General features: G+C 39.0%; 2 protein-coding genes across 2 annotated transcripts; both read left to right on the top strand.

Annotated features, from left to right (window-relative positions):
• Positions 1-26,427: 26,427 nt before the first annotated feature.
• On the top strand, positions 26,428-105,304 carry KLHL2 (kelch like family member 2). Its single transcript, XM_070415361.1, has 15 exons — positions 26,428-26,641; positions 38,831-38,956; positions 46,605-46,711; positions 56,044-56,165; positions 70,746-70,908; positions 77,785-77,894; positions 80,981-81,097; positions 82,506-82,655; positions 87,621-87,738; positions 95,225-95,422; positions 95,866-95,967; positions 97,202-97,330; positions 98,806-98,946; positions 102,906-103,049; positions 104,189-105,304. Exons 1-15 carry the CDS (start codon positions 26,616-26,618, stop codon positions 104,215-104,217), a joined length of 1,782 nt encoding a protein of 593 aa, XP_070271462.1. The 5' UTR covers positions 26,428-26,615; the 3' UTR covers positions 104,218-105,304.
• Positions 105,305-107,345: 2,041 nt separating this feature from the next.
• On the top strand, positions 107,346-122,146 carry MSMO1 (methylsterol monooxygenase 1). The gene is made up of 6 exons (XM_070415360.1): positions 107,346-107,445; positions 113,048-113,333; positions 116,487-116,635; positions 117,409-117,535; positions 118,885-119,039; positions 121,156-122,146. Exons 2-6 carry the CDS (start codon positions 113,079-113,081, stop codon positions 121,346-121,348), a joined length of 879 nt encoding a protein of 292 aa, XP_070271461.1. The 5' UTR covers positions 107,346-107,445; positions 113,048-113,078; the 3' UTR covers positions 121,349-122,146.
• The last annotated feature ends 22,033 nt before the right edge of the window (positions 122,147-144,179 follow it).

Here is a 144,179-nt window from a genome sequence, read left to right as displayed (position 1 = left end):
ACAAGTACAGACTCCCACGTGGGGAGAGGGAAGAGTCCCACAGAATGGACTCCCAGGTAGGGAGGGGAAAAAGGGTCCCACTGAGTTCCTTTTCTCTATGGCTTATAAAGGCTGAAGTTCCTGTGTCCTGATATCCTCTCTGATTGGTCAATATTCCCCTTCAAGTTGGTTACTATAGTAACTCCTGGGCTCAAAGGTTGAACCTCAGGAGACATGAGTTTCTCCCCACTCCTTCCCCATTGTTCCCTTATTCCAGTGGTTCTCAACCTGTGGGTCATGACCCCTTTGGCGGTCGAACGACCCTTTCACATGGGTCGCCTAAGACCATCCTGCATTTCAGATATTTACATTACGATTCATAACAGTAGCAACATTACAGTTATGAAGTAGCAACGAAAATAATTTTACGGTTGGGCCACAACATGAGGAACTGTATTTAAAGAGTCAGAAGGTTGAGAACCACTGCTTGGGCTTTCTTCTTCTGAAGGAAGGGCTTCCTTCTCTTTATTTTGTAAATATAGACCTTTCTTGGCTACTTCCAGTTCCCTTGTCTTATGTAAATATACCTGTTGCTGCTCCCTTGTCTTATGGAGCTGTAACTGCACCTGGCTTCCTTGTCTTCCTATGGAAATGTACCTTCTCCCAGTCTGCAGCCCCACGCTTTTCAATGGATCCCAATTCTAAAAAATCCCTAAGCCTGCCTATGTTCCCCCCAAATTCCTGCTTCATTACTACTTGAAGTAGGACTATAAAATGGTGGGACTGTTAAGATAGATTGTTTACAATCAAACTATAAATGCAAAAATAATCCTGTATATCTTAAATAGAATCCAAACAAAGTACATTAAAAGACTGCTAATCCATGACCAAGTGGGATTTATTCCAGAAATGCAAATGTAGCTTATAGCTTTAAACAAACTATTAATATAATTCACCATATTAATAAGTCAAAGGAGAGAAACTGTATAACCATTTTGATTGATATAAAAAATGCATTTAATAAAATTTAACATAGATTTTCAATGAAAACACTTAGTAAAGTAGAATTAGATGACTATTTCTTTAATTTATTAAAGTCCAGAGTAAAATAGAGGTGCTGCTAATATATTTAAGTCAAGGAATCAAATAAGAGCTGAACTGGAGGAAACAAAATTATCATTTTTGCAGGTGATTTAAAACTATATTACAAAATTAATAGTTGGTTTATATATAGAAAATATCTAGTTATAAAATATACTGACAGACAATACATCAATTTCAATGGCAACAAAAGTGTAAATTACCTACAAAAACTTGAACAAGCAATGCTATATAAAGAAAATGGTCAACCTTTATTGAGATCTGACTCTAAATACAATGCTTTAATCACTATGCTAGAAATATTCATGCATATTAACTTATATGATAAAGATAGCATTTCAAGTAAGTGGTTTTAAAAAGAGATCATACTGCAAGGGTTTGGGACAACAGGTCAGTCATCTGGAAAAAAACAAAATAGATCAGCCCTAACCAGTTTGGCTCATTGCATAGAGCATTGGCCCATGGACTGAAGAGTCTGGGGTTCAATTCCTGTCAAGGGCATGTACCTCGGTCACAACTAATCGATGTGACTCTCTCACATCCATGTTTCTCTCTCTGTCTCTTCCCCTCCCTTACACTCTCTCTAAAAATCAATGGAAAAAAATATCCTCGGGTGAGAATAGCAAAAAATAAAACAACCTAAAAAAACAAATAAAAAACAAACAGATCAGGATTTCAACTCCTTATATGTAAACTAGAGGCCCAGTACACAAATTCATGCACGGGTGGGGTCCAGCCTGCCGGGCCCTAATCAGGGCAGATCGGGGCCGGGCCTGTTGGGAGGAGGAGATGGTGAGAGGTTGGCTGGCCCACCCGCCCGCCCCGATTGGGCCCTATCAGGGCCAGGCCAGCTGGGGGAAGGGGCCACAGGCGATTGGCTGGCAGGCCCTGCCCCCAATTGGGGTTGGGGGGCCGATTGGGGGCAGGGCAGGCCATGGGAAGGAGGTGTGGGTGGTGGGCCAGCCAGCTCTGCCCCCAAATGGAGTGGGGTGCTGATTGGGCCAGCAGCCTGGGGGAGGGGCCATAGGTGGTTGGCTGGCCAGCCCTGCCCCTGATGGGGTGGGGGGAGGGCTGATCTGGGGTGGGGCTGGGTGGGGGAAGGGGCTGCAGGAGGTTGGCAGGCTGGCCCTGCACCTATTGGGGTGGGGGGGATCAGGGGCAGGGCCAACGCGGGGGAAGGGCTGCGGGCTGATCAGGGTGGTGGGGGCCCATTGGGGGTGTGGCTGGCCAGGAGGAGGGGCTGCAGGAGGTTGGCTGGCCAGCCTCGCCCCCTATTGGGGTGGAGGAGTGTGATCAGGGCTGGCCGGCCAGGGGGAAAGGCTGTGGGCCTATTGTGGTGGGGTGGGCTGATTGGGGAGGGGCTGCTTCCCGGGAAAGGGAGGGGGTGTTTGGCCTGCGGGGAGCTCTTGATCAAGGTGGGAGAGTCTGATCAGGGGCAGGTCGGCAGGGGGGAGGGGCCTCGAGGTTGGCCAGCTGGCCCCACCCCCTGATCAGCTGGTTCACTGCCCATAGTGGGCATAATAGCGACCGGTCGTTATGGCCGTTAAGGTCTCTGGCTTTTTATATGTATAGATACCTAGATGTGAGTGTGACAGATGAAAAGTTGGAAGTATTAAAAGAAAAAGAATAGATTATTTTTCCTTTGGAATATGGCAGGCCTTTTTAAACTATGCTACAAAAATTCAGGAACCCAAAAGAATAAGATTTATAACTTTGATTTTTTAAACTTTTGTGTTGCAAACAACCAAACCAAAAAAAAAAAAAAATGAACTCACAACTCACACTATAAAGAAGGGAGAAAGACGGATGAGAAACTGGGAAAATGTTTTGCAACAAATGCATAATAAAGGGTTAATATATATATATATATATATATATATATATATATGGAAAAACAAATGAAAGATTGCAAAAGAATATAAACAGAAAATTTACAAAAAGAATAAATTCAAAAGACCAATAAGCATCGATGTTTAACCTTGTTAGAAATCAAAGACTAGCCTAAAAGAAAAAATAAATGAAATATGATTTTATGGTCCACTTGGCAAATATTAAAAAGCTTAATAAAATTCAGAATTGGAGATGGTTTCAGGAAATAAATACATTCAGGTCCTATTTGTGGGAATGTAAATTGGTACAATATTTCTAGAAGATAGTTTGGCAATATGCACAAAATGACCCCAAACCCCACATATAGGGATTTATCCAAAGGAAATAAATGAATAAGTGAGAACAGATATAATTGAAGGATGCTCATTGTGGCTTTGTTTATAATAGAAGAAATTCAGAAACAGCCTAGATAAGTAGATGATAGAGCATGGATTCAATGGAATACACTGCAGCCGGTAAAACAAGTAGCTCTATATCGATGGGAATGGAAAGGCGTCTGGGAAAAATAATTGACTGTAAAGTAGCATGTTTCAGAATAGCGTGTACAGTGTGATTTTATTTATGTAAAATTGCATTTGTCTACAAATGTGTGCATGTGCACAGAGAAATTTCTGGAAGATGCTCACCACACTGTCAGCTGTTTTCTCTGTGATAGGATTTTAGGTATATTTTCATTTTTTTCTTTGTACTTTTCCGTCACTTGAGAATTTTGTTCATTATGAGTATATGTCATTTCAAAGACAGTCATCTTGTTTTAATATATTGACCCTAAATGCAGCTCCTTTCAGCATGGCAATGCATGTATTAGCAGTCTGACACTGTGTCAAAGACATTTCTCTCCTAAAACACCCTCAGTCCTAAAGAAAAATGTAAAAAAGAGGTAAGTATTAGGAGGTAGTTGGTACACTAGAAACAACGTAGTTCATAGAGTTGGATAACTCCATGCCCAATAATATGGCCTCAAAAAGTTCACATAGCGTTCAGGCATCTCTTTAAAACATTCCACCACCAAAATATTATATTTATACTTAAAAGTTACATTCATTATTCAGAAACTTAAATCTCTTGAATTTGACATACTCTGTGGTAAAATATAGAAAAATGATATATCACAAGGCCAGGAAAAGCATCATTGTAAAGCACCACTGACTTGCTTAATGGAAACTTAAACATTTGCAGTCAGAGGCCAAAAAATAGTATCACAGCAAAGCCAAATATTGCACACTATTGCCAGAAAAGTATTTCTGGCAAAGAAATAAGCATTAGTAATTGAACTATCAAATACATTTCAAGAGGGTATTATGTTCCAGAGGGAATGGAATAGATTTAGAAATAGATTTGATTTTCCATTCCCTGACCTGAAGATTTCTGAACACCAGCAACTATTAGGCAAGATCCCTAATATTGGAAGCAATAAATGTATGCTTTATATTTCTTATACATTTTCAAATATACTTATTTAGGAGTGTGTGTTTTTTTTCATGTAATGATGCCAACAGGCATACACTAAAGAAAATTTTGTCTTAAACAAAATTTTGTCTTAAACACTATCCTATATAATAAAGAGCTAATTAGACCAAACAGCCGAACAACTTTCCAGATGACCTTCCAGATGACCTTCCACACGAAGCCGGCTGCGAGGGCCGCTGGGACTGCGAGGACCGAGTCCCTTGCACGAATTTTGTGATCGGGCCTCTAGTATACTATATTGAGTCAAATTTTATACTCTACTACAACTTGATTGAGAAATTTTAGACCCTGCTATCTTGAATTCTGTTTGCAGTTGCAGCACTGTTACACTCTTTACTTTGGACAAACTTCTTTATTTCTAGAAGATTCGGTTAGTCCAGTTGAGAGGGAGAAAGGAAGGAAGAGAGAGAGAGAGAGAGAGAGAGAGAGAGCATTGCCTTACTCTACAGGGGGGCAGTAGGGTCAATGAGATATTAATAAACCATTTTTAAGAAAAAGGGAAATAAATACTATGAAGATGCTTACTACATATCAATAACTAAAAGCAAAAATATAGTTCCACAGATGAAAAGCATGTGTAAACTAGTATTTTCTTTTTAAATAAATTATAATTTTTATTGGCAAAATGACATACTCCTTTCTAAATTTGGATCAGCTTCCGAAATTTTATCTTTTGGGCTTTCAATGGTGGAAAAATCTGATAGTTCCTTTGACATGAAGTTTTTCATCTGCATCACCTCCTCTGAGATGCAGTCATCTTTTTATGACACAACCACTTTCCTCATTTATAACTATATGTTTGACTTCACTAAGTTCCTCTGGTTGCATTTCCAGAACTACTTCTTGAATGGAGGTAGTGCCAACTTCCCATGATCATCCACATCTTCTCTAACTCCATTTACTCCAAATCCTGCAGTGTTGTTTTTTTGTTTGTTGATTTTTTTGGCACAATAGTAAGCCAGGACTGCCTGTCATTCTTGGAATCTGGGTACCAGTTTTACAATTGCATCCATACCTGAGCTTGCAGTTTCACCAGATAGTTTAAGGTTAATGAATTCATGCAGACTCTGAAACGATGAAACCAGCCTTTACTGGCAGGAAAATATTCTTTTTGTCTCCTTGTAATTACCATTTCCTTCAATGCAGCACTTCGATACTTTGGCCTGAATGCTAGTGAAACTGAATGGGGTTTGTTAATTACAGTCCTCAACCTAAAGTAGAAGTAAATACTCTCCCCTACGCAGCTTTTTGTAACAAACTAAAAGATATTGAAGCCACTTTACCTTATTTTTTATATTTATCAGGCTTTTAAAATATGGTTCGTTCTGTAGCTTCATGGAGGCCTAGGTCTCATCTCGCCTTTGCTTTGCTATCACAATTTTCAAATCCAACCACATCCAACTTCACTTCCAGTATTCCCACTTTTTGTTTCTTTATTGCTGTCATCTTTGTTGATCCATTCTGTCTTTTGATTATCCATTTTTATAAAATGTCACATAGATTTATCACATCACATAAAGCTTTGGCTTCTTGATCGGATAAATCAGACAAATGTTTTCTAAGAAAAACACCCTCAGTTTTATTCTATATTTAAAACAGAAGGATAGACTACCTCCCCTGCATATTTCGAGTCCTCTTCCAACACCCGGGAATCTTTCCCCAACGTCTCCAAGAATGTAATTCCTGAAGCTGAATCTTTTTGGCTGGAATCTGGACAAAGTAAACAGAAGGGGGGAAAGAAAGCAATCTTGCTTGGAAATGCTGTAATCATTCTCGTGAGCTTATTTCCTTCTTAATTCCCGTATTGTTTCAAAGGGTCTTGTAAAAAAGTGTTTGTTGAATTAAAAGTCTATGTAGTGCCTCTCACCCTAGAGCTCTCAGCCAGAGTCCCATCAGCGTGCCCCTGGACTCCCCTCAACGTGGGGCCTGTCTCTCCACTTCGCATTCGCAGCCTTGGCCTCACAAGAAGTGGGATGGCACTGGATTTAACCACCGTGGGTGAAAACGGCAGAAAAATAAGCCCAGGACAGCAAAATTCCCTAGCCACTCTGGAACTGCTAATGTTTTCAATGATTCACCTTCATAGACGAATTCTACCTCAGTGTCTTGCCAAGAAAGGTTAAAAAAACACACAAACACCCTTAACTTTAGAAACACCAAAGTGCCCAAGGTCAGGAACATTTGATATCTTGTTCCCTGGCATATGTCACCAGATTGGCTTAAATAAACCCTTATAAAAATTTTTTAAAAAGTTCCCAAGGTCAGAAAAGTGCTAACAGAAGATAAGCTTACCATATAGTTCCAATGTTATCCAACCTTACCCATTCGTCAATCCCTAATTTCTGGACCTTTTTTTTTTTTTTTTTTTTAAGGAACATGCATAAGCAAATATAGTATAAAAACTGAAATGCAGGTCAACATATTTTGGAAAAGGAAGTGAAAACAGAAAACTAGTGAAACAGCTTTCGGAATTCTGTTTAGCACAATTCGAAGCACAAGGATCATTGTGGGCTGCTCGTTTTGATTACTTGCAGAACCTAAAGTGATACTGCAGCGTTCTAGCACCAACTGTAGACCCTCATAGGAACCTGGACATTTTCTCCAGGCACCAATAAATTCACGATTTGTAGCCCTAACTCTTAGTGTAATGCAATTTGGAATATTTACAACAATAATGACTTTCTCTTTAGAATTTTTATTTTATTTTAGCAGATTTACTAACAAACTCCAAGGAGCAGTACAGTTGGACCAGTGATTCTCAAAGAGGGCCATGTGGGAGAGTAAAGAATCAACCTGTCTTCATCACCCCTCACTCAGGGATGGATGACAATCTCTAGGTGTATGTGAGTGGAAAAGAATACAGGCCAAGCTGGCATGGCTCAGTGGTTGAGTGTCGACCTATGAACCAGGAGGTCATGGAATGTCAGGGCACATGCCTGGGGTGGGAGCTCGATCCCCAGTGTGGGGCATGCAGGGGGCAGCCAATCAATGGTTCTCTCTCATCATTGATGTTTCTCTCTCCCAGCCTCTCTGAAATCAATATATATATATGAAAATAACTCAGTATTATGATTTTTATGTCTTGGGGGAAACACTTTGATTTTTATAATAAAATTATAGAAGATAAAAAAATTAGGTGACTACTCTAAAAAAGATTGAGAAACATTAATAAATACTGAAAATTGCTGTAAAGGAAGGAAGTTTTTAAAAAGCTGATCATTTAGCTGGGAGCTTAAGAAAATTTTCTTGGTAAAAGGTGACAGAGGGACAGGGAGGAGCATGCAGTACCCATAGTGTTCCAGTTTCCGCCCCCATCCCATACTTGTCTAGTTCATGAGCAAGCTGTGAATCTGGAAGGCTTAATCTGTGACTTGACTCTTTTGATTAAAGGCCGAGTTAAGTTGAAATATTTGGCATTGTGTTTCAGCACTGAAACAGATAAATATAACTCTTGCCAAGTGGCAATTCCAAAAGTTTAAGGTTTTTGATTGGGTCTAAAGGTGGTTGGGAAAGTAAAGAGGGGAAGATTTGGTAATAAGAAAGAAACCAAACCAAACCAAACCAAACCAATCAAGAGTTTCAGAGCTCTGGAAGAGAAAATTAAGAAAAATTTACTTAATTTTTAAGTTTGTGAAGAAACTCAGAATCGCTAACAATAAATCATCATTAAATTGAAGGTATAGAAATAAATAAAAATGCTGTTTACTACAATGCACGAAGATTTGACCTTTTAAGTAACAAGCCTATTGCTGGAAATACAAATAATAATCAAAAACATATATTATTTGGAGGCAGGTAGCATGGCAGGCACAAACGTTTTCATACTCTGACCATTCACAATAATTACATTGAACTGTTAGAGAAATACACTCTCTGAAGAGCAAAAGGGCCCATTCCACCTGTACCCGTGGAGGAAAACATTTCAACACACAAGCAGACCCACTCCTGGAAGGATACAGGATAAAGGTCATATTTTCTCACAACCTTTCTTTCAGGCATTGCTGTACAATTTGGTCACTATGCGGTGAGGTTTGTCTGGGCTGACTTATCCGGGCTAAATATCGTTTGTTATCCCTCCTAAAGCGTTTTGTTTAAAATTGTCAGTAGGTGAGTAAAGGTGCTTAACATTGAAAACTATAGTTAGCTGAAAAACTCAAGTGGATTAAAGTCTGATTTATAAAATTATTTTTCTTTTTTTAATATTTATCTTAATTGTTGAAAGTATTACCAGTGTCCTCCTTTTTTCCCCATTGACCCCCTCCACTCCATACCTGCCCCTCCCAATCTTAGTTCATTTAGTTCAGGTCTACAAGTTTGTATTTTAAAGATCTCTTGGAATATGGGCTAATTCCCACCAAACTTCCAAGGACAGCTTCTTTTGGCCCTGTTTTTAACAAATAAATAAACATTTTAAATTTGTTCATTATCCACATGCAAATAAATGCTGTCACAGAATTTCAAGAGTGCTTGAAAGGACTTCCTGAGAAAGGGTAATAGTTTCCTCTGGATTTTTTTCAATAACAATTTATTTAGTAAATACTTTGTTTTTTAAAAATTTTAATTTATTTTTTTATCACCAATTTTCCCCTTTTATGCCCTCTTCCAGTAAACGCTTTCTTTAGAAAAAGGACAAAAGTCATGATCTTGCCATGCTAGAATTTACCCATCTTCCTAAATATTAGGCTTATTTAGTGAGGTATTACTGGAATTCTCATCATTAACTTTATCACACAAGAATGGTAATTGTGCCATGTGAACCTTGTGGAAGGCAGTCCAGACCACAGTTCCTTATGGTTTGATTTTAGCTATTTCTGAACATTCAATTCAACCAGAAACAGGGTTCTGGAAATTTTTGTGGGTGTTAAGTTGATTTGGCTAAAAGAGGATATTTACCTTTACCCTTTTCCACATAGGCAAGGTATTGGGAGATGGCATAGACGGGCGGTTCTCAACCTGTGGGTCGCGACCCCTTTGGGGGTCGAACAACCCTTTCACAGGGGTTGCCTAAGACCATCGGAAAACACATAAATAATTACATATTGTTTTTGTGATTAATCACTATGCTTTAATTATGTTCAATTTGTAACAATGAAAATACATCCTGCATATCAGATATTTACATTATGATTCCTAACAGTAGCAAAATTACAGTTATGAAGTAGCAACGAAAATAATTTTATGGTTGGGGGTCACCACAACGTGAGGAACTGTATAAAGGGTTGAGAGGAAGGTTGAGAACCACTGGCATAGACAAAGGTAAGGATCCAAAGCATTCTGTGAAAGTGATAATGAGAACAAACTAGAGCTTACTAAGGTTGGAGGGTGAAGTAGAATTGCTCAGCAAAGTCCAAGGTGGGGCAGCCAGCCCAGAAACCTGTGAGCGTGAGAATTCATGTCATAAGCCAGTAAACGGTGGGGTGGTTTGTTTGCAGCATAGTCATGGCAATGGCTGACCGATATACTTAAGTAAGCTGTGATCATTATTAACTCAAAGAGGATAAATGGGAGGAAATGGAGAAACACAAAAAGGGGCATAAAAGAGGTGAATAGGAAAGATCTTGGTCAAGATCCATGCAAACATTGTATTAACCAAAGTTCAATTGAAATCTGTGTTGTATACCAGTATAAGAGATGAGGTGGGGGGAAACCTTCCAGATCCTCGAACCCTCATTTCATAGAGGAAGATACTGGATCTCAGGGAGATGGGGTTTACAAGCTGACACCAGGGGGCAGAAGCAGGTTGTTCTCTTTCCCCATCCATCATCTCTGTCATGGAAATTCTACCCATCCTTCAAGGTTCAATTCAAAAGCCACCTCCCTGGTTACCCCTTCCTTGGTTTTTCTTCCTTGATCTCTTTCACCTCTGAATTTTTACAGATTCATGAACTCTGTCTGAACTGAGAAGAACAACAGTTTTGTGTTATTTCATCTCCTTTGTCCTGGCTTTTGTAGGAAAGGAAAACTTTCCCTTCTTCCCTTCTAGGTTCTTTGGCTGATCTAATAAATAAATTAACATAAGTTAGATTAACAGGAGAAAAACAAATTTAATTTTGAACATACAAGAGCCCATAGAACTATGAGACTTAAAGAAGTGACCAAAGCAGGAAGCTTTTATACTTTTTAGACAAATAAGCAATCAATTTATGAAGACCTGACAAGACAAAGAATTTTGAGCTTGGGGTAGTAAATTATTGGGGAGTAATAAGTTTGTTTATACTGCCTTCTCCACCCTAAATTCCCTATCTCTGGTGATGAGGATGCCTCTACCCTCCTGCTTTCAGAGGGATAAAGAAGGGTCAGAGTATTCTTCCTGCACTAGCTGTTTCTCAAGTGACTTTAATTAAAATTAATCAATATACCAAAGTGGCATATTTGGGGATGACATATTCTGCTCCCCTTCACTTGCTATCCTTTCCCTGTCCTGGGCTTGAGCTTGAAGAGAGAGAGGTTCACCCTGACGTGTGTGCAGGCTGGGAAGAATGCTCTACAATAGAGTTCTCTCACTGGGAGGAAAAGAACAAGAAAAAAATGCAACGTGTCTTGGCGTCATCTCTTCTTCCTTCTTTTCAACAAATGACCTTCATAAATTCTACTTGTTTTATTTCTCCCGGTTCCTATGAATACAGGCGCTAGATTACTTAAGGTTCCCATCTCAAAGCATTCTATGAGCTTCACGCTATGATTCAAAAAAAGAAAGAAATTCTGGGGACCTGTGGTAGACCAGAAGCCAGGTGACTTCAGCTTTTCTGTTTCCTCTTTGAGTGACAGTCAAATAGTAACAGATGCAACTGAAACCTGTTAGTGTGATGCTGCTCATTGTCACAGAGCCAAAGTAGTCAGAAGTAGCTGATAAATTAAAGGCAAGAAAGAGTGGATTTATTCTTTCATTATGTTGAAAGAGAACTCATTATGAAATTATGTTAAAAAAAAAAAAAGATGGTTTATACCTAAAGGAGGAATTAACAGCTCAGAGAAAGAGATGTTTTCTCCTGTCCGTGAACTCTTGTGAATTCAGAAACCCTGAGTTGTGAGTCACTGAAAAGATCCCAAGAGATAACATTGTTAATCTGTCTTTTCTTCTCCTGGGAAATCAGATGTGAGAGACTTGAAGCAAAATATAAAGCCCACCACTCATCCAATATCCAGAGAAACTTGTGGTAGAAACAGCAAGAGACCAAAACAAAATAAAACAAATAAGTGGGCCCAATTGCAAGACATAGGGAGAGTGGGTTTTAGTTGCTACGAAGCCCTGGGAAGCAAGGGCAATGGTCAAGTTATGACCTCCGTGAGGGCAGAAGCTGTGTTTTCTTTACCGAGCACTCCGTGTAGCGCTCAGTAGCACAGAGTAGGTGCTCAGTGTTTGCCGAGTTAAAAACCTGGACTTACTTGGTCTAGAAAAGGCAAGCATGTGCCTATGTTCTCTCTGCCAATTTTTTCTGTTCTTTGCACTTTACCAAATTGGTGACAGAAAGGCAGGTGCCCTCAATCTTTTGTACTATCTGTTCTAAGCCTGGTTCTCACCACAATTTCTCCCCTCCTTTTTTTTTTTTTTTTTTTTTACTGGTGAGTGAAAAAGTAATGACTTTTCTGGCAACCGATGTATGTCTCCATTGCCTCTAAAGATGACAAATCAAAAGGCCACTAGGGCCTCTGTTTTTCATGCCAAGAGACTATTACAGGCATATATTACAGGCATACCTCAGAGATACTGTGGGGTCAGTTCCAAATTATGTGTTGTAATCTTTTCTGGTGGTGGAAGGTCTTGCAATTTGAAAAGCACCCAATGTCTATGATGTGCAATCAAGGTATGCCTGTATGGTTGGAATTTGGTCTTAGAGTTGAACAATTTCACTCCCAAATCTTCAGAGGGCAGGGCACTGGGGGAGTGCTCCTCTGGCCGAAACACCTGCCCCTCTGTTCCCTCTGCAGTCCTTCCTGTTTCACAGGAATAGAGCCAGACAGCTCTGTCTAGAGAGCTGGTTATTTTTTTTTTTTTTCATTTAAAAGAAAGTTTCCACAATCATAAAAGCAATATAGTTTATTGTTAAAAATAATGGTAGAGAACTGTATGGAATGAAAAGGAAGAGTTCCAACCCTTTGCCATCCTGTTATTGATCCATTCACCTGAGGTCACAACGCGTATCTCTTGACCTCGAGAGATTCAGACAGATTATGTCGGTGCCAGTGTTGGAAAAAAGAAAGATCTTACATTCAAAACAATTCTGTCTACGAGCCTTCCAATCATTCATGTGACAGCTTTGATAAAGTGTTGGTCAGGTACTATAAAGGATTTTTAAGTTATTATGCCTAGCGCACCCCATGTGTGTGGTACAGACTGCCAAATGTACACCCCGTATTCTCCTTCATACATCCTGGATTCCTGGGGAGAGGGTGTATGACGTGGGCGTGTTTCGTGTGCTTGATATCTATAAATATACTCCGAGGCTGCTCAAAGCTGCTCACTGTTATTTCGGCACATTCACTATTCCCGGTTTTGACACACACCCGCACCCTCACAAAAAAGGAGTAAAACGAAATTTTACTTCTGCTAAGATGACAATGATTCCAGAGAAATTGCTATAAAACTAGATATCCTTTTTTTAGGTGTACCTCACCTCAACGATGCAAAATTCACTTCTAGTTTGTCCGCAGCAATGTGTGTCACACCCTGTTTTCACTCCATTTTTCTGACCTTCAATGTTGAATTCCAGAGGCTGACATCTGTCTGTTTAGGCCTCCCACTGCTTTCTGCAGTTTGGTTCAGGGCTTGTATTCTCCCAGCCTGTGACTCTGACTCCATTTCTTTTTGTTGTTGTTGTTCCAAGTGTTATTTTATAACATCAATTTATTATAATACTAAAAACTGGTTTTTAAAGACATTGTTGGATAAAAATTTTAAAAGGTTTCCAAAAAAGGGAAGTTTGATAGCACAAATTTATTTGGTTGCAGTGGTCGGCAAACCGTGGCTCGCGAGCCACACGCGGCTCTTTGGCCCCTTGAGTGTGGCTCTTCCACAAAATACCGACTTCTGCACATGGGCCATGAAGTTTCAATCGCACTGTACGTGCTCGCCCGCATGTGGTATTTTGTGGAAGAGCCACACTCAAGGGGCCAAAGAGCCGCATGTGGCTTGCGAGCTGCGGTTTTCTGACCACGGGGTTAGAGAATCTTTACAGGGAATCTAGAAGCTTTCTTTTAATAAAATGAATCCAGTATTATCTGTATTTTTTCCTTTGGGATAATGATGAGGAAAATACGCCATTTTTTATTTGGGGGGAGGTATAGGTATAGTTATAAGTAGGGATAGAGATAGGAATAGGGATAAGGATAGAGCTAGAGCTAGAGCTAGAGCTAGAGCTAGAGCTAGAGATACAGTCAAACCTCATTTCTAGAACATCTCCCATCTCGAACAGTTCCGTTCTTGATCAAGATGTTCACAGAAAAAATGTATCCATGGTCGACCAAAACTTCAATTTTCGATCTGACAACCCTTTCATGCTGATACCTCAGCATGACAAAAAGCGTCTCTCAGGCAACAAAGGGGAGAATGCTTTTGTTGCTGGCAAAATCAATGATTAGCACAATTTTAAAACATAAAGAGTGCTAATGTTGCTATGGGTGTGAAAAACTGTTGTTGATTGGATAAAGGAAGAGCAGTTAGCCAGTGGTAGCATTTTGGAGCAATGAAAAATTCATTCAAGGCCAGTAGGAGGTGGTTTGATAAATTTAAGAAAAGACGTGTTTATTTATAGATTAAGCAGTACATCAGATATGTACTGTATATAAGAAAGGTTAAAACAGGGAATAATTTGGGGGCCTGGAACAGATTAATTCAACTTACATTATTTCTAATGGGAAAAAATGATTCGGTTTTTCAACAAATCGTTTCTTAATTCCGTAATGAATTAAGTTTGAGAACTGAGGTTCCACTGTAGATATATAGACATAGGTATAAGTATAGATATACATATAGCAAGGGACTGTAACCACACAGAAAATTCTTTTCTTTAATCCGACCTTTTCTCCTTCTTTCCTTTTGATTCAAATTGGCCTTCTCCAGAGTAGGAATATCCTGACTCACCTACTTTCCTCTCCCTTACAGGTCCACTCCCTTAATCATTAAGCCCTCAGCACAATGAGTTTCTGGTCAGCATCAAATAATCTTAGGAACACAGCCTTGGGTCTGCTGACCTAGTCAAACTAGAGATAACATCTAGGCCTCAGTTCTGTTTTGCTCCAGACCCAGAAAAGTTGCACGACTCCACTGACCACACCCTTGTGAAACCAGACCGAGTGTCGCCATGACTGATGTCATGAGCAGAAGCAGTGATCAACTACTCCCTACCCTTAAAGTAATAGCTCATCTGTGCTTCTGGGTTTGGTGCATTTCCTTAAAAATAAACCTTTACTTTACTGTAAACTGTTCGTGTTTGATTGGCCTTGATGTTTGAGGGCAAACAAACCCCTTAATTTGGTAACAGAACTGGCTTATGCAACTGTGGGGGCTAGCTAGGCAAGTCCAAAATCTACAGAGCAGGCCGGAGAGGCTCGTGCTACTGCAGCTGTGCTCACCAGCCATGAGCCCATAAGCCCGGTGTCTGGCATCCATCAGTTAGCCGAGCAGCGCTCCCGCTGTGGGAGTGCACTGACCACCAAGGGGCAGCTCCTGCATTGAGCACCTGCCTCCTGGTGATCAGTGCATGTTATAGTGACTGGTCAAATGGTCGTTTCATCGGTCGGGTGCTTAGGCTTTTATATATATAGATTAGCTTAACTCACACATTGTTGGTCTATGTGGTGTATGGTATTTAGATCAATTATCAACAGTGGAAAATCAGAAGATTTCACATAAAAATCAGAATTTTTGGCTTCCCTTGAAGTATCAGAGGATCTAGCAACATGGCCTGAATTTCTAAATGGCACAAGCAGCTCAGATCTGAGGAGTAGCTGTTCCCTCTTTCTGGGCATAAGCTCTTCCTCTCAGTTCACCATCTTTCCCACCCCCAACATTCAGGTCAGATGCCAGTTGCTATTTATCATCTTACAGCTGGCTTGATTAATCAATTAAGTAACTTTCCTGGCCTCCTGTAGACATTTGGTTTGGGGGTTCCTGGCCTAGTGGGTTATATTTGATAATACATTAATAAAACACTTTTTAACTCTGCAAAAATAATTCTGCTTCTATGATATACTTTGATGTTCATAATAAATTAAAGATGCATGTAGGCCAAGTATTATTAGTTCTATTTTTCACATGAGGTACTGAAAAACTGGAATGACTAATTTACTAGTCTGGGTATAGAGGTGGTTCTAGAATTCAAATTTCCTGATGAGCCATCCTAAGTTTAAGGAGTACTGCAGAGGGATCTCACCCCACTCCAACTTTCCCCACTACAAGATTTCAGACTGAAGTAGTCAAAGATTAGGGAGGGAAGAAAAATTAACACAAAGTTAAGTTTGAAATTTTACGATTACTTAAGACTGAATTATGGCTTTTCAGGACTATAACTGGCCGAAGGACTTTTTATTATCTAAGAGTGATGGGCCTGTTCCACCCTTCATCTTAGGATAGGAGCAGATAACACCAATGAATACATGTTTATTTAAAAGGACAAAAATTGCATTATCTAGGCAATCAAAATGTGTCATATTTGTTCAACTTAGCAGTTACACATAGACAGATGCACATACACACTTTTTTTCCCCTCTTACATGCATAGGATCATACTATACACAGTATTTTGTAACTTCCCTTTTGCTTTCAATAGTGTGTCTTCTTTTCATGACATTGAATAGTCTTATAATGTATCAATTTTAATGTTCCATAATAGTCCATTACATGGTAGTATTATAATAATATTTGGCCAGTCATTTGTTGGTCAATTTAAATTTCCAATTTATTGTTATATAAATATATTGTGCTAAATGTTCTGGTAGCTGACCCATTGTGTGCATCTATGAGTATTTCTTTAAATTATTTTTTAAAATTGATTTTTAGAGAGAGGAAGGGAGAGAAAGAGAGAAACATAGATTAGTTGCCTTCCCCTCCAACTGGGGGTAGAACCTGCAACCTGGCTGTGTGCTCTGACCAGGAATAAAACCAACTAACCGAGCCATCAAGCCACCTAAACCAGGACTATTTCATAACACTTTTGATGCATATGTAATGTCTCTTTAATCAATGCTCTCCATTCTAACTTCTTCCAACGGTCATCTTGGTCTGTCCACTTCAGTCAGATAAATGTCACTAAAGTAACACTTGCATATTATATTTCCTTGTTAAAAAGCCTCAGTGTCTTCTAGCTGATTAATTAATATTAAACCAATCTCATCTAGGCATAGGGAATCCCATGGGAAAACATCTTGACTTACCTGTCCAACCTCATCTACTATTTTTCAACTCCAATTAAGGCAGACCTATAATTTCTGCCAGGCCCACCATTTATTTTTTTCCTTCCTGATACGAGGAACCTTTTCCCTTTTCTTCTCTACTAATCTAAATCTTATATGTCTCCTAAAGCCCAGATCAAATTATACCTTTTCCAGAAAGTGTTTCTGGGATAACCCATCCTAAAATGATCTTTTCATGCATGTATCATATTCCCCTATAAATTTAGGAATGCACATATGTCTCATTTCCTCAGGGTAGGCAAGCTGCTCTCAGGCAGGTTCTTTTTTTTAATCTTTCTCCAAAGCCAACACCGTGCTAGGTGCTGAATCTTGAAAAGAACTGTAAAAGTGTGGGATGAGTTACTGGAGAAAGTTCTGAAATATTCCCTGAGTGCCTTTAGAATCAGTTATTCTCCCACATGAAATCGAGTGAGTGGACCTGATAAATTTTCAAAGTGGTTTCAGCTACATTTTGCTAATAACATAATTATAACTACTCATTGATGAAACATAAGTAATTTTTCTGCTGGTTCTTTGAAAGACATCTCCACTTCCTTGTAAAAATTGTATGGGATGAAGTTCAGGATAAAAGAAATATCTCTCAAAGAAGATTTAATCACCACAGTTACCAAAGTAGTTAGTGATGACCACATGGCATGGATTTTGAAAACCACTTTAGTGAGATTCCATTATAAGAGGATATTTTTGTTCACAGATTATGTTATAAAATAGAACCAATGAATTTTAAAATTATTCTAGACACTGAACATTAAGAAAACCAACTTTAGTTCATTTAAAAATACATTGTTTTTCTTCCACCCCCCTAAAGTATGGTACTTCACTGATCCAAAAATACTGCACATTCAAATCAACTGTAATTATGAACATCATCTTCCCACAGTTAGAACTTTAAAAATGGATTGTGCTAAATAAAAAGCATGTTGCTGTAATATTTAAATATGCTTTAAAGTAAATAATTATAAGCAGGCATGTAATTACTATGGTTTCAGGAAAGTTTAACCAGGAATTAAAACACAAAAAAATAATTTCAGCAGCTTTTGACCTATATACAATGAACAGATATTCACCACAACCCAGCTCTTCAAGATCTCCCTCATCCCCTGAATTTTCAAAGAAAAGCCTTCTTCTTGGACAAGGTAACTGAAATGAAATATGATGGAGAGGAAAAAGTACAGATGGAAACAAAAGATATGAGAAAACAGAGAAAGAGAATTTAGAAATACTAAGGATTTCTGGTCATGTAAATCCATTTCTAAAGAACCAGATTTTACTAGAGAAGTAGTGACTCTGAATCTTGCTCCCTAAAGATTAGAGTAAAAATAAGATTCCCAAAAGCGTGTGTGTAGTTTGGTGAGAGGAGAGAGAAAAATGGTCTGGGGTACTAAGGTGCATAGGAGTATCTACCTTGCAGGGTCATATTTAATCGAATGCAGCAGCCAGACTTCTGGTGTTCAAAACCTTCCCTGAAATTAGTTTCGGTTAGAATCCTGGAGGTATTGGCAACTGGCAGCTGAGCTCTCCCTGCCTGGGTTCCCCGCAGCTACAGCAAATTGGCAGCAAGACTTCCTTAGCAGCTGCTAATGGGCTGATGGTACCATACAGCATGATTTCACTTATGTAAAACAAATGAATACACACCCATGCATTTCTATATGTACCACACATGCATGTAACTGCATGGACAAATGTTTGAAAAGACACACATAAAACATGTGTTATCTCTCGGGACGGGGTTAGAGGGAGGTCAATGGGTCCTTTCACTTTATGGTTTGAAATTTTACTCTAACAATATAATCATGCATTATTGGCCTAATTTTAAAACTTAAAATGAAGAAAGCAACACAGGGATGCCAACCTATGCAGAGAGAAATGTGGAGATCACACAGGAGCGTTTGTGTCTTGTAACAAAGCAGCTCGCCACAGAAAGCTGCAGTACCAGTTTCTTCAGGGGTCAATGACTTTATGAGTGATTCTGTCTTTGTGCCAAGTGTCCTTGTCCTGGCTTATTTACAACTTTCTGCTGGACATTTTACTCATGTATCTTGCTATTGCTGCAAACTCAGCAGGCCTAAAAACAGACACGTCATCATCTATCCCATGTGATTTTCTTCTTTTTGTCAATTCTATCACCATACTCTCAGGTTCAAAACCTTGGGATATTTGACTACCTCATCTTTCTTGTCCCTACATCCAACTAGTCATCAAGTCATGCTTATACTGTCTTCACCATTCGGCCTTTCCTTTTTCATTTATAGCACACGATATCTGGCCCTTAAACATCAAGGGTTTTAACTGAGCGGGTCCACCTATATGTGGATCTTCTTTAATAAATTCATACAGTACTGCAAATGTGATTTTTTTCTGTATGATTTTCTAAATAACATTTTCTTTTCTCTAGTTTACTTTATTGTAAGAATACAGTATATAATAACATAACATACGAAATATGTGTTAATCAACTGTTTATGTTATCGGTGAGGTTAACAATAGGCTACTAGTAAAGTTTTGGAGGAGTCAAAAGTTATATACGGATTTTGACTGCGCTGGAAGTTGGTGTCCCTAACCCATGCATTGTTCAAGGGTCAAGTGTACTCTACTCCAAGTTTTATCATCTCACACATGAACTTTTGTAATAGTTTCCCTACTAATGTTCCTGTTTCTAGTCTCTCCCATCTGTCATTAATTTTGCACATCAATGCTAGATTAAAAATCTTAAGAGCAGAGTTTGTTTATTCCACTACCTGGCCAAATACATGTGTGCACATGGACACACACACACACACACACACATACACACACTCCCATACTTGTCTACTTATTTCATATAAAGCCTAAAATCCATTCAAGGATCCCTAGAATCTGACCTTAACATCTACAGATAGGCTTTATTTCTTATTACCCTATTCTTTATTTAAATCTTCTTTTACTCTCCACTGAACATACCCTCTTTTTCCACTATGAGCCTTTCTCTTTCACAAGTGCTCAAGTAAATATTTGCATTAGTTGTGAAGACTTTGTTGTCTGGTGTTTTTATTTAATTAATTTGATTTAATTTCTTGGATTTATTTCTTGTGTCTGAAGTTAAAGGCAGAATCTTTGCCTTAAGCTTTTCATTATTTCTACCCCTATGCCACTCCTCATCTATTATAATGTATTCACCAAAGATGTCATTCTTGTAAGTGTAAGCTGATTGACTAAAACCAAAGAAACCTTCTCTGTACCTTCCTTAATTCTGGGAGCACTGATTTTACGCTTCTAAAAATAAAATAAGGATAACAATTAATATACAGATGTAATATAGCTGTTAAAATGCATGAATCTGAGTTACAATGTACGCTCCTGGAGGTAAACGTTTTGGCTGGTGCATATGAATTGTGCCAGCTGGTTCATTCAATAGTACTTGTTGCATGCATACTATGTGCCAGTACTTTTCTAAGGCCTGGGGATGGCAATAATCAAACACAATAAAATTGATGCCTTCATGAAGCTTACATTCCAAGGGATAAGATAGACAATAAATGTAATACAGAAGTAAAACATATAGTTTGTCAAACTGTGATAAGTGCTTTGGGGAAAAATAAACCAGAAAAGGAGTTTAGGGAATGTAGAGGGTGCCAGGGGTCGTTGCAACTTAAAATAGGGTGATTAGTATTTCCCATATCTGGCACAGAAAAAAAGTTGATATAATACCTAAGTACACAATTAAGATTGGCTTGAATCAGTTTGCCTCAGAAAATGTGACCAGGGATATTTTCCTCATGATTTAATTTTAGTTGGCTTTTAACAAAGACTTCAAAATGGCAGTTTGGGTTCAATTTTAGTTCAATGAAGAATACTTCTCATACATATGCAGCCTGAATTCAATCCTATTTTTGGGGTTGGATTATTACCAAGATCTTAACAAGGAAAATGAGGAACTATGGATGCCTGAGGAATTGACTATCTACTTATACCTACTTTAAACATGCTTCTTTGCTTCCAGAAGCTGACTAGTACCAGATTAAGAACCAGGAAGGATTTCTTGGCAAAGGATCCTTACTTGCAAAAATAATTCCAAGACTTGGGCTGAGCTCAAATTTTAGGATTTATGTGGACATTCAAGACTTATCTTTTCATATTACTGTGGAAACAATTTGAACAAATAATACAAACTCCCAGAGGTTTGGTCTCAAAAGGTCTAGAGTTTAAGAAGAATATTTTTCATCTCCTCTCTCAGCATTGTCCTTTATTATAGTAAATCATTCTTCTTCATTAATAGTACAGTCATACTTCTATTAATGAAAAAGACATTTCAACATCACACTTCATCATCAAAAATGTTGTAATTAAAATAATATACAAAGCATTGGAATACATTCTAGGAGGAGGGATAATAGGGGATAGGGTATAAATAACCCTAAAGGAAGTTACCCCATATATATTAATATGTAAGCCACTAATCATTTTGTTAACTGATAGTAGATAATTTCTAAGTTTGATCGAAAAGATGAATGGAGAATACTGAAGACCTGCAGATGGTGAAAGTTAGAGGTGATAGATAAATTGATGCCAAAAAGAAACAAGGGGAAAGACGGGGGTACGTGACAATGCCAAAAAGCAAACATTTCACCATTTTGTTTAGAGCCCATGTTATTAACAGCTGTGATGGACAAACTGAAGCTGTGTGTAGAAGTTTGTGTGTATGTGCATGGCAACAACCTAATAATGCTCCCATTACTTGTCAAGACTTTTTACTTGCTTTTTCTTCCCCCCCTCCCCCAGCATTGCTGACTGTGTAGAAAGATGTTTAGTCCTAGATAATTCTGTAATGAAGTATTACATCACTAGACTACATAAATAGATGTCCTATAACTTTATATAAGTAAAAATAGATTAAGTAGATTTCCTTTCCTTAAAAAAGCACAGAGAAACTGCTTACCTGATATACGTTCGTGTGAAGTCTATTTTTGGATGCTTCCTGAACCAATACTTCCAACAGATTTCCAATTAAACTTTGCAGCAAACAACTTGCTTTGATTTCTCCAGGAACCTCCGGTACAGGATAATGGGCAGGTGTGCTGTCCTGGAAGTGAGGAAGGTATCTTAAAGATAATAAATACAAGGAAGCAAACATTTAAAAAATAATAGTAAAAGGAAGCAAGAATTTGTAAACTGAATTCATATAAATGCAGGACTCCTTCAATTAAGGATTTTCTATTTATTGAGAGCAGAAGAGTCACATCACCCATATAACACCACAAAGCTTGTATTAAATACCTTGGTGTATTGACAAATCTACTTGCTAAATAGCACAGTCTTGCCCTAACCAGTTTGGCTCAGTGGATAGAGTGTCGGCCTATGGACTGAAGGGTCCCAGGTTTGATTCCAGTCAAGGGCATGTATCTTGGTTGTGGACACATCCCCAGTAGGGGGTGTGCAGGAGGCAGCTGATCTGTTTCTCTCTCATCGCTGTTTCTAACTCTCTACCCCTCTCCCTTCCTCCTGTAAAAAATCAATAAAAAAATATTTTTAATAAATAAATAGCACAGTCTCACAAGACTATTTTGAAATACTTCATACTATTTTATGCACACTAAACTGCTTCCAAATAAAAAGAATAAAAGGAAAAGCCTCAATTTAAAGTTAGGAAAACAACCCAAGTAATCCATTTCAGATTAACTCTTTAGGTTAGAAGACTTTTTGAAGGCCTCTATCTTCTTTTTATAAAAATACATTTTTTATTGACTTCAGAGAGGAAGGGAGAGGGAGAGAGAGAGAGAGAAATATCAATGATGAGAGAGAATCATTGATTGGCTGCCTTCTGCACAATCCACCAGTGGAATGAAGCCTGCAATCTGGGCATGTGCGCTGATCGGGAATCAAACCGTGACCACCTGGTTCATAGGTAGACACGCTCAACCACTGCGCTATGCCAGCCAGGCTCCATCTTCTTTAGTACCCTATTTTTGAATGAATGATACTTTTTATAGCTGCTATCTTTATACTGGAAGGAATTACAAAAAAAACATGGGATCTTTTATATTCCTTGATGAAATTTAAGTATTTTCTTTACAGAAGCAATTCTCAGTTCCGGGATTCTTACCATGTGATATGTTTGTGCCTGCCATGTCATATCATGCATTTCTGTTGCAACATCTGATCTCAACTTAATCTAAGTAATTTTTGCCATCAGCTACTGTCATGGACTTGTCCCTCTGTGTGGTTCCATCTTCTTCTTGTTGTTGTTCAATTTATTGGGGTGACATTGGTTAGTAAAATTGTATAGGCTTCAGGGGTACAATTCTCTAATACATCATCTGTATATTGAATTGTGTGCTCACCACCCCAAGTCAAGTCTCCTTCCATCACCATTTATTCCCCCATTTTTCACAAGTGATATCCTGGCTACTTACATTAGCTTTAGGTTATGGTTACTAATTTGTCTAAGGAATTATTCCATTTCACTTTATAGAAATAGATGGACTTTTCTAAGATCTCATTTCTCAATGGGGAGGGAAGAGCTCATCTACAGAATAATTAGTAGGTAGGTGGAGTTAATAACCTGAGCAGGGAGAGGTCAAACACCTGTACCTGTCCAATCAGTTCTTATGCCAAAGGAAATAAAAGTAAGAAGTTTTTGGTGGCTTTGGGTATCTATTCCTAATCATCTGTGTGCTTTACTTGAGAAAACGGTGAAACGGACACACAAAAGAAGACATATGAAAAGTGTCCCCTCCCCTCCCCACCCCCCCAGATGATTTCTGTTCATCCTGACAAGCATTTTTGTTGTGGATGGTGAGACAGGATTAAGTGCTGAGGCTGCATCTGGCCGAGCGCCAGTTTTGTGGACTGACTTGGCCCACACAAGGATGAAAATGGAAACTTTGGCCTCATAAATTGCTAGGAATCTGAGGCAGGCCTGCTTTTATGTCTCAAAGCCAGAGGTTTCGTCACTGTCTTTTCAGAAAACAACAAAAGCTCAGTGTAGATTAATTAACATTTTCAAATTGCTCAGATGAGATGCCTGATTAAATCTAAGCCTGGGCTACCAAGACACTTCTGATCCTCTGGCTGCTCCTTCTCTGTCTGCTTTGCTGAATCCTCATGTTTTTGTCTTAATGTTGGAGTGCCCTGGGGCTCACTCCTTGGTTCTCTTCTTTTCTCCAGATACATTATCTGGTTGATCTCAACCAGTCCCCTGTCTTTAAATACCATCTATATGTTGACAACCTACACATTTCAGTCCACCCCAGATACATATCTGTCTATACTTATCTTCACATGGATGTGTAATAGGCATCTCAAATTTGCCATGTCTAAATCAGTGTACAAATACTCCCTTCCCATCGCCCCCCCCCGCCAAATCTGTTTCTTCTCTATCTTCCCAATCTCAGTAAATGTCAACTCCACTCTCCCAAGAGCCCAGACCAAACCCTTGCGATCATCTTTGACTCTGCTCTTTCTTTTATACTCATAGCTAATCCATCAGCAATTCTTGTGTGCTTTATCTTTTAAATAGAATCAGAATCTGATCACTCTTCTCCATCACTTTGACTTCTAGGTCATGCTTATTTTTCATCCCACCAGACTCATCTCCTTGCTTGCTCTCTTGCTTTCCTACATATGTTGCTCATATAGTCATTTACAAAATACATAAAACTTACGCACCTTTTGAAACATACACACAAATGGTGATCACCTCCATGCACCCATCACTCAGCATCCAAAATGGACATTTTGCCTGTCTTCTTTTTTTCTATTCCCTCCCCCACTTTTTTTTTGTAGAATAGTTTGAAACAAATTGCAGCAAAGCCATCCTTTTAATCATCAGATCAAGCTGCTCACAGCGTTCTAGTTCAGTGGTTCTCAACCTTCCTAATGCAGTGACCCTTTATTTATTTATTTTTTAAAAAAATATATTTTATTGATTTTTTACAGAGAGGAAGGGAGAGGGATAGAGAGTTGGAAACATCGATGAGAAAGAAACATCAATCAGCTGCCTCTTGCACACTCCCTATTGGGGATGTGCGGGCAGTCAAGGTACATGCCCTTGACGGGAATCAAACCTGGGACCCTCGAGTTCGCGGGCTGACGCTCTATCCACTGAGCCAAACCGGTTAGGGCTGCAGCGACCCTTTAATACAGTTCCTCATGTTGTGGTGACCCCCAACTATAAAATTATTTTCGTTGCTACTTCATAACTGTAATTTTGCTACTGTTAGGAATCATCATGTAAATATATCTGATATGCAGAATGTATTTTCATTGTTACAAATTGAACATAATTAAAGCATAGTGATTAATCACAAAAGCAATATGTAATTATATATGTGTTTTCCGATGGTCTTAGGCGACCCCTGTGAAAGGGTCGTTCGACCCCCAAAGGGGTCGCGCGACCCACAGGTTGAGAACCGCTGTTCTAGTTGCTTCTTTTCTCCGTGAAAGCCAAATCCTTTACGGTGTCCTATACAGCCTATGCAATCTATCCCTGCTCCTCCCACACCATCTCCGCCCACCTTCTTCGGTCCTCACTGTGCTTCAGTTACTCCAGACTCTCCAACCTTAGCTGCCGTCAGCATCACCTGGAAGGCTGGTTGCAGCACAGACTGCGGGGCCCCACCCCCCGAGTTTCCCATTCAGCAGATCTGAAGTGGGCTTGGGGAACTCGCATTTCTAACAACGTCCCAGATACTACCGCTGTCCAGCGGACACACGTGAAGAACCACCTGCTAACATTGTTCTCCTTTTTTTCTCAACAGGCCAGGCAAGATCTTGCATAGGAGTCTCTGCATTGCTCTTCCCTAGGCCCCCAGTCTCTCTGCATTACTCAAGATTCATTTTCTGTCATCTCTGTTTAAATGTTATCCTTTGAGAGGCCTCCCCTGAGCACTCCTAAAATAGCACCCCATCTCTTCACTCTTCATCGTAGGCATCGTTTTGTCTCTCTTATCGGTCTAGATGGCCAGCTGTCACACCCTGGCTCTGCTCTCCCTGGTACCCCTGGTATGGAGACCTTGCTGAGCAGGTGCTCACTTCACGCGAATGGATCATATACGGAGGAAGGAGGCCCAGCTTCCTTAGGCAAATTCACTTCTTGCCTCAGTGCCACCATTTGCAGAGGGATTTTGGTTGGTTATGCTGAGCCTTCCCACCTCCCTGGGCACAGGCTCACATCAAAAGAGAATAATGTGAACCAGCGTGTGAAGCAGAGCAGTCAGCGAACAGCGAGCGCTTATGCTGTGCTTTCGGGCGCCCTTTTCCTGCACAGACAACACCCCACCTCCAGTTTCCTAGCTTCCCCGCCGGGTGACCCGCAGATCCCACCGCAGGCGCCCCGCCCCGCCCCGCCCCGCCGGCAGCGCCCGGCACGCCCGCGCGGTCCCAGCAGCAGCAGCAGCAGCAGGAGGAGGAGGAAGGGGAGGCGCCGAGGGAGGGGTCCCCGGCCGCCGCGGGAGGCCGCACCGCCGTCCCGTCACGGCGTCGGCGCCGGCGGGGCCGAACCCGGAAGTGGCCGAGCCCGCGCGCCCGCCCGTCCCCCCGTCGCCGCCGCCGCCCCGCACTCGGGCGAGCGCGGGAGCCGCGCAGTCAGACGGAGCGCGCCCGGCCGAGCGGGCCATGGCCGCGGGGGCCGCCGCCGCAGGTGGTGGCGCCCGGTGAGGCGAGCGGCTCCCCCTCCGGGGCGGATGGAACGCGGCTCGGCGGGCGGGCAGTGCCGGCGTCCGCGGCTGGAATGGTGCTGGCGGCGGCGGTCGGTGCCTGCGTTCTGAAGCCCGAGAGGAGCCACAATGGAGACGCCGCCAATGCCTCCCGCGTGAGTGAGCGGCCGGGCTGGCGGGCTGTGCCGCTGCGGATAAGGCGCCGCTGCGGCGCGTGTCGCCGATCGCGGGCGCTGCTCGGGGACGGCCGCCCGGTGCTCGCCGGCGTTGGACGCCGGGAGCCGCCGGGGAGCCGACGCCGGGGGCGGCGGGCGGTGGGAGCTGCGGGGCGTGACGAGGCGCGGTGCCCGCAGTCCCGAGGCGGGCGCGGACGGAAACTCAGCCCGGCCCGGCGGTGACTTACCGCGCTGCCCGGGATTTCCTGGGGAGGGTCCTCCCGGTCCCCGGCGAAAAGGGGGTCCGGGCTGGGGCTGTGCCTGGGGGCGCTGCCCCCCGCGTGTGCCTCCCTGAGATGCACGGGCTGCGGGTGCCCGACCCCTTTCTAGGGGCTGGGGAGGTGATGCTCGGGAGTCCGCCGGCAGAAGGCTGCTGGCAAGTGCCAGGCGTCCGGCGTCTCCATGAATGGGTCTCAGGCTGCTGGCTTCTCCGAATTTCTAGTAGAAGAACCGAGGAGCCTTGGCATCACTGAAGGAGCCGCTCGGCGGCCCGGGGCATGTGACCTCTTTTCCCGGGCGCTGCAGAAGATCGTATCCCGAAATCAGAGCATCTTTTGTCGCCTTGGCGCCCTGGACACATCAGTAGTGGAGCGCCCTGCCGGGCACAGGTGTCTTTTTTTCTTGGTACCCAGATACGTTCAAGATCGCCTACAACAGAATTACTTCTTAGACATGATAACAGCTGAACAATTATATGGGAGATGTTACATGATTGAGTACACGATTTTATTTTATTTTATTTTTTAACATTTTGGTAAAAGTGAACTAGAAATCCCCGAGTTTTGAAATTTTCAAATTTGACTCGCTTTCCTTTGTTGAACCTTTATGAAGGAACAAGAGCCCTTTGAATCTGACTTTTCAAAACCGCAGACACACCTCATTCTGAAGAACGGCTTACCTTTTCATGAGAGTTTATTCATGGAGTCTTACCGTTTTTTGTTGTTTGGGTTTTTTTGTGGTTTTTTTTTTACCTCGATTTGGCCAGCTTCATTCCATGGCAGTTGTGCCTCATCAGCCTCTTGTGATTATTATTTGGTAGCATTCCAGCCAAAATATGGATATTAGGCTTGTGCTGAATAATTTTTTTGATGCTGAATCCTTTTAGGAGAGCTAATAGGATTCTGGAATTACAATGTTCTAAAAGTGCCTTATGGCATTTTTAGCTTGAGTGGAACAGGTCATGGGGATCTAAGGAGCAGATGATAAAGCCTCTTGAATTGACCCTCGTGGGCTGATAGAAATGAAGGCTCAGTTGCTTCATGATCACTGTGGCTTTGAGGGCTCTGTGGTCTGGTTTTGTTCCTTAGCAGGTTCAGGAAAGCTCCTGGCTCCTAAGAAGCATGATAGGGGATTGTTAACAGCAGCAGCGTGAGCACAGCACCAGCACAAGTTATGTCCAGGCTTAGAGGCACTTGAGGCAGGAAATGCTACCTGTATGTAGACAACACATAGTATGTGCAATAAGCCATGTAGATGTTTTCTGTGGCAAAGCTGCCCCCTTTACATCAGTTCTCTACAATCCCTTTTTGCTTTTCGAGCAGAGGGACCTAAAGGAAAGAGAAAGCCCTACCGGTGTGGCTCAGTGGTTGAGTATTGAACCAGGTGGTCACGATTTGATTTCAGTATGGGCACATACCCAGTGGGGGGCATGCAGGAGGCAGCCTGTGGATGAATCGCATCATTGATGTTTCTATCCCTCTCTCCCGCTCCCATCCTTAATTTGAAATTAATAAAAATATTTTAAAACTTTTTTTTTTTTAAGGGAAAGAACAAGATGATTTTAGAATGCAGGTGAAAAGAATGGGTGTGGAAAAGCAGGCTCTAGACGGAGGGAGTAGAGACATAAACAATGCTTTAAATAGAAATAATAAAAAATGACCCGGGGGTGAGGGGGGGATACTTTGTAAAGTGTATGATGGTCTAACCCAGTGGTTCTCAACCTTCCTAATGCCGCGACCCTTTAATACAGTTCCTCATGTTGTGGTGACCCCCAATTTCATTGTTACAAATTGAACATAATTAAAGCATAGTGATTAATCATAAAAACAATATGTAATTATATATGTGTTTTCCGATGGTCTTAGGCAACCCCTGTGAAAGGGTCGTTCGACCCCCAAAGGGGTCACGACCCACAGGTTGAGAACTGCTGGTCTAACCACTATGTTGTACACTTGAAACTAATACAAAACAATACTAAATGTAAACTGTAATTAAAAAAAAAAGAAATAGATATTTGCGTGCAAATGTTGATAAATGGAATCTAGGAAGGATCAGCTAGTAATAGTTTTGGTGTCTTGCACAATTCTTTGGTATTGAGACTCCATCAGTAGTGCTGGAACAATGATAGGCTGAGAGGTCATGGAAAACCTGGAATGCCCACAGTGATGAAAGCATTGTTAAAACTTCTTTAAATCACGGGTGGCCAGAGTTGGTGAGACTTTTGCATTGTTTCTGTTCATTTAATAATAAATACAAATAGGTTGTATTTTCACTTGGACTATGGAGGATTAATTCTCATTGCAGAGTCCCTGAGAGTGCTGTTTACCTCTCTGTAAATCAGAAATAGTCCGTCCGTCCCCCCCCCCCCCCGGGCCTGTTTGCTTCCACTCCCACTAACTTGTTTTTTCCTTCTACTCTGAACCACGGGTGCTGGATTTGAGAAATGCAGGCAGTGTCTTTGGGAAGCAGTTTCTTCAGGCCTCACTGGGCTAGAGCTAGACCAGGACAGAGGCGGGTGAATGTTATTGGGAGGGCTCTGCTTTTCATAAGGTTAGATTTGTAGCCTGGGCTTTAAGGCAAAGAAAGATGTGTGACGTGGGCTTAAAGTGCTTTGGATGATGTAGGAGGAACCAGGGACTCAGGTCCTCTCTGTGCGAGTGTCTGTTTATTATTTCATTCATTCTGCAAATATTAGAATGCCCGTCTCTCTGTCTGCACTGTGTGTGGCACTTTTGCTCATACTTCTCTCTGAACAGTCTTACATTGCTTTCACATCCCACCTTGTTCTCTTTTTGCCTGTTGGCATATTGTCTCGGAGAAATGGAGGCGACTCTGCCCAGGCTCCCTTGTTCCTTCACTATGGGCTTGTCGAAATTAGGTTTTGATTTCTTCTCCTTTTTCCACTCCTCATCTTTTTTTATTTTCATATTGATTGTTATTGGGCTTTAATATCTCTGCTTATTGTGTTTTTGCATCCTTGAGTACATATAGTATTTAGATGCTATTGCATTTTGAGTTCTGGGTGGTAGTACACCATGGGACATGTGCCTCAGAATCAGAAAGGTGTGCAACTAAAAATTAGATGTAAATTAGTAAAGGAGTTTCAGGCCATAAACTGAGATGTGCACAAGGAAATGTAAACTGAGAAGCCCTGATCTCAGGAATGCTTTCTATATTTTAACTTTCAGAGTTCACAGTTCGTCCTTTGACCTCCCCTCACTGAACAGTTTTCGTGGCCTTTGTTTTCCTACTGGCTCTTCTTTCACAAGTTGACTTTCTCTCTACAGACCTGGTTTTTTGCTTTTCCTTCTCAAATCTAAGTAAACATGCTTCAGGTGCAACCATATCTTTTTTCAGTCGATTCCACATCACTGGACACTCTTGAACTTTGGAGGTGTTCAAGTATAGGCTGGCAAACATCTTGTTGACTGTGTTCTAAGGGATTTAAGCAGTAGAAGATTGTAAAATTGAAGTCCAACATGGAGTTGCTGAGTTTTTTTGTTTTTGTTTTGCCAAGTAAAGAAATTATTATTATTTTAAAAAAAATATATTTTATTGATTTTTTACAGAGAGGAAGGGAGAGGGATAGAGAGTCAGAAACATCGACGAGTAAGAAACATCAATCAGCTGCCTCCTGCACACTCCCCACTGGGGATGTGCCCGCAACCAAGGAACATGCCCCCGACCGGAATCGAACCTGGGACCCTTCAGTCCGCAGGCCGAGGCTCTATCCACTGAGCCAAACCGGTTAGGGCAAGTAAAGAAATTATTGATAAACTACTGATCAGCTATCATCTTTTTGTAAAAGAAAGGACATTTTAGTACCCCTTCCCAATTCAAAGAAGGACATAATCTCAGAATAAAGGATAGTTCTTAGGTGGAATAAATTTAGTTTTATGAAAACTTACTACATTGGCCTCATTTTGTCACAGACCTGTTAAAAGTTCATTGAAATCTGACATTTGCAATCCACTGGACCAGATGACCTTTAATGCTGTTTCTAATTCTAAGATTCAATTCCTATGAGTTTGGAACTTTGCCATTGGTTATCCCAATATCCATTTGTTTGTCTTTTATAGCCCTCTGGCTATAAAAGTTTAACTAGTTTTTTGTTTAACTAGTCCTAAGTAAATTGGGCATCTCTCAGATTATAGGTGAACCTCCTCAAAGACAAAAATCTTTAAAATACTTAGGTAATGTTGAAAGAAGACAAATGAATCCTTGTGTATTGAAGGAAGTGTAATATATAAAGAAAATTTCTATCTGCATTTGGTAACTTGAGAAGTGGGTTCTGGAATAGTAGCATTTATGTAGTATTAAAATTTTCTGATGCTGGAAAATTACTGCTCCACCTCCCACCAAAAACCCCCAAAACCTCTTGTTTCTGATTAATATTTTCTAGTGCACTTAGTAGGCATTTAATAAATATTAATAAGTATGCTTTTGTGAAAGTGACTCTAAATTTACTCATCTGTGATTGTTCTGGAACTGCACCAGAAGTGTTTATGAAAACAACTCAACTTCCTTCTTAAGATTAAGGTGATATGAAGAATTGAAAATTGCCTTTCAGAATGCTTTTCGATAGAATGCTTCCAAATTCTAAATGTATCTACTGTTCAAAATGAGAGAGTTCAGGTTTATTGGGTACCTACTATGACCTGGCTTTGGGAATAACTCAGAAAACAAAACAAAGTCCTTTTCCTCATGGTTGAAACTGATAGGGAACAAATATATAATACAGTTACTGTAGCGCAGTGATGGCAAACCTATGACACGTGTGTCAGAGGTGACACGCGAACTCATTTTTTTGGTTGGTTTTTGTTAAATGGCATTTAAATATATAAAATAAATATCAAAAATATAAGTCTTTGTTTTACTGTGGTTGCAAATATCAAAAAATTTCTATATGTGACACGGCACCAGAGTTAAGTTAGGGTTTTTCAAAATGCTGACACGCCGAGCTCAGAAGGTTCGCCATCATTGCTGTAGTGGGTGGGTTAATATACTTTGTCTTATGTACTTTTTCATTTCAGACTTTTGGCATTTGCTAATGTATTTTTTGGACCAGTTCTTTTCACTGATTCTACATTGCAAAACAAGCCCTTGCTTTCCATGACATTACCTTTTCTTGGTTTCTCCTCTAGTTTTTAGGTTGCTAAATGTGACTTACTTTATTTTATTACTTTATTTCATTTAATCTTATCAACAACCTACCTTGTAGTGTGGGTCCTATAATTTTTTAAATTGTTTTTCACAAATTTATTTATTTAAAACTAGAGGTCCAGTGCACAAAATTTGTGCACAGGTAGGGTCCCTAGGCCTGGCAGGTGATCAGGGCTAATCTGTGGGGCGACTGGCAGGGCGGCTTGGCCTGCCTGCGGGCTGGGGACAGCTCCTGCATTGAGTGTCTGCCCCCTGGTGGTCAGTGCACATAATAGTGACTGGTCGTTCCACCAGTCGTTCTGCTGTTTGGTCAATTTGCATATCAGGCTTTTATTATATAGGATATACTTTTATTGCTTTTTAGAGAGAGGAAGGAGAAGGATAGAGAGATAGAAACATCGATGAGAGAAAGGAATATATCAATAGGCTGCCTTCTGCACACCCCACACTGGGAATCGAGCCTGCAACCCAGGCATGTGCCCTCACCAAGAATTGAAGCAGCGACCTCTTGGTTCCTGGCTCGATGCTCAACTGCCGAGCCTCACCGGCTGGGCAGGTCTCTTTTAATTATCTTTTTTTTAGAGGTTAAATTACTTTCCCAAGCTTATCATAGAGGAGAAACTGGGACTCTAATCTCTCTCTGTGGATCACTTTTTTGTCTTCCGTGGCTTCTCTTCTGTTACTGTTCATTGGCAGTAGCTGTTCCTCACAGATGCAGGCCTTGGCCAAGTCTTCTTTTCAATCAACTATTAATTGCTAAGTTGTGGCTCCATCTGTTTCTTAAGACTGGGCTCAAGAGCTGTGCTTCAGACTTGAATCTACTCTTAGCTCATATCTCAGATTTAACATTTCTAAAGCTGAGTTCATAATCTTTGTTCTCAAACTGATTTCCCTTTATAACATCTCTACTTATTCAGTGGAATAATCAGTCTACCCAGATCCTTGGAATGGTCTTTGATTTCTCTCATCACCCTCCACATCTTATCAGTTTCCAGGAACTGTAGAGCCTTGGTTTCAAGTGTCCATTCTGACTGCTACTATTTTAATGAACAGATTTCGTCACTTGATACCTGATTTTTCTCCTATTGAGCTCTGTTTTCTCTCCTCACCTTTTAGTCCACCTACTATTTGAACCCCCCCCCCCCCAACCCCCCGCCAATATCTTAGAGTGATGTCAAAACCAGCTATCTCAGCCAGGTAGTCACAGCCCTCCATCATTTTGGCCATATCTTATGTGTTCAAAATCTGCCTTATCACAAGCCAGGAGATGCCAGACTTTTTCCTGCCCCCAGTTAAAATAACTGAGTTGGAGCCCCATTTCCTTCACAAAGTCTTTCTTATTTCCTTCAACTCATTCCAGCTCTTTGCATTCCAATGGTATTTATAATTAGGAGCCTGTAATCATGCACCTGTATACTAACTTGTGCCCTTCCTCGTTGGTTTCAGATGTGCCTCCCCAGTTAGATGGTAACTGGAGAATGCTGCTGTGTTCAGCCTCCTTTATATCCCTTCCCCTGCTGAGTACAGAGCATGCAGTAGGCATCTAGTCAGGGCTTACCTCCTTGATTTACTAACAGTGGTGGTTGTCTGGAGTATTACTAATAATTTTAATTGACTATTGCAATTAAGGATGAGGAAGACCAATAAAATCCATAGAAACATATTTCCACATTCTGTTTAGCTCCCCACTTGAACATTTTTCTTCTGAACTCTGTTTACATTCGGTAGTGTTTAGTGCTTGGATAGCTCCCTGAGGCAAGTAGGGGAGGTGTTACTACCTTTGACTTTCATGTTATGGTTTATATTAGACATATTTGTGGAATAACAAAACCTTTTTTTATATATATATTTTATAAACAAACAGTCTGAAGCCCAGAGAGGCCGAGTAATTAATCCAAGGTCAGTTGGTTAGTATTTGGCTCAGGCAGGAGTACAATCCAGGCCATCCAACTGATTCTGGCCCTCTTCTAGTGCCTTTGCATTCAAGTGCTGGAAAATGTAGCCCATTCAACTGAATTGCCAAGTCATGTTGCTGCCCTCGCTTACCAGTCAAGTGATTGGCAATACTAGGAAAGGTGGCAAAACAATATCAGAAATATGAGTGATAAAAGACATGAAAATGTTTGAAATGACTCATCAACAACCTCCTTCTCTTATAGAACCTCATAAATATCCCACTCTGACAGTGCTTTGTTAATTGTGTATAACATATTCTTTAAAATAAGAATGATCTTGCATAAGATATGTTTTTACCCTGGTCCCTTTCCTGGTAATAGGCACTGTCAGGGACAAAAAGTGCCTGATTGTGCTCTGTTTGTCATGTAGGTGGGAGGGAAAGAAGGAGAGAGAGCCGAGTTCAACTGAAGCAGAGCTTTATACAGCTCTATTGTTCTGTCTGAGAGCAATTATGCTCCAGCTTCCATCAACCTCTCCACCTCAGACATCCCAACCACCTCCTCCTGCCAAAGCTTCCCCACAACTTACCAGAAAGCCACACAGCCAAGTCCTGGGGGTCTGAAGAGGGGTGGCATGTAATATCTTCCTCTGTCCACCAATAGGTTCAGTACTCTGCCTTAAGGGCTATCCATTTTATTTATTTTAAAAAATATTTTTATTGATTTCAGAGAGGAAGGGAGAGGGAGAGAGAGATAGAAACAGCAGTGATGACAAAAAATCATTGATCGGCTGCCTCCTGCACACCCCCTGATGGGGATCTAGCTCGCATCCTGGGCATGTGCCCTTGACCAGAATTGAACCTGGGACCCTTCAGTCTGCAGGCCAATGCTCTATCCATTGAGCCAAACTGCCTAGGCCAAGGGCTAATCCATTTTAGTAACATTGGGCATTTCCAGTTTTTCTAGATGTTTCCTTTCCAGCTCTGGGAAGGAAACTTTTAGCGATATATGTTATACTGAACTGTTCAGTGGCAATATTTTGATGTTGTCTGTAAGGTGTTCTGTGTCTGGATAGGAGGTTTTGCTAATCTCACAAGATGCTTTATATTCAATTCTAAAACTCTATATACTGAAGGTATAGTTCAAGTTCTTACATGTCTAGGGCAAACATTAACATTTTTAAAATATATATATCAGAGAGGAAGGGAGAGGGTATGTTTTGTAACAATAGACCATTGGATGATTTTAAGATTGATTATGGAATGTAGAGTTAGGGAAAGACTTAAAAGTGAAAACCTTGGAAAAGTATCTCCTCCAGACATTTTTAAAGAAGACAGTTCTCAGAATGAAGAGCAAGGGAAGCAGGGACAAGAATTCTGCATTTACAATGGTATAACTTAAAGGGTCACCTACCACTTATCTGCTTCCTAGTATGTGCTCATTTCCCACATCTATAGTTTTAGACATGAAGTGTAATTTTCTGTTACTCATTTCTATTTCTGAATGAGAGACCATCTAACACAAAACATAGGAAATGGAAAACTATGGAAAGGGCTTTAGTGTTGCAGAAGTAGACTTGTACAAGCAGGGTGCTGTCTTTTTAAGTGGCTGTCAGTACAAAGAACACTAAAAAAATTTTAATGTTATTTCTTACTTATTTCTTTAAGCATTTGAATAAAGCCCTTTCTTTGCAGAGCTTCTGGAATACGTAAAGAAAGCGGGAGCTGAAAAGAGCTTTAAGAAAGCATCAATATAGACATTATTGGTTGTGTGGTAGATGTCTTAAAGTTAATTCTCTAATACTAGAAGTCTTAATTTCTAATTTCTTAAGTAAATAGAAGCCTTCTTGACTATTAATGATATTCTTTCTAGGGCAGAGTTGCTTTTGCTTCTATTCTGAGCATTTTCTGAAAAACTTTCTATGATAGTTTGCTGATCCTCAATGTTATATTTTCTCTGTGTTGTAACTCCAAATTATTAAACTAGAAGCCAATGTAAATATTACTAAATTGTTGTATGTCTGGATATTCAGGGTTACATGGTCAGTTTGTATAGGTTGCATATATCTACACATTTCTCCTTTTTCCTACTGTTTTCTTTACGAAAGAAAGAAGGGAGGTCGCATTCTGAGAGTATGTTTTATACCATAAAGTATATCCTAGCCACCTCACCAGATCTAGATGTTCTGCCATCTTTTGACTTCTAGACTTTTTCTTAGGCCAGGTGTAACTCATCCCTCTACACACACACACACACACACACACACACTCACACACACTCTCACACACACGAGAAGCCACAGGGAGTAGAGTGCACTCCAGCTGTGGGTTCATCCACTGGATGTAGTGCCCTGCACAAAGTCATTTGTAAGGCCCCTTTAAAAACTCTCACATGGTGGGGAAGCAGGACTGATGCTCACTTCTAGTAGGTAAGCTCTGGAATAATCAGCTGTCTCAGTGTGGATTCTGGGTGCATATGGAAATGAGCAAGGATAACATGTGGTTCATGTTGGAGGTTACCTGAATGTTCAAGTGCTTGAGTTTCATGGCTTCCTGTACCGTCTAGGTCAGTGATTTTCAACTGGTGTGCTGTAAGAATTTTGAAAACATGCAATACCTGACTAGGTAGGGGAACTGACCTCTTTTTCTGCTAGATTATCAAATAAAAAAAATGACAACACTCAACACAACAAAACCATCCCATGTGAATGATCAAAATTATACCTATTTTTTGTTCAGATTGGCAAAAAATGTATGTTTTGGTGTGCTACAGAATTTTAGTAATCTACATAAAAGCCTAAGCCACTAGTCAACCAGTTGCTATGATGCACACTCACCACCAGGGGGCAGACACTTAACACAGGAGCTGCCCCCTGGTGGTCTGTGTGCTCCCACAGCCAACCTCCCGTGGCCCCTCCCCCCCTGCTGGCCAGCCTCCCGCAGCCCCTCCCCCTGGCTGGCCTGCCAACATCACATGGCTCCTCCCCGCCCCCCATAAGCCTTACCCATGCATGAATTCCTGCACCAGGCCTCTAGTTAGTTTATGTGTGCCATGAGATGAATAAGGTTGAAAATCGCTGATCTAGGCAATCAGTGATGTCCACATTGCTATCTGCAGCTAGATTTTTCTCTCTAATTCTAGGCTCCAGTATCCATCTGAAATCTTTTTGACATCTTCACTTCAAGGTGTGATATCTTATAACCAACATGTTTAAAGCTGAGTTCTTCATCTTCTTACCTGTAAACCGGTTCTCCTTACAGCCTTCCCCATCCAGTAAACAGAAACTCAATCCTTCCAGTTGCTCAGGCCAAAAACCTTGGAGTCATTCTGACTTTATTGACATGCCATATGTGAGCAAATCTTGCATCTTACGAACAAATCTTATTGACACTACCTTTAAAATATATCAGAACTGAGCCACTTCTCATCACTGCTCCTGTCTCCACTGCTACTACCCTGCTCTGAGTGACTTTCATCTCCCACTGCATTACTCTCCTAAATAGCTTCCCCCCTTTCATCTTCTACCCATTATAGACTAGTCCCAACCAGCAGCCAAAATGATCCTTTGAAAATATAAGTTGGATTGTGTCATTCTTCTGCAATGCTTCCCCATTTCACTCCAGGGTAAAAGCCAAAGTTCTTACAATGTCCTACGAGGCCCTAGAGGATCTGCACTCCCCTGTCCCTGCCTGCCCCAGTCCTGGTCTCACTGTGGACTCCTGACTCTCTTTACCTTGCCCCTTTTCTTATTTCCATAGCTCTTATTGTCTAATGTGCCTCATGCTTTCATGATTTGTTGCGTGTATCTCCCCCCTCTCCCAACCCCACACAGTAGACTCCAAGCTCTGTGAGGACAGGGATCTTTGTTTTGTTTACTGATGTATTCCAAGAGCCTAGAACAGTGCTTGGTACCTAGTGGGCCATCAAAAAATATTTGCTGAATGAATTAATGAAAAATAACATTTTAAAAAATGAACCAGCCTTTCAGAAATGTGTCAGGAAAGAGTTACGAAGAGAAATACAACAATAACTAATGATGTTTGCCTGTTGTTCTTATGTGATATACACACACACACACACACACACACACACACGTACACACACAGTATATATATATCATATATATATAGATTTTGTAAGGCTTAATTTGGTATCCTGATTTTTTTACTTAATGAATTTACTGAGATATTATTTACATGTCATAAAATTCACCCACATAATTGTATATACTTCAGTGATTTTTAGTAAATTTCTAAAGTTGTACAGCCATTTTATCAAAGTTCCCTTGTGTCCATTAGCACTTAATTTCACCTCCTCCCTGGGTACCCTGATTTTATTTGCTATTTTTTGGCTTCCAAGTCTCTGAAGAATAATTTATACAGTAATACCAATTTGGCCTTGTGTTCTTAAAAATTATAAATTTAAATAAGAAATTAAATATTCATTGCTCAATGCAGGAAATGATGTGGAACCTTAATAAAAAGAATGAGCTTGAGAGTCAGACATGCCTCTTACTCGGCTCTATCATTTACCAAGTTATTTAACAGAGGAGATCATTTCTTAGCATTTTATTTGAGGTGTCTGCTGAACCACGTTTACTGAATTTTTGGTGCTCATCTTTGACAGAGCTTTGACACCAGGGAGGTAATTACCCACTTTTTTGTTAAATTCATAGTGACCATGAGGAAGTACTGAATTGTCTCTTAATCCTACACTGGCATATACTATACTGTGAGACTTCTAAAGAAGTGTGGGAGGGGGCATTCACTGTATCTCTTGCAGCCTAAGATCTAAACTAAATGATCTTTAATAAGGTCTTTTTCTGTTTTTCGTTCTTTTCTTTTATGTACAGATGCACAAAGCAGGGTCACCAGAAGCCTGTCGATTCAAAAGATGATAATACTGAAAAACACTGCCCAGTGACAGTGAATCCTTGGCACGTGAAGAAAGCTTTTAAAGTCATGAACGAATTAAGAAGGTATCATTACATTAACATACATGTAAACATGGGTGTCTTCCCTTTAAGTTTCAGCTGTTTATAGTAAATGCACTCCTCTTGCCTCATTGTTGCTTTTTAAAAGCCTTTTCTGCAAGTGTTTTAAGAGTCTCATGCTCTACCGACTGAGCTAGCCGGGCGCGGTATCTGCAAGTGTTTTAAAGGAAGAAAGAGAGCAAATAATTGATCAGAAGTGCGAATGGTAGCCATATTGACCTTGTGGCTATTATGAATTGAGATGTTCTGTAAGCAGGAAATACATAATGGATTTCCAAGATTTAGTACAAAAAAAAGAATAGCAAATAATTATTAATAAGTTTTAAAATGTTGATTACATTTTAAAATAATATATTGGATATTTTGGGTTAAATAGAATTTATTGAAATTTGTTTCACTGTTTATTTTTTTTAAATGTAATTACTAGAAAATTGTGATTTGTGTTATATTTCTATTGGACTGCGGTAATCTAGGGTTTCTAACTTGTTATCACAAAGAATATGGAAATAAAAGTTTTAGACAGAGAAGAATGTAACTCTCTTTGGTGGTGGTGGTAGTAATTTTAGGTAGTAATTACCCATTGCTTAGGTAATTCTCAAATGTGTTAAGTAATGAAAAGAGTGACTTTAAAAGTGGACTGAAATATGAGTAGCATTTCTTTTTTTAATTAAAAGACTAATGTATGTACAAACAGTATTGGTTTTGTTTTCTTAGTATTTTGTGAAAGACATTTTTCCCCATATATTTCTACATATATTTGAAAGTTTGGGCTAAAAAGGGAGTGACTTAAACTTTCCCTTAATGTCTCTGTGCTATGTCTTGTTTGTTCATTTGTTCTTTAATTAAAGAGTTAATAACTGTTTATCTACTGGTGATGGGAATGCAATGGTGAGCCAAAACAGACATGGTTGCTGTCCTCATGGGGCTTATGGTTGACTGCAGGAAGCAGGCATTAATCAGTAAAAGAATCACACAAATAATTCCAGTGGCAGTAAATGCTATACGAAGGTCTATGGAGGCAGGTAACAGGGCTATGAGGAAGGCTTCCCTGGGAAGATGGGAATAATTGTGCTGAGATCTGAAAAGAAATAGAGTTAAGGAAATAAAGTCCAGTTGGAGTGAAAGAGATTAGAGAACTGTGTTCTAGCTGGGGAATGGCAGTGCTCAAGTCTATGATGGGAGGGAGCTGGCCTCACTGGAGGACCTCAGGAGCAGCTGGGGCACAGATGGCCAGGAGGTCATGGCAAGAGAGGAGGCTGTGTGGGTAGATGAGGGCCAGCGCTCTTAGGACCTTATGCATTTTGTTCTTTATCAGGAGTTCCTGGGAGAAAGCCATTAAAGAATTTTAAGCAGGGATGTGACATGGTCAGATTTGTATTTTGCAAAGAGCACACTGGCTTCTGGGTGGAGAGTGGATTGAAGAGAGAGGGACAAGAGAAAGTTAAACTGAATACTGGATGTTTGATTTGCTTCCTAGTCTTACCTCACAACATTTTCAATAAGTAGGTTTTCATTTAGTCTTTGGGAAAAAATATAGCTGGGATTACCCAGCAGGTTTGGCCATGCTGTTTCAGTATTTTAATCCCATTGCAACAATAATGATTACAATATAAAATGCAGTGGTTCCTAAGTGGAATTGAAAGAAAAGTAAAAATAATAGATGGTTTTAAGACTGAGATCTTCAATGGCTTTTCTTTTCCTTTGAAAGGTCTAGAAAAACTGACTTTTTAAAAAATATATATTTTTATTAATTTTAGAGAGAGGAAGGGAGAGGGTTAGTGAGATGGATACATCCATAAAAGAGAAACATTGAGAGAGAAACATCGATCGGCTGCCTCCTGCTCACCCCCTACTGGGGATAGAGCCCGAAACCTGGTATGTGCCTTGACTGGGAATCAAACTGTGACCTCCTGGTTCATAGATCGATGCTTAACCACTGAGCCATGCCAGCCAGGCAAGACTGACTTTTAATAGTCCTATTCACATGTGTGGGGTGGGGTAGCCGTGGCCTTCCACCGGTGTTGGGGGAGTGCATCTCTTTGAGCCTTAACTATAAAGTGAGGGGAGTGGACAGGATGCAGTGTACGGTTCACTGAAACTCTGACATTCCCCGGAGCCCATGCTTATCTGCTTACCTGCAGGCCAAGTGTCCTTGTCCCCTGCTGGGATTATTTAACTGTAGCTTTCATTCACCTATTTGTTTCATTTTGGGTGTGAACTATATGGCTGTGAAGTAGTACCTTCATGTTCTTCGTGTTACACCATTTCAGGAGCTAGTGTGTCACCAGGTGGGTAGTTGATAACTGATTTTCAGAACAAAGAATGACCTTTGAATAGCTGGAGAGTGTTGGCTGCCAGGTCTATAGCCAGGATTGTATAAAGAAGTCATTAACTGCTAGTGTTTTAAAAAATGAACTCTCTTTGGGATTCATTAGCCTGCCCCGCCGCCCCCCCCCCCCCCCCCCGCCGCCCCCACACACCTTTTTTTTTTTTTTTGCCATTCTCTTCTCTCTTACCCCTTATAGGCATTGGAATAATTCTCAAAAAACAAAAAATCTCTGAAGTGGCCTACTCCTTGTACAGAAGTGTAAGAAAATCACTTCTTATTTCCTGTCCTTGCATCAACTTCCTGCTGCCAGGAAAGGGTGGCCGAGAGCGGTTTCCTGACTTCTGGGAAAGAGCTTCCTTGTTCTCACCACTCTGCTCTTGGGCTGCCCCTCTAATTGGTAGAATAACAGTTGTCTGCAGAGTCCTGTGAAGTTTTGCCTGATGGAAGTGAAATTTGAGGAATAAAAGTCACTTTTCTTCCAGTTATAGTTGGTGTAAAGTGTGGTTGTGGGAGAACAGGAGTTTTGTAAGGTTTAAGTTAAAGAATTAATATAGACTAGTTTTTGGAGGTTTTGTAGACAGGAGGCCCAAATACAGCTCTCTTTCCCAGCCCCATATGAGCATGAATAACTTAAAATTATTTGGTTTAGAAATCCTGCAATCACTACTAAACAGTGCATTCAGCAAGTATTTGTAAGCCCAGTTCTCCTTCGAAATCAGCTAGCATGCCCAAAAGGCTGCATGGGAGCCACCAACAGTATCAGACTTGCTCATGCCCTTCCAATGTCTAGATTGCTTCAGGAGATGTCAGAGAAAAGGATGAGGTGGTGGATTTCTCCTGGGAGAATGCTTTTCAGCAAAATGAGCTCTTGCATCTTTTTTTTTTTTTTTAATGTCTTGCCCTCTTTTTTTTTGTCCTAACACCTGATGCTGTTCCAAGATGCCCTGGGGCACATTCCTAAGGCTGTGGTCAGTGTTTGCCCTGTGGACTCTGACTAAGAGCGCATTTCACCAGCCTGGCACCTCGATTGTTACTTGAATTCCCTGCCCTGTGGCAGGAAGTGCCTCCAGATTTTCTTTGACACCCAAGGAAGCAAGGTGGACAGATGCTATGTCAGCTGCCCACCACGCCCACTTCCAGTGGAAAGTAAATTCTTGTTTCATGTGACTACTAATTATTTTTGATATCTCAGAGCCTGATGGCACATTTTACTTTAAGAAGATATGTATATATAACAGTGATAAGGTTTTCTAGTCTTAAAAATTCATTCATTTTTATATCAGAAAATCAAAGAATGTCTTGGTATGTTCAGGCATGTTTTATTAATTTTCAAAGCAGTTTTTTTCCCCTGAGAAGGACCCATTCTCATGATGTCATTTCCTTTAGGAGATGGAGTACCTTTTCTTTTTCTGTGCCATCTGAGTTTTGCATAGGTTTGTGTTTCTCCTGTTCTTCAGATTTGAGCTTAGAAGGAACTTCTTTCCAAAGCCCCCCATAGAGTTGGCCTCTCTTGTGTGTTCCCAAACACCCCACACTTGCGCCATCTTAGTAGTCATAGGTTTACTGTGTAATTACCTGTTAGCTTGTCTGTTTTCCCTGCTCGACTGTAAATTCCTTGCTATCATGGACATTATCTTTCTTATTGTGGTAAACTGACATAGTGCTTGGCGCCCGGTTAGCCACACTGGATATTTGCTAAATGAATGGGTAAATGCAAATTATGCTAAATAGCAACTGTATCTCATTATTCTGAAAGTCTTTCCCTTCTACAGTCCATTCACTCATTAGATTTCAAGTAATAGGAACGTAAACTCAGAAACTCACCATGTAGACTGGGTGTGGGCTGCTGAAACAAGGTTCTCTTATTTTTATTGTCAGACTTTTTGTTTGTAGCCCCTTTCTCCTCACCCCAGAGTCATCCAGCTTGTGAGCATGCACCTTTGGAAAGAGGTAAGGGCCAGACTCAGTAGACACAAACTGGCTGAAAGCTAAGAAGGTTGGTCAGATCTCTCTCGTCTTTGAGTGCTGTTTTAAAATCTAGAGACAAAACAAAAATTGAACACTGGAACTATGTCTTTGATTTGTAGTGTGGCCCTTAGACTCCATGTGACCTTACCCAGGGTGTGGGCTTCACACTACTAGTTTGGGGATGCTTTTACCTTATTAGTTAACATCAATTAATAAGCCAGTAAGACTAAGCTAATTATGTGACACGCAGCAGGTGTTATGCTACAAGGATTGGATCAATGAGTAATTGTAATTGAAGCTGAATGTAATTAATTATGTGATTTTGAGGTGTTCAAATGTAATTCCACTTAAGTTCCATCTGGAAACTAGAGCGCTAAGAGGGATTACTGATGAGGAAAACAGGCATAAAGATGCTCGTGACTGATGTTTGAGTTGTGTCCAGATACTCCCTCCCCCCCCCCCCCCCCCCCCCGCAGTAGGAAAATACAGATGACCCTCTTGAGAGACCTGTGCCACTCTGCCGACTGCCTGCAGTCCCACCCCCTTCTCTCCTTTGTTCACACCCTCTGCCTCTTCGCACTTCTTGTTCCACACGTCCCCATTGGGCTCCGCTGCTCCAGGTCGCCATGCAACAGCACATTCTGTTCTGTGTGGAGTTCTCTTGCTCCTTCTTCATTAGCTAACATTGACTTGTTTTCAGAACTCAGCTTAAGGTCAGTAACAGTAGGAAGCTTTTTCTGCCCCTCAGTCTGATTTAGATGCTCCCCTGTTTCCAAAGCATCTTTACAATGGTGCCTCCACTCTATTCTGTAATTTTTGATTGTCAGTCCTTTCTGCTAGTCTCAAGCAGAGATGATCCTGCAAGGTCTAGTTGAATGAGCAAATAAACTTTGATTTTTCTAAATATTCTTGTAGAGGTAGTGCTAAAAACCGCCTAAAATTGGGCTTTTATAAACTATAGATACAACTTTAAAAATAGTTTTTAGTATATATTGTGTCACATAATAAACAGGTGTTATTTATAACTTATACATTTATAATTCATACTGTCTTTTATGTTAATCCTCACCTGAGGATATCCTTCTATTGATCTTCAAAGAGAGTGGAGGGGGGAGAGAGAGACAGAGAGAGAAACATCAATGTGAGAGAGACACATTAATTGGCTGCCTCCCACATGTGCACCAACCAGGATGGGGAATTGAGCCTGCAATCAAGACACCTGCCCCTGACTGGAATCGAACCCGGGACCCTTCAGTTTTCAGGCTGACACTCTCCACTGAGCCAGACTGGCTAGGGCTATTTTATACTTTCTATTCCCTGTTTTATTCAAACTTTAACACGTCTTACAACCACATAACTTTAGATGGATTTGTGTAGTGCTTAAGAGACCTCTGGAGCTTGTCTCTGTGGATTTGAATCCTGGTATTGCCACTAGAAGGACTTTAGGCTGGTTATTCATCTTTTTATTTCGATCCTCACCCGAGGATATTTTTCCATTGATTTTTTAAGAGAGTGTAGAAGAGAGAGGGAAAGACAGAAACATCGATGTGAGAGAAACACATTGATTGGTTGCCTCCTGCACACGCCCAACCAGGGCCCGGGCCGGGGAGGAGCCTGCAACCAAGGTACGTGCCCTTGACCAGAATCGAATCGGGACGATTCGCAGACCGATGCTCTATCCACTGAGCCAAACCGGCTAGGGATGCTTATTCATTTTTAACCTTGGCTTCCCCAGCTGTACATTTTTGGGGTAAAAATCAGTCATATCTACCTCATAAGATTGTGGTGGGGTCTGAATGAGATAATATGTGCAGGTAAAGCTCTTGCATAGCTTCCTTCTGAAAACACTGCTGATTTTTCGCACTCTGGTTATTTTGAACCCATGCAATTCATAGAATTGCAGAGTGGTTGTATATTCTCAGAGCAGATGGTAGACGTCAGTCCTCCACACTGACGGAGGAATCACAGATTAGTGATGTGGAGGAATGACAGCTTCGTGAGACATTATGCCACCTTTTATGACTCTAACGTGGGACCTGCCTGATGTCTCATGCAGCATCGTGAGCCATTACATCAGCACCACCCATGAGCTATACTTCAATCTGAAGGGCAGAGCAAGCTCATCACCGGTGAGGCCCAGGACAGCAGTCATCATCGGTGCTAGGGGCCATGATGTTTCTTATAGCTTCTGCACTGGAGGGAAAATAGATGCTAATAAGGTCTCCGAGAGTTTTTCGCATGAACTCCACAGAAACAAGTTTGTAAACAGTGTGGAAAAGTGGAAAACTAACAGGACTTGGTTAAACTCTTGTGAAAATGTTGCTTATAAGCTTCTAGAAACTTACAGAAGTAGGCAGGCCACCCTTGGAGGAAATAAGCAGAATACTAGAGGTGGGGCCACGTGTGACTTATGCATGCTAAACGTATAAATTCTGTGCTCAGATAGTTGAAGTGCCATGAAAGGACTTGGTTTCCCCACACCTGTTTCAGCCATTGGTAACATGACTATGAGTCACTTTTAGAGTTGGTGCCTTCTTGCTTCTGGAATAAGCATCAGCAACCTTTTTTTTTTTTTGGCCAAAAAGACACTTTTATTTAGGTAGAGAATCTCACCTAGCAGCTTGTATAGAATGTAAAAAGTTTTTACCCCACATACTTGTGAATGAATTAAAATGGATAGTTTAGAATTGGAGATAGGTTTCCTGAATAATGGCTTAAGGTAAAATAATGGTTTAGGATAACAAAATGCTTTTTAATTTTATATGTGGAAATATTTTCGGGCCTTGAGGCATGAGATATTTTGCATTGATTAAGTTAAGTTTCAAATGTCCAAATGCCTTTAAAGCAGCAGGTGAAATTATATTTAATTTTACTTTTGTTTGATGACCCAGGGTCATTTTGAATATGTGTATTTTTGGTACTTTGACCCAGTTTAGTTTTCTACATGTGTTTTATCTTGTCTTTATGTTAACGTCAGACTGCCATTTGCCATTTCTGCTGATGCTGTTATTAACTTAAACATTCTCTCTTTGTACAGTCCATCAATGGTTTGCTGCTAGTAATTTCCTTTAATTTGTGGTATCAGTAATCAAGGTTGGAAATACTTCTCTGTTAAACAAAGGCAAGATTCTGAGTAAGGGCCAAGGCATGTCGGGCCTTTGCCACAAGAATTTTCTACATACTTCCTGTTTAGGAATCCTTTTCTAAAGGATGGTAGCGTTTAGTTAGTCTCGACTTTGAAAAAGTGGGCTTTTTCTGTAACATTTTTGCATAGGATGCTCAGGACATTTATTACTGGTATCATTAAAATTTTTTTTCTCTCTGCTTTGTAAACAGTCAAAATTTGCTGTGTGATGTCACAATTGTGGCTGAAGACATGGAAATCTCTGCTCATAGAGTGGTGCTGGCCGCCTGTAGTCCTTATTTTCACGCCATGTTTACAGGTATGAAATATTTTAGTTATGGGTATTTTTAAAATGTATACAGATCTGGGCTTTTTTTCCTGTATTTTTTAATTAACATTTACTTTTATGAAATGAAGCATTGTAATGCAAGAGAACTCTTGCTTTGTTCCAGATTCCTCATCTTTCATTGTTGTAATCATGCTGTGTGTATGTGCACATTACATGCTCATACAATTTTATCCTCCGTTTTCTTCCTGTACATTTATATTTACATATGTCGACTCAGTTTACCTTCTTGCCATTTACAACAGCTTTTTGGCATTTTATTATTTTGGAAAAAAAAGCTTTCACTATTTTACACATTTTCAAATGATTCTCATGTTAGTTTCATCCAAAGAGATGTTTATTTAACGTCCTTTGATTGGAAAAACTTAGAAAATATGGTGTATACTTAGACATCTGTAAAAATATATATAGAATGATTTTAGTTCTTCTGGAAAAAAGTAATTTGTGCCTGCCACACTTAAAGTCTTTAACCTCATTCTTTGAAAAAGATTTAAACATAAAAAAATTTAAACAAAGAAATGAAGTTCCAACAATGAGCGTGTAATCTTAGAGTACTGGTAGTTGCAATAAAGTACTTATAAATACAAATGTAGCGTACAAAAGAGCACAAATGCAAAGTTATTCATGCTTTAGAAATTGTTATATAATTCCTGTGGTTAACAATTTTACTGGGTACTCACAAGAATACAGAATGACGTAAGAGTGCTTCCTGCCCCAGTAGCTTATTGTGTCACTGGGGAGATGAGATGTGCACAGTTGAATACGTAATAGTGTAAGGAAGATCTGTGTGCCCAGAGCAGCGATGCAGATGGGGAGGACTGAGATGGGCAACATTGAGAGGGGATCTGATGTTACCTGAAAACTCATGGAAATAAAGGATTTACACAGATGAAGATGAGTGTAGAAGGCCATGTGGAGAGAGTGGGCTTAGTGTTTTGGGAATAGAGAGAAGTCTGGAGGTCACCTCTCTTTTCAGCCTATTGAAGTCTTGCTGTTCCTGAACTGAGTCAAATAATCCAGAATGTAGGAAGGATGGCTGAGGGGCTGTGAGCCAGGTTGGGATAGTGATTTGGAAAGATGTCTTTCCTGAGTGATTTGAAAAGGCAATACTCATAAAGTAGGACTAGTCAATTTTTTATGTCCTGGGGGTCCCTCAGTCTCTTGGTTTACACCTTGTTTGTTACTCTTGACCACTTCAGTAAACAGAATCTCCAGGCTTGTCAGAGGAGGATTGCTTTGAAACGTGCTGGTGTAATTTAGGAATTCCCTAGTAAAGTGCTGTCCTCTGTAAGTGTCCTTCCTTCACATGACACTGCTGTTGCCACTTCCTGGTCAGAATGACCAGACCTTTGGGATCACCAGTCACTATCAGTCTGTGCTTGACTCTATCGCTTTATCAATCTTTCCATCTGGAGAATTGGGATGATAATTTTACTGACTTCTTAGGGTTTTTGCAAAGATTAAATGAGATCATAGCACTTTGCTTGGCACATAGAAAATGTTGGCAGTAATTATCATGGCTGTTATTATTAACTAGAGGCCCGATGCACAAAATTCGTGCAAGGGGCTCGGCCCTCGCAGCCCTGGCTGCCTCTCCCGGCCCTTGTAGCCCTGGCCGGCCCTTGCAGCCCCTTGCAGCCCCTTGCAGCCCACTGCAGCCGCTCACAGCTCCAGCTGGCCCTTTTAGCCCCTCACAGCCTTGGCCAGACCTTGCAGGCCCAGCTTCATCCGGAAGGTCGCCTGGAAGGATGTCCGGAAGTTCTTTCGGCTATTCGGTCTAATTAGCATATTAGCTCTTTATTATGTAGGATATTACTTACTCTCAATTCCTAAATGGGATGTTCTGTAAGAATTAAAGATTGAGAAAGTCTTAGACAATTTTGATAAATATTGCCATTTCCTTAGTTACAGAAATATAGTGATCAACTTAAAACTACAAGATTAGCCGAACCGGTTTAGCTCAGTGGATAGAGCGTCGGCCTGCAGACTGAAGGGTCCCAGGTTCGATTCCGGTCAAGGGCATGTATCTTGGTTGCGGGCACATCCCCACTGGGGCGCGTGGGCTGATTGATGTTTCTCTCTCATCGATGTTTCTAACTCTCTATCCCTCTCCCTTCTTCTCTCTAAAAAAATCAATAAAATATATATATTAAAAAAAAAAAACAAAAAACAAAAACAAAAACAAAACTACAAGATTAAGATTAGTTTCCTTTCCCCTAAAAGGCAACACTTTCTCAGCCTTAGATATCCAAAGACATGGATACTAGAGATGGCATTCTTCTGTCTTTATCTTTCTTCTGTTTCCTTTATAATTTAACTACATTTCAGTTTCCCTTATATAAAATTTTTTTGTCCAGTGGTTCTCAACTCTTCATGTTTTAGTTAACATGCAATTTATGAATATGGAGCTTTGCCTAATGACAGAACCGGGGGGGCCTGAAGACATATGAGTCTATTAATTATTCCTAGTGTATCTCAGTTTACTTAGAGGTGGGTACCTCTTGCAGTTCAATCTATTTTTGCCTGAGAATACTTGGTCACATTTTAGATTGCTATGTGCTAAAGATGGATGCAGAACAGGGATACTCTGTTAATTTCTGGCACATATAAAATGTGAACTGAGTACCTCCATTGGGTGTGGATTTTTTTTACAACTTTATTGAGGCATAGTTTACAGAAAATTGACCCATTTAAAGTGTGGAGTTCAGTGATTTTTAGTAAATTTACTGAATGGTACTATCATCACCATAAATATATTTTAGAACATATTATTCATGTCACAGTATGTATCATCAGTTCCTTATTATTGCTGAATAGGTTCCATGGTATGAATATACCATATTTTGATTGTTCATTCACCAGTTGATGGGCATTTGAGTTGTTTCCAGGTTTTGGCTGTTATGAATAATGCTGCTGTGAACATTCATGTGCAGTTCTTCGAGTGGACAGATATTTTAATTTCTCATAGGGATAGATATCTAGGAGAATTGCTGGGTCGTATGGTCAATTTATATTTTAACTTTTTGAAAAACTGCTGTGCTCATTATTTACAATAGCTAAGATCTGGAAACAGCCCAAGTGCCCGTCAGTAGGTGAGTGGATAAAAGAAGTGTGGCACTTTTATACCAGGGAATGCTGTGAGGCTGTGAAAAGAAGGATCTCTTACCCTTTGAGACACATGGAGGGACCTGGACACCATTATGCTCAGTGAGATAGGCCAGTCAGAGAAAGACAAATATCATATGATCTCACTTTTATGAAGAATCTAATGAATATAATAAACTGGTGAACAAAAAAAGATCCAGAGACATTGAAGCATTGAGCAGACTGATATATTTCAAAGGGAAGGGGGCAGGCAGAAAGAGATTAACCAAAGAACTTACATATGCATATATGCATAGCGCATGGACACAGACGATAGTGTAGTGAAGGCCTGGGGTGGGGCAGGGGCTGGATGGAAGGGGGCAAAAGGGGATACATCTGTAATACTGCCAATAATAAAAAGTCTAGGTTAAAACAAAACTAAAAAGCTGCTATGCTGTTTTTCATGGTGCTGCACCCCTTTATTTTCCCACTAACAGTACACAAGGGTTCCCATTTCTCCAACTTCCTTGCCAACACTTGTTACCCTCTGTGTGTTTTTTTTAAATTGTAGTCATTATAATGAGTGTGAAATGACATCTCCTATAATTTTAATTTGCACTTTCCTAATAACTAAGGATACTGAGCATCTTTTCATGTGCTCAATAGTCCAGACTTTTATGGTTCTTCAGTAATAGATGTTGTTTACCTATCTGGCAATCTTTGTCTGTTTTCTTCTGAATCCACTGGGTAGTCAACAGTTTGACAGAGATCAGGCAGAGAAGATATGGAGATTTGGTAGTTCAGTGTGCATACTATATTCATTTAAGATTTGCTAGAATATGAGTTGTCTTGGTCTGAGCCTTGTTAGAATTTACTATGAAACATATAGTGAAGGCCAACAAATAGACCTTTGCATATATCTCCTCTGTCATACACCACATATATTTATACTCTCCTGCTCAGTGGATAATCAGAAGTGTTTACAGTGGCACAGGGCGTTACCCTACTCTTGTTTTCCCATAACTCACCTCTTAGAAAATGGGGAATATGCATATGATCTTTCTTGGCCCTTGTTTTTAATCTCCCATAAACTGTAGGTGAGTTTTTCATTCAAATTATATCACCTAAAGAAATAATTGTGTTATTCCTCTTAGTTCTGAGTATTTGGATGGAGAAGGGATTTGAAAAGTAATTCTGTGATTTAGTCACAGGTTTTTACTTTGTGAGGTATGGGCCTATTTACAGCAAGGCCAAGTTGACTGTTACTTGAGAAAGAATGTGTCAAGTTGGGTTCTTGCGTTTTTTAATTATTTGTTTGTTACAAATGTGGAATTTAAAAAACTGTTTCTCCTACAAATTCGAGGCTAAAGTATCTGAAATGCAGTGGGGAAATACTAAATTTTAATTTGTACTCCTTTTGTGTGCTTTTTAAAAAAAAGTTTTATTGATTTTAGAGAGAGAGGGAGGAAGAGGGGGAGATAGGGAAACATCAATGTGAGAGAGAGACATTGATTGATTGCCTCCTGTGTGCACCCTGACCAGGGATTGCACACGCAATCTGGGTATGTGCCCTGACCGAAAATCAAATCGGTGACCTGTCAGTGCATGAAATGACACTCAACCAACTGAGCCACAGCGGGCAGGGCTTGATTATTTCTTTTGTCATATTGAACATGATTCAGTAAGGTAAATTAGAATTGGAAAAGACAGATTATTAAATGATTAGGAAGTGAGGTTCTTTAAATAGTGGTATGTATAGTTATATTTGCCTAGATTCATGTTTTCATTCATCAGAGAATAGTTATTGAGCATCTTCTTGTGCCAGGCATTATCTTAGGCTTCGAGGATCATAGAGATGAACAAGACAGACAAATCTCTGTACTCATGATTCTCATCAGAGAGAGGAGAAAAGGTTAGACTGAGTAAATGTAAAAAGATAACTGAGTGCTGGGAAGGAAATGAAATAGGGTGTTGCACATAAAGAGCATAAGTTAGGCTGTGCTCCATTTAAACCATAAATAGTAAGGAATTGTATTCTCATAATTGGAAGGTAGGCTCGGCACCAGGCATGATTGCTTCTGCAGCTTGCGACTCCTATTCTTCAGCAATCAGTTCCTGCTGTATTTGCACCCTCTGGCCTCAATAGCAATTTTATCCTTAAGTTGCTTCCCCTCCTGAATTTAAGATTCTTACCAGAGTGAACTCCACATCACAAGGAAGGAGGAAGATTGTCATTTTCTCTTTTAGAAGCTAGGAGACCTTTTCCAGAAGTTACTCAGACTAGACCAAAACTAGCAGGGGAGTGCAGTTCCCAAGTTTGCCTTAGATTAGTTGTAGAACTGGGGAGTTATGTACCATGACCACCAGAGAGTGGCTTGCAGGGCATTCGGGTCAGCTTGCCAGAATGAAAATACATGTGTCAGTAGTGTCTTTGTAACCCAAGACTAATAGAGATCAAAAGGTCAGTAATGGTTAGCATGGATGACACGTGGAGCTTAAGGAATAATGGAATAAATTTTATTAAATATAGATGTAAATTTATCATTCACTTCATAGGGTTTCAGCATATGAGAAGCTTCTGTATTATACTTTTATGTTTTTTGAAATATTTTTATATGCTAAACAATAACTGAAATTAGAATGATAGGTGTTTTTTTATTAAAATGATTTTATGTTTTGCCTCTTAAACCTTTTCACTTTTTAGAACTTTAAAATGGGTAAATAAAGTTACCAGTTTGTGCTGGGCTTCATGAGTCCTGATTCAACTTCTTTAAAATGGAAATGTTCCTATTCATACCTATGTCCTTAAGTTTTTACAATTTGAAGGACTTTATTTCTTTTTTATTTTATTTATATATATTAAATATACCATTATTGATTTCAGAGAGGGAGAGATAGAAACATTACTGATAAGAGAATCATTGATCGGCTGCCTCCTGCACGCCCCTTACTGGGGATTGAGCCTGCAATCACAGCATGTGCCCTTGGCTGGAATCGAACCTGGCACCCTTCAGTCCACAGGCCAATGCTTTATCCACTGAGCCAAACCAGCTAGGGCAAGACTTCATTTCTTTTCTCAAAAAAAGTAGAGATGGTTCAGAGTCCACTAGTGAAAGTGCTTATCTCAGCCTAGAATGTTTGGTGGATGACCAAGAATACCCTTGTTCAAGACTAATTTAAGTGTTATTAATTATATTAAGTAATGATGCCACATCTTAAATTGGCACTTGTTTTACCTTTTTTTTTTTTTTTTTAAGGCATGTGAATCTTTTTTTTTTTTTTAATATATTTTATTGATTTTTTTACAGAGAGGAAGGGAGAGGGATAGAGAGCCAGAAACATTGATGAGAGAGAAACATCAATTCAGCTGCCTCCTGCACACTCCCCACTGGGGATGTGCCCACAACCAAGGCACATGCCCCTGACCAGAATCGAACCTGGGATCCTTGAGTCTGCAGGCGACGCTCTATCCACTGAGCCAAACCAGTCAGGGCTTGTTTTACTTTTTATTCTTCTAGTCATTCATTCATCAAACCAATATTTATTGGGTATTTACCATATGTAAGGCGTTATAAGATACAGAGATAAGAAAGACATCATCCCTGTTCTCCGGAAGCTCAAGAATTCAGGTGAGGCCCTGTCAGTGTGGCTCAGTTGGTTGAGCATCGCCCCATGCATCAGGAGGTCGCCGTTTCAATTCCTGGTCAGGGCACATGCTGGGGTTTCAGGTTTGATCCCTAAAAGGGAGTGTGTGCAGGAGGCAGCCAATTGATGTTTCTCTCTCTCCTTCCCTCTGAAATAAATAAAAACATATTAAAAAAAAAAAAAAGAATCCAGGAGGTGAGAACTAGGTATTATTACTAGTAGATTTGCAGGAAGTACTCAAGTGTACTCATGGTGAGAGCCTAATCCAGCCTTAGGTGACCAGTAGGTAAGACTACCTGGAGAGATTCCAGGTGAATCTTAAAAGAATGTGTGGGGATCAGCCCGGGGAATGAGGGCTTGGGGAGACAAGGAGGACAAAGCTCATCAGAAGCATCATGGTAGGAAATTGCTTGGTGTGTGGGGAAAAGTACAAAAAGTTCCTTCTTGATATATTTTAAGCCTATAAGTAGGAGAGAGAGAGGAGGTCGGGTAGCGAAGCAAGGGTGGATGTGGAAGGGGCTTGCGTGTCTGTATGGGAGCTGCTGAGGGCTTCTGGGTGCCACTGTCAGGTCTGTGCAGTCCGTTCTGTAGGCAAGGAAAGAATTAGGAGGTTCCTGCAGAGGGGTTGGCAAGAGGTGATGGGAGCCCCAGTGGCACAGTGGCAGAAGGGAAGGGGAGGTAAGGAGATTGATTTGAGATCTGAGTTTAATTCTGCAGGTTTTGGTGAACAATGGGATGGATGGCTGAAGAAGGGAGAGTTAAGAATGACCCTCAGGTTGTCAGTGACTGTGTCTGTGTGGATATCCTAGTTAATAGCTTCAGAGTGCTACATGATCAGAACACAGAAACCAAACTAGTCAGAGGGAGAAACTATGGGACGTTAAAAATGACACAAGATGAACTCTGTACAGTATCATTGGATATCTTTTTAAAAATGTATTATCAGAAATACATCTCACAAAACCATGCTGTTTAAAGATTTCCTCTATGAACACAGCAAAGGGCAGTAACTAAGGTAATATGTTACAACTAGAATTAGATCGAAATAGCTTTTACAACTCTCTTGAGTATGTGTTTTGATTCTTAGTGGTTACTGGAATTTTTTAAACTTGTAATGCAATTTGTGGCAAACTATTTGTAAATTAATGTGAAAAATAAAGATTAAAAAGTTTCTGAGGCAGTATATGATTGGCATTGAATTTGTTGAAAGTAGATAGATACATTTTTCTGGGGAGAGATAATTTATATAAAAATCACATAAGGAATATATGAATTAGTAAAGTGTAGCTTAGAGCAGTACTTTAAAAATGGTAATATTAAAAACTGCTTAGCAGAGGACTGTTTTTCAGTTATATGTATAAATCAAAGTCAGACTTATTTTCGCCTAAGCTAAGTTATGCCTAAGTCCCAGGGGGTGAATTCACTCCTTGAGAACTATGGCTTTATGCTTGTATGAACCCAGGCCCTGCAGGAGTTTGCACATCACAGGGGCCCTATAGGTCTATTAGACACGGCTAATTCTAAAAGTTCACGTATAGGTCAATTAGATGTGGCTAATTCTAAAAGTCCACTTGGGAATCACCAAAGCATCTTCACTTTGGGCACAAAAGAGCTTCCAGATTATACAAATCTAGTCTATCCACAAGATCCAGAGAGCGTAGGATAGGGAAGGGTGACTTATATGCAGATAAAGAATTATTTTTCCATGTTCCTCAATCCTCCTTCCCCCATCCTTTTTCTATAAGAGGGGCGGGGAAGAGAAGAAACATGCTATAACAGCAAACACAACCCAGTCCCCTGTCTTCCTGCTATATAGACATATGTACCTTTGTTCCTTAACTATCTCTCCCTTTCCCTGTGATACTGATGTATGTTTTCCCCCCTGGGAAGTAGCAGGTAAGTTTTTGAGATATTTTAGCTCTTAGGAGAACAGCTTCTTTCTGAGCTGTTGTCAGAGATAATCCCCAGGAAAGCAGGCAGTTAAATGTATGTCACTATTATTTTTTCTTTCTCCCAGGGTTTGTGTTTGCAAAGGGATTTTGTGTAATTATGGATTTCCCTAGGCTTTTCTTTTTTAAAAAATTTAAATTTATTGGGGTGACATTGGTTAATAAGATCATGTAGGTTTCAAGTGTACATTTCTATGGTACATGATCTGTTGCATTGTGTGCCCGCTGCTCAAAAGTCAAATCATTGTCCATTACCATATATTTGGGCCCCTTTACCCTTTACTTATCCCCACCCCCTTCCCTCTGTAACCACCATACTATTGTCTGTGTCTGTGAGTTTCAGTTTTATATCCCACATCCGAGTGCAATCATATGGTTCTTAGCTTTTCCTGACTGACTTATTTCGCTTGGCATAATATTCTCAAGGTTCATGCATGTTGTTGCAAATGGCTATATTTCATCTTTTCTTATGACCGAGTAGTATTCCATTGTATGTATGTACCACATCTTCTTTATCCTGTCATCTGTTGAAGGATCCTAGCTGAACCCAGGTCTTGGCCACCATGAATTATGCTGCAATGAAGCAGTGTTGTGTTGTAGTGTCACTCTTACTCCTTTGTGTTTTAGGTGAGATGAGTGAGAGCCGAGCAAAGAGAGTCCGAATAAAAGAGGTAGATGGCTGGACCCTGAGGATGCTAATCGATTATGTTTACACTGCAGAAATCCAGGTTACAGAAGAAAATGTACAGGTAAGATAAACACCCCATACCATTTAGTGCTTTATACATGACAGGTTTTTTTCTTTTTTCTTAAACATTTTTAATGTTGACACTATTGCAGATGTCCTCCATTTTCCATGCCAGTTTTTAAAATCAAAAGTGCATAACCATCCAGAATACATTTTGTACCAAAGTAATATAATTCATTGTTAAAACTGTATTTCTGAGAGACATTTGGAATAATTATATCTCTTTAATAATGTTTCTGATTTCAGTATTTTTTATATTCTTAAAGTTCTAAGACACAAATCTTTCTGTTCTCTGAATGACACTCATTTTTTTATGAAAACACTGTCATATTCATTTATAACTACTGATTGATGCTGCCCACATTTGTCTTTATTCCCTTGAAGGTTAAAATCTACAAAGGATGTTCTTGACTACCAACAGCCTTTTTTACTTCTTTTATTAATTTAGCACTAGAGGCTCAGTGCACGAAATTCGTGCACTGGAGTTGGGGGGCGGTGGTCTCTCAGCCCAGCCTGTGCCCTCTTGCAGTCCGGGAGCCTTCAGGGGATGTCTGACTGCTGCAGAGGTGGGCGAGGCCCCCGCCACTGCCTCTGCGCTCACTGGCCTGTGAGCCCAGCTTCTGGCTGAGCGGCTTTACCCCTGTGGGAGTGCACTGACCACAAGGGGGCAGCTCCTGTGTTGAGCATATGCCCCCTTGTGGTCAGTGTATGTCATAGTGACTGATCGTTCTGCCGTTCGGTCAATTTACATATTAGCCTTTTATTATATAGGATTCTCTTTAAGTACTTCTAGAGCAGGGGTGGCCAAACTTTTTGACTCGAGGGCCACAATGGGTTCTTAAACTGGACCGGAGGGCTGGAACAAAAGCATGGATGGAGTGTTTGTGTGAACTAATATAAATTCAAAGTAAACATCATTACATAAAAGGGTACGGTCTTTTTTTTTTTTTAGTTTTATTCATTTCAAACGGGCCGAATCCGGCCCGCGGGCCGCAGTTTGCCCACGGCTGTTCTAGAGTCTAGCTAAAATTAGACATTCAATCTTTCCTACTTTCTATAAAGAACAAATGTCTTATCTATATAATGTAAATGTTTAAATAATACAGATGTATATGAAGTAGAAAGTGAAAATGCGTCTTTAGCCGAAACCGGTTTGGCTCAGTGGATAGAGCGTCGGCCTGCGGACTGAAAGGTCCCAGGTTCGATTCCGGTCAAGGGCATGTACCTGGGTTGTGGGCACATCCCCAGTAGATGTGCAGGAGGCAGCTGATCGATGTTTCTCTCTCATCGATGTTTCTAACTCTCTATCTCTCTCCCTTCCTCTCTGTGAAAAATCAATAAAATATATTTAAAAAAGAAAATGCGTCTTTAAATTTGCACTTGCTCTGGCCAGTGTGGTTCAGTGGTTAAAGTGTCAGCCTGCGCACTGAAGGGTCAAAGGGTTGCAGGTTCAATTCCTAGTCAAGGTTCGATCCTGCACCCCCACTGGGGCATGTGTGGGAGGCAACTAGTCGATATGTCTCTTTACATTGATGTTTCTCTCTCTCTCTCTCTCTCCCTCTCTCTCCCCCTCTCCCTTGCCCTCTCCCTCCCCTCCCCTCCCTTCCTCCCTCCCTTTCACTCTCTCTAAAAATCAATGGAAAAAATATCTTTGGGTGAGGATTAACAACAACAACAAACATTGCCCTTCCCTTCATACCCACCCTAGCCCACACACATTGATCTGCTAATCTCTTTCCTCAGAGGGTAACTTGTTTACCGTGAATTCTTTCACACATTGTCTATGCAATTACACACACGCACACAAAAATCAATGGAAAAAATATCTTTGGGTGAGGATTAACAACAACAAACATTGCCCTCCCTTCATACCCACCCCGGCCCACACACATTGATCTGCTAATCTCTTTCCTCAGAGGGTAACCTGTTTACTGTGAATTCTTTCACACATTGTCTATGCAGTTACACACACACACACGCACACACACACCCATTTTCTTGACATAAGTATATTTTTACTATACCTGTTGTTGTGCAACTTGCTTTTTTCACTGAAAACTGTGTTGGAATTCTTTCCACATCAATACATATGGATCCAGCCTTTTCTTTTGTGTGGTACTCCGTATGTTAATCAGCATGTATGATTTTTCACCTTTACAAAATGCTATAGTGGATCAATGTTTTAAAATTTGCATTAAAAAATTTCATAGGATAGATTCCTCAAAATGTAATTGGTGGGCCAAAAGATACATGTGTATTTTAATTATTGATAGATATGCTAAATTGCTATCTAAAAGTTTTTATTTATTTATACTCTTTCCAATAGGTAAACTGTGTTTTGAGGACCACAAAAAGACTTAGGACCAACTTCTAACTTTTGTTTTTAATCCTCACTGGAGAATATTTTTTTTTACTGATTTTTAGAGAGAGGAAAGGAGAGAGAGAGAAACATTGATGTTGAGAGAGAAACATTGATTGGTTGCCTCCTTTATGTGTCTCTACCGGGAATTGAACCCACAACCTAGGTATGTGCCCCAACCAGGAATTGAACCCTCAACCTTTTGGTGTATGGGGTGACGCTCCAACCAACTGAGCCACCTGGCCAGTCAGGGCAGGACTAACTTCTTAAGGAATAATCTCTAAATTCTACTTGCACAGATAGGAAGTTGTGGGTTCAGTCTTTAGTCCTTTGTAATTAGTTGAAATGTGCTGTAGGATATTTGAATGTGGAGACTGAAATCTTTGCACTTTAACTTGTTAAAACCTGCTGTTATTAGATCTGAAATATTGGCAGTGGTGATCTTTCCCAGGTGGCCTCATTAACCTTTGCTTGGAAGTCTTGCTCATGAGGTAAAGCATTAGAAAAACTTTGGTTGATACTGAAGTTGTATATAAAATTGTGAATTAGGTGCGAGGTGAATGTTTTTTTTTTTAACAGGAAGGAAAAAGTGGGTGGGACGTGTCATGCGCTAACAGCACCGAAATGTCATCTCAGTCTGGTCTTTTCTGTACGGTCATGCTATTTGCTGGGTTCTGTGGCATTATTTTCAATAAAACCTTATTTTGGGGTGTTTTATGCTCCTTCTTTTTAAAAAATTGAGTGTGTGGGCCTCCTTGTATTCTATATCTGGCCTTCCAACAAATGAATTACTACTTGGTTTCTTTGATTCACACAGTGTAGCACATGGAGGGAAATGGGAATGGATGATGTAGGCCTAAGAGACTAAAGTGTGTGAATTCAGCTCTGAATGCTGTCTGTAGTGGAGGACGTCTCTCATGTTTCTCTTAATAAGTTCTAGTCTTTTAATCATGTTCTAGTCCTGAAATATTAGTCACCACAGCCTTTCAGAAAAATCTCTTGCCATGCTAATTTGCCTTTTGTGTATATTGTGTAGCTCTTACAGAAATATATTCAGAGTTGTATTTGATCCACTTATTAAATACTTAACATTCATAGAGTTGCCTTTTTGTGTGTGTGTGCGAAGAGGGTTGTCTCTTCAACATAGGGTTAGCTTGGTATATAAAAACTTATTTTATCTTCCATTGAAAAATACTTGTTTTGGAAAAGGCAGCTTGGAAATAAGATGGATTAAAATAAGCTGTCTTTTCTATAATAAGAATTTTTCAGTGAAATGTGAATAAGGGTTTATCTATCAATATTTTTGTCTGTCTATACTTTGTTAAGTCTTTCTTGTAAGTGCTGTTCACCTTAAGAAAGGCATGGCGTAGTGGGAGGTGTCTGGTGTTCTTGTTCGTGTTAAGCTAAAGCATGAAATAGCCCTAACAGAAGACCTGCTCTGAGTATTTCTGCCTTGAGAGTGCCGACAGTGGGGACAGAACAGTCTGTACTTCAAAGGTTTATGACTTTAGGTATATTTTGTCATTAGGCCTAGAATCAAACCTCCTGTCAGGTGACCTGTCTTTTATACTAGTAAGTTTCTGTTTTAGTAATAAAATGCAATTTTAGGATAGCAAGTATTTCAGTGTTTCAGGTTGGGATTGCATGTTTTATATAGGATTATAGTACCTAGAATACTGAGGGCCAGCTGTGAGAGTCAGTCAATGACAGAGCAGGACCATAACCCTGGTTTCCTGATTCCTAGTTTAGGGTGCCTTCTGTGATACTTGCAGTCTGCTTATCACAACACATTAAAATACGTGTATATAATAGCTGTTTGAATAGCTGCCTGACTTTGAGTCAGAATGAGGCAATGAAGTAATTTGAAAAATTAACTCCAGAGAAGGAACAATTATTACTGTATTATACAAGTACTGGGCTTTAATTCTTGGCAATTGAAGATTTCCCTGTTTGTGTGTGTGTTGCTGTTCTTTTGTTTAGCACTTGGGTATTTTATTTATAGCAAGGCTGGGAATAATTTGAGCCAAATGAGTTTAAGTTTGTTTATTTTTTAAAAGAGAAATAAAAGGAGAATAAATATCTTACCATGATCATGCTTTTAATTGAACTTTTTGTTGTTGTTGCGTTGAGTAACTTAAATTTAGCTTGTTTCTAGAGTTTTCAGTCAAATTTTGTAAACTTTATGAATTTGGGGACAGAGAAAATAAAGCCAAAGGCAACTATTAAGCAGGCTTTTAGACTTTTTGGGGTCATGGACTCCTTTAGGAATATGAAGAAAAACTGTGGATCCTTTCCTAAGTCAAGTGCATGTAAGCATGTATGCACAAGGTTTGCCCACACTTTGAGAGAATTCATGTACTTTGTGGTTTCTCTGTGTCCCTCACTATTAAGAATACTTGGCTTTATATACATCTGAAGAGTTTTCACATGGGTTTATTTTCAGCTATGTGTTACATATTCACTACCAAATTAAGTAGGTATTACTCTATTTTGCAAATGAGAAAGCTCTGGAAGGTTAAATAATTAGTTTAAATCAGACAACAACTATTAAGTTGTAATTAACTAGTGTTGCTTAAAAAGAGAGCTTATAAATTAAAAAATAAATATATTTTTATAACTAAAAAGTATTTTTTTATTTTCCAAAAATTATTGAAGATTTACTCTTCTTCATTTGGTGTGTTGATGAACATTTTTGGAAAATTCTAAAGGAGCTTGAACTTTTTAAAACATTTACTCCATTGCTAAATTTGTGATTTTGTACCATACGTTTTTACTTCTCAGCTTTTGGGTATTTGTTTTGGCTTGCTAAAAGTAGGTATGAGCTTTTCACTTGATGTCAGTGTGGAAAACAAAGGTCAGGATGTTAATAGACAATGACAAATGTAAGTAAATGCTCTTATGCCCAAGTGTTTTAAGTGTTCAGCCACAGGTTCTATCTATTTTAGAACTTTTATCATCTCAGAGGATTTTAATAAGCATCTTGTAATTTTGAATGGATGAGTTTTAAACAGTTCATGAAACTTGTATGTTGCATAAATTGAAATGATTTGAGGTAGGAAATCTCATCCTTTTAGAAAAGGAACAGAATTTAAATGAGAGTTTTCCAAGAGACCTTTAAAAATTAATTTTTGGTAAGGAACACAGTCTCAGTACAGTAGAAAATTCAACATAGTGTGTCCATTTTATTGGTGGTGTAGAACAGGTTGTTTGTGTGGTTTTTTTTTGTAGACAGGAAGTGCCAGTAGTATGTTGGTGTATAGTGTTTTAAACCCTGAGTCATTCCTAAAAGCAAGGCACCCCAGGGAGGGACTCCCTTGGTAGGAGGCCTGTTTGATATGGTTGACCACTTAATCAAAAAAGGCTGTAAAGTGGAGAAACCATTTAAAAAATAATACATGTACTGTATACTCTAAATATTTTTATTTTCTTTTTTAAAATAATACATTTTTATAGATTTCAGAGAGGAAGGGAGAGGGAGAGAGAGATAGAAACACCAATGACAAGATAGAATCATTGATCAGTTATCTCCTGCACATCCAACACTGGGGATGTCCCGCACTGGGGAGCGAGCCCGCAACCCAGGCACATACCCTGACCAGGAATTGAACTGTGACCTCCTGGTTCATAGGTTGACGCTCAACCACTGAACCACACCGGCTGGGCTAAATACTTTATTTTAACCTAAAACATGTAACTGTACAATTGCATGCCAATCTTTTGTTGTAAAACTAAGTATGGTCAGCTGCTCATTCTTACACACATACCACATCATAATCATCAATTCTCATTTTCTAGTTTTTTAAGTACAGCAAGAACTGAGACTTAAAAAGAAATCTCAGTGTGAAGTCATCTTCAAATTATACAATTTCTGTTTCCTTACTCTCACGTCTAATTTAATTAAAAAATTTCTTTTGCATTAACACATTGGTCAAGTGATTATAAAGCAATCAACTTAGTCTTCAGAGGAACAACTCTCTTTTTACACTCACATTTTATTGGATTACACATATCTATTTAAGTTATATAATTTCAATAACAAGTGCAAGTGTCAAACAGATTTGTGAGCAAATCCAACACATATGTGTTGATAAAGTGCAACTCAGATGGAGGGGCCGTGAGCAAAGGTTGGTAAAGAGTGCTTTTGCTGCATATATTTCTGCATTGTTTATAAGTAATGCTAAAATAAAATTTGTGGATTGTAGCCTATTCCAATTTGTGAACTATTTTCTCAGGATAGATTTCCAGAAACATACTCTCAGGGTCAAAGGCTTTCAACTTTTACTAAAGGCCCGGTACACGAAATTCATGCATGGATAGGGTCCCTAGTGGCTGCTGGCTGCCAGCCGGGGCCTCCCTTCTTGAACTCCTGAGGGGACATTTTGCATTTTACGCATATATATATATATATATGTTTTTGGTAGCCCATAATGAAAGTTACCTGTTTGCTTTCTAAGAGAGTTGGCTAGTTACAATGGTAGCAAAAAATGTGCTAGGGGCCAAGGCTTACTATACCTTGACCTGAATGGATGTTGTTAAAAAAAAAATTGTATCAATAGTGATCAAATGTGCTCTTTCATTATTTTCATTTATATCTATCTGATAATTAGTGAGGTATCAAATATTTTCCCAGGTTCGTATTCTGTGTTTGTTCTTTTCCAAATGGGCCCTGATTATATCTTTGACTTTGGCAATATTTAATCAAAAAAGAAAACAGTCTATGTTTATTGTGAATGAACCAGCATAGAATATCACCTTGTGAGGGAGAGAGGAAATCCTGCCATTCCATTGTCATAGGGTTGAATGTTCAATTCAATCCAAGAAACAAGTCCTTGAATTAGAACTAATGCACTACCTCTGGTCATGTGCCAGGCACTGTAGTGAATGGTTGACCATGTCGTTTACTTTTTTCAACATTCTATAAGGTAGGTGCTATTTTCATTATACATTTGAGCCACTGTTGAATAAGTTGGAGATTTAGAGAAACCTTGGGTTAAAAATAATGGAAAAAACAGCTGTAAAAAGATAATATTGGGGAGGTGGCTTTCAGGCAGTGCCCCTACTTTTTCCTTTGCATTTTCCCCTTCATTTTTATACTATTGAGAATGACATTAATTACAGATGTATTCTGCTTAAGAGTTAGTCTCTCTTAAAACTTTAAATACCTCTGGAAGGATTTTGTCCTGGAAGGTGATGCACTGTTAACCATTGATGTGAGTGGATAATAAGATGGCTTTCTTTTTGACCTTGCTGGCAGCAGCTATCCTGAGGGATGGACATTGGGTATGGGTGTTGGGGAGGGAAGGTGAGGTAGGTGTATTTGAAGGATGAAATCCTTGGCAATCAGGAAAGGCAGATCTGGGTAGAGAATCATTGCTGGGTGCACAGAGCAGAGGGCTGGCTCCTGGTGGCCGAGGTTTAGGACTGAGATGTGCAAGTGCGAATGAGGTGGCAGGATGCCAAGGACAGACACTTCCTATTTCAAAACTGTACTCGGCCAGGCCTACATCCCAGAAAGAGGAAGGAAACTTTCTTCTTCCTTCTCCCCTGCACCCCCTGAGGTCACAGCAGTCAGGTGGCAGTGTTATGTTCATTGATATTGCAGTTTATGACTATTTTTAATACTGTTTCTATGAGTAAATGTGCAATGAGTATCAAGCAGCCGATTGAGAAAATAAGCTTGTGAAACATAACTTATTTTAGAAGATGTATGCTAATGAAAGTTATAGGTTATATTTCACAATGAGACTTTTTTACTTCAGTGACAAATAGCTTCTTTAATGTGTGGGTCATTTCTTCCCTCTGCTCATGCATGCCCTTTGGACAGCTGTTTCCCTTTTTCTTTTCGGGTCCTTGCTGACATGCAAGGTCCTTCCACTTTAAATAAACAGGTGCTTCTGATATGAATATAAAATAGCTTGGATATTAATAAAAATCTGCACTTACTGTAAAGTTAACAGTGACTGAGTTGTTAGTTTCAAGTTTGCATGTTTTCGCAGACATCTGGAAATCTTATATATGGAGCACTCAGACCCATTGGTCATATCTTCTCTAAATATACTGCTAATGGCTCAGGATTTAAAAGACTTACTATATAAACCATTTCCCCCAATGGAGTAAATAAATACCCACGCTGAAAATAAACTACAGATTCTAATAGCCAGGCAGAAGGAGTGTACTTGTCTAAGTGAAACATCTTATGTGTAATTTGGCTTGTCAAACAACATGAAGTAGGATGAAAGCATCTTACTTTAACACGTGCAGCTGGTGTAAGAGTGTCATCTGGGTGCTAATCATTTGGCTCGGCTACCTTCCCTGTCTAATGTTCAGCTTGTCTTCACTAATCAGTGGTAGCTTTCCCCCTACTTCTTTGTTCATTGTAGAAAACAACTCCATAGAACAAAATTTTCAGGCTTTTATGTATCTCCTTATGTTGGAAATCAACATATCTAGGAGAAAATATTTTTTTTCTATTTAACAAAATGATAGCATTTGAAGTTGTTTATTTAATTAGCTGACCATATTCTTTTACTTCCTGTTTCTCTAGCGCTTAAGATATTGCTATTGATATGAACAAGAAGAGTAATGTGTAGAGCTTATTCATTGTTCTACTAGAGGCCCAGTGGGGTCCCTTCGAACCCTGGCGCTGCCCCAGGTGCAGCCGCTGGAGAGGGACCTCGGGAGGTTGGCTCCTGGGTGTGTCCAACCCCTCGCCCAGTCCGGCTCCGCTAGCCACCTTCTAATTAATTTCCTTTCAATGTGCATGAATTCATGCACCAGGCCTCTAGTTAGATCATAATGCTCTGTGGCTAGGGTTTACTATATCAATATAATTCCACCTCCTATAAGAAGCAGCACTAATTCAACTGTTTCTTTGCTCTACAGAGCTCAGACAAAATTAGTTTTAAAGTCATAAATTATTCTTCAGACCTCTTTTTTTTTTTTTTTTTTGTAATTCCTAAGACCTCTTCGTTACAATGCCCAAGATATTTTTGTGACCTAAGTAGAAAATTAAGAAATCACCTCTTTACATTGCTAGGTGTTTCACACATTTGTTACTAATAATATAGCTTATAGAAAATAAGCGATGGGATTATGATAGCTCAAGATTAAAGCACATTCTTCCTTTCCAGTGTTATGTAGAAACCTCTGGAATCAGAATGATGTCAGATATAAAAGATTAGAATACTAAATCTCATTGATTCAAGGGAATCAATTGATTCAGGTTGTTTTCCTGAGCAGGATGCAAGGGTGTTTTCTTTCCTGGGTCCTTGTCCAGATGTATTTGAAGAATGAAGGTAGGGACAAAAGTTGGTAGATGAAAAGGGTGGAAATTTATTGGAAGCAAATACAGACTCCCACGTAGGGAGGGAGTCCCAAGTGGGTATATCCTTAAGCTCTCTTTTGCTAAGGTTTATAAAGGCTGTAGTTCTTTGTCACTTCATGCTCTCTTCTAATGGGACCCCTTCCTCACGTTATGATCTTACTAGAGGCCTGGTGTACAGACTCGTGCACTAGTCGGTTTCCTTGGCCTGGCCTGCATCCTCTCCCACGCCGGGACACCTCAGAGGATGTCAGAGGCCTGGTGCATGGTTTTGGCCCAATCCCCACAGGCCGAATCCCTGCACCGGGCCTCTAGTATGCATATAAGATCTCTGGTTAATCTCTTCCCGCCCTCCCCCCTTCCCTCTGAGATTCATCAGTCTGTTCCATGTTTCCATGCCTGTGTGTTGAGCTCCCTGGTGGTCAGTGTACGTCATAGCTACCAGTCGAACGGTCAGACAGTTAGCATATTTAGCCTTTTATATATAGATTAGAGGCCCCATGCACGAAATTCATGCAAGAGTAGGCCTTTGCAGCTACGGCAGCTGCCTCGATCCCTCCCTCGCAGCCATGGCAGCTGCCTTGATCCCTTCCTTGCAGCAACAGCGGCTGCCTTGATACCTCAGTCGTTCCATTGTTCGGCCATTCGATCGATTTGCATATTACACTTTTATTATTATAGCTCCTCTTCTAATTGGTCACTCTTTTTGTAGAATTTCAGCTTCAAAGCCCCAAACCCATGTGGTGCTTCCTTCTTTCGTGCTCTCTTACCTTGTAACATTTCTCTATCTCTTGTTTTCCTCTTTCTGCCATTTGTTGGCATTTCTCTATCCCCTGTGAAAGTTTGTTTCTTTTTTCCCCCATACCCTCTGGCTTTTCCTTATCTTCTGTGTGAATGGATGTCTTCCTCTCCCCTTATCCTGTGGCACCATTTTTATTCTCTGTGAATGTATGCCTTCTGGCAGCTCTAAGCCCTCACCTGTGCATTCCTAAAATTCCCTAAACCTGCCAGTTTTATCCCCAAAATTCCTTTCATCATCCACCAAATCAGGTCTCTCTAAAGTTCAATAATTTGTGTGCACTTCCATGATTTTGCTGTATTCTATACTGCTAATACTATTACAGAGTTAATGTTTTTCTTTACATTGACTCAATTTTTGCTTTAATCTACTGAAGAAATAATTTATATTATTAAAATAAATAGAAGGTAACTGCAAAAACATATTACTAACTAGTAACATGAAATGTTTATCTGTGTGTCCTCTAAAAGCATTATACCCACCATGGTTAATACTGTACTCATAGCAGACTCAGGCCTGTCCTATGCTAGGTCTTGTGGCCTTGGGCAAGTAACCCAACTTCTCCAAGCCTCTGTATTCACTTGTATATAATGGGGATAATGAGATATTTTTATCTGCCAAGTGCTTAGCACAGTGCCTAACTCAGTTATTACTCAGTAAATGGGAACAATTGTAAGAATGTGTTGTTGAGGTGTTTATTATCTTTATTACTCTTGCTAAAAGAACAATAGGATTTCGGTCAGCACTTCTATTCTGCACCTTGAGAGGGGGCTCAAGATAATGGAACAGATAATAGACAGAAGAGTTAGTGAATTTGATTGTAGCCCTAGCTTCCCACTCGCCAGTTACATGACTTGGTCAACTCGCTTGCCTCTCTAGTGTTTGGTTTCTTTATCAGACAAAGTAGGAGGTTTGGTTTGATTTGATTCCAGGGCATCAAGCTCATAGGCTGCCAGCTGTTTTGAGTGTTTCTGATTATGGGATATGTGTCATTTCAAATTTGGAGCATTTAAAAAATATCTTTATTTTTGAAAGTATTACATATGTTCATCCCCCACCCCCATCCCCCTCTCCCCCATGGAGCATTTTTTTTTGTTTTTCTTTAGCTGGCTATCCAACTAATATGCAGAGCAATTAGAAATTTGGTGTGGCCCTAGCTGCTTTCCTTTTTCATCATGAGTGACTGATGGTGACCAAGGGTCATGTTAGTAAGCCTGGACCAGTTAGTAATTGTATTTGAAGCTGTATGTCATGAATTTCATAATTATGAGCTGTTGAAGTTTAGTCCTAGTAAAATCACATCATAAAACCGAGGCATTTTTGAAGGATTTAGTGACAAAAGGAAAAGATGAATAAACTTGTTTTATACCTTTGACTAACACTTCAATTATATTTAATATGTTTGCCAAGCATGGAGGCACTTGACTCATTATTGACATCAATAAAAAAATATTTGTGAATTTCTAGCTGATGGCCTACAGATAAATAACTTTTATATTCCTGGCCTACCTGACTTGTTTTATACTCTTCAGATCTGAGATTCTACAATGTTATAAATTTCAGTCTCTTCATAAGGTAGACCTGGGTTTGATAGTGATGTTGAAATTATTTGGAATAAAAAATTTTAAAGCCTGTTGTAGCTGCTTTTTTTTTAGATGGATACATATGTAAGTGTGGGTCTATATGTGTATGTTAGTGTACTATGAACTGAACACTGATTTTTTTCATTTAATATATCTTAGAAATTATCTCATTCATATATACCATTCTTATTATTTTGAATGACTGCAGAGGAGTCCATTGAATAGATTATTGTAAGTAACCAGTCTCTTTAAGATGGACATTTAGGCTTTTTTTCTAACTTTTGCTATTATCCCCAATAATGCTCTAATGGATGACTTGTACATATGAGATTTTCTGCATATATTAGTATACCTGTAAGTTAAGTTGCTGGGTCAGAGCATATAGGCATTTGTAATTTTAATTGAAATGGACAATTTGCTCTTCATGAGGGCTAAACCAATATAGGGTAGACAAGAGTAGGGTTACAGTTGTTTTTATGGAAAATTATACAATAATTAAGAAATAATAATACAAGAATAAACTGTGTTTCATGTATTCACAACTATAAACCTATTTCTGCCAACTCCTGTGTACATTCCCACCAGCAATGTATGAGTGAGCCTGTTTCTGCTGGGCCACTTTCCCCCCTGCAAGTATCTCTGTCTTTCCGTATTGCCAAACAATTTGACTGCTACTGTACTACACTGTGGTGTTTCTGGGAAAATGCTGATTAGATGGGTGATCATTGCTATTTGTGCAAATTTCACAAGAGATTGAATCTTACGCTGAAGACTACTTTCTTACCTATTTGTATTTGCTGAATTAAATGGCTGCATTTGTTAAGCATCTTGGAATGCACTTTACATTGCTTCAGAGCACAATTATACCAGTGTAGGAAATCCTCCAATTTGCAAATTATCGCCACTAAAGTCTTCCATGGAGATTCATTCTCATAACATAATGAAACACACTATACACATTACACAAAAGGTTTGGCTGTAAACAGCATTATTTGCACTTTATTTTTCTTAAATTAGAAGGAAAAGACATTACCTATACATACTGTTTTATGTTTTTTTTAAAAAAAACGAATATTAGTTGATGGATTTGGACTGAAACGTAAGTTATCCTCTTAGTCCTTAATTCATGACCATTTGATTATGTTCATGTGGGCACACACACAGTCTGTAGACCTGAGAGTTAAACTTACATGGTTTTTTTAAGAAAATAGAGTGGTTTGTGTTACAGAAAGACACGATGCACTCTCCCACATTTAGGACGACTTACATACATTTAGGAAAATTGTAAAAGATACTCAAAATTATTATTTATTTTTCCTCTGTGGCATATCTGAAAGTCAATTACTGAAGGAACTTAGGTCTTGTTTCTTTTTTTTTTTTTAAATATATTTTTATTGATTTCAGAGAGGAATGGAGAGAGGGATAGAAACATCAATAATGAGAGAGAATCATTGGTTGGCTGCCTCTTTCACGCCCCACACTGTAACCTGGGCATGTGCCCTTGACTGGAATCGAACCCAGGACCTTTCAGTCCACAGGCCGACACTCTATCCACTGAGCCAACCCAGCTAGGGAGGTCTTATTTCTTTTTTATGCTGACGTGATCTTTTCTAAAATTGACCATTGTTCTAAATAGTTGAGGCTTTTTTTTTCCTTTTGGCTTTTATAAAAGAACTGCAGATGTTTGAGAACTTCTTTTTATGAAGTTTTCCTCCTAAATTTGACTTTCAAATATGGTCCTTAACATAGCACTGCACTAATTCACTTAACAAGGAAAAATGTTTTCATCATTGACCTATTTGAAAAGCGGTTATAGTGTTGGATATAGTACCTATAGTGAAGATACTAGCTAAATTGTATAGAATAGCCTATAATTAAAGAAAATTTCTTGGAGTTATTCAAATAAAAACTAATTAAAAAGTTACTAGGCACTTATCTTTTATGTTTTCCTTTTTAGCACGTGTATTACATTCTAGAGACATTGTCTGCTTATAGCTAGAGACTGTTGAATTTAAACTGGTGCTGCCCCCAAGGGAAGCAATTTGTTTTGTTGTTGAGACAGTGGATGAACAAAATGAGGCTTTGTTATGGTACGTAGTCCTCTGGGCTCACGCCTGCTCCACAAATCACTGAAGCTCATCCCATGACTGCTCAAACTCAGGGAACAAAATCATTTTCACTGAACCATAGCACCCCCTAGCATCCTAACAACTTATATTCTTAAAATTCAAAAGACTATTTTGTATGTGTATAAAAAGAACCATTAAATCTAATATGATCTAATTGCTCTTATATTCTTATGACTAAGGAAGGACCTTTGAAAGATTCTATAAAAATTATGAGGAGTGTGAAGAGGCATCACTCTTTTTTTGCAAATAATCTTTAGGTTACTTTTTTGTATATGGGTCTGGATGCAAATCATAAGCTGTGGCTGGACCTCCTGTGCCCTCTGTAGAAGCAACAAATAGTGACAGTGTTTCTCCAGCAGTTGCCTTACCATGCTTACTTGTGTGTTACAGGTGCTTCTTCCAGCTGCTGGTTTGTTACAGTTACAGGATGTGAAGAAGACTTGCTGTGAATTTTTGGAATCTCAGCTTCACCCTGTCAACTGCTTAGGAATCCGGGCTTTTGCGGATATGCATGCATGCACAGATCTCCTGAACAAGGCCAACACCTATGCAGGCAAGTCGCATAGACCTCTGCTGAGTTAGAGACCAGGAGGAATCTGGAAAACTTGAATTTTGAAGTGAATCTATAGTGATTTCTGGAAAATCATGTCCTGTTTCTGGATCTGGACTTTATAAGAAGACATTTAAAATGTTATAATGGTAGCACAGTATAATTGAATCATGTTCATAAAATTCTGAACTTGAAAAGGAAAACACTATAAATTGGTATTGAGCCTAAGTAATAGAATACCTGATTTTATGCAAGTTTTGAATCCCTATGTATTTGTCTTTCAAATTTTCAAGTTAATAGTCATTGTTTGCATAGGAAATGAAGTCATTTTATCTCTGTGGCTTTTTATACCCTCCTCTTGAATACATGAAGACAGCCTTGTTGCTTAAAAATCTTTAAAGCAATGAAGATCTAGATGCCTTTGGGTGGAGTAGAAAAGTAGATCCAATAAAAACAAAAAACTGGGGAAAAAAGAAAAGAAAAGTAGATCCAGCCCTGGTCCATGTTGCTCAGTGGTTAAGAGTGTCGACCCGCCTACCAAAGGGTATCGGGTTTGATCCTGGTCAAGGGCACGTATCTGGGTTGTGGGTTCACTTCCTGCTGCCTGGTTGGGGCACATGAGGGAAGAAACCAGTCAATGTGTCTCTTTCACATTGATGTTTCTCTCTCCCCCTCTCTTCCTCTTCCTCTCTCCTCCCCTCCCCCCGCCTCCTTCTACTTTCTCTGAAAAGCAATGGAAAAGACGTCCTCAGGTGAGGATTAACAAGAAAAAAAAGAAAAGAAAAGTAGATCCAACCTGGGCAGCCCTCTCCTTAGACAGTGGGTTCTAGGATCTTGTCCTGGCATCCTCTCCCTCGGCAGAGGAAGGGCTTGTTGCTGTTGTTGAGGAAGCCATAGCATGGTTGCTATGTAGGGCCCTCAGATCCCCCTCTCTGGGGAGGAGAGATTCTTGTTATAGCTTTGGATGTAGCTAAAGAACACAAAAGTAACCAATAATTTACTTTGCTTTGAGTTTATAAACATTTAAATATATATATTAAAAGTGATTATTGGGAAGTTTGTATTTTTTTTTTTTAACCATCTTTCTGGAGGATAAACCTTGTGGAAATTACAGTCCACCATCAGTCCTCTGTATCTGTGAGACCCAATAGGGACAGTTACTATAGGACCTTCTGTAACCATTGCCCCTTAATTAGCTCTGTAACCCCTACTTTTTCCAGCCTTCAAAGGTGAGAGCCCTTCATCTAATCTCTGCTCCATTGTGTTTACTTTGATGAGTAAGGGACATTTTGACACATGGACCTGGGCAAAGGGTATGTGTGTGGGGGCGTCTGGGGGTGTGTGTATGTGTACGTGCACATGCACATGCAGAGCATTGGAAAGGAGAATTATTCCCAGAACTCCTTTTGCATTTTTCCAAGAAATAATGGTATAAGGTGGTTAGTTGAAAACAAAAAGCCACAGTGCTTCAGTAAAACATAACAGGTCCAATAAATTTGAGCTTTATAGATTTCTGTAGATTGGCCTGACTGCCCTTTAAAAAATTGTTTCAGTAGGAAAGTGTGATCTGAGTTCCAGAGAGCTTGTTTACAGATAAACTTTTAGAACACAACCCTTTTGTAAGTTGGGGAATGCCTGTAATGTGTAATGATATTCATGAAATCTGTGGGATGAGGCATTTTAAGAAAAACCAAAGACAAATGAGAATCCACTGATGTGTTTCCATACAGCCAATTCTCTTCTTCAGCTAAATAGAAAATATTTCTTCTAAATTCATAAGATCCATCAACCACTAGACATAATGTGCCTGTTTTCAGTGATTTGTATCAGGTAAACCAAGGAAGCATATGTATTTTTTGATAATTTTTCTGCATAAAGTAATCACTATTTAACATTGTATCTTCCTTGGGCTGCTAGTTGTCTCCAAAGTGCTTGATAAACATTACTGACTCTGAAGAGATGGGTAAGGAAAGAATGAATAAAGCAGGATTGATGTAAAAGATGTCCAGACGTGCTTTACATGATGTACTTACTAGATTGCATAGTTTTACTCTGTCAGAAGGAACTCATTTACTCTGCTTTCAGGAAACAGATTTTGTTAATTCTTTCTTTTATTTAAAATCTTAACTTTGTTACAGTATGTTATAAAAGATGAACAGTTTTCCATCAATATTAGAACACCTCCATATCTTAGTTTCTAGAGTCCTTCTTTGCAATTATGCCAAGGATTTTTTGTGGAAAAATTATTGTCACTTTCAGCTAAATTATAAAGAAAAATTGGATTTTCATTTTGAATGCACTCTTTTAAATCAAAGTCTAGTCTTAGAGGATGTACTGCTATTAAACCATACTCCTGAGTCTTTTGTGTGTGTGTGTGTGTTTGTGTGTGTGTGTGTATGTGTGTGTAAGGAATAATGTATTTAAGTGCCGGCAGCCTGAGAAGATGGGGACTCTTGTCCCAATGACCATCTTAACATCTCAATGCAGGCAGAGGTATATAAGGAGGGAGAGAGAAAACAGGACAGAGAGATGAAGGGGAGAGGGTTGAAAAGTTCTCTGCATGCAGACCAGCACAGTCTGTTCAGATAAGGAATGACGCGAAACTGGTCAAGCAGTGGTCTGGTGTGCATCATGGTTTTATGGTTGAAGGTCAGCAAATCTCCCAGAGCTGGAATGCCTAAAGGTCAGAGTCTGTATCTTTTGAAGTTAGGTCCTAGAATTCAGTTTATTACAAAAGGATTTGACTCGGGAACAGGCAAGGTGGAGGAAATGCACCTGGGCAAGGGATGGGGAAAGGGCACAGAGTCTCCGTGCCCTCTTGAGGTACACCCACATCTCCACATGTTCACCAGGTAGGAAGCTGCTCCAGAGTCTTAAATTTGCTTGAATTTCTTAAGTTTACAAGCAATATTTTATAATATGACTTATTATGAAAAGCTACAACACATAACAAATAGAGTAATACTCATTATCCAATTTTAAGAGTTGTCAACTCACAGACAATCTTCCCTCTACACCCTTCTGTACGTACTGGGGAGGTGGGTCAAAGGGTACCACCTCCAGACCATTGTTCTTTCACTGTCACCATCCTGGGCTCTGCACTGGCTGGCTGGTTTCCAGTCTGCAGCATTCTCTCTGCAGCCTGTTTCCTCTCTAGGCTTCCAGGCATACTTGCCCTTGACGCTTAGATTGCCTTTGCCCCCTGTACTTGATTTCGCCTGCCCTCAGCAACTTCCACATCTGTACCGTTGGCTCCCTTGCCCCTTTCCTAGTTCCTTGTGACCACCGTCTTTCCTCCACAAACATACTTGCCACCTTAGACCACAGTTCCAGGGCACAAAGGGCCTGGTTGGGATTTGGAATTCCAAGGTCTCATCTTCTGTGCTGACCGTATTCCTCCCTTCTCCCGGGCTTGTGTTTCTTCATAAACCTGTGCTCAGCTATCTCTTAGCTGCTCAGCTGAGACCCAGTCGTCAGTCATTTCTTAGCTACCCTCTTTATGTACCTGGCATTATCCAAACGGCTGTGGGTGATAACAGGACCAATAAAATTTAACCTCTGCTTACAAGGAGTTTATAGGCCAGTTAATAGTCAACTCACACCTAAATTTAGTATATTCAGATTGTGCTCTATTTTCTGTAAAAGCAGTTCTCATAACATTTTCTTCTGCAATCAATTTACTTCAATCGTGTGCCACCTTTCCATAATTTAGTCTAGGAACCACTGGGTGGGGTAAACACCTGTCAAAACAAGCTCATGCATTTGAAAGCTGCCCTCTATGTTGAAAGAGTGGTTTTAATAACAGCATTACTACTCTTGATGGTGTGATATGCATACCAAAGAATAGGTGCTGATTATTCAAGGGTCTGTTGTAACATTAATTGATTGACACAGAAGATTCTTTGGAGAACTGAAAGCATTTGATATATAGCACTTCTAGATTGAATTAGTGTAGACTTGAATGACACTTCTTAAAAGGATTAATCATTTTTATATTCTCTCATTCATTATGGCCCTCATTTATGCCCTAGCAAACCACAGGTATTCTTTTTAAAAAAATATACATTTTATTGATTTTTTACAGAGAGGAAGGGAGAAGAAGATGGATAGAGAGTTATAAACATCAATGTGCTTCCTGCACACTCCCTACTGGGGATGTGCCCGAAACCAAGGTACATACCCTTGACCGGAATCGAACCTGGGACCCTTCAGTTCGCAGGCCGACACTCTATCCACTGAGCCAAACCGGTCAGGGCCACATGCATTCTTTCTGCTCTTCTTTGTTGACAGTTTTTCTAGCTGAGATGAGTGAGCTGTGTTCAGGTTTCATCAAAACTGTCTGTGTTAATGGAACTGCTGGAGATACAGAAATGCATTTTTTTCCTAGAAACTAATAGTATTCAGAATCAAAGAATTATAGTGTGTTAGCTCTTGTAGGGAACCTTAGCATTTATCTAGTCTAACACTTTCATTTTATTAATTAGGAAAATGAAGACTAGAGATATCTTTATTTTCCCCCAAACACTTTGTCTTTCAGAGGTGAGCTGTTTGTGGATCTAAAATACTGTTGTTTTCCATGCACTTACCCTTGCTTCTCAGATGAGAGTCTAGATGGGTTGTAGAGGGATTAAGGAATCCCACGCGACATTTAATTTTGATAAAAAAGGTGCTTAGAAATCAGAGTATTTGTACCTTATCACTGTGTATATACAAAACAGAATAAGCAAAACTTTGGACTTCTGTTGTTGAATTCATTGACTTAATTTGGGATGAGGGACCTGACTTGGTGTGATAAATCCTAGGGATTGTCTTTCATTTCTTTCTTTTTTTTTTATCCTCACTAGATGATATTTTTTCCATTGATCTTTAGAGAGTGGAAGGGAGAGAGGGAGAGAGGAAAGGAGAGAGGGGGGGGGGGGGGGCAGGCATCAACGTGAGAGAGACATATTGACTGGTTGCCTCCCACAAGTGCCCTTGATGGATATCAAACCCGAGATCCTTCCACTGAGCAAAACTGGCCAGGGCTGTCTTTCATTTCTTGATAAGCTTATCTTATTTTCAGAAGGACACAAACAGCAACATTCAACAGCTATAGAGAATAAAGAGAAGCCTTCTATTCTATATAAGGAAGAATTCTATATAATAGAGGAAAACCTTCTATTCTATATAAGGAAGAATACACACACATATATATATACTATACTATGTATACTATATATACACACACATATATATAATGTATGCACTACATATATATTTAATGCATTTTGCATATTTATGGCATAGTCTATGCCACTGGGAATTATGTCCTTTTGCAATTACGGGATTTGTTCAGAGAGATGGAATTGATTATTGAATGGTAGTATAACTAGGTTGGCTTTACTCAGTGACAGTGGTAAACCATTAAAGGAAAATTACTAGTGTCATCGTGAAAGCTCTGTGCTAGAAACAGAATAATCTGTCAATTTGTGAGTGAAAGGAGTGGAAACAATAGATGAGGTTGGTAACAGAACTAGTGTAATGAAGATAGGAGGTGGCTGAAGCAAGATTGTGGATATGGGAACTAACCCTGGATATAAGTAGAGGAAGAAGCCTAAATGCTGAGATGACTTGCTCTTTAGCATTACATTTTAAGTAAATGCTTTGTTAGGTACATTTTAGTTTGTGTGTATGTATTGCCAGTATACAATAGCTGCTAATTTTGACTGTACCTTACTGAGGTATAGTAAGCTAAATAAAAACTCATTTAGTAAAAGGAAAGAATTTCTTATCTTGACTTTGTGACTTCTATTGGCCAAACCAATCCAAAGATGTCAAGGTTTTAGTTGATAGTGTATTCAACAGAAATCGATAATGTAATTGTGTCCCGAAAGGTGTAAAATGATTGTCACATGTTGTGCTGCCCAGATCAGACCATATCTATGAAATCAAATTCATTTTCAGGTTACATGTTTTGAGAGCGATGGATGAACTGAATCCCAGGGGAAGCCTCAGAGTCTTTAACAGGGCTGTTGAAAGGCATCTCTCTCCTGGAGGCAGTTAGTGATGACTGAAGGATGTGACTACTACTTTAAATGCAAAGACAGCATTGCAAAACTCCAAGGAACAAAAAATGAAGGACCTATAACACCACAAAAGGCTCACTGCAGTCTTCCAGTAACTGAACCCAAAGACATGGAGATCTATGATTTACCCATTAAGAATTCAAAATAGCTATTTACGGAAACTTAAGGAGCTCCAAGAAAACACAGAAAGACAATTCAACAAAATTAGGAAAACAGTATAAGACAAAAGGACAAGTTTACCAAACAAATTCTGGAGTTGAAGAATTCAGTGAATGAAATAAAAACTACACTAGGGAGCATCAGTGACAGATTGGATCAAGCAGAATCAGCTAGATTGAAGACAGGAACTTTGAAACTCCAGGCAGAGGAGAACAAAGAAAAAACATTGACAATTAGTAAGAAAGCCTTTGATACCTATGGGATACCAAAAGGACCAATTGGTGAATCATTTGAGTTCTAGAAGTAGAAGGCTATTGAAAGAAAGCTATTGAAAGAAAAATGGTTGACAGCTTCCCAAATCTGGGAAGAGGTTTGGATATTCAAATTCATGGAGCTCATAAGTCACCAATAAAATTTCTCCATTATTTTGCATGTGGATATCGAGTTTTCCCAGCATCATTTGTTGAAGAGACTATTCATTTCCCATTGAGGGGGGTTGGCACCCCAGTTGAGATCATTTGCCTTGAGGAAGAACAGTTTTGTTTCGTTTTCATTATTGGATTAGGTTAAGAAAAACCCCTTCTTTTTTAAACAGTTTGAAAGTATGATAATGGAATATTGGTGTTAATAGATTTTCTTTTTAACCTCCAAACAGAGCAACATTTTGCAGATGTTGTACTTAGTGAAGAATTTCTCAATCTCGGCATTGAACAAGTGTGCAGCTTAATCTCAAGCGACAAACTGACCATATCCTCAGAAGAGAAGGTAAGTATATATGTTTTCCCCCGGTGTATAGTGATGTAGTATTTTTCTTTTCCTTATTTCACTTTGGTAACTGTGATCCTGTATGTGTAGTGCCAGCCAGCGATCTTTGATCTGAAAGTTAAGAAATTTGTTGATTGTCTGTGTAAATTACTCTGTTTCTTCGCCCTTAGGAGATGTTGAAAACTGTTAGGCATTAGAGTTTTGTACTTGACCTCTATGGGAAGGACTTGCACACATTAAACTGTCTGAAACAAGTGCCTTTTGGGAATTGGGTTTCTTCTCACACCTAGAGGCCTATAAGAATTGTGATCTAAATGCAGTATTTCTCAAACCAAAGTAATTGTACCATCATGTACGTTGGAAGAAGTTACCCTGGGTGGCAAAGTTCAGCTGCTTTCAGACTGAACATCCTTGATTGTCCTCTTCACTTAGAGTGGTCCCCTGTCACTTACATCCCAGCCCTACCAGGGCTCCTCCCGTCCAGAGCACCATGCAGCGCTTCATCTGCTTGTAGCCTCTGTCTCTCCACATTTTGGGTTGTTTTTGTCAGCCACCTGCGCCGTTTTTAGGGGTGGTGGGAGCTGCTTCTCCCAGTGGTTTTTCTCTTTGGGTAGGTTTTGTAGCCCAGGGGAATCAGGGCACCAAAGTTTGTGAACATACTATGTTTGGAGGAAGTAAAACTGGAACTTTTTCTTTGTGTACTTTGCATTAAAGTTGTGTAAACTTTCGTTCTATTCCTTATACCAGAAACTGTTATAGAGTCTTAGATACAAGCAGATGAACAAAATAAAATTCTTGGCTCATAGGTTAGAGGGACAACCAGTGGGGTAAATGAATACAGAATGCTGTAGAGCAAGCATGTCAAACTCAAAGGCTAACATGGGCCAAATAAACAAGGTTTAAGTTTATGTGGGTCACAAAAAAACAAAAGCTTCAGTTTTCATAGAAATGTAGGTTTATTTCAATAGAGACATGCTGAATACAAAGGGCTGAAATATGAGTAATCATTAACATAAAATAACATAATATTTTAATAAAAATTAATATTCTTTCTTGAACATGAACTTACCAGACACTGAATAACTGCACAAATGAATAAGCGTAATGCAAATAAACCTATTTTTCTTGTTCTCTGAAAGCAAAATATTTCCTGTTGTGCACACCAAGCAAGTCAGTACAAGACTAATGATGTGGCAATCAGCTGCTAAAATATTCGCTGCCAGAATTAGTGGAGAGAAATGGTGCACCTCTCTGTAAGGCGCATAAGGGAAATGAATGCAACACAATTGTAGTAATCAGTCATTAGCGAATGTTGTAGTTCTTTATTAATAATTATGTATAACAGGATATTGTAAAAACTAAGGTATGAAATTTTTATTAAAACGTTTCTTACATTCCATTATATTTGGCTGGGGCGCGAGTTTGACATGCTTGCTGTAGAGGGTACTATAGGAGCATTTAATTATTCCTTTAATGGTGATGGTAGTGAGAGTTCAGCTTGGTCCAGATATATGATTCAAGTTTTAAAAAATGAGTTTGAGTTTGCCATGGAAATGAGGATGGGTGGGAAGGGGAAGGACATTCCACGTAGAGAGAACAGAACATGTAGGTGTAAAGAGGTGTGAACGAATAATTTCATGTAGTTGGTTCAGTAGGATTAGAGTTTAGAATATGTTTGGCTGGATAGTAGGAGATGAGATGGGAACATGACATAATAAAATGTCTTCTCAGCCATATTAAAGAAAATTGACTTCATCCTAGTGATGCAGAACCTCTAAAAAGTTTAAGCACTAGGAGAATACTTGCATTAGAGAAATGAAGGCTCTTGTGGTTTTCTGTTGCTGCATCACAAGCCACTCTAAAATATAGTGACATAGAACAATAACCGTCTTACTTTGCTTACAATTCCGTGGGCAGAATTCATGCAGGGCATATAGGGACAGCTTGTCCCTGCTTTACAGTGTCAGGGGCTTCAGATGTCTGGCATGGTTCTGCTGGAGCCATATATCTGGGGCTGTAGCCTTTCTGCACATTGCATCCTGTGTCTGGAATAGCCAAGATGCTCCTTCACTCATTTGTCTGGTTTAGTAAATATCAAATGAAAGGTACTAACTAAATATATAAAAGTACTATTAAAGTACTTATTAAATTAAAAGCAGACCTACCACTTGATCCAGCAATCCCATTTCTGGTTATATAGCCAAAGAAAATGAAAGCAGGGTCTCAAAGAGGTATTTGCACTCCCATGTTCATTGTAGCATATGCACAATAGCCAAGATAATGGAAACAACTTAGTGTCCATCAACAGATGAATGGATAAAGAAGATATGGTGTGTATATACAATGAAGTATTGTTTAACCCTGAGAAAAAAGGAACTGCTACCTTTTGTGACAACATGGATGGACCTTGAGAGTGTTATAACACTAAGTGAAATAAGTCACACAGAAAGACAAATACTGTATAATATCACTTGTGCTGTATGTGGAATCTAAATAAGTTGAACTCTGAAACAGTAGAGTGAAGGTTACAAGGGGTTGGGTGGAAGGGTAAATGGGAAGACGTTCGTTAAAGTGTACAAACTTCTAGTTATAAAAAGATGAATAAATTCTGGGGATATAATATGTAGCATGGTGATTATAGTTAACTGTATTGTATTATATGCTTGAAAGTTGCTAAAAGCAAATCTTAAATGTCCTCACCACAAAAAAGAAATGGTAATTGTGTGATATGATGGAAGTATTAGCAAAAGCTACGGCAATATATAAATCATTTTGCAATATATAAATATATTAAATCAATACCTTAAGATTGTATACTTTAAACTTCACAATGTTATCTATCAATTATATCTGATTAATTTCAGAAAAAATAAAGTATTTGCTAAACAACAAATTAAAAAAGGAAAGAATTTGAGTGACTGGCTTTTTAAGTATCACAAGTCAGGATTTTGGAAAAAAAAATGAGCCATGGGTTAAACTTGGATCATAAGCAAAAGTTGTGTTATGAAATGTAGTCTTATATTTTATTCAGTTGCCTTCGTACATAACTCATTACTTATTTTCCTTTTCCCCATATTTTCCACAAGGTATTTGAAGCAGTAATAGCTTGGGTAAACCATGACAAGGATGTAAGGCAAGAATTTATGGCTCGGCTGATGGAACATGTACGGTTACCTTTGCTCCCTCGGGAATATTTAGTTCAGGTAAAAGCATTTGCAAAACACATGAATACACGTGGCACCATGTCACTGGGCTGACTGCATGTAGATCCCTGTTACAAAATGGTGCGAGTGGGGCGAAGGACAGAGGGCAGTCAGGGCACATGCAGTCCTTGGTATGCTCTCTCTCAGGCCATCCCCATTCTTGTCCATTTGTTTGCCCTCTCTCTAAGTGGGTAAGCAAGTACTAGAGCTTATCCAGGTGGTGTTTGTGGGCATTTACTTACATATGTAAATAAACATCTATGGCTCTGCCCTGCTGCTCTGCATCTTGTTTGCTTTCCTTTGATAGCTTCTTCTAATTGCTGTGCAGAAATGGAATTCGACACTCTATACCAGGGGTGGGCAAACTTTTTGACTCGAGGTACACAATGGGTTCTTAAACTGGACCGGAGGGCCGGAACAAAAGCATGGATGGAGTGTTTGTGTGAACTAATATAAATTCAAAGTAAACATCATTATATAAAAGGGTACGGTCTTTTTTTTTTTTTTAGTTTTATTCATTTCAAACGGGCCAGATCCGGCCCGCGGGCTGTAGTTTGCCCACCACTGCTCTATACCGATACTGTTAAATTCTACTTTGTAATTTCACAGTGGCGTGCCTTTGATTTCTATCTTTATTTCTAAGCTGAGAAAAACCAGGTTATTTGAAATAAATAGGTATAAATGGGTCTTTAGTAGTCTCTAAACAAATTTTAAGTTTACTTCTTTATTGTTGGCATCCTACTAGGTACATTTCCACGTTTTTATAATTGAACCCATCTGAAGAAGCATTTTTTTTTCATTAAGAGATGAGATTTGAGCATTTTAGGGTTTCTTAGAGCCTCATTATTTTTTGTGATCTGTGAAATCATTGGTACTCTGCTGTTAAGAAAATGAACAGAAAAAACCTGTTCTGCATTTGAGGCCAGGGATAACAAGAACAAGACTTACTTGTGGTGTAGGCCCATTGTTATAAAGTATTTTGAATATCTTTTCTGACTATCTGCCGTCTTGAGTTTGAAAAAGGTTGTCTTTAATTTATTAATATTGCCTGCCCCTCCTGAAGGACTCATCTAAATTATTTTTTCTTGTTTTTGGTACTATGTGGCTTGATGTTTAAAGATAAGAAATAGGTGGATATAACATCATCTGAAGATTATTCTATAGCTGATACTGACACATAATTTTCATTATAGTTCTTTATTACTTATATATGTTTTTCTCTGCAGACCAGATACTTGAGCAATTTTTGGCTTCATTTATTTCTCTCGGTGATATTCTAACTGTAACTTTTAGACTGAATTAGAGAGGATAGTTACTTCCTTTTTTCCTCTTCTTTACTATTGTTTCTTTGGCAGTTTTATTATGAAATAGCTGTCCCCTCATGGGGTTGTGTGATTTTTTCTCACAGAGGGTGGAAGAGGAAGCACTGGTCAAGAATAGCAGTGCTTGCAAAGATTACCTCATTGAAGCCATGAAGTATCATTTGCTGCCAACAGAGCAGCGTATATTAATGAAGAGTGTCCGGACCCGGCTGAGGACACCCATGAACCTTCCCAAAGTAGGATCTATTGTTTACACTTGTTATTATTTCATCTAAAAGGCTTAGTGAGGTGTTAATATTTTTACTCATCTGAATTTCCATGCTTTATTGTTTTAGTTTCCCTGCAACAGACAATGTACCTAGGAATTCATGTCTGTGTATATAATTCAACTTCTCTATTAATTTTGTCTCTGGAGGTTGGGGATTGCGGTTCATTTAATTTTTATAAGCTGCATGATGTCACTCTTCTGGAATAGACCGCAGCTGGGTTTTGTCTCTGTAGAGTTTTATTATCTCTAGTTAGAGTAGAAAGGAAAATCAGGCTAGATGGAAATTCTCTGTAAGCTACGTGGGGTGGATAATAACTGAAAACCAAGTGATTTCACAGAATTACATATTAGAAATAAAGACGATAAAACAGCTTGCTTAGTTTCATTTCCATCCTATTCTCTGTTGTATACTATTTGATGGTTCATCCACACATCATATGTTGCCATTTCAGTGTAGATTTCCCATATGATTTTCCAGATTTCCAGTGTTCATGTTTTCCTATGTGAAAGTTTCATACTCTACTTTCATATTTTAATTGAAGCCATTCGTGTTTTACTGTTTTAAATCTCCTTATGAAATAACCCATCATTTCTGTCTCTCTGGTTGTAATTCCTTCTCTCTTTGCCTCTTTTTGGTACTAGAAGACCAACACTCTTAGCACCATTTTGTGTATGGTCTAATCAGAATGATCCATGATATCATGCTTTTATTTATGTATTTATTTTTAGCTCTTGTGTGTGTTTGGGGCAATGATGAATGAAGAGATAAGAATTAATCTGTTACCCATTGTTTTCTTACCTCATTTTTAGTTATTACTCTATCCTTTCCATTAAAGTATGTCCTTTAAATTATTTCACTTTAATGTTTTGTTTAGTGTTTTTTTCAAGTTTTTATTTTTGGAATCTACATTTTTAATTGCTTCAAATTTATATCAGTATGGTATTGTTTTTTCTGTTTTCCCAGTGTTAACAACAGTTCTCAATTTAGAAGTAACAGCATATTTTGCCAGTGTGCTATTTACTTTTTCTATATCATTAGTAAATATTTTAATTTAGAATGGATCTAACACTCTGCTTGGTGACACCTCATTAGAAATAGCCACTCACTGACATAGTCCATTTATAGAACATTTCAGTCCATATGATTATGTTTATTATCTAAGCCAAAAAGAAGTGATTTGGCATATAATGTCTGATGAGATTCAGGGTGAAATAGATTCTAATTTGGCATGATTTTTTTAAACATCTCTCTGTGTGTTATTCATCATTTTGTTGGAACCTAGAAGTTTGAATGCTTTTCTCAAAATATTCTAAATTTTACTGACAATTATTATCACTTTAAAGGTATTTACAAGGCATTCACTTCCTACCATTTTGAAAATTGGTATTTGCCTTTTTTAAATTTTCTGATCTCTCCTCAGTTCTCCAAGATTTTTCAAAAATAATTGTAAGTGGCTCAGTAAGTACATTAGCTAGTTCCCTTAACACCTTAGTATGCATGCCATCTGGGTCTGCTGATTTAATAAATGTTTACATTTTCCAAATACCCTTTTACCTGCTTTTATAATTAGCCATCTATAAGTCTTCATTACTTCATATTTGTCCATATTAGTTGTCAGTTTTTGCTCTTAAAAAATAGATTTATAGATTTATAAAAAGTATTCATAGTGTTGGCTCATTTAAATGACCTTTTTTTTTTAAAAAAAATGCTAGCCTTTTCAGCTTCCTTCTAAATCGTTTGCTTTATCTTTAATACTTTTTAAACAGTTCATCTTTGTAGAAGATCTCTTCTTAACTTGTATATTCTCTCTAATGGAATCTTTAGCTTATCTATCATTAGCTGTGCTGCAGAGATTTTGGGGGTGAAAACTAATTCTTTTTTAAATTCTGAAATAAACATGTCACTTTTGAAAACTTCTAAAGTTTTTGGCAAAATCCCATCATGTATTTTATTTTCTCCTTTGTAGAGTGGTGATCATCTGTTAAGTTGACATTGTTTCTGAGCTTCTCTAGTTGTAGCTTTGGAGTGGCCCTTCCAGTATTATACCTTTGGATTTCTCAGTTCTTAGCTTTTATTTTGTGGTGGTTATGCTGATCAATGGAGGTTCTCTTTTATTCTGCTTCTCAGGGTGGCTAGGGAGGAGGAGCAGCAGCAGTGGCAGAAAGCAGAGAGCTACACTATTGCTCTGACTTTGTACTTGCATGATCTGTCTCAAAATTTATTTACCTACACATATTTTTGAAAAGGTGCTTGTGTTAGATGCTCTTTCAACAGCACTATTTATCATTATAGAGAGGTTATATCCAAGATGAATTCTAAGTACGTAGGTAAAAATGAAACAAAGATTGATTTCTTATGCTTACATATTTCATAGTAATGATAAGTCAGATCAGACCAACTGTGGCATTAGTGCTGAGGAAAGTTTGCAACATTTTGATATCTCTACCACAACAATGACTTAGTACTTTTATATTAGGCTCTGATTCCATGTTCTCATGCTAATTTTCATGGATGATTTTTTTAAATATATGAAACATTAGGTTTGCATCTTCAGTAAACAGTATTGGGATTGGATAAGGCACTCTTGGGTTTGGGCATTATAATGAAGAACCATATATGTTTTGCTACTGGACTTCATTGTTAGCTTTTTCTCTTTGGAATCTGTATTTTTACAAATGCTATAATATTATTTCTGCATATATTTTTTATGTTTTACTCAATATTTATTGAGATTTGCAATTGGAAAATTATGGAACTTGATTTTTTTTTTAGGGGACAGGTTTTTAAACTAATATTTGCTAGGTGAAGAAAATAAAAGAATAAAGTTCAATTGGCCTACATTCAGGATAGTCACTTGAATATGTTTAACTCCCTACCCCTTGCTTTCCTTAAGTATGTCACATTTAGTTTCTCCATACAAACAGGTCTTCCCAAATCTCTATTCCTTTAAATTAGCATAAGTAGTTTGGTGTTTTTCAAATGAGATCAGGTATTTTTTGCAAATAACTGGGGTGTCAAAGTCATGAGTACCTATTTTGATGGTAGTAGCGCAGTGGTTTTTCGAAGTTTCTTGATTTCATGCAACTATCCCTGCTGTCTTGTCTTCCCTTTAAACATTTTTCCTTGTCTCTGTTATCTCTGATTTCTGAAGTCCCAAAACCTCACCTCAGTTTTCTTCTCTTGGGTGAGTGAAGGACAGATATTACTACCATTCTCTGTACTCAGTAGCACATTTTCCCTTCCTCATTTTGATGTTGCAAAACTGAACTATTACATGGAAATTATGAGCTTCAAAGCTTAAGAATCAAGAAATAGAATCAGTATTGTTTCTTAAGGATTATTTTGAAAAGTATTCCCTTCAGAATTTTTTTTTTTTTGGTTAATTTTTATCAGAGATGTTTAACCAAGTCTCTGTCAACGATTGTCTAACCTCCAAGCAGGGTTTAGAAGTTTAAACACAAATCTTTTATAAATCGCTACATACAGGGTTCATCTTACTGTTGTATTTTACTTCTGATTTTTTCCCTTTGGTGATTGGATAGGGGGGTAAGGCAGGTTTTCTTTGTCAATTCTTTTGTCTTCTTTTTAAAACCTTGAAAATTCTTTCTACTCTCCAGTTAATAAATTACTAAATAGGCTTCTTTTTGGAAACGGGATTTACTCTGATTCAGGAATGATGTTTTCTGTGTGTGCATCTTTCTATAGTTCTGAGTTCAGGTAGGTCATGGCTCAGTCAAGGTTGCAGACCTCTCTTTTTTGTATGTGTGACTCATTCCATCTTTTGTTTGTTTGACTTTCTGGTTTCTTTTGAACATCTGTTTTTTCTATCATCACCTCATCTTTCCCCCAAGGTCCTTTGCCATTCTTTATGGTATTTTATACACAACATCCTTAACTTTTATGTTCTTCTGATTTGAAGGCTGTGTTTTCAGTGTTGCTGAAGTGCCTGCTTGTACTTCAGTAAAGGACAAACACAGTGACTACTAAATTCCATCTATCTCACAAGGTTCCTCCCAGATGTTTTCACTAAATTATGGCAGTGTTCCATTTTCTGAGCAGCAGTAGCAGCTAATGCCTATAGTAATTTTATTCTCATACATAATTGTATATTGTTCTTGAGTTACCTTATGTGTCTTGTCTCCCATAAGCTCTTGGTAGGTAGAGTCCATGTCTTCTATTTCTTGTGTATACTACCTAGCACAGTTTGGACAACTGCAGATGATAGATACTTAGTAAATAGTTGTTGAACTGAGTTAATTTGAAGAAATGTATAGACCTCATTTATTCTTAGCACTAGATTATTGTGCATTCATTCATTCATTATGATTTCTAGTATCTCCTTTATCTGTCCTATTGGTTTATTTGGGGGGCATCAAGGGAGGTCTCTTGACTTGACACCCCAGGAATCTGTGCTCTCTTGTGAACTCCATCCAATTCAACTTCTCTTTTCCAATAGTTCCCCCTCCCCCTTTTCCATCTTTCTTTTAATACCTGATTGTCTTTGTCACCTCACCTACCCACTAACATACATTTCACTACTGTGTGCTCTCCTAGATTGTGGAGGTCTAATCCCTGATTGTGACAAGGCCAGGATCTGGTTTATAGCAAGCCCTATGACATATTGCAGCCTTGCCAGTGCTGACTGCCTGCTGTTTTTTGGCTTAAATACCGCTTTTGCTTGAAGGATCAGAAACTTATTTTAGTTTCTGAAATCCTTATTTTTGACTAAATGTGCTAAGGAATAGAATTGTAGTTCTAACGTGTGCCCCTTTGTTGATGTTTATTAAATGTTGATTAGGTGGGTGTTATCCCCCAGCTCACCCTCCCATCTTCATCCTAACACTCTCCACATCAGTGTCTTTGTAAGACTTTTTAAATCCCGGAATGTGCAATGGTGGTTTGTTCAAAGTGCTTACATTTCTGCCCTTCCAGTTGATGGTGGTGGTTGGGGGCCAGGCACCAAAGGCTATCAGAAGTGTGGAATGCTACGACTTTAAAGAAGAACGGTGGCACCAAGTAGCAGAATTGCCTTCCAGGAGATGCCGGGCAGGTAAGCAGTTTCCTACTGCTCGGTCATTGGGAGCTTCTTGCTCAGGCCTTGTTTTATTAATTAGAAGAATCTTTATTAGAAAAGCTTTGATAAAGTGGCTATATGGTTAAACAGTGATTCAGAAGACTCGTACAACTCATTGACGTGAATAGCTGCTCTGCCTGTATCTTTACAAATCTTTCTGATTCTGTAGTATAAGGTGTAGTAGCTAGCAATTTGCTGGGTTTTTTGTTGTTGTTTGAAAATTTACTAGTTTATCCACTTTTTGAAGCTTAAGAATTTACAAGTTGTTTGTAATGGTTCTTACTGTTTCAGAATCACATGATCACATATAATCTACTTCAGGTCCTGGAGAAATTTTTAAATGGCTGGGAATTTTCTTAATGACTTTTGTTGACATGTTGAGAAAGAATCTTTAGGTTGGGACCTTTAGTTCTAGGAGATTCCCAACTTAGCTATAAGCCACAGTTGCCTTCTTCCCAGCATCCATTTTATAAACATTTGTTAAAATAGACCTTATTTAACAAAACTGTAATCAGAAAAGGCAGTTGCAAACTCTAAGGAGTCTTCCTGAGGCTCAAATTTCAATCCCTTATTCATAGCTCCCATAGCAAAATGAATTCTAAGTGTAATGGAACATTTCTCTTATGGTAGTACTTTAACAATACGTCTTGGAGGTTGCTACATATCAGCATAGAGTTACCACATTCTTTAAGAACTGTCTAATATTTTTTGGGAGGGTATTTGGATGTAGTACAAATTTTACTGTGTTTTAATTGAACATTAAGTTTGTTTTTAATATTATGTTATAAACAATGATAAAATGAGTTTCTTATACATACATCATTGTGTACAAATGCTAATATATTAGAGCAAGATAAAACTCTAGAACTGGAATTAAAAAGTATCCTAAGATGATACACCAATTATTATACTAACAGTAAAATATGAAGATACCAGTCTCCTTACATTCCCAACAACACCTTGTCATGAATATTTTGAGCTTCACCAATCTGGTAGGTGAAAAATGTGACCTCATTTTTCTTTGTACTTCTTTTATTATGAGGAAAGTTAAACATCTTTCTGAATTGTCAGCTCATGATTTTTGTCATTTTTTTATTATATTGTTTTATTGATTTGACAGATATATTTCTATGTTAAGGAACATAGCCTTTTTGTTTATCATATATGCTCTGGATGTTTATTTGTATTAACCTTTTTTCTTTTGACTTGTTATTTTTACCACATAAAATTTTTTATCATTTTATGGAGTCCTGTACATCAGAGTTTTGTCCTAGTATTTAAGAATTTGTTTCTTGTGTAAAAATACCTTACTTTAAAGTTATACGTGTATGTGTATTTGTGTGTGTGTTTATACATACATGTTTTTAAAAATACTTTTTGTGTTGAAATAATTTTACACTTACAGAAGAGTTGTAAAGATAGTACAGTGGGATCTGGTATACTCTTTCCCTATCTTATGTAACTGTGAAACAATTACAAAACCAAGAAATCAGTTTTGGTACATTACTGTTAACTAAACTATAGACTTAATTCATATTTAACAGTTCTTCCATTAATGTTCATAGTGTTTCAGGGTTTCACATTGCATGTTGTTGTCATATATATTTTTTTTAGTCTCTTCTTCTATGTCACATTTCCTTAGTCTTTCCTTGTTTTTCATTCCCTTGATTCTTTTGAAGATATTTTGAAGAATGTCTCTTGCATCGAGGGGAGAGTATTATACTAAGCAAAATAAGCCAGTCAGAGAAGGAATAGTAATAGGACTTGTGTCTTTTATGTCTTCAGGAGATTTTTTTTTTTTAATATATTTTATTGATTTTTTACAGAGAGGAAGGGAAAGAGATAGAGAGTTAGAAACATCGATGAGAGAGAAACATCAATTCAGCTGCCTCTTGCACACTCCCTACTGGGGATGTGCCCACAACCAAGGTACATGCCCTTGACCGGAATCGAACCTGGGACCCTTCAGTCCGCAGGCCGACGCTCTATCCACTGAGCCAAACCAGTCAGGGCCTTCAGGAGATTTTTAACATTTTCTTCATATGGTTTCTGTTTGTTCCCTGACAGATTTATTCTTATATATATTTTATCTTTTTAAAATTTTTTAAAATTGATTTCAGAGAGGAAGGGAAAGAGAGAGTTAGAAACATCAATGATGAGAGAGAATCATTGATTGGCTGCCTCCTGCACACCCCCTACTGGGAGGGAATCAAGCCCACAACCCAGGCATATGCCCTTGGCCGGAATCAAACTTGGGACCCTTTAGTCTGCAGGTCGATGCTCTATCCACTGAGCCAAACCGGCTAGGGCTATGTATTTTATCTTTATTGTTACTGTTAGATATGGCATCTTCCATGATATTTATAATTGGTTTCTTAATTCACATCTTATTCCTGGTTTCAGGAATCAGTTTGTTTTTCATTGCACCATAAGTCATTGAACTGGACCCATTCCAAAGTGTACTGTTCATGAGTAAATTTCACCCTAATTATGTCATCAGGCCCACACCTCTTTCACGTTAGATCTGATGCCCTTTAACTATAATCTTGACCAGACTACTCCCTGGGAGCTTCAGTTCCCTGTAACTTTGGAGAAACTAGTTCTTCTAGTTCAAACAACTCTCCACCCAGAATGTTTAGGGGGGGGGGGGGGGGGGTGTGAATTTCACATCATAGATTGATTCATTTATTTATTTTTCCTTGTCACTTGCTAAGCATACCATACTGTCACTAAGATATGATAGATTTTTATTTTGTTTTGTTTGTAGAGAAAATAAAATATTTCAGTGGCCCAGATTCACAGTGAACATTCCCTGGTGTTACTTATGATTTTGGATATAAAACATTTTTGTGCTGAAATATGCTGCTTGCTTTGTCACTGCTGACTAGTCCCCAGGCTCTCGCAGGAGCTCTTCCGCATTTCTTGCTATCGGGGGTGCTCAGGAAGTCTAGTGGCTATCCTTAATCATTTGCTAGTTCTCTGCCTACCTAAATCATGCGTTGCCCACAGCTCCCCTCAGACACTCCCGATTTACCTGAAAATGGCCTGAGTATTCATTTCCAGATTGAACCAGGGACTGAAAAGTCATTTCTTTCCCTGACAGGGAGCTGTCAATACGCAGCTTTATTTGAATTTTGAAGTCTTTTTTTTTTTTCCTTTATTGATTAAGGTATTACATATGTGTCCTTATCCCCACATTGCGCCCCCCCCCCCCCACTCGTGCCCTCACCCCCCTGGTGTCTGTGTCCATTGGTTAGGCTTATATGCATGCATACAAGTCTTTTGGTTGATCTCTCCCCCTTAGCCCTACACTGCCCTGCCTTCCCTCTGAGGTTTAAGGGTCTGATCAATGCTTCTCTGTCTCTAGATCTGTTTTTGTTCATCAGTTTATGTTGCTCATTATATTCCACAAATGAGTGAGATCATGTGATATTTATCTTTCACTGACCGGCTTATTTCGCTTAGCATAATGCTCTCTAGTTCCATCCATGCTGTTGCAAATGGTAAGAATTCCTTCTTTTTTACCATAAGCATGGTATTCCATTGTGTAGATGTACCACAGTTTTGTTTTGTTTTCTTTTTTATAATTTTTTTATTGTTTAAAGTTTTATATAAGTCTCCTTTTCCCCCAATTGACCCCCTTCCCCAGCCATTCCCACCCTTGGCAAGCCTCCACCACCCCAGAGTCTGTGTCCATTGGTTATGCCAATATGCATGCGTACAAGTCTTTTGGTTGCTTTCTAAACCCCCCCCCCCCCCCCTGCCATTTGTCTCTGGATCTATTCTTGTTCATCAATTTATGTTGATCATTATATACTACATATGCGTGAGATCATGTGATATTTATCTTTCTCTGACTAGGTTATTTCACTTAGCATAATGCTCTCCAGTTCCATCCATGCTGTTGCAAATGGTAAAAGTTTCTTCTTTTTTATAGTGGCATAGTATTCCATTGTGTAGATGTACCACAGTTTTCTAATCCATCCATCTACTGATGGGCACTTAGGCTGTTTCCAGATCTTAGCTATGGTGAATTGTGCTGCTATGAACATAGGGGTGCATATATCCTTTCTGATTGGTGTTTCTGGTTTCTTGGAGTATATTCCTAGAAGTGGGATTACTGGGTCAAATGGGAGTTCCATTTTTAACTTTTTGAGGAAACTCCATACTGTCTTCCACAGTAGCTGAACCAGTTTGCATTCCCACCAGCAATGCAGGAGGATTCCTTTTTCTCCACACCCTTGCCAGCACTTGTCATTTGTTGATTTGTTGATGATAGCCATTCTGACAGGTGTGAGATGGTATCTCATTGTTGTTTTGATTTGCATCTCTCGGATGATTAGTGACTTAGAGCATGTTTTCATATGTCTCTGGGCCTTCCTTATGTCCTCTTTCAAAAAGTATCTATTTAGGTCCATTGCCCATTTTTTTGATTGGGTTGTTAATCTTCCTTTTGTTAAGTTGTATTAGTTCCCTGTAAATGTTGGAGATTAAACCCTTATCGGTGATAACATTGGCAAATAGGTTCTCCCATGCAGTGGGCTTTCTTGTTATTTTGTTGATGGTTTCTTTTGCTGTGCAGAAGCTTTTTATTTTGATGTAGTCCCATTTATTTTCTCTTTAGTTTCCATTGTCCTAAGAGCTGTATCGGTGAAGATACTGCTTTGGTATATGTCTGAGATTTTGCTGCCTGTGGATTCCTCTAATATTTTTATGATTTAAGTCCTTTATCCATTCTATTTTTGTGTATGGCATAAGTTGGTGGTCTAGTTTCATTTTTTTGCATGTATCTGTCCAATATTCCCAGCACCATTTATTGAAGAGACTGTCTTGACTCCGTTGTATGTTCTTGCCTCCTTTGTCAAATATTAATTGAGCATAATGGCTTGGGTCGTTTTCTGGGTTCTCTATTCTATTCCATTGGTCTATATGTCTGTTCTTATGCCAGTACCAGGCAGTTTTGAGAACAGTGGCTTTGTAATACAGCTTGATATCTGGTATTGAGATCCCTCCTACTTTGTTCTTCTTTCTCAGGATTGCTGCAGCTATTTGGGGTCTTTTTTTTATTCCAGGTGAATTTTTGGAGAGTTCGTTCTAGATCTGTGAAGTAGGCCGTTGGTATTTTAATGGGGAGTGCACTGAATCTATAGTTTGCTTTGGATAGTATGGACATTTTAATGATGTTAATTCTCCAATCCATGAAGACGGTATGTTCTTCCATTTGTTTATGTCTTCCTCTCTCTCCTTTTTCAGTGTTCTATAGTTTTCCAAGTACTGGTCTTTTACCTCCTTAGTTAAGTTTATTCCTAGGTATCTTAATTTTTTTTTTTTGGTGCGATGGTAAATGGGATTGTTTTTTCAGTCTCTCTCTCTGTAAGTTCACTTTTGGTATATAGAAATGCCATAGTGTTAATTTTGTATCCTGCTACATTGCCGAATTAATTTATTAAGTCTAATAATTTTTTGATGGAGTCTTTAGGGTTTTCTATGTACAGTATCAGGTCATCTGCGAATAATTCAGTTTTACGTCTTTTCCAATTTGGATACCTTTTATTTCTTTTTCTTGTCTAATTGCTATGGCTAGCACTTTCAGTACTATATCGAACAGGAGTGGTGAGAGTGGGCATCCCTGTCTCATTCCTGTTCTTAGGGAAAATGGTTTTAGTTTTTGCCCATCGAGTATGATGTTGGCTGTAGGTTTGTCATATAAGGCTTTTATTATGTTGAGGTATGATCCCTCTATTCCCATTTTGCTGAGGGTTTTTATCAAGAAAGGGTGTTGGATTTCGTCAAATGCTTTTTCTGCATCAATTGATTATGACTATGTGATTTTTATCTCTCAATTTGTTTATGTGATGTATCATGTTTATTGATTTGCGGATATTGTACCATCCTTGCATCCCTGAGATAAATCCTACTTGGTCATGGTGTATAATCTTTCTGATGTAATGCTGGATCTGATTTGCTAGAATTTTGTTGAGGATTTTGGCATCTATGTTCATGAGTCTTGATGGCATATAAAGGACTGACATCCATGTAATTTAGGGGACTGGGGAGAAGAAGCACCAGATGGTAAGACAGTAGAGAGTAGTGGTGCACACCCTACCTGACCACATCATATGAAACACTGAGCTAGTGAAACACTTAGCACGGGTGATTCCTGTTTTCTCCGCTGGATTGAGAGAACTGGGAGGCACAGTGCCGGCTCTCAAGCTGGGCCAGCAACATAAACATTATAGAATTTAAGAACAACAAAAATTTGAATAATTTAAAGCAATGATATTGCAGGCTGTATAAGATTTATTAAACTTAAAATAGGTGTATTTGCTGTAGGGGTTCAGGAGCTTTAGGTAATCCTTCACGCACAAGTGGTTGGGGATGGCCTCATAGAGATTGTGGAACTTTCACTGGGGCTTGAACTTGAAGATCACAAAGTGAGAGGCACTTGTCAGATAAGGACAACAGCAAGAAAAAGCTCAGGAAGTGGAAAGGTGGTTGAAAACTTTAGCGATGTGGTTTCTCTGTCCAGAGATCACCTAATATCTCATTAGCCCCAGGGATCAGCATACTTTTTCTTACAGAATCAGAGAGTTTGTGGGTTATATGGTCTCTGCTACAATTACTAAAATGTCTCTATAGTGTGAAAACAGACATATACACTATATAAATGAATGGGTAGGTCTGTGTTCCAATAAAGCTTTATTTATGGATGCTGAAACTTTAATTTCATATAATTTTTTATGTGTCATAGAACATTCTTTTTTTAAAATTGTTTTTCAACCATTTAAATATGTAAAATCATTCTTAGCTCCTGGGTTCTACTGAAATAGCCTACAGGATGTAACTTACTAACTCCTGATTTAGCCCACTACAGGACAAACTGGGAGCACGTTCTGCAAATTAAGTATAGACATATAGAGTAGAAGATTCAAAATTTGAAAGTGATGGGAGAAGTACACAGGTTAGAAGAGTTGGCTCAGTTTTTAAGTCTGTAAATAAGTCTTTGAAAAAGCCTAGAGTCAAAATAGGACCTCAGCTGATGCCACTGCATTTTTAAAAAATACATTTTTATTGATTTCAGAGAGGAAGGGAGAGGGAGAGAGAGAAACATCAATGATGAGAGAGAATCATTGATCGACTGCCTCCTGCACAGCACCTACTGGGCTGATCGAGCCTGCAACCCTGGTGTGTGCTGTGACCGGGAGTTGAACCCTGACCTCCTAATTCGTAGGTCGACGCTCAACCTGCCAGGCCCATTGCATTTTAATAATCTTAGAAAGGAGGACCGTTTAGTCATTATGTAGTCTTGCTAATGAATAGCATTTCTTAGGACCTATTCAGTCAGGATTCTCTTAGGAATAACTTACTCTAATAACAGCTGTAGACATATTGAAAGCCGTCTTTAGGTAGTGGTGGTAGTGTGGTCACACAGTCATCATTAACTGCTGTATTTCTTTTGCAGGCATGGTCTACATGGCTGGGCTGGTTTTTGCTGTCGGTGGCTTTAATGGTTCCTTACGAGTCCGCACTGTGGATTCCTACGACCCCGTGAAAGATCAGTGGACCAGTGTTGCTAACATGCGAGACCGGAGAAGCACTTTGGGGGCTGCTGTATTAAATGGATTGTTATATGCTGTGGGAGGCTTTGATGGGAGTACAGGTGATTTCCGAATTTTCATTTTTTTCACATTGATGTTAGAATTAATATTGTGATCACACTTACAGAGCGAATCCTGACACAATTAGGAGATATCTGAGCATTTTAACAGGTATTATAAAGCTAAGTTTAAAAATTCTATCAAGAATTTCTTTAAGTGATATAAGAGTGGTAAGTATGTAATATTTCCTTCTATGCATTAGTATTAGTCATCTCACTAAGTTTAAAAAGCTAATAAATGTTAGTAGCTTGGGTAGGAGCCCTCTGGAAAAGAAATCATTCCTATTTATCGCTTAATCGATATGTTGACATTCCATCATTTTTCTCTTTTAATTTTAACCCAGTTTCACATACCTGAACTATTGTTCCCTAGCAACATATATATAAAAGAACAATCACTTTACATTTTTCTAGAGGAGGAAATGAAGAGCACTGTTTCATTGTAGGTTTATCATCTGTGGAAGCATATAACATAAAGTCTAATGAGTGGTTTCACGTGGCTCCCATGAACACGAGGAGAAGCAGTGTTGGCGTCGGCGTTGTTGGAGGTAGGTGCAGACTTTTCCTGCAGGTGAGCATTTTCAGGTACATGTGGCTTCTTGGTTGCTAGGAGCGGTTCTTCCAATAATCTAAACACCAGTCTCTAAATGGGCAAGCAAGTGATCATTTAAAAGGGAACGTAGTATTGTAAAATTTTAATTATCCTTTAAAAAAAAGTTAGCTTGTCTATATAGTCTATATAAGGCCCTCCCATGCCCACTCTAGCCCCTCTTACGCCCTCACACCCTCTTTCTCTCCCTCTTCTTCTTTCCTCCCTTCTCTGTCTCTTTGCATATGGAACCTATATAAAACTGTTAGCTGATATTAATGCAATTGTTTGCGAGAACAAGTCAGATGGCATATATACAAAATTCTATGTCTAGAGAAGGGCTGTTTAACGTTTAAGGGATGGGTTGCCACAATTATTTATTTCTACTTTGTCCCCCAGCGGAGTTTAAGAAAGGCTGTATTTTTGGTGTGATTTTTCCCCCTCTTGGGTAAATTTGTGGATTGCCATGCCCTCCCCACTATGGATATAATTCTTTGCAATAACTTTTTTTTCTTTAGCAGCTTATTGAAAGATAAATTACGTTATACAATTCATACATTTAAAGTGTGCAATTCAGCATGTATCCATCACAATTCATTTTAGAACATTTTTATTACCCCCAAAAGCATCCCTACCCCCCTTAACTGTCACCTTCATCCTCTCCAGCTGTCAGCAACCACTACTCTGTTTTCTGTCTCTATATAAATTTTCCATTTCTGGACATTTCACAAGATTTGGTCCTTTGTGACTGGCTCCTCTGACTTAGCACAATTTTCAAGGTTCATTTGTGCTATAGCATTTACTGGTACCTCATTTCTTTTTGTTGCCAAATAATATTTTATTGTACACTGTTACTAACTCTTGGTTTAACTTTTTTAATTTACTAAGATAACTTTGACATTTAATTTTTTTCCAGGGTGTTGTTCACTTATCAAATAGTGTTATCCAAAGATAAAAGGAGTGTACTTTCTGTTCTGTGTGTCAGATTATTTATGAAAATGTTAAATTAATATAATAATATATACTAGTACTCTGCAGATCTTCATAATATGATTTGGTAACTCTACATGTCACCATTAGGCAAATCAGTAACACTTTAAAGGGAAACTGCTACCATGGAGGAAAATATATTATCTTCTGACTTGAAAAAAAGCTCTCTCTGAATATGGCTTTCTTTGTGATCCCATGTTTAGGTTTGCTGTATGCCGTAGGGGGTTATGATGGAGCTTCACGCCAGTGTCTCAGCACCGTCGAATGCTATAATGCTGCAACAAACGAGTGGGCCTATATAGCAGAAATGAGTACCAGGCGGAGCGGAGCAGGTGAACAGGAACCTCATTTAGCAATTGAAGTCGAAAATGATGGAAAAGAGTTAAACAAGTGAAATGATTCACTGACATATCTTTATGTTTTCAGAAAATATATACTGATTCTAACAACATTGTTAAAGTGTCTTTTGAATTACACAGGTAGTGGTAGGTAGCTGCACTTAAATTTCACTTTGTAAAATTTCTAAGTGCTATATTAAAGGCTTCTTCTCTGTTTCAGTTAATTATTTACATTGTTTGGCATTTCTTTTAGTTGTTTTTTTTTTTAGTGCTCATTGAGGAACTTGCTTCATAGTCAAGGCTCTTCATATCCATTTCTTTTTCTTCTTTTTAAAAAAATATATTTTATTGATTTTTTTACAGAGAGGAAGCGAGAGGGATAGAGAGTTAGAAACATCGATGAGAGAGAAACATTGATCAGCTGCCTCCTGCACACTCCCTACTGGGTATGCGCCTGCAACCAAGGTACATGCCCTTGACCGGAATCGAACCTGGGATCCTTGAGTCCGCAGGCCGACGCTCTGTCCACTGAGCTAAACCGGTTAGGGCATCTTCATACCCGTTTCTTACAAATTTTGTACTTTAATACTTATTATGTAAAATTTCCCAGGGTTGGGAGACTAAAGAAAGAGGTTGATAATCCAGCAGTACGTGTTTATTAAGGGGTGGTTACATACAAGGTGTGTCTTGGGCTGCAGCAAGAGGACCTGGATACCCTCCCTGCCACATGGCAAGTGCTAAGGGATTATTATATAGGACAGGGCAGGATGGATAGGGTGACTGGGGCATGACCTACCCCTGGTAAGGAGAAAATGCTTTACATGTTTGCCTGGGGTGGGGCACAGACATGTTTCAAGAAGCAGCACTTTTGGGGTGTAAGGGAGGGGTCAGCAGTCCCTGAAGGAATTTACGAGAAGTAATCTTCTGACTAGAGGGTCCAACATCAGTCACCTCCGGGAACAGTCTCTCCTCAATAGTACTGGTTTGCTTTTATCATGAAAGTTGTTTTCAAAATGATTAATGGCCTCTCTTTTTAGAATAATAATTCTTATTGTGATTCTCATTTGTCCACTTTTATTTATTTCCCTTTTTTTAGGTTGTATACTTTTAATATCCACTTTAAAAGAATATCCACTTACTTTTACTATGAAGAATAATTTCAAAAATTTTAGTTACAAGTCATTTGAATAAACCCTAATATGGCCCTAACTGGTTTGGCTCAGTGGATAGAGCGTCAGCCTGCGGACTGAAAGGTCCCAGGTTCGATTCCGGTCAAGGGCATGTACCTTGGTTGCAGGCACATCCCCAGTTGGGGGTGTGCAGTAGGCGGCTGATCGATGTTTCTCTCTCATCGATGTTTCTAACTCTATCCCTCTCCCTTCCTCTCTGTAAAAAAATCAAAAAATATATATATTAAAAAAACATAATATGCTATAAATTTATTGCTCCTTTTATTCTATATTTTATAGGTGTTGGTGTGTTAAACAACTTATTGTATGCTGTAGGAGGTCATGATGGCCCTTTAGTGCGAAAAAGTGTTGAAGTGTATGATCCCACCACCAATACATGGAGACAGGTTGCAGACATGAACATGTGCAGGAGAAATGCAGGTATCTGTCTAGTTCACAATTGTAAAACTTATATGAATTGTATTTACAGTTGTAGAGTATCCCTGTGTGTTTCCATTGTTCTTTTATTGTTCTGGGTTTTCTAATGGACTAGGTCTTTAAAGGCAGAATCTTCTGTAATAATCCTACATACTGAATGCTTAGTATAGGGTCTAGAACAGCCGTGGGCAAACTACGGCCCATGGGCCGAATGCGGCCCATTTGAACTGAATAAAACTAAAAAAAAAAAAAAAAGACTGTACCCTTTTATGTAATGATGTTTACTTTGAATTTATATTAGTTCACACAAACACTCCATCCATGCTTTTGTTCCGGCCCTCCGGTCCAGTTTAAGAACCCATTGTGGCCCTCAAGTCAAAAAGTTTGCCCACCCCTGGTCTAGAACATAGCAGGTTGTTGTGACATGTCAGTTAACTTACTTTCTCCTAGTGGCTATTTTTGGTGATGAATGTAGAGACTAAATTAGAAGAAGAGCCCTCTTTATTTGACATTGAATTCACTCATTCTTTTTTTTTTTTTTTAATTCTTTATTAGTTAAGGTATTACAAATGTGTCCTCATCCCCTCCATTAAACCCCCATCCTCCTCCCCGCCCCCGAATTCACTCATCCTTACCACAAACATTTTTGAGTGCCTACCATGTATCACATACTACAAAACCCAGTTCTTAGGAAATTTAGTCTAGTTGAGTAACTATTCATACCAGATTAAAAAGCTAATATTTATCTGAATCTGGAGGGAAGCCCAAAGAAGCTAACCCTAATCTAATACAGTTCAGGATTTCTATGAAGTGGAAAAGCTAAAACAACAACAAATAATTTTAAGAAAACTGAGGTCTTCAAGATTAGGAAACTAACTCCTTGAAAAGAAAATCCATGGAAGGGAAATGGAAAATAGATTCAGGAAAGCCAGTCTTTTGGGAAATGCCATTATCTTCATGCCATTTCCCATAGTCCGAAAATATGTTCCTGATGAATCTCAAACTCACTGTATACCATTAAATGATGTTGCAAGATGCAGGCCCCACACCCTCCAAAATGCTCTTCTTTATTACTCCTTAATTTAACTGTGATTACTATGGGGAACTAAATACAGATGACTGCAAGGACTGTCAACAACAGTGAACTTGCACCTCATTCACTCATTAGTATTTGGTAATGTCCTAGAAACCTTTCTATGTCCTAGAAACCTCTCAGCTATAGATAGTCCAGACTCATGGCCCACAGATCTGGGCCATAGGTAGAATGAGTGCTTGACCTCAGTATATATTGTTAGAAAAATCAAAGTAATATGTGCACATGCCTTCCCTAGATTAGGACATATATTTGCAATTTGAACTTTCATTATTTTCCTGAAGGTTGGAATAATCTTATTATTTTCCTCTACTCATGTTGTATTTTCAAATCAAAATAAGATCATTTCTGCTAACCAGGAGAATAAAGACATACTGTGTAGAGCAATCATTGCCCTGCTCTTGCTTTTCAAATATTTGAACTACTTTAAAATGGTATGAATTTACTTGCTGTTAAGAAACTAGAGTAGTAACACAATTTAGTGTTAGTAGGGAAGATTCACTCCATTTGCACAGATTGCTAGTACACTTCTAAATGCTGTGTATGGAGTTGGCTCATTATTTTGTTAATATAAAAATCTGTAAACACCTGTTCATTATACCAGTAAAACTACCTATGGAACTACAAAGACCAGTGTGTGAGCATTCTTCTGGATTTTTTGATGCCCTTTAGTACTAGTTCAAAATGGCTCTAAATCTTGTTTAGAATTATTAAATACACTTTATAAAAATATGGAAATAAAGGTGTTTATCTTTTATCTTAGCAATTTTTTTGGGTAAAAATTTATATTAAGAAAATAGTTGTGGGGGGTAATGTGGTGATAAGGACACATATGTAATAACTTAAAGAAATTTAAAAAAATAGTTGCACAAGGATGAAAAAAGTATGCAAGAGAGACCCTTATTCATTGCAACATCATTGATAAGAGAAAAAAACCCTAAGAATAACAATATCCATTACTAAAAAATTATTTTTGATGTTCATCAAAGACAATTAATAAAATTATGGTATTATCATACATGGAGTACTAAGCAGTCACTTAAAATTATGGAGATCTATATTTATTAACTTGGGTAGATGTCCAAGGCATATTGTTTGGAGGAAATGGGTGAGTAATAAAGTAGCATGTGTATTATGAGCTACTTTGGGATTTAATACAAGTGTGTGAATATTTATGCATAGAAAACAGTTGGTAAGAGATCACAATTTCATGGTCATTATTCTAAGTGGTATAGGATTAGAGGTGATCTTTTTTTCTTTATACTTTTTTAGATGTTTTAAATTCTTGCAAAAAACAACCCATGAGTTATCTAATAATAATGAAATAAATAATATTGCTCTCCCTTTTTGAAGGAGATAAAATAGTTAACCAGTGAGTATAGTAATTAAAATTTAGAATCATTTTTATCTTCTACTAAAACATAGGGTGCCCAAAAATATGTATACATACTTTGAATGATTATAAAGTCAGTGTTTATTAACATACAGTTCATTTTCAAAATTTGAAAGAATCCACAGAAGTGAATAATATTTTTGTCAACAAACTGATGACCCTTCTGGTCCAGGCACTGCTATAATGCGAAGCAATGTTACAGCAAACATCAAGAATCATTTCTTTGGGTATTTGTATGCCCTCAAATTCATCAACTGTTGCTAGTTTTGTACCATTATCTTTTATGTATCCCCATAAAAAAGTCTAGCGGATAAATTTTATTTGTTCAAAGCTTAGTCTGGCTTCTCCCATTATTTCAATCAGTTAAACATGAAAAGGAGTGAAAATTGAGTTATCAGCTCTTAAAGTGTGTATACACCCTGTGTCCCCAAAAATTGTCTACACACTTTGTAATTATAAAGGCAGTGTTAGTACTTGAACTGCATTTCGTGTAGCATTTTAGGATGAATTTCCTTTGTTCAAAGCTTAGTCTAGCTGAAAAGAAAAAAATATCAATTGAGTCATCAGCTATTAAAGTGTATATACATGTTTTTTGGGATACCCTTTACAATTTTTCCTTAGGTTTCCCTAACAAGTTGACTTTGAGTTACTAAACTTATTTGACCTTAATTTTTTCTTTTTAATAATAAAATGTGGATTAACCTAGTTTCTAACCTATAAAGTAAGATTATTGTGAAGATTAAATAAAGTAATGCAAAAATAAAGCAGCTAGCCCTAGCCGGTTTTGCTCAGTGGATAGAGCATGGGCCTGTGGACTGAAGGGTCCCAGGTTTGATCCCCGTCAAGGGCTCATGCCTGTGTTTCGGGCTTGATCCCCAGGAGTGGGTGTGCAGGAGGCAACCAATCAGTGATTCTCATCATTGATGTTTCTATCTCTCCCTCTCCTTCCTATCTGAAATCAATAAAAATTAAAAAACAAACACAAAAACATAAAAAAGAGACAAAAGAAACAACAAATCTGAAATTTAAAAAAATAAAGCAGCTACTGCATAAATGACACAGTAGGAGCTTAGAAGTGGTATTAGACTCCCATATAAAAATAATTCCTGCCCTAACTGGTTTGGCTCAGTGGATAGAACATCGGCCTGTGGACTGAAGGGTCCCAGGTTCAATTCCAGTCAAGGGCATGTACCTTGGTTGTGGGCACATCCCCAGTGGGGGGTGTACAGGAGGCAGCTGATCAATGTTTCTCTCTCATCGATGTTTCAAACTCTCTATCCCTCTCCCTTCCTCTCTGTAAAAATTCAATAAAATATATTTTAAAAAATAAAAAATAAAAATAATTCCTTATCCACCATCTTCTTTTCTTGCCTCCTTTAAGAAAGTGTCACTGGATCACCTCACCAAATGTGTAGGGATATTCATATTCATCTAAATTTTTAAAATAATTGCTTTTTTTCTCTAATTTTTTAAAAGGCGTTTGTGCTGTCAATGGTCTGTTATATGTAGTTGGAGGGGATGATGGCTCCTGTAACTTGGCATCGGTAGAATATTATAACCCAACAACTGATAAATGGACAGTTGTGTCATCTTGTATGAGCACAGGGAGAAGTTATGCAGGTAATAATTGTTTACTTTTCTTACAGTCTTCTATTACAATATAAAAAATTACACCATTATGATTTTTACATTAAGAATGTTACAAAACAAAGTCTTTTCTCAAAGTACATTTTATTTCTTGTTCTTAAAACAATATTGGATGTGTATTTTCTGAAATAAAGCAGTGGTATTCTTTTATCATTCTACAATCGTTTGTATTTGAAATTACAAATCTTTCCATTGTGGGATCATATACTAAAACTTAACATGGCTAATATCTGTATGCAGTGGAGTGGAATTCACTATGTAGCGAGGCTTTCATTACTCAGCTACACAAGAAATTTGACCCCTACAACATCCTCCTGGCAGGGCTTGTGTGATAGGATTATAGTGAGGCTGTGAAATAATTTTTCTTACTTAGAATAGCACTGGTTAAATTTTAAAATATAATTTTGGTCCATGCTCTTAGTAAGAGAAATGGTAATTCTCTTTATTAAATATATTGAAGAGTCTTCAAAACTGTATGTTACATATTAATTACTCTGATGGTAGGAATTTATATCACTTTAAATATTAGAATGTTTCAATAACATTGTAATATTGATCCAGTTGTGGTGAAAAAAGTTTATACTAATTAACCATCACTACTGTTTATGTATCATCCAAAACAACATCTAATAGAACTATATACAATAACATGACTGAAAATTAGGAAATTTTTTGAAAGTTTCATTGAGATATAACTGACATAGAATAAATAGCATATATTTAAGCATACAATTTTATTAGCTTTGACGTATGTATATACCCATGAAACCAATATCACAGTCAAAATAATGAAAATAAGTATTAATCACCCCTGAAAGTTTCTTTGTGCCCCTTTGGGTGTTAGGTGGATTTTAGTGTTTTCTGAGTAAAATTATTTTTCCTTAATTGTAACTGCAAAGAGCAAAAGAGTAATCTGAATTAAATAGTCTGACGTTTTGGTCTATAACTAAACAAATCTCACTGCAATTTAAATTAAAATGATGGTACTTTTGATACACCATGATTTGTTCAGACCCTCTTGCTTGAGTAATAAAATAAAGAATTCAGTATTTTCTCAGATATACAGAATGCTGCCTGTAACTTCCGTTTTGTTTCTTCATTTCTTTGCTTAGGGGTCACAGTTATTGATAAACCGTTATGAGCCCGAAGGACATTTTTGGCATATTTATACATGAGAAACAGACTTCAACAAGTATTTCTGAAGTGACTTGAGAATCCAGCACTTCTCCACTTGTAGCTGCACTTTAAGTCTCCGCAGAAAATAAGATCGGCTGCCTTTAGAGGCCTCAGATTCTGAAGATTATTTTTGGTAGAAGCACCGTGTAGGCATTTTCTGCAATGAGCAGCAGCTGACTGAATTTTAATAAAACACCTGGACTGCAGTACTTACTCTTCAGTCTTTAGACAACAGTTGCTTTCATAAAGACTAGTTATCAACCTTGAACGACTGGATTATTTTGTGAAGGAAAACAAAAGAAAATGTGTTGTAAAATTAATTTTTTCTTTATTCCTTCTGAAAATCTGTATACACAGGAACTGAAAATCTTTGAACAGGTATTAAGTTCTATGTAAGTATACAAACTAGTTGAGGGATAAAACTGTTTGCTTTTATAAAATATCTTTGATTACATGAGTATAATAAATGGTGTGCATATAACTGTGTGTGTATATGCTTTCCTTTAAATATGTTTGAAAAGATGTTTGAAACTTGATTATACTATTTATAATTGGCACAGTACTTTGAATTATGCCAGTACTACATTGTAAAACAGAGTTGTATTTTTTGATATTTAACAATGCTTAATACTTTAAAATGCCACTTCTGAGGAATGAACATGGTGTGACACACTTGAATATGTGTGATGCCAAACTTTTTAAAAATAAAATGTAAAGTATGCTTATTTATTATTTCCTTCCTTTGGTTTAATCTTGGTCATGTTTTGGTGTGTATTTTTAATTTTTTTCTTAAAGTAACACTTTGGCATGATCATTACTGCAGGTCTTTGATGAATATAATGAATGTATGGAATTCAACTGAATTTGCATGGTCTTAAGAATTTTTTCCGTGTGTATAAATTTAGCTGCTATTAACAGAAGAGAGAACTTTCTGCGAGTAGCCATGTGTGTTGATCAGATACAATTTTTCTGAGGTCTTCAATTAATCTCACTTTAAAAATGACCAAAACATGTCTTTCTGGAATTACCTTTGAATAAAAGTTTGTATATTATTTGTTTTACATTGTCCTTGATTTTTATCGATTTAGTTTGATTTTAAGGAAGGTGCCTGCTTAGTTTCTCTGTTCTTTTGTAAAATTGGCATTTTCTAACTTCACAAATCAATACTTTTTGTTTGTTGCCAAAGTAACCTCTTAGGCAAGTCTGTTAAATCAGTAACTGAAGTCACTGAAAATTGTTCTCCAAGAAAAAGTTACCTCAACTATCAAGGAGAAGTCTCCCAAGGACTGGTGATATTTTAAGTTTTTATATTCCTCTGTCCCTCAAATGGGCAGGACACAAGATAAAGAACACAAATAGCATTGAACCAAAAAATCAAAGAAAAAATACCTACTCTAAAGAAACTGATTTTGATATAAAATAAAAGGAATTAAGGAAATGGGAGTTGGGGAGTGGGGTGGACAGGTGAGGTGCTGGACACAAGAGGGGCAGAGAAGGAAGGGAGAAGGACAGGAGGTGATGGGATATGGTGGCTATTCCTCAGGAGAGGAATTTAAAAGGTTCGCATGAGTTTGTTGCCACAACAGTCGGGAGGAAAGAATTATAACTGTGATATGATACCTATTTAACATAGAGTATTCACATTTAAACATAGAACCATATTTATTTTTTTAACAACAAAAATTGTATTTCTCACAATTCTGGAAGCTGAGAATTTCAAGATCGAGGCACCAGCAGATTCGGTGTCTAGTGAGAACCCACTTCCTGGTTCACAGACTGTCCTTTTGCTGTGTCTTCACGTGGCTAAGGGGTCTCTCTGGTCAGTTTCATAAGAGCACTAATCCCATTCATAAGGACTCTTAGTCCCTCCTGACCTAATCACCTCCAAAGGCTCCAGTTCCTCATACCATTACTTTGGGGATTATGTCTCCCTCAAATTCCCATGTTGAGTTTGGGGGCAACATAAACATACTGTCCACTGTGGAGATGTTGAGAATAGGAAGAGACAAGCACTTCACAGAACATATTCTGACCCCCAAAGGGATTTAATACAACTGTTTCCAAAGCTCTCCTCATCTTGAACCACATCTAAACAGTCTGATCCAGATCCTGGTACAAAAGATGAGAAAGCAAAAACCCTCCCCTCTGCTAATGACCTGAGACCACAACAAGTAACAACCTGTTGATCAATTGCTGCAGAAAGTATGCCAAGACCCAAATCTCATTTTCACATACAAATTTCAGCAGCACTTAGAAAATACTGGCCTGGCCAGTGCTGCCCAATGGTTAGAGTGCTGCCCTGCGGCCCAAAGGGTTGTGATTCAATTCCTGGTCAAGGGCACATACCTTAGTTGTGGGTTCGATCCCCCAGCCCTGGTTGGAGTGCTTCGGTGGGCAACCAATCCATGGGTGTGTATCTCTACCCCTGCACAACCCTCCTCCACTCTATCTGAAAATCAATGGGGAACATGCCCTGAGGTGAGGATTAAAAAAAACACACAAATTCAATAGGTCATTTAATGTAATTATCTGAGATATATATATATATATATATATATATATATATATATATATATATATATATATATATTTGCTTTTAAAACAGGTTTATTTTCTCCTTATAAAACTAATAGATAGCATGGAGCACCCAAGTGTTTATCATCTAAATTGATGATGAGTTATGAGGCATATTTTATTAGGTAAAAAGATAGCATAACCTTACAGGGTGATATGCTATAAGCCTGCCTCCCCGGGACGGTGCCCGCACCCGCTAAAGTTCTGGAGGAATCCCAAGTTGCCATGGCGACGACTCCTCGGCCGCACGAAGCCGTGTCAGTGCCCGTCCCCTCTTGACGCTCCATCCTCTGCCCCGCCCCCGGGCGCGCTGCGGCGCCAATCACTGGCTGGGCGTGTGGGTCTCACTATCCTCACTCCATCCGGGGAGCCAATGGCTGGGACCGCCAGTCATTCGTTTGCGCGAGTCGCACGATGCCGGCAACCATACAGACCAGTCACAGCACCGAGAAGGCGGGACGGGCGCCCTCGCGAGCCAATAACAACAGAGAGAGCCGCTGCACACTCCCTCATCCGGGAAAGGCGGGTTCCTGCCTGGGCGCCGGCACCAGGTTGAATACGGTGAGCGGCAGTCTCCGTGCGAACATCCTGGTGAGGGCACCGGAAGAGAGGCTCGCAGGTGAGGAAGGCGAAATGCTGGGGATCCGGCCCTGAGCTCTGCGGGATTGAGGGGAGCGAGGTCGGGCGTGGATGCGCGCTCAGGGCCGGGTGGGGGCACCCTTACCCAATGTGAGGGCGGCGAGGGGCCGGAGGGAAAATGGTGATCCATCCGAGCTGAGGCTTGTTTCTTGCCCTTTAAGAGTTTGCGGTCACCCGGAGACTGGAGGCATTAGGCTACCAGTGGTTCGCAACCTTCTGGCCCTTTAACTACAGTTCCTCATGTTGTGACCCAACCATAAAATTATTTTCGTTGCTACTTCAGAACTGTAATGTTGCAACTGTTATGAATCGTAATGTAAATATCCAATATGTAGGATGGTCTTAGGCGAGGGTCGTGCGACCGCCAAAGGGGTCGCGACCCACAGGTTGAGAACCGCTGCTAGACGATAGTGTCAGCACAGAATGAGTGTTTTACAAAACAGAAGCATTGCATGTGTGATGGGGGCATGGGGTGCGGAAGGGCGGCTAAGAGGAGGTTAGGATGTGTGAGTGGGAGTGGGATAGGAGGCCGTCACCGGTAAAGGGTTGCTGTTTCCGTGGGCAGAGAGAGATAAAGCCACAGGAATGGTGAGAAGTCAGATGTCGTGGTAGTTTGAAGTATAGGTTGGAGAAGAGGAACAATGAAGGGTGGACAGGCTTGGCGGGCCGTTTTTGTTTTCTTTTCCATAGCTTAGCGGTTCTCAATCTGTGGGTCGCGACCCCTTTGGGGGGGTCGCCTAAGACTATCGGAAAACACATATATAATTACCTATGGTCTATGTGATTAATGCTTTAATGATGTTCAATTTGTAACAATGAAATTGGGGGGTCACCACAGCATGAGGAACTGTATTAAAGGGAAGCGGCATTAGGAAGGTTGAGAACCACTGCCATAGCTGAAGGCCTTGGTCTTGTATTCCTAGGGGAGACACTTTTCTTAAACTTTACGTGTTGTGAAAGGGTGGACGCTCCTGTTTTGATAGATCCTGGCATGAGCCCCAGAAGTCGGGTTTAAAAGGGCAAGCCCGAGGCATGGCGAGGCCAGGTGAGGGCCCTGGAGCAATCCGGGTTTACCTAGGAAGGTACAGGGTAGGGCATTAGCTGGCGGTAGTCAGGGACAGCCAAACGTCAAGGTTTCCCAAAGGATCCGCGAGGAACTACATTTCTTTTTTTTCTGCGGACCTAGTCAGGCTGCTCAGAGCAGGTTTCCAGTCCATCCGGTTGTCCAAGGAGGAGAAAAAGCAGAAGAAAGTTCACGATTTCCCTTCCCCGCTCCGCTGTATTTCCTTTCTATATTTTGCTTTTGTTCAGTTGACAGCAACTGGCCCCATTTTCCTCGCTTGTGTATGGAGAGTCAACTCCCGAATGTGAGTTAAACCAGGTGTGTCTATACTGGGTGAGCGTTTGAGGACCTTACCTAGTTAGCAGCGATGGGAGAGACTCAGAACATTGTCAGAGATGACTGAACAGGTGAAGGTGCAAGTCACAAAATTAGGTGTTCAAGGAGGTGGGCAGGGAGTATCTGGGCAGGGTTCCGAGGCCAGCTGCTGAACTTTTGGATCTGTTGATTGGAGCTGTCTAATTGGAGCTGGCCTGGGTAATTAGAACCTGGGGTTTAGGGGAAAAGGCTGGAAATAGAGATTTTGGATATTAGGAGATTTTTAAAACAGGAAATAGTTAAGAACACCAGGAAAAGGAGTAAGGAAAGCATCCTTGGAAACTTTCCAGCCTCAGTGATCCAGTCTTCCTTGCTCAAAAGCTGTCCCACAAACAAACTAAATCAGAATTCTTTCTCACGTCCTGGTTTAGTCTTTGGGTTGGTAGTTCCCTCCCAATGGTTCTCAACCTTCCTAATGCCACGCGACCCTTTAATACAGTTCCTCGTGTTGTGGTGACCCCCAACCACCAAATTATTTTCGTTGCTACTTCATAACTGTAATTTTGCTGCTGTTATGAATCGTCATGTAAATATCTGATATGCAGGATGTATTTTCAGGGGTCGCTACCCACAGGTTGAGAACTGCTGCAACATCCTCTTATTCCCCCCACCTGGCCCAGCTTGACTCTCTTTGTATCTGGTCTCCTCCCATCATGCTCCAGCTCCAGTTTAGAAAGTATCGTTCTCTAGGAACCCTTGCTGGTCCTCCGTGTTCTCCTAGCACTCAGTGTTTCCAGCCCATTTATTGCTCTTATCACATAACTTTTATGGCAGTCTGGTGAATTCTCTGATTTCCTCACTAGATTTTATGTTTGTGAAGTCAGAGGTGAGAGCAGACGCTAGCACAGTGGCTGCAGCTGGTAGCACAAATTCAGTGGGCGTGAATACACGGGGATTCCAAGAACCAAGGAAGGAACATATTTCAAGGAGAAAAGTCTCAAACCTTCCAGACTGGTTGAATAAAATAAGCTCGAAGGGATGTTTGTTGGATGTGGCAGCTAGAAGATCCTTAGTGATTTTAGTAAGAGTAGATTCAGTGTGGCGATGAGACTAGAAAGCTGACTGTAGTTGCTGGAGAGTACGTGGGAATGGGAAAAGGAAGAGAGCCCGTGTAGAATACTCTTTCAGGACACTTGGGTAAACCGTAGGAATTATTCTCCTCTTACTGTAATATTTATCATGTGCATTATTATGTCTGGTTAAAGTATAGCTTACTGGATGAGAGCATAAGCTTCTCCACTTAGCATTTTTGTAACTTGGGGAAGTTGCATGATCTTTCTCACCTGGAGTTTATCATTTAGAAAATGGAAATAATAAAAGTACCTAGATCATGAAAGCGTGGTAAGGATTAAAGTCTTGGATATATAGAGGACATGTAGTGCACTGAGAGTACAGTTCCCGGCACATAGAAAATGCTGAATAACTAGTAGCTTCTTAGAATTACTGTGTCAGGTCCTGTGCTAAGTGCTTCACATGCATTCTTCCTTGAACTCATTGGAAGAACTGTTGTTATTCTTTTCCCCTTTTTCAGCTTTCTTGAGGTGTAACTGACAGATAAAATTATAAGATATTTTAAGTGTACATTGTGGTGATTTGACGTTGGGAAAAGATTCCCTCTATCTAGGTACTATTGTTGCTTATATTTTGCAGATGATAAAACAGTCTCAGAGAAATTACATAACTTGCTCCAAGACACACAGCTAGTGTGACCTCATGAAAACCGAGGGTTGGAATTACTTTTATTTTGCAATATAGAAGATCTTTGAAGATAATCTTGATATGAATTGGGAACTAGATTACAAGTAGTTGAGCAACTTGTGTGGGTGAGAGTTAAGCAGTCTGACTTTTATGAATTCTTCTTTAAGAAAGAAGTTGAGCCCTGGCTGGTTTGGCTCTACCGCTCAGTGGATGGAGTGTCGGCCTCTGGACTGTAAGGTCCCAGGTTTGATTCCAGTCAAGGGCTTGTACCTTGGTTGCGGGCACATCCCCAGTAGGAGGTGTGCAGGAGGCAGCTGATCGATGTTTCTCTCTCATCGATGTTTCTAACTCTCTATCCTTCTCCCTTCCTCTCCGTAAAAAATCAATAAAATATATATATATTTTTTAAAAGAAGTTGATTGGTTGGTTCCAAGAAAGAGAAATGGGACATTGGCTTGGGGGAAAGGAGATAGAGGTTAGAAAAGTTTTCCTCAAGAAAGGAAGACTTGAATATGTTTTTAAACTTGAAGGCGGATAGACTCCGTGAAGAGGGAAAGACAAAAGATGAGAAAGGTAAAGTGAATGCTGGGCAAGTTCCTGATGAGGTCAGTTAACACAAGCCTCCTCAGTCTTAGAGGAGAGGGTGAGTGAACCAAGAGAAATTTTGAGCTTGGCACGACACAGGGTGTAACCCGATAGTCTCCATGGTATAAGTCATTTGAGAATTAGTCAGACAAAAGAATGAGGATGCAAAGTGAAGTCAGACCTGAGGAAGTTGGCTAAGCTTCCCAGTATCCTCTATGAGGACCAGGGTAAGAGGTAAATTGGGGTGGGGGAGCATTGTAAACAATAATAAGAGTGCTTCTGAGGTTTCAGCTATTTATTGGTCCGTCCATCATTATTCATAAATCAGGAATAGCAGTGAGCATTTTTAAAAGATTGATACTCTTCATAAGTTTACCTATTTTTTTATTTCGTAACCTATTAAGCTTATTTATTTTATAAGTAAACATGCTCCTGGAAAAAATTGTAAGAAGGTGTAAAATAAGTAAAATTTCCTTCCTCTCCATAACAGCCTCTCATTGTGTGGGCATAATAGGGGTGCACACACACACCTCTTGATCCCGTTTCCTAAAGATCACTACTCTGAGTTGTTCCCTGTGTATCCTTCTGTTCATTTTCTATATTTGTGTGTGTGTGTATGTCTCTTTATGTACATATATATGCATGGAAGTACATAGATAAAATATATTTTTTACAAAAACATAAGTGGGGCTCTTGTCATACATATTGGCAACTTGCTATTTCACTTAATACTTAATCTTTTTTTAAAAATAGTTTTTATTGATTTTAGAGAGAGAAACATCAACTGACTGCCTCCCACATATACACCCATACCAGGGATGGAGCCCGCAACTTGGGCATGTGCCCTGACTGGGAACCGAACCAGTGGTCTTTTGGTGCATGGGATGATGCTCAACCAACTGAGCCACTCTGGCCAAGGCTTAACAGTGAATCTTAGATATCTTTCTAGGTAGAACATATAGATCCTTCTTTTAAGTGGCTATTTTGTTACTTTTCTCTTTGTTTTTGCTATTACAATCAGCACTTCCTTCAGCCTTCGTGTACCAGTCTTTGTACACTTGGTGAGAAACTTGCTGGGTCAAAGGGTGTATTAATTTTGAATTGTGTTAGATACTGTGACTCCCCCCCACCCCCCCCAAAGATGTACTTAATTCTGCTCCTCCTCCCCCCTTCCCACTCCATAACCAATGTGTAATAGTGCCTGTTTCTTCAAATTATTGTCCTTAACAATACTGGGTACTGAGCCCTATGTAATGTAAAGATTTTTGTTTTAGGGTATATTTCCTTATTTGAGTCCAGTTGAACTGCTTGTTTGTTTAGTGAGCATTTGCATTTACTCTTCTGTGAACCAAGTGTTAATGGCCTTTGACTTTTCCTTTTAGCCCTTTGTCATAAGTGGTAGAGATATTTTTCGAATTTGTCATTTGATCTTTGACTTTATTTATAACTAGAGACCCAATGCACGAAATTTGTGCAAGAGTAGCAAGAGTAGGCCTTCCTTCCCCGGCTGCCGGCACGGGCTTCCCTCTGGCACCTGGGACCCAGGCTTCCCTCGCAGCCCTGGCTTCATCCCTGACTTCATCCGGAAGGTCATCTGGTCTGATTAGCATATTACACTTTTGTTACTTTAGATTGTCTCTTTCTTCCCCAATCAGAAGTATATAATTTTTGTGTTGTCATATTTGGCAGGCTTTTTCTTTATAGGTTCTTTTGTTTTAACTACATGTTTAGGACCTGAGAAATTGGTGCTAGTAATAGTTATTTTTTAAATTACTTGAAGATGCATTTTTAAAACTACTTTCTTAGAATTGTTTAACTTGCATTCTTGCTTATTTATTTATGTACTTATTTATATTTACAGAATTAAAAGGCCGTGTGCAGAGATTTGAAAAATGGCAACAAATGAAAGTGTCAGCATCTTTAGTTCAGCATCCTTGGCTGTGGAGTATGTAGATTCACTTTTACCCGAGAATCCTCTGCAAGAACCATTTAAGAATGCTTGGAACTATATGTTGGACAATTACACAAAGTTCCAGATAGCAACATGGGGATCCCTGATAGTTCACGAGACCCTTTATTTCTTGTTCTGTTTACCTGGGTTTTTGTTTCAATTTATACCTTACATGAAAAAGTACAAAATTCAAAAGGTGAGTATGATGGACTTGCAATGGAATATATTATCATTAGTGTTGAATATTTTTAAAGTAATTGTAACTTTGTTTTGAAAGACTCTAGATCAGGTCTGTCAATAGAAATATAATTAAGCCGCATATGAAATTTAAATTTTTCTGTTATAATACATGAAAAGGTAAAAAGAAATAGGAAAATTAATTTTAAGATATATTTTACTTAACACAGTAAATCTAAACTCTTATTATTTCAACAAGTAATCAGAATTAAAAAGAACTTAATGAGTTGATAGCTCCCAGGAAAGAATCTGGACCAGCTTATTAGAGAAAGGATTTATCAGTACTTGGTTGAACCCATGATAGTTTCTAATGCTTACTGTTTACTTTTCTAAAAAGTCATGCCAGGCTCTGGCCAGTTAGTTCAATTGGGTTAGAGCATCGTCCTGATACGCCAAGGGGGTTTGATCTCAGGTCAGAGCACATACAGGAAGCAACATGAGTGCATAAATAAGGGGAACAACCAGTCAATGTTTCTCTCAAAAAGGAAAAAAAAAATCATGCCAAACTATTCTTAAGGGCACACATATCCTTGGTAGAAAGTAGATATGTTGAGAGTGTTTGTTTATCTATGGAGACTAATTTGCACTCACTGAGTCTATGTGGGTTGGGGTTATTGCACACATTCTCTCACATTCTCAGTTTCATTGCCTCTCCCAGGGAGTCTCACTTTAAGCCAGTACTGGTATTGATCTTCTCTGGGGATAAGTACAAGGGGTCAGGTGCCCATGGACTCCAAGCCAAAGGAGAGAACAAAAGTAAAAGGGGGAGGGAATAAAAAGGAATGTGGCCCACAGGAGAGTATCCTGTTACCCTAAATTGAGGACACAGAAGTTCCAAAATGCTTGTTATAAAATGTCCTGCCTTGAAAGGGAGGATTCCGTTTGAATGTCTTAAGTTCATTCTCATGGGTGTTAGGGGTGACTCAGGCTGCCCTGTGTCACCCATTGCTTTGTTCATATGGCTGATTCATTATATTCCTGTATAGTTGAGTCATTGGTCAGAGGTGTAAACCTTTTCAAAGAGAGGAAAACCTTTTCCAGTCATTGTTTTATGATTGGTTTGATGGCCAAAGAAAGGACAAGCAATCATCTACAGTAGTTGGTTACTGGTAGTTATTTATGAACAGAGATTAAAAGGCTGGGTAGTGTGGCCTCAAGTCTGTCCTCAGTATTTCTTCCTTTAAGTTTTACAACCAAAAAGCTTTGAGCTTTTTTGATACTAAAATAAATTGAGATGGTAAATTAGTACAAGTTCTCACAATATGCCAGGATTTAAAAACAAGTTAAAAAAAAAAATTACTGCAAGTTACTTACAGGTTTATGAATTTTGAAGGCAGATACCCTGAAACATTGAGGGTACAGGAAGAAGTCACTATTGGTGATGAGACAGCATTAAAGACTTTCTGCTTTCAAAGAGAATAGACAGTGTGACAGTTAATGCACATGTGTGCTAATGAGGGGGAAATTTTATAGGGATAAACAAGCAATAAAGTAGACCTTGTAGGATCTATTTCTTTTTACAAAATCACACATTTTAATAATTCTCTAGGAATTTTCCTCACGGATATATATACATATATATATAACATTCTTTCTGAAGTCAATGGCCTAATAATGATATTTTTTTTAATTTTAGAGTGCAGTTATATATAAAGTACTATATGGTAAACTCTGATATTCCACTAGGTGTGAGTTTTTGATTAACTATCTTTTAAAGAAATTTGTGTGTACTTTAAACAGTATAGTGAATGATTTTATTAGTTACAGTTGATTAATTTTTGTGTTAATTTCTTTACTACATAGGTATCAGATTCTAGTTAGGATATTAAGTCTGTTAAACATAGTTTCTATGGGAAACAGTGCCATTGCAGGCCCAAGTCGGAATTTCCCATTTATTTTGTCCCCAATCACAGACTGAAAGTTTGGAGGAGTAGGGTGATAATGTTCAGAATAGAAATAGAAAGACAATTACAAATGATCTTATCTAATGTCCTCATTTTATTGTTGATAAAACTGACTTATAACTGGTTAGTGGTGGCCCTGAGATTAGAGACCACCCAGCTCTCTGGATTTCTGGATTGCTTTTCAGTTTCATGCTTTTCTTTCTTTTTTTTTTTTTTCTTCTTTTTTTGGTCAAGGAAGGTAATTCTTAAAGAGTTTCAAGAACAGAACTGGAGGCCTAGATTTTAGTTAGAATGATATAGGAACCATTCTGGGCAAGGTAGTGGACCTCTTTGGGCTTCTGCTGAACAATATTTCCCATACTTGAGATATTGTGGTTCAGTTAAAAAAAATTTCATCAGCAGCTTTCTGAATTTTTAAGTAAGGACATTTAAAACAAAGTAATAACTATTAGCCTAATCTTTATAAAACCCCAAACAATTTTCCTTTGTAAGTGTAGCCCATTGAATTGAATCAATTTAGTTTTTTAAAATATTGCTTGTTAGGTATCCTGATGAGATTTAAATGAACATTTTACTACATTGATCTCACTCATTTTGACTTTAATCTTGGAACTTCTGTGGGCAGTTGCTCTCCATTCTTTGGAAACCACTGGACACATCTCTGAAGTTCTTCCAGCTGAGAGAGTTTATAATTCTGTTATTGTATATAAACAAAAATGCACTAATTTCTGGGAATGAATACTGCCAAATGTCTAGAAGCATTGATTTACCTGTGTAATAATGGCTTTCAATGCTGCTGATATAATTGCTTCAATACTTGGAAGACCCAACCGTAATCTTTGCATAACACATTCTCTGCAATTTCTGATACGAGAAGTGAATGTTCTGTGGGCAGGAAAGACTGGAGAGTTATTCATTCTGTAGTGCTTCTTCTTAGGTTTGAGATCTTATGTTCGTTATTCATGAGTTTGTTTATTCACAATTTCTTCACCTAAATTGGTGATGGTAGTTGTCAAGAATTTAGAGGGGAGGATGTTGTGATTCCTGGGCTTTAGTTACTGTAACATAGTAACTGTAATATAGAATTCACAAAACAGAATTAAGGTCTCATTAACCAGTAGAGAAAAAAAATAGGAATTTACTTCTGGATACCAGGCTAACCTGCTGATAACAGACTAACACTAAATATTTGTGCCTTTTCTCCGTAGGATAAACCAGAAACATGGGAAAACCAATGGAAATGCTTTAAAGTACTTCTTTTTAATCACTTTTGTATCCAGCTCCCTTTGATTTGTGGAACTTATTATTTTACAGAGTATTTCAACATTCCTTATGGGTGGGAAAGAATGCCAAGATGGTATGTAGATATAAACAGTACTTTAATATATGTAAAGATTTGATTTGTTTGCTCAGTCACAGTTTGCTGTCCAATTAACATATCCTTAACGTTTATCTTCTTTCTTTATTTGTTTAATGTTTGTTTGTTCTAAACTTTGGAAGTAAATAAAATGGAGAAAAGTAAATCATAGTAGAAACTTAGAATGTTACCATTTTTAGGTCTTTCTCTACTAGTTATTTTAGTGCAATACTTTATTTGAAGTTGCTCATACTAAGAAAAAGAATTACATTTTAAGTCTAAAGTGAATGAAAACATTGAGAATAGTTTGAGAGGTTTATAAAAAAATGTGTCGCCCGGCCGGTGTGGCTCAGTGGTTGAGCGTCGACCCATGAACCAGGAGGTCACGGTTCAATTCTCTGTCAGGGCACATGCCCAGGTTGTGGGCTTGATCCCCAGTGGGGGCGTGCAGGAGGCAGCTGATCGTTGATTCTCTGGTATGAATTTTTTTTCTTAATTGATTTTATACCTGTGATTTTTTTTTTTTTTTTTTTTTTTTTTTTTTTTCGAATGAGTTAGAATTGATATAGTGGCCAGTCTGTTCTATTCAGCTCTTCTTCTGGGTGGTGTAATATAGCTACCTGTGTCTAAACACTTTGGAGAATTTATTGATCAATATGTTCAATTGAGTCGAACTGTAAAGTGGGTATTTGGTTTTATGTATATCTCAGGCAGTGATCCCAAGTAAAGGTCTAGATTGCACTTATACTCATTATAGTGTTTTCATCTTATAGGTATATGCTTTTGGCAAGATGCTTTGGTTGTGCAGTGATTGAGGATACCTGGCACTATTTCCTACATAGGCTCTTACACCACAAGAAAATATATAAATATATTCATAAAGTTCATCATGAGTTTCAGGTATGTTAGAATTATATTTAATACTTTTTTCTATTAGAGGCAAAATGTCATGGTGTGCGCATGGGGTTAGAAAATCATATACTTAAGGAAGTGTTCCCTTGATATTTCTAGTACCTTTCTGGCACCATACATAATTATTATAATATTATGAACTATATTTCCTAGGCTGTACTTTATATATCCATGACTATTTTGTAACTACCAGTCTGTATCCTCAATCTCTTCACCTTTTTCACCCAGTTCCCCAACCTCCATCCCCTCTGGCAACCAGCAGTCTGTTCTCTGTTTTTATGAGTCTTAAAAATAGTGACTTTTTCTTCTTTTTTTTATCAAAACTGCTTTGACGTAGATTTGTCAAACTGGTTCTATTATGTTCTACATTGGTATGCTAAATCAAATATTCCTTTTTTTTTTTTTTTAATTAATCCTCACCTGGGGATATTTTTCCATTGATTTTTAGAGAGAGTGGAAGAGAGAGGGAGAGACAGAAAGAAATATCGGTGTGAGAGAAACACACTGATTGGTTGCCTCCTGCAGAAGCCCTGACCAGGGCCCGGGCCAGGTAGGAGCCTGCAAATGAGGCGCATGCCCTTGACTGGAATGGAACCCGGGACCCTTCGGTCCACAGGTTGACACTCTATCCACTGAGCCAAGCCAGCTAGGGCAAGTATTCCTTTCTTGATACAAATTCAAATGCATAAACCAAAATTAGAGTTCAAGTCAGTGTTTAATGCTTTTATCTTAAACCATCAAAAACATTAAGATATTTTTAAGGACATCCCTACTAGACCTTTTGATGTTTGGTAGGAACTAAATGTTTTTTAATTTGAGAATTATTGTTATTGTTTACATATGTATGGCTAGATATACTATTTTATATATAGAAACAATATATTTATAAAACGATATTCGTAAATAAATTAGAATATATGTATACGGATTCTCCAGAGAAAAAGAAAGAACAGGAGATACACATACACACTCAGATTGTGGGGGCTGGCAAGTCTGAAATGTACAGGGAGACCGCAGGCTGGAAATTGAGGTAGAGTTGATGTTACAGTCTTGTGTCTGAATTCCCCAGGGCAGCAGGCTGGGAACTCAAGCAGGGTTTCTGTATTGCAGTCTTGAGAACTCCTTCCTCCGAAACCTTAAGTCTTTGTTTCTAAGGCCTTCAACTGGTTAGATGAAGGGTAATCTTTACTCAAAGTCTACTGATTTAAATGTTAGCCACATCTATAAATACCTTCACAGCAACATCCAGATTGATTGCCCAAGCAATGGGCACTATAGCCAAGCTGGTGTATAAAATTAACCATCACAATATATTAACGGATTGTTCTCTGTTTTAGGCTCCATTTGGAATGGAAGCTGAATATGCACATCCCCTGGAAACCCTAATTCTTGGAACTGGGTTTTTCATTGGAATCATGCTTTTCTGTGATCATGTAATTCTTCTTTGGGCATGGGTGACTGTTCGTTTGCTAGAAACTATTGATGTCCACAGGTGAGCTCTAGTTTCTGTTCTGCCATGAGGTATCATAAAATATCTTTCTATTCATGGTCATAAGATTATATTTAAGTAGGTGAATAGAAGTTAATGTTGTTAATATTGCTATTTTTTAAGAAAACAAGAGACATAATCATTGGTTAGATTTTTTTATATCCCTGTCTATGGCTGTTGTCATTTTTATAGGGAGAATAAGTTGTTAAACGAAATGAAATTTTGACGTGTACTTCAGAGCTGCCCTTTAAAAGGGTCCCTGTTTCCATTCTCAGTGGAAATATGTATGAGTGCTTTTCCTCCCTCAACACCCTTCCAAGCCTGGGTAGTACAGTCTTTTTCCTGTTTGTCAGTAAGAGGGCAAAGAGCTTTCAGGTCTGTGTTGGCATGCATTTCTCCAGGGACACATGAGGCTGTGCATCTGTTTGTGTGCTTATTGACCAATAGTATTTTTTTCTTCTTTGAGTTACCTTTTTATGTCCTTTTCCTATTTTTCTGTTATATGTCTTAAAACCTACTGGTTTGTGTAAGCTTTGTTGGCTATATATGTTCTAAATAGTTCTCTGAACTGTCATTTGAATTTTAACTTCTGGTGGTTCTTTTCTAGTTTTTAATTTTCCTATAGTAAAATGAGTCATTTTTATGACTTTTGAGTTTCACACCTTGCTTAGGTCTTCCTGAAACACTGTTCAACTGAATCTATTTGGTTTTTTTTAAAGATTTGGTTAAATACCATAATTCAGGATTAGCAATTCCTTTATCCTTCTGTAATGAATCTAAACCTAACTCTTATTTGAAAAAAAAACATTGAATTATTTAGCCTTCACTGAATAAGAATATTTCTAGTCTCACTGCCTAACTCTGATGAAATCACCACTTTTAATATTTACTTATTTCACCTTTTTTCTGTCGATTGGAAGGTATTTTGTGGTAAGTTATTTATATTTAATGCCTTTTGAAATGCCTAATATCCTAATTTTTTATTATTTTAAAATTATATATTCATTGCATTTTGACCTGGGACTTATTACATACCCATGAAAGCAGAATATTAAATTCTAACAATTATTTTTAAACCACTAGTAGGCAGAGAATATTCTTCTGTAGATAAATTGTGAGTGATGTCTCTTACATTCTTTCTTTCCTTTCATTGTTCTTTTCTCTCTTCTTCCCTCTCAGTCTTCTAAAGAGAGAGAGAGATTGGGGTGATTTGGACTGGTATAATTCTGTCTGTCAGATTTCAGATATATATTAGGAAAAAAGAGGATACTCTAAATGATATTCTTTTAAAATCACATGTGTCCCTCCACCTACAGAAAGCACACTTATACTTCCATTAATCCTGGTACATTTAATTCCAACTTGTCATTGACTAAAGTAAAAGAAGTTGTAATAGTGATTCGCAGGTCTATCAAGCATTATAGATTTGATACTCATTTCATATAATTTCCCCCCAAAGGCTATGGGAAGAAAGCTCCTCCTCTACAACAGGAAATAAAAAGAATTTATGGAAAATCTATTCATTGTTATAATGCCTCTCTTTCATCTCCTGATAGTCCTAGCTAATAAAGACAGAATATGCAAATTGACCATCACATCATCACAAAAGATGGTGGTGCTCCCAGTTCTTTCAGTCCAGTCAGGGGGGCAGCAGGCGCATGGTGTGGCTGGACCCACCCTCAGTCCCCCAGCCACCCAGGGCTGCCCGAGGCTCAGGTAACCAGGGCCTGCCGAGGCCTGCGCTGCCGGCAGTGGCAGCGGCAGAGGTGTGATGGGGGCGTTGCCTTCCCCTATCGCTGGGTCGCCTCCCGCCCCTGAGGGCTCCCAGACTGTGAGTGGCCGGGCTGAGGGACCCACCCCCCCTCCAGTGCATGAATTTTCATGCACTGGGCCTCTAGTATAATATATAATTTCCATAGATTTTTTTTTTTACATTTTAAAAAATTTCTTAGTGTTTTCTAGAATTTGCACTATTTTCTGTTGTTTGTGTCTTTTGTAAACATGTCAGAAATAAAGTGACCTAGGTAAAGTGGAATGTTGTTTGAATTAGTTAACAAACACATGACTATCAATAAAAGTGCCAATTATTGCTTCATAATCTTTATTACTTTTATTGCAGTGGTTATGATATTCCTCTCAACCCTTTAAACCTCATCCCTTTCTATGCTGGCTCTCGGCATCATGACTTTCACCACATGAACTTCATTGGAAACTATGCTTCAACATTCACATGGTGGGACAGAATTTTTGGAACAGACACTCAATTTGTTGCCTACACTGAAAAGATGAAGAGTGGGAAAAAGACTGAATAAATATTTATGTAAATCTTCCTGAAGATATAGATTTTCCTGAATTAAAACTAGTAGCTAACACTGCTTCCGGGGAGCAGAAATAAACGTGTGTCTTGGCCGCTGAGTGATTTTAAAAATGAACAACTTTTATCTTCCTAGTGGGAACTTTTTCTACTTTGCATTCCAGTTCTGTAGGTGTAGGAATAAGTAAGGAAGATTTAAAGGCCATGTTATTGTTGACCTTACAAAAAGGTTTTAAGTATTAGAAGAAGTATTAATCTATGTCTTTTCCCCAGTAACACCATAGGCCTGAAGTGGAAATAGCTCTTTAAATCTTTTAAATATATAATGAGCACTTCAAAAACTATTAATAGTGGATGTTGGCCTCATATTGAACTTGTGACATTTTTTTAGAGTTTGCCTAAAGATCAAAATATCATAGGTTGAATGACATCAATTGATACATTTGAATGAGGCTGCAAAATTAGGACTAGCCAGCACCAAGAATTTCCAATCTTCTCTGGAGCTGACCAGTTTGAGGTGATTTTCTTTCTTTTAGAAGGTCTTTTGGATTCCAGTGTACTACTGGCCTCTGTAAATTAGGGTATTTCTGAATTGATGTATATGGAATATTTTCGTCTAAAGGTTTTCATGCTTCTTGAATTTTTTAAAAAAATGAAGCTTTATTCCTGCTCTTTCCCCTTTAATTTTTGTAAATCAGGTTTTTATTACACTTAAAGCTGAATCTTGAAACTTTGTGAACTGACTTGTATTTGCACTTTGAGCTATTAAAATAAATGTCTGGGTTTTTTTGTCTGATTACTTGGTTTCCAGTTTTGAACATCAGCTGTCACTTCTTATATTATTCTTATAAGGAAAAGCACAGAGATCGTTAAATTATTGTTTTGCAATAAAAGGAATGATTTTATTTTTTGTAAGTGCTTTATTTGCTAAACTTTTCTTGACAGTTCCAATATATATTTAACAGGCTGTCTATTGTGGGAAATTCCATTTACCTGTTTCAGTAGAGGGTATTGAAGCAGTTTTTTTCTGTACTTAGAAAATGTATGGAATAATAGAGCTAAACTTTTTAGGGCTGACTTAATCTCACTTACCTAGATTCTAACTCAAATCGAGAGCTGATTATTCTAACTTACTGTATTGTTATTTTAAAATTTAGTTATTTTTCTGATAAGTTCCTTTCCCTGAATACTTTATACACAGTTTTGAGTGAGATTGTGATGCTGGTTTTCAGTATTTTGCAATACTGTGTCAGAAATTTTTAATTGAAGTGCGTTTTACAAACAGGAAGGCACACACAGATGGATGATCACAACCATGTAATTACTACGTGGATCGAGAACGTGGGTACCTCCTTTATCAGTTTTGACGAGGAATATAGTTTCCCACTTTTGACCAGGAATAAGGTTAAATTTTTAGCTGGTTTAACAACTGAATCCAGATTATCCTGACTAATAAATTTCTCATGTAGTGACATGAGGCTTTACCTGTGACGATGCCACTGAAGGCAAGCTTATTAGTCAAATTTATGATTAAGGCAAAGGGAAAGAAGATTTCTTCTACATGACAATTCAACAAACGTTTTGTCTTCATTTAAAGTTCAGCTGCACAAATGGAGGATGTTAGTTACAGGCCTGAATTAATAGCATAATATGTCTGAAAAGCTGAAGAATTTTAGTAGACCAATATCCAAAAGTTTAGACAATCTTAGGCTGAATTATTGGTAAGAGTAAATTGCAGAGATGTTAATGGTCTCATTTTACTCTGCTTTGGTTGACTGCACATGGAAAAGCATATTATGTTTTCTATGTCATATTTTGACTAATATTTAAAATAGTAACCAGGAATGGTTTAAAATCTAGCAATGATACAAAAAATAGTTTAAATATAGAGGTCTAGTGTAGAGCTCTATTAAATATAGCTGGGTACATGTAGGACTTGACTATCTTTTGGGGAAACACATTTCAACCCTTAAGAAGCATTATGAACATTTTTTTTTTTTTAAGTATAATAGACCAGGATGCTAGAATCTTGGTTCTTTATTGCAAAATTCACCATAACCCTAGCTGGTTTGGCTCAGTGGATAGAGCGTTGGCTGAGGACCAAAGGGCCCCAGGTTCAATTTCGGTCCAAGGCAATGTACCTTGGTTGCAGGCTCCTCCCCAACTCGATGTTTCTGTCTTTCCCTCTCCCACTCTCCCTAAAAAATCAACGGGAAAATATCCTTGGGTGAGAATTAACCAAAAAAACAACATACACAGACACAAAAACCTCACCACATTCTCTCAAGACTGCCCAGCCAGCCTGCATGGCTCAGTAATTGAGTGGCAACCTATGAACCAGGAGGTCACTGTTGGATTCCCCGAACCCTGTCAGGGCACATGCCCAGGTTGCAAGCTCCAGTGTGGGGCGTGCAGGAGGCAGCCAATCAATGATTCTCATCATTAATGTTTCTATCTCTTTCCCTCTCTCTTCCTCTCTGAAATCAATAAAAGTATATTTTTTATTTTATTTTAATATTTTTATTGATTTTTTTACAGAGAGGAAGGGAGAGGGATAGAGAGTTAGACACATCAATGAGAAAGAAACATCGACCAGCTGCCTCTGCACACCCCCCATTGGAGATGTGCCCGCAACCAAGGTACATGCCTTTGACCGGAATCGAACCTGGGACCCTTCAGTCCGCAGGCCGACGCTCTATCCACTGAGCCAAACCGGTCAGGGTAAAAGTATATTTTTTAAAAAGACTAACACTAGGGAGAAGAAAATGGCAGAGATATAGTCAGATGTGTCCCGTGCCTTGTCCAGGAGCAGATAAGGGTGAGCAGCTGAAACGGGTAACATACAGCTCTAATAAGCAGAAGATATTCAGCTGGGAGACAGTTTGCAGCCAGGAAAGACAGAGAACTCCCGGAGAAAGGGAACGGTTGGAGATTGCGGCTGAAATCTCTCCCAGAGCGCCGGCTCAGCCTCGGAGAATGCGCCATCTTGAGTAGCTGTTATTGGAAGCGTATAAAGCCAAAGACCCCGCATCCACGGCATCCAGAGACCAGCTACTAACCCAGAAACAATGGAACCCAAGCAGCGCGACTACGTGAACTTAGAGGAACCCTGCTTCCCCACACGGAAAGGTCAGACTTCCCCTAAAGGTGCAGTTTGCAATTCAGGTTGGAGAGAGGAACACGCGCACACGGGGAACATCTGAGCCCCACAAAGTCCGCGGACTTTAGGGCCAGCATGATCCACGAGTGTGGAAGGGCTCCCGCAGGGCTGCTGGCAGAAGGGAATGCTAAAAATAAGCCCATAGCTGGACTGGGTGCAAAAAAAGCAGCCTTGGATTTTGCCAGTGTACCGGCTGCTTAGCACTGGGGAAGAGAGTGCGCAGAAGGGACTGCGCACAGAACTGAAAGGTGGGGGGTTGTGAATTCGAGCAACATCTCAGGCCCTTGTTCTCTCTCTCCCCATTAAATCTTTGCATTTGATTATTAAACCCAGTACATGGGATTGCCCAGTCGGGGTCACTCGTAGAGACTGAAGGGGAAACTTGTTTTTGTGCAACCTGGGAAACAGAGTGAGAGTAACGACTAAAGAACAGGTTCTAGGACAGCCGTGGGCAAACTACGGCCCGCCCACGAAATGAATAAAACCAAAAAAAAAAAAAGACCGTACCCTTTTATGTAATGATGTTTACTTTGAATTTATATTAGTTCACACAAACACTCCATCCATGCTTTTGTTCCGGCCCTCCGGTCCAGTTTAAGAACCCATTGTGGCCCTCGAGTCAAAAAGTTTGCCCACCCGTGTTCTAGGACAATCGACTCTCCCAAACCAGTTTTAAGTGTGATAGGGAAAATAAACCCAACTGCTGGATAGAGAGGACTTACAGCCTCAGAGGTCAATCCAGAAACACTGCCACCCAGAGGCTGAGCCACAAACTGACTCTTATGTAAACACAAATTAAGGCAGTCTGAGAAACAAATACGGCCTGCTTTAAAATCAGGACTGTGGTTTACAACACAGAGGAACAGTGTATCGCAGGGAAATTCAACACTCTCCTGAATACCTGGCAGGACTAAGGCGTGCCAGACTGAAGAGTAGAAGAACCGAAGGTCCTTCACTACTGCACATTTTTATTTTATTTTTTTATTCTTTTTTCACCTTTTAATTAAGAAACCATTTTTTTTCTTTTTTCATCACCTGATTTTACCCTTTTAATTACTACATTTTTATTGTTAACCAGTATTATTACTGCTACCATTTTACCATTTTTTACAGTGTCATTTTATTTTCTCTTTATTTTATTTTGGGATTAGTGTTCTACATTCTATTTTCATCATTTTTTTAGCATCATTTCTCTCTACCTCAATTTTACCTTTATGCTAAAACCCTCTTCCTCACTTTTCCCCTTTTTGTCCTGTTTCTCTTACCCTATTCCTGCTTTAGATTTTCCCTTTTCCCTATTCCTTCTTCTTACCCCCTGTCAAAATTTCACCCTACTTATATATCCTATTTCCAATCCCCTGCTCTAAATCCTTATACACCTCTCCCTTATCTTTCTTCACTATCCAAATTTTCTTTTCTTTTCTCTGTCTATTGTTTTGTTGTTGTTTGCTTGATTGTTGAGTATATTGGGGTATCTTTTTAGGATTGTTTGTGAGGTTGTTTTGCTCTTTATTTTTATTTTTCTGTTGTTCGCCCCCACCCCCCCCCCCCACCCCCTCCGGTTACATTTGTGCTTCTGTTTTCCCTTGCCTCGCTTGATATTATTGGTTGTTTGAAGTTTGCATTCATCTCCAGGGATCTGTTGCTGGAATTTGTTGCGATTAGTGGCGGTTCTATCGGAGTTTTCTCCTCATATAAATAGTCTCTTCCCCTCTTCTACTTCATTTTCTTTTCTCTCTTACTTTTTTTCCCCCTCCCTTTTCCTAATTTCAATTTTGCACTCCTTTTTTTTCCCCCTTTTTTCTCTTTGATCTTTTTCTCTTCTTTCTTCCTTATCCTCTAATTCTCTTTGCTTGGGTGGTCACCTTTATTTGGGGTTATTAATATTGTGAATACATTTGTGTTCAGTGCCTGGTATGTTGGGCCTTGTTGTGTTGTATTTTGTGCCTTTAAATCAACGCAGCAGATCCAAGCAACAGCAGCCTCCTGATCACCACACCCTCTGTCTGAGGAACAGCAGCTGTGTGTGAAGCCTCCCCTCACCAGCCAGAAGAGCCACCACAGCTGTGAACAGCACCCACCAGAGGAGCTGCTGCCAACTGAGGAGCAGCTGCTACCACAACCACCCGAGGAGCAACTGCAGCCCGAGGAGACACTGCCACCCAGGGAGCAGCTACTGAACGACTCAACATTTAGATATGTTGGTGAGATCAAACACGGGTAGACAAAGAAACCTCCAAAGGAAAGAAAAGGAGGACTCGCCAGAAAAGCAGCTAAGTGATACAGAGGCATGCAACATGACAGAAAAAGAATTCAGATTAAGGGTCGTAGAGTGCATAAACCGGATGGAGGAAAAAATCAACAACATATGCAAGAAGCAAGAAGAAACAGATGAAAAAGTCAATAACTTATGTAAGAACGAACCAAGAAGAAATGAAGAGTGATATAGCTGCAATAAAAAACACCATTGAAAGTTTCAACAGTAGACTAGGAGAAGCAGAGGACCGAATTAGTGAATTAGAAGACAGGGAAACAAAACATACCCAAACTGAACAGCAATTGGAGAAAAAAATTAAAAGACAGGGGGAGAGCCTAAGGGAGCTATGGGACAACATGAAAAGAAACAACATAGGAATAATAGGGGTGCCAGAACAACAGAATGAGGAACAAGGATTAGAAAACTTATTTAAAGAAATAATATCAGAAAACTTCCCAGAGATGGGGAAGAAAAAAGTCACACAAGCACAGAGAGTCCCAAACAAGGTGAACCCAAAAAGACCCACACCAAGACACATCATAATTACCATGGCAAATGTTCGGGACAAAGAGAGAATCTTACAGGCTGCAAGAGAGAGACGGAAAGTTACATACAAGGGATCTCCCATTAGATTATCAAATGATTTCTCAACAGAAACACATCAGGCCAGAAAAGAATGGATGGAAATTTACAAAGTGATGCAAAGCAAAGGACTGAATCCAAGAATACTCTACCCAGCAAGGCTATCATTCAAAATTGAAGGGGAAATAAGAAGCTTCACAGACAAAAAAAAGGCTAAGGGAGTTTATCACCACCAAGCCAGCCATGCAAGAAATGCTAAAGGGACTGGTGTAAAAAGAAGAAATAAAAAGCTCAGAAAGATAACAGCCACACAAAAAAAGAAATGGCTACAAACAAGTACCTTTAAATAATAACTTTAAATGTAAACGAACTAAATGCTCCAACCAAAAGACATCGAGTGGCTGAATGGATAAAAAAACATGACCCATACATTTGCTGTCTACAAGAGACCCACCTCAGAAGAAGGGACTCACAGAGACTGAAAGTGAAGGGATGGAAAAATATCTTCCAGGCAAATGGAAAGGAAAAGAAAGCTGGGGTAGCAATACTTATATCGGACAAAATAGACCTCAAAGTGAAGGCCATAACAAGAGATAAGGAAGGCCACTTCATAATACTAAAGGGATCAATACAACAAGAAGATATAACCCTGATAAATATATATGTACCCAATGCAGGAGCACCCAAATACATTAAAAAACTCCTGGGAGATATCAAAGGAGAGATCAACAACAATACAATCATAGTAGGGGACTTTAATACACCACTGACATCACTGGATAAGTCCTCTAGACAAACAATGAGCAAAGAAATAGCAATCCTAAATGACTCACTAGATCAGATGGACTTAATAGACATCTTCAGAACACTTCACCCCAAAGCCGCGGAATATACATTCTACTCCAGTGCTCATGGGACAGATTCAAAAATAGACCACATATTGGGTCACAAGCAAAGTCTCCCCAAATTCAAGAAGATTGAAATCATAAAAAGCATCTTCTCAGACAACGATGGCATAATATTAGAAATAAACTACAATAAAAACAAACCAAAATACTCAAACACTTGGAAGCTGAATATCATGTTATTAAATATTGATTGGGTTACCAATGAGATCAAAGAAGAAATTAAAGACATCCTGGAAACTAATGACAATGAAAACACAACAATCCAAAACCTATGGGACACAATGAAAGCAGTCCTGAGAGGGAAGTTTATAGCTCTAAAGGCCTATCTCAAAAAACAAGAAAAAATGGTAATAAATCATATAACTCGACAACTCAAAGAATTAGAAAGAGAGCAACAAGAAAAGCCCACAGTGAGCAGAAGGAAGGAGATAATAAAGATTAGAGCAGAAATAAATGATATAGAGACCAAAAAAACAATACAGAAAATCAATGAAACCAAGAGCTGGTTCTTTGAAAGGATAAACAAGATTGATGAACCTCTAGCCAGGCTCACCAAGAAGCAAAGAGAGAGGGCCCAAATAAACAAAATCAGAAATGATAGAGTCGAAATAACAACAGACCCCGCAGAAATACAAATGATTGTTAAAAAATACTATGGACAACTCTGCTCCAACAAACTAGACAACCTGGAGGAAATGGACATATTCCTAGAAAAATACAACATTCCAAAACTCAATCAGGAAGAATCTAAAAATCTCAACAGGCCAATAACTATGGAAGAAATTGAAGCAGTCATCAAAAAGCTTCCAGCAAACAAAAGCCCAAGACCAGATGGCTTCACAGGGGAGTTTTACCAAGCATTCAAGGAAGAACTAAAACCTACCCTCCTAAGACTACTACAAAAAATCCAAGAGGAAGGAACACTTCCAAGCTCATTCTATGAAGCCAGCATCACCCTAATACCAAAACCAGGTAAAGACAGCACAATGAAAGAGAATTACAGGCCAATATCCCTCATGAACATAGATGCCAAAATTCTCAACAAAATCATAGCAAATCAGATCCCCCTAAGAACAGGAACAAGACAGGGATGCCCACTCTCACCACTCCTGTTCAACATAGTACTGGAAGTATTAGCCATTGCAATTAGACAAGAAGAAGAAATAAAAGGCATCCAAATTGGAAAAGAGGAAGTAAAACTCCTTATTTGCAGATGACATGATATTACACATTAAAAACCCTAAAGACTCCATCAAAAAACTATTAGACTTAATAAAAGAATTCGGCAATGTAGCAGGATACAAAATTAACGCCAAGAAATCTATGGCATTTCTATACACCAATAGTGAACTTACAGAAAGAGAGACTAAAAAAAAAAAATCCCATTTACCATCGCATCAAAAAAATTAAGCTACCTAGGAATAAACTTAACTAAGGAGGTAAAAGACCTCTACTCAGAAAACTACAGGATGTTGAAAAAAGAGATAGAGGAAGACATAAACAGATGGAAGAACATACTGTGTTCATGGATTGGTAGAATCAACATCATTAAAATGTCCATACTACCCAAAGCAATCTATACATTCAACGCACTTCCCATTAAAAAACCAACGGCATATTTCACAGGCCTAGAACGAACTCTCCAAAAATTCATCTGGAATAAAAAAAGACCCCGAATAGCTGCAGTGATCCTGAGAAAGAACAAAGTAGGTCGGATCTCAATACCAGATATCAAGCTGTATTACAAAGCCACTGTTCTCAAAACTGCCTGGTATTGGCACAAGAACAGACATATAGATCAATGGAATAGAATAAAGAGCCCAGAAATTAGCCCAACCCAATATGCTCAATTAATATTTGACAAAGGAGGCAAGAACATTCAATGGAGTCAAGATAGTCTCTTCAATAAATGGTGTTGGGAAAATTGGACAGATACATGCAAGAAAATGAAACTAGACCACCAACTTACACCATACACAAAAATAAACTCAAAATGGATAAAGGACTTAAATGTACGACGAGAAACCATAAAAATACTAGAAGAATCCAAAGGCAACAAAATCTCAGACATGCTGAAGCAATTTCTTCACCGATGCAGCTAGGGCATTAGAAACTAAAGAGAAAATAAACAAATGGGACTACATCAAAATAAAAAGCTTCTGCACAGCAAAAGAAACCATCAACAAAACAACAAGAAAGCCCACTGTGTGGAAAAACATATTTGCCAATGTTATATCTGATAAGGGCCTAATCTCCAAAATTTATAGGGAACTCATACAACTTAACAAAAGGAAGATAAACAATCCAATCAAAAAATGGGCAAAGGACCTAAATAGACACTTTTCAAAAGAGGACATTCAGAAAGCTAAGAGACATATGAAAACTTGCTCAAAGTCACTAATCATCTGAGAGATGCAAATCAAAACAACAATGAGGTACCATCTCACACCTGTCAGAATGGCTATCATCAACAAATCCACAAACGACAAGTGCTGGAGAGGATGTGGAGAAAAAGGAACACTCGAGCACTGCTGGTGGGAATGCAGACTGGTGCAGCCACTATAAAGACAGTATGGAGTTTCCTCAAAAAACTAAAAATGGAAATCCCATTTGACCCTGTGATCTCACTTCTAGGAATATATCCCAAGAAACCAGAAACACCAATCAGAAAGGATATATGCACCCCTATGTTCATAGCAGCACAATTCACCATAGCTAAGATCTGGAAACAGCCTAAGGGCCCATCAGTAGATGAATGGATTAGAAAACTGGTACATCTACACGATGGAATACTATGCTGCTGTAAAAAAGAAGGAACTCTTACCATTTGCAATGGCATGGATGGAACTGGAGAGCATTATGCTAAGTGAAATAAGCTAGTCAATGAAGGAAAACACCACATGATCTCACTCACTCATGGATAATAAAGACCATTATAAACTTATGAACAAAAATAGATACAGAGGCGGAGCTGCCTCGAACAGACTGTCAAACTACAGCGGGAAAGCTGGGGAGGGTTGAGGGGTGGGGGTGGAGGGGGGTAAGAGATCAACCGAAGGACTTGTATGCATGCATATAAGCATAACCAGTGGACTTAAGACACTGGGAAGTAGGGGAGGCTGGAGGATTGTTAAGGGTGGGAAAAAAAGGAGACATATGTAATACTCTTTGTAATATTTTAAGCAATAAAATAATAATAAAAAAGAAATGACAACTATGATTTAAAAAAAAAAAAGACTAACACTAATACACAGAGATAATATTTTTCACCTGCTGTTAGCTTGAACACTTACCTGGAAGAAGTGGATATTTTCCAGAGTTGTTGAAATTTCAGAATGTTTCTGTGTCCTTCAAAATAGCCTTAAAAGCCATTTAATTTACTCATCTACTCAGACGTGAATCTCCTTTTTATAATAGACATGAAAAGGGACTTCGAGCTGAGCCCTGGAAAGCAAATTCACCATGCAGTTGTAGTTAATTGCCAATTTGTGAAATTTTTTTTTGCTTGAAGCTGTGAGGCCTAAAGAAACAGCATAGGAACTACATAGACTTCATTTGGAGCCAGACTGCTGTTTTCTGTGTGACCTTGGACAGGTTGCTTAATTGAGTCTCTGTTTCCTTGTCTGTAAAATGGGAATATTAATGCTTACCTTGTAAGGTTTCAAGGATTAAACACAGCTATTAAAAACAACAACAAAAAAACAAGCCAAGTGCCTAATACATAATAGAAACAGCAGCAACAAAAAGCTGCAAATTAAAGAAGGCAACCAACATTTTATTTTTCTGAATTAATTCACCAATATTTTATTAAGTGGACTGTCAAAGAAATGGAAAATTTTGGAGCCATATTTATCCATTTTTTTAAAAACGTATTTTTCCATGTGCATACCAGTGATAAATACAGCTTTTACAAATATTTTTTTCTGTAAGATGTGTGTAAAGATAATAAAATAAATTGATTAAGCACCAAATGCACATTTAAACTTAAAATAACTTTAGTTCATAGTAACATAACTTAGCAGATTTATTAAGAACAAAGACTTTAAATTTTTTTCAACTTGATTGGAAATTTTACATTGAAATGGTGTTTATCAGCCATTTTATCAGGGTTTTTTTGTTGTTGTTTGTTTGGTTTTTAGTTTAGTCCAAATGAAACACGTTTTATTTTACTGCATCTTCTAACATCTGTTAAATTGATTTGCCTGCTCTGAGAAGTACTCTGCTGGACTGAAAGCATAAAATAGCCCGGGTCCAGGTGGCTATTCCTCCAGACAATTTAGTTTACCAAAGTAAAGGGTCTTCTTAAATTATGTTCATTCTATTCCAGTTTATTTTTACCACTTAGTCCAAGGGTAATCTCTAGCCATCGCTTAGTTTACTGCACTAAGCTTACACATTAAAATTTCTTACACAAGACTGTGATGATCGACTAATAATTGTTTTGAAAGCACTACTTCAGTGTAGTGAGGGCAAGAAACAGGAGGCAACAGCATTTTGAGACTTCATTGTTAGGAAATATTCCCTTTTGCCCTAGCCAGTTTGTCTCAGTGTAGCAGGGGTCCTCAAACTTTTTAAACAGGGGGCCAGTTCACTGTCCCTCAGACCGTTGGAGGGCCGGACTATAGTTTTAAAAAAAACTGAACAAATTCCTATGCACACTGCACATATCTTATTTTGAAGTAAAAAAACAAAACAGGAACAAATACAATATTTGTATTTGCATGTGATCCGCGGGCCGTAGTTTGAGGACCCCTGAGCGTTAGCCTGCAGACTGCAGGGTTCAATTCCTGGTCAAGGGCACATATATCTGTTTCAGGCTTAATTCTGGCCCTGGTGGGGGCGGGTGCAGGAGACAACCAATATATGTCTCTCTCTCACATGAATGTTTCTCTCTCTCTGTCTCTCCCCCTCCCTTCCACTCTCTCTCTCAAAAAAAAAGGGAAAATATCCTCTGGTGAGGATTAACAAAATAAAAAGGAAGGAAGGAAGGAAGGGAGGGAGGGAGAAAGGAGGGAAGGAAGGAAGGAAGGAAGGGAGGGAGAAAGGAAGGAAGGAAGGAAGGAAGGAAGGAAGGAAGGAAGGAAGGAAGGAAGGAAGGAAGGAAGGAAGGAAGGAAGGAAGGAAGGAAGGAAAGAACCTTCCCTTTTAATATGGCAGCCTTTGAGCTCTATAGCTTTGCTTATAGCCTGAACAGTCCAGACTGAGAACTTGGCGACGATTAACATTTAATTCTGGCCACGGGATGATTGAGGAAAATGGTTCTCTTACAAAACAAAAAGCAAGATAAAAATAAGTCACAAAAAGCCCTGGCCGGGTGACTCAGTTAGTTGGAGCATTGGTTCATATATCAAATGGTTGCAGATTTGATTCCTGGTCAGGGCACACATCTAGGTTACGGGTTTGATCCCCTGTCCTGGAGTGTATGGGAGGCAACTGATTGATGTATCTTTCTCATCTCTCTCTCTCTCTCTCTCTCAAACGTATCCTCAGGTGAGAATTTTAAAGGTCACAAAAATATCTTGACCTTTACTTATATAATGAACATTATTTAAAAGCACAACTCTAGTCTAAGAAGCATATTAAGAAGTCTAAAAGTCTGGGAAAAGATATTTTTCTTATAGATTGAATATGTGCTTGGTGAAATAATGTATCTTTACAGTGTTTCTTGCCTTTATAGATATCCTGTTTGAGATTTTACTTGTTCTTGTCTTTTAGATCTCAATTTTTAGGTATAATATATCATAATACCCCATTTTCTTATCTCCAGTGATTAGCCTGAGAATAGGCACCTGTTCCAAGTCAGCCAGGTTGATCCCAAAATCTTTCTTTGGGATTTAAAAAAATGTTATTGATATTTTAGAGAGAGGAAGAGGAAGAGAGAGAGAGAGAGAGACATCGATAGGTTGTCTCCCACAGGCACCTCGGCCAGGGATCGAACCCGAGACCTGGTATGTGCCCTGACCAGGAATCAAACCACCACCTTTCAGTGTACAGGACGACACTCCAACCAGCTGAGACACACCGGCCAGGGCTCTTTGGGATTTTATGTATGAACATTGAGAGAGTGCTGAAAGTGTCTACAGAATACCCTGTGAACATTCCTCTCACTGAATAGATTGAAGCTAACACAGAGGGTGAGGCAAGAAAGTAACCTAGGTGGATGGCTAGACAGGTGGAGACTCCTACTGCTGGCGGAGTCCTGGGAAGAACTGGGAAAGAGGCCAGCTCTCTTTATGTAAATTAACAAGTGTCCATCCTCTCTCCCTTTTCTTCCTTCTTATTATACCATTTTGAATTTAGTTTATTTTAGTTGCAACAAAGCAAGTCTTGACTGGTTCCCTTGCTCAGGACTTGAAAGTCAGTAGAGCTATATTCCAGGCTCCCTTTGGTTACAAGGTGTGTTTCCAGGTGAACCGACAGAAGTAGGCAGTGGTGATGGGTTCTTCCTCAGGCTCAAAAGAGTTCGGCTGAATGAATGTTGATTTTGAGCCAGTTGTTTTGAGTTGTTGAGGCTCAACCTAAATGGTGGAGTATCAGATGTTTATTGAGGAGCATAATTTGATCTAAGAATTTATATATGCATTCAGCAAAGACATATTTGCTTCATTTCAATGTCTGAACTCTGCTAGGCACTAGGCTACACTAGGGGGCGTGAGAGACATGATTACTGCCCTGAAATTTTCTAGTATATGGGAGATTATGGCTGATTAGGTAATTATTAAAAAATCTCTGAGAAAGGACAGAGGCACAAGAGAGTTTGGGATCCCATAGCAGCAGGATCTTTCTTGCTTGATGGAGGCTGTTAGGGAAAACTCTTGTAGGAAGTTATGTTTAATCTGAGACCTTGACAGCAAAAGTTACTCAGAAATGGAGGGAGGAGAGCAGAAATGGAAGAGTAATTCAAGTAAAGGGAACAGCTTGTGCTGAGAACTGGTGGTAAGAGAGTATGGAATACCACACATACTGCATGAATGGGAGCCATGGGGACGATGGTGAGAGAAGCTGGAGAAATACAGCTGGCTCCTGATGCTTGTTGCTGAAGCATTTTAGATGAGGGAGTTTCCCTGCTATGAGGCATGAACAAGAGGCAAGCCCAGGTGGAAGAATGGAGGACCATGGGGATTTGTGGGTTATTTTCCATCAAAGCACCTGTGATTGATTCTCACTTGCTCTCTATTTCCTCTTCTAGGTAATGCCATCACTTCAAGGAACCATTTGAGCCTCTTTTCCAGGTGGTGCTGTTGTCCTGGCCCCTGTTGGCTATCCAGCCAAGCAAAATAAATTAGTCATAGACATCCAGGGGTGGAATAATTCAATGGCTAATGAATACCAGAGGTGTTGGGAAGCAGCTTGAATAAGATAAGGAGATAAGAAACTAGTTTCTAGGAAGAGGTCAAACAAGATTAAAGGAGGGACAGTAGTTGGGCTATTAGAGTTTCTGAAAGTGTTATATTAACTATAAGCCAAATCAAGTAGTCAAACTATTTGCTGGCACAAGGAAACAGAACAGATAAAATGTTGAAACCTGGAGGAATCCTTCGTGAGAATTCTGAGCAGTGTGGCAGCCTAACCTAAATTCTTTACACAACCAGGAAGATGTAATGACTCAGTGTTTTTGGTAACACTTCCCGCCAAAAGTGAGTTTCCAAGCAGCTGGGGTGTAGTGTGTCCTGAATCTGTGAATTGATTATTTAACCAATCTAGTTCTAGGACATTTATTGTATGTATGTATGTATATATATATATATATATATATAAAATATATATTTTATTGATTTTTTACAGAGAGGAAGGGAGAGGGATAGAGAGCTAGAAACATCGATGAGAGAGAAACATCGATCAGCTGCCTCCCGCACATCTCCCACTGGGGATGTGCCCGCAACCCAGGCACATGCCCTTGACTGGAATCGAACCTGGGATCCCTCAGTCCGCAGGCCGACACTCTATCCACTGAGCCAAACCGGTTTCGGCTATTGTATATATTTTGTTCAAAGTTTTTAAAATAATCACCAAGTCACTTTTAACAGCGTGTGTTTTTTCCAGACTTCATTTCTGCTAAATACCAATTGAAATAAGTTTTCCTATGCATCGCAATGGGTTTTACCAAGAGAACACGCTTGTCATTGGACAAGGCAGTCTTGAGTTTTTACATTGGAGACTGAGCTCTGAGCTTCTTGTTGGCAGGACCTTATGCTAATCCATTTTATATTCCTCACTGACCACATCCCACAAAGTAACTACCAAATCCTTGACATACAGTAGGTTCTAACTAAAACTTTGTTGAATGACTAAGAATGATTAGAAGCCCTGCAATATACCATGGAAATAATGCTGTGTGTCTCCACTGTTCTGACTTTATCACTTCTTATTTATATACTAGAGGCCCGCAGGATCGGGCCAAAACTGGCTCTCTGACATCCCCCACGGGGTCCCGGGTTGGGAGAGGGCGAAGGCCAGGCCGAGGACTTGAGCACAACTGGGGCTGGGGAGGGATGCAGGAGGTTGGCCAGTGGGGGAGGGACTACGGGAGGGCTCCAGCATGTCCAGCCCATCTCATTCAGTCCCTATCGGCCGGACCCCAGCAGCAAGTTAACCTATCTGTCGGAGTGTCTGCCCCCTGGTGATCAGTGCACGTCATAGCGAGCAGTTGAGCAGCCTTAGCATATCATTAGCATATTATACTTTGGTTGAACAGACGGCCCGACGACTGGACACTTACCATATTAGGCTTTTATTATATAGGACAGTGTACACATTATTTAACCTCTAAATTTTAGTGTTCTTATTCGTAAAATGTGTTCAAAAGGTGGAAGATTAAAGCCAATAGTTAGTACAGTGCCTAGTTCAAAGATTTTAGATATTAAGGTTATTAGGAATGATGTTCTTTTAGAGATATATTGGTTATTTTCTTAAAATCTTTAAATTTTAAAAGGCATACAATTCTTATAGTCCCAAATTAAAATGTTAGGACATATGTCTCAATATTTTTTTAATATATTTTATTGATTTTTCTTACAGAGAGGAAGGGAGAGGGATAGAGGGTTAGAAACATCCATGAGAGAGAAACATCGATCAGCTGCCTCCTGCATGCCCCCTATTGGGGATGTGCCTGCAACCAAGGTACATGCCTTTTTACCATAATCAAAACTGCGACTCTTCAGTCTGCAGGCTGAGGCTGTATCCACTGAGCCAAACCGGTTAGGGCTGTCTAAATATTTTTAACAAGTAATTATTGACTCTCTTTTATGGGTTACTCTCAAGGTGCTCATCTTCTAGAAGGAAAAGAAAGAAACGTAAGTGAAGAAATATTATTTTGTTATGAGTGTGATGATGTAAATGAATAGGAAGATATGATAGGTAGTAGGGAATGCACATCAGAGTCTGATAGAATGGTACTTGAGGAGATGGGAGAGGGAGGCAGGAGACAGATTTCACAAGACTGAAAACCATGGTAAGAGGTTGGGATTTCGTTCCAAGAACACTGGAAAGCTGCTGGAAAGTTTTAAGCAGAGGAGTGATATAATCTGATTTGCATTTTGAAAATGAGCTGCTATGTAAATAATAAATTGTAGGAGGCATGGAGATGAGTTAGGAGGTGATTGCAATGGTCCAAGTGAGAAAAGGATGGTGGCTTAGATTACAGTAGTGGCAGTGGCCATTACTATAATCTAAAATGAGCAAGAAGGGGTGGAATCTACTTTTATAAAAACCCTGGGTGGTGTTCATCACGACCAGAACCTCCGAGACCAAGCAGAAGGAAGTCAGTCCTGCAGGGGTTGTCTTGGCAACAGCTGCACCCTCCCCTGAGCTGTTTCCCGAAGCTGTTTCCTGTAAGGGCAGGATTTGAGGCAGGAATCCACCCTGGGAGTATGGAGGCATTATCTTTCTAAAGTGTGCCATGCCAGCACGGCCAGGGGTGAACCTGAGTGGGGGCGGCTGAAAGGCTTAGAAAAGACAGACAAGATAATGAAAGCCAGGTCTCAGTGGGACGCTGCTTCTCTGAGAGACAGGGACTACACCCACAGCCATGTCTTTATTTTATAGCACATGCTACCAGGCAAAGTAAGGGCATGACCAAGATGTTTACAACATTCTCCTGGGTTTCAATCCTACTCAACTACATGCACCTGAATTCTATCAAGCCTACATCACTCAGGCACGTGGGGCCATGTATTCGGACCATAGGTTCAAGCTTAAAACTACAGTTATTGGCTATAATTGTGCTGGGAGGGCCCTGCCCTCCAAGCTGGAACTTGCACGTGGCAATGAGTGGACTGTGCCCTCTCATCAGTCCAAGGCTTGAAACTGTCCAAAACACTCTAGTGGCTCCCCACAATAAAGTTTTAATTCTGTTTCTTTGTTACTGATGTTGTGGCCCCACCCCATAACAAAGAAACAATTTCCAGAGGATAAGGCCCAGGAATCAGGATTTTAAAAAAGATTCCCAGGTGATTCTAATGTGCAGCCAAGGTTGAGAACCACTGCTCTATATAATATTAAAAATATATCTAAACGTGCAATTCTTTGTCCAAAAAATGAGCATGTTCAAAAATTGAATGAAGAAAATTTGGATATACTCGATGGAGATTTTCACACATATTTGAGTGATGATTCCATTGATTCCACAGATGATGCTGAAAAGGAAAATTTTGCCATCAAATTTCTTAATAGTATTACTCCTTCAGGAATGCTGTGTCATAAATTAAAATTGAAAGTGGGTGCAGTCATCATGCTATTGAGAAATCCCAATAGTAAATGGGGTCTTTTAATGGTACCAGATTTATTATCAAAAGATTACTACCTAACATTATCGAAGCTAAAGTATTAACAGTATCTGCAGAGGGAGAGGCTGTTCTGATTCCAAGAATTAATTTGCCCCCATTTAAATTGATTCCACAACGGTTTCCCGTGATGCCAGCATTTGTGATGATTATTAATAAATCACAAGGACAAACTGTAGACAAAGTAGGAATATTCCTACTTGAACCCGTTTTCGCAATGGTCAGTTATATGTTGCTTTCTCTTGAGTTTGAACAGCATGTGATGTTACAGTTAAAGTTGTAAGTACTTTATCACAAGGGAAATTAGTCAAGCTCTCTGAAAGTGTTTTCACTCTTAATGTAGTGTACAGGGAGATATTAGAATAAGTTGAATCACTTTATCAGTCATTGTTTGCATCACTGTTGTTTTTATATCATGTTTTTGTCGTTTTTATATCATGCCTCTGTTGTTATATCCTTTTGTTACTGTTTATTTTTTTTTTATTTTTTTTATTGCTTAAAGCATTACAAAGGGTATTACATATGTGTCCTTTTTCCCCCCCACCTACTGTTTATTTATTAATAAATTTATATATTACTTTCATATACATTTTACTAATTTCCTTTAATCTCTCACACTTCTATTATAGAGAAAGGGCAAATAGCAATATTAAAATATCTCTGCTAATTAATTCTCTTTTTTAAAAATATATTTTATTGAATTTTTACAGAGAGGAAGGGAGAGGGATGGAGAGTTAGAAACATCGATGAAAGAGAAACATCAATCAGCTGCCTCCTGCACACTCCCACTGGGGATGTGCCTGCAACCAAGGTACATGCCCTTGACTGGAATCGAACCTGGGACCCTTGAGTCTACAGGCCGATGCTCTATCCACTGAGGCAAACCGGTTAAGGCAATTAATTCCCTTTTAATGTGCACGAATTTTGTGCACTGGGCTACTAGTATATTGCCAGAGTCCATTTATTGTCTTCACTAGCTGAGTATAGACAGAGACCCCCAAAAGCTAGTAACCTTTGAAGTCCTAGCAAAGATCAGGGCTGTGCACCACCCAGTTAATCTAGGAACCACCCAGTTAATCTAGATAATGATAGCTGAAGCAACCTCCCTACCTTTAATCATGTAAATAGCTGAAGCAACCTCCCTACCTCTAATCATGATAGTATCTGTGTGTCATTCAAACCACCTTACCCTAAGGCTACCCCAGATCAAATAAAAGGTTAGAGCGGCCTGAGCATTGGTGGAAGTCCTTCTGGACTTGCCCGCCTGGTCCCCCAATATTTCAAAATTATCTTGTGTCATTTTTCTCTCATTTGTGTGCGGCTTCTCTTTCAGATACCGAACCCTACTCCACGCAGAATGTGGAAGGAAACACTCAACAGTATATATAGAAAGTGCTGATATGGGGGCATGGGGAAAGGAGGCAAATCAAGGGTGTAAACTGAAATTTTATTAAATTAATACATAATGAGGCCATTTCTGAGATGAAGTAGCCTAGGAGGAAAACCTGGTTATTTTTTTTATTTTTACTTATTACTAGTAGCCCGGTGCACGAAATTTGTACACATTAAAAGGGAATTAATTAGCAGAGATATTTTAATATTGCTATTTGCCCTTTCTCTATAATAGAAGTGTGAGAGATGAAAGGAAATTAGTAAAATGTATATGAAAATAATATATATATTTATTAATAAATAAACAGTAACAAAAGGATATAACAACAGAGGCATGATATAAAAACGACAAAAACATGATATGAAAACAACAAAATCATGATATTAAAACAACAGTGATGCAAACAATGACTGATAAAGTGATTCAACTTATTCTATTATCTCCCTGTACACCACATTAAGAGTGAAAACTTTCAGAGAGCTTGACTTGTTATGCCCAGATTTCAGGATCCCCAAGAAACCACACCAGGGAGCCAGCCGTGTCCGATGCAAAAGCATAAGAGTCTTTATTCAAGCCCGGGCTTGGCTCCTCTACCCTCCTTACCGACGCAGCGGCAAGTGGCAGAGAGAGTGAGCTTTGTGGGTAGAGGGGTCTTATAGGGGGGTTGGAGTAAGGGGAGGAGAGAGGACTGTGGGCCCTGCCAATTGGCCAGGCGCAAGTTGGTGTCTTGTTACACAAGATGTGGTTGTATCTATGGCACGCACTTCCCTTGATTATCATTGGTTAGTTTAAAGAAATCCTAGGTGTGGCTAGCAGAGGCTTGGGCTTCCGGGAAGAAGCTCCTTGCTGAGCACATGGCTGCTGCCCAAAAATGGAGGATTCGGGGCAAGATGGAGGGCATAGCCCTCGCCCTTTCAGACTAATTTCCCTTGTGATGAAATATTTAGAACTTTAACTGTAACATCATATGCTCTTCAAACTCGAGAGAAAGCAACATATAACTGACCATGTGGGAAAATGGGTTCAGGTAGAAATATTCCTACTCTGTCTAGAGTTTGTCCTTGTGATTTATTAATAATCATCGCAAATGCTGGCATCACGGGAAACTGTCATGGAATCAATTTAAAAGGGAGGCCAGTGTTAGACGGGGACAAGTCAATTCTTAGAATCAGAACAAACTCTCCCTCTGCAGATGCTGTTAATACTTCAGCTTTGATAATGTTAGGTCATAATCTTTTGATAATAAATCTGGTACCATTACAAAGACCCCATTTACTATTAAGATTTCTCAATAGCATGATGATTGCACCACTTTCTTTTTTTTTATTGCACCACTTTCAATTTTAATTTATGACACAGCATTCCTGAAGGAGTAATACTATTAAGAAATTTGATGGCCGAAGCCGGTTTGGCTCAGTGGATGGAGCGTTGGTCTGTGGACTGAAAGGTCCCGGGTTCGATTCTGGTTGGGGGCATGTGCCTGGGTTGCGGGCACATCCCCGGTGGGGGATGTGCAGGAGGCGGCTGATCGATGTTCCTCTCTCATCAATGTTTCTGGCTCTCTGTTCCTCTCCCTTTCTCTCTGTGAAAAATCAATGGAATATATTTAAAAAAAAAAAAAAAGAAATTTGATGGCAAAATTTTCCTTTTCAGCGTCATCTGTTGAATCAATGGAATCATCACTCAAATATATGTGAAAATCTCCATTGAGTATATCCAAAATGTCTTCATTTAATTTTTTAACATGCTCAATTTTTTGGACAAAGAACTGCATGTTTAGATATATTTTTAATATTATCTATAGATATACTATTTCCAAAGGTAGCTTCAATAATAGATCCATTACAAATCATTTCACAGAGAATTTCAATAATATCCATTCCTAAATAAAACTGCTATCAAGTTTGCCATCTCCAAGTTTTACTAGCTATTCACTATAAGCAGAGTCCTCTGATCTCATATTTGTTGTAAGAGACAACTTTCTGAAACATTCCCAAACATTTCAGTACTTTAAACTCGTTTGTACTATGGCTGATCCCATAGCATGTGGCACAATACTGAGACATTGTCAAAAATCCCCTCCAAGAAGAACTTTCCCACCAAATACAACATTCAAATTCATAATTTCTCTTAGTAATCTATGGCGTTTATAGCATGACTGGATGTCATGATGCATTCATCAATAATGAGAAGTTGGGCCTTTATAATAGTTTTAGCAACTTCACTGTTTATATTGAGTCTAGAAATTGAAGTTTCATTTAATGGAATTGGTCATTTATATTGGGAATGAAAGGTTCTTCCACCGAGAAGTAAATTTGCAGCAATTCCTGTAGATACTGTGGGTAAGTACGACCACAACCTCTAATATAATGTATTAAAACTTTATTGTGGGGAGGTGCTACAGTGTTTTGGACAGTTTCAAACCTTGGGCTGATGAGAGGGTACAGTCCTCTCATTGCCACATGCCGGTCCCAGCTTGGAGGGCAGGGCCCTCCCAGCACAATTATAGCCAACAGCTATCATTGTAAGCTTGAACCTATGGTCCAAACACATGGCCCCACGTGCCTGAGTGATGTAGGCTTGATAGAATTCAGGTGCATGTAGTTGAGTAGGATTGAAACCCAGGAGAATGTTGTAAACATCTTGGTCATGCCCTTACTTTGCCTCGTGGCATGTGCTATAAAATAAAGACATGGCTGTGGGCGTGGTGGCTGTTTCTCAGGGAAGCAGTGTCCCACTGAGATCCGGCTTTCATCCTCTTGTCTGTCTTTTCTAAGCCTTTCAGCCGCCCCCACTCAGGCTCACTCTTGGCCGTGCTCCGAGGGTGGGTTCCTGCCTCAAACCTTGCCCTTTCCTAAACAGCTCTGGGAAACAGCTTGGGGGAGGGTACAACCATTTCCAAGACAACCCCTGCAGGACTAACTTCCTTCCGGTTGGTCGTGCCTCGGGTCGTAATGTTACACCCAAGGTTTTTATATAAGTAGATTATTTTTTTTGGTGGGGGGGTAGGAGTGGGCATGAGCAGTGATCCAGCCTTCACCAGAGTATTAAAGATCCAAGTAGAGATGATTATTGATTATAATGAAAGATTAGTTTACTACTGTGCACATGTGTGTAATATTTAGAGTTATCACTGTAGATTTCTGTGCAACTTAACTCACACTATAAATAAAGGTCTTATTTATCTACAAGTTTTTTAAATTTATAAGTTGACCAGCATCTCATAGCTAAAGAGAAAACCAATCATTCTTTATGACATTTGATGAGAGTATGGCATTTGATTTTCATTTGGTAACTTTATTCCTAAACATAGGTATATCAATTAGTGAAAAAATTAAGCCCTATAAAGTAATACATTCCCCTAGCTAGTAGGGCCTACCACAGCATTTTATAAATTATTATATTATCTTTTTTATCCCATTTGTGGAATCTTGTTTTCAAATAGCAGAATATGTAATTTTAAGTTAAATCTGATGAACACCACCACCACATTTTATAGATGTTTATGTTATGCCCAGATTTCAAGATTCCCAAGAAACCACATCAGGGAGCCAGCCAATCCGATGCAAAAGCATAAGAATCTGTATTTCAAGCTAGCTTGAGCTCTCCATCCACCAGACTCACCGCCACAACGGCAAACCAAGTGGCCGAGAGAGAGAGAACCCCGCCTAGAGACCGGTTATATAGGGGGGTTCGGAGTAAGGGGAGGAGAAAGGACTGTGCTCTGCCGATTGGCCAGGCGCAAGTC

The sequence above is a fragment of the Myotis yumanensis genome, unplaced genomic scaffold (assembly GCF_028538775.1).
Source record: "Myotis yumanensis isolate MYYU_CA2020_CCGP unplaced genomic scaffold, mMyoYum1.0.hap1 SCAF_5, whole genome shotgun sequence".
Classification (NCBI taxonomy): domain Eukaryota; kingdom Metazoa; phylum Chordata; class Mammalia; order Chiroptera; family Vespertilionidae; genus Myotis; species Myotis yumanensis.
Note: the sequence above shows the minus strand (reverse complement) of the source record. Positions and strands in the feature narration are given on the sequence as shown.

Coding starts and splice junctions, on each gene's coding strand:
- KLHL2 (XM_070415361.1), top strand. CDS start 26,616: ATGGAGACGCCGCCAATGCCTCCCGC. Junction 26,642..38,830: donor ACGCCGCCAATGCCTCCCGC/GTGAGTGAGCGG, acceptor TTTTATGTACAG/ATGCACAAAGCAGGGTCACC. Junction 56,166..70,745: donor TTACAGAAGAAAATGTACAG/GTAAGATAAACA, acceptor TGTGTGTTACAG/GTGCTTCTTCCAGCTGCTGG.
- MSMO1 (XM_070415360.1), top strand. CDS start 113,079: ATGGCAACAAATGAAAGTGTCAGCATCTTTAGTTCAGCATCCTTGGCT. Junction 113,334..116,486: donor AAAAGTACAAAATTCAAAAG/GTGAGTATGATG, acceptor TTTTCTCCGTAG/GATAAACCAGAAACATGGGA. Junction 117,536..118,884: donor AAGTTCATCATGAGTTTCAG/GTATGTTAGAAT, acceptor TCTCTGTTTTAG/GCTCCATTTGGAATGGAAGC.